Genomic DNA, 144,179 nt, shown 5'->3' with positions numbered 1-144,179 from the left:
CCTCTCTGATTGGTCTACAGGTACCTGGACAACGTGGATGCCATCTTGGGATTGGATGATCACAACACGGCCCCCTTTCCTTTACTCTATCTAGTTGCAATAATGCACTGATATTGTGTGTGAACTGTGCACTTTACATGGCATTTTGCATATGTATATGGGATTGATATATATCTTTGCACTGGCACTTTGCACTGGCACTTTGTTTTTGGAGAGTTTCATTGTATGGTGTTTTGATTGGAGGGCCAGGGGTGGAGACGCTTATGATTGCCTGTTATGTAATGATCTATACCTTGTGAACCTGCCGTGTTACACCATCTTGTTGACTTTAAAAAGGCCTCTGGCGGGATGAAATGTTGCATCCATGGCAGAATAAAGACGTTTTGGGGATTTTCTCCCCTGATGTTGGAGCTTTCCCAGCCACCACCGGAAATCTGCAGTGGGTCTGGGAATATAGCGGCACGGGCTTTTACCTCTGTATGGCTTACATCGATTGCAGATCTGCTGCTAAAGTTATTGCCGCTGAAATGATCAGAAGTAGTCTGAACCTGTTGGAGTCTCGAGACGCCTCTCACCAAAGGTGTGGCGAGCCTCGTGGTGTCAGAAGTGTCCCTGCTTGCAGGGTCTCCATCTAGAATCACTTTCTTTGTTCTTCAGTTCTTGTCTGTGATTTTTCGTTCTTAAACCCCACCCAGCTATAGGTTGGCATGGAGGTGATTTTCTGTGGTGGCGTCCTCAATGTCGGCACTAGTGGTGATCCAACTGGTTTATACTCGCCTTGACTGGGTTCAAAGAATTTTCTCCCCAAATTTAGATTAATTGCAAATTTATTTGAGTTACTGAAAAGGCTCTGAAAGTTTGTGTCCAACACTCAGAGGAGTCCTTTCAGTTTATTGAACCTGTTTGGAGCTCCTTAATGCAAGGTTTCAAAAATTGTTCCTTTAGGGGTGGGCTGAGTAGAGATGAGCGAACGTGAACTTTAAAGGTCGGGGTTCGTACTGGAGAGTTAGAGTCCGGTGCTAAATGTTGAACACGGACTTCTTCCGGATGTCCGTTTTTTAATGTTCGGAGTTCCGTGGAAAGTCCGGGAAGAGAGAGAATTTTTCCAGTCCCAAAGTTCAAGTCACCATTATTTTAAATGGGTTTCGGGTTCAAATTCAAGTTCGAGTACAGTTCTGGTACCTGAACCCAACTTTGGACTAAAGTTCAGCTCACGTCCGCCGTATGGAACACAGGCACGTCACTTCCGGTGGCGCCATATTTGGCGGACATGGCCCGATATCGCAGTGCGCAAATGCGGAAGTGTCACATAATCGGGTGGAATGCATATCGGCCGAATGGACCGCCTACTCGTCACAAACGGTGACGCAACATCCGGCAAGGTCCTAGCAGACATCAATGACATCAATGACATCAACTGTGGATGACGTTGGCCCCGTATCTTGGATTGGATGGTGTGGACACATGCGCACATGGAGAACACCATGATTGGATAAGCAATATACATACGGACATGTGACATTGGAAACCTCTCTGATTGGTCTACAGGTACCTGGACAACGTGGATGCCATCTTGGGATTGGATGATCACAACAAGGCCCCCTTTCCTTTACTCTATGTAGTTGCAATAATGCACTGATATTGTGTGTGAACTGTGCACTTTACATGGCATTTTGTATATGTATATGGGATTGATATATATCTTTGCACTGGCACTTTGTTTTTGGAGATTTTCATTGTATGGTGTTTTGATTGGAGGACCAGTGGTGGAGACGCAAAGCAATGACAGTTAATAGGACATGAGAAATCTCCATTTGGAGCAGTCAAAGCATACAATCATCCAGCAATCGGGCCATAGAATAATGCCCCAAAATGATCCTATATCAGTGTTATAATACCTAATAAACGGAGATGGGCAGTGGTCCAATCAACTAAGTATTATCATAATACAAAATAAAATAAATGGCATAGTTTGCCAGAGAGACCATTCAAATATATAGGGTTGAACACCAAATAATAATCCAACAATAATAGGGTTACCTTTGGCCGGAGAGCTACAGAGGGATTGGACAGGACACACTGTCAATCAACCACTGAATATATAGATGGTAATGGTGATCGTATCATCAGTCAGAAATCAGATCACCGCGTGGAAGAAGAGAAATGGCAATCGAGCCTTGAAGCATCATATGGCGATAATGACGCGCGTCGTGAGGATACTGGAAATCAATCATTAGATATCTGGGTGAGAGGTGATCTATAAGGGTCAAATCACGAGATAGAAAGGGTTAAGTCACAACACCCCATCACCTGGCCCGAGAAACACAAGGACTACATGAAGCAGCTGTATGTGCACTGCTCGTTGAGGTCCAGCCGAGACCCTGTGTTCAGGGAGAAGATCCACTTGGTCTCCACCTCCAACACCCTCCTGTCCCAGGAGCCTCCTCTCTGGGTCTTAAGTATCTGCTCAATCCCCATGAGCTTAAGAAGCTTCACGTCACCATTATCACACATATTAAGATGTCTAGCCAGGGGGAGTCTCTGATACTCAACATCGCCAGTGTGCTCGCCTATTCTGCGCCTAAACTTGAGGATGGTTTTGCCTATATACTCGAGGCCACATGTGGCCTTATACTCCACCCCATGTGTACGACAGTTAATGAACTGTCGTATGTCATAGTCCTTGTTGTTTCTGAAGCTTGTCCCGGTTTGGATGTACTGACAGGAGACACAGTTGTGGTTTTCCAACCATGTAGGGGTTCTTGGTGTTGACTTTGGACCAATCTGTCACTGATGGACCACCCCCGCCGGGACGTTCTGTGAGAAAGGTGCCAATATCTGAACATCACAAAGAGAGTTGATTGCGCTCTATTTAACCCTCGCCCTCTGACCACAGGACTTTAGTGGAGACAGACATGTTTGGTAACTATAGAATAGCCTAGCTCTCGGTGTGTTGCAGGTTTAAAGTCCCCTGATGACTCCGGTTGGAGGAAACGCGTTGGGAACATAAGGAAAGCACAGAAAGCTAACAAGTCCAGTGGCTAGTTGTGGGCTGCCCTTGTAAGGACAGGAGGAAAGGGTGTAGGCTAAGTGCAGACCTTGAAAAACCAAAGACAAGCAAAATACCCAAGTAACTGGAAGTAAATGGGTAAATCGCACAGTGCAAAAATAGTAATAAATAATGAAGGGTATTTAGTTAACATAATTTTGATCCAAATAATGTAAAAGCTATCCCGCCACGTCACGGCAACCCTTATGGGACAGTCCTAACTCTAATATTAAAACCTTACCATTTGTCAAGTGACGTACGTATGGCTAAGGGCAGAGAGACTGACCCCCTAGTAGAAGCATAGACCTGAGGCAGAACGCGTTGGGATCATAGGGAAAGCACAGGGCTAACAAGTCCAGTGGCTAGTTGTGGGCTGCCCTTGTAAGGGCAGGAGGAAAGGGTGTTAGGCTAAGTGCAGACCCTGAAAAACCAAAGACAAGCAAAATACCCAAGTAACTGGAAGTAAATGGGTAAATCGCACAGTGCAAAAATAATAATAAATAATGAAGGGTATTTAGTTAACATCATTTTGATCAAAATAATGTAAAAGCTAAACCGCCACGTCACGGCAACCCTTATGGGACAGTCCTAACTCTAATATTAAAACCTTACCATTTGTCAAGTGACGTACGTATGGCTAAGGGCAGAGAGACTGACCCCCTAGTAGAAGCATAGACCTGAGGCAGAACGCGTTGGGACCATAGGGAAAGCACAGGGCTAACAAGTCCAGTGGCTAGTTGTGGGCTGCCCTTGTAACGGCAGGAGGAAAGGATGTTAGGCTAAGTGCAGACCCTATAGGGACATATTAGGGGCAGTCATACACGCCTCATCCCTGGCTGCCTTCCTACATCTCCATGGATGACCCCCCTGATACTGATGGACGACTAATGGGTGAGGACGTTCCTTTTCTCTCTGGCTTACGTGCACTGTTTCTTTAAAAGCAATCTATTTTTACTCTATGTGTGATCATCGTCAGTGATTAATTGTTCCCTTCGTTGTTGAGGTCACCAGGTTACACCTATTAACTACTTACTTGTCCATCCTAAACTCGGATTGGACACTGTAAACAGATATTGGTGGATCCTTAACCTAGGTCTCTTCCCTGACACAATACACACTAGGACATGGGAGCAAACCCTTTAAATTTTACCTACATTGTTTTTAACTTTATCTAATTAAAAGTTAAGTATTAAGCGTCCATTTACCCCTGCCGGTTTTCTAAATTTGACTAGGTACCTATTGTAAATTGATCTGAACCAATTTATTTGCTTCTCCCTTACCCTTTTTTTTAGGATCCTCAACAGATTTGCTATTCAGAAAATGAGTAAACTGTTACAAGACTTCCAAAAATGATCCCTTTTTTTAGGGAGCAGGAGTAGGCTAGCTGTTTTCAAATGAAAAAGCAATGGCTTGTCGCCCAGCCTTCCCAAACATTAGCCATATTTTGGGAGCTGTTTCATGTTTGTGCACCCTCCAGAGAGTATATTTCCCAGCAATGGTGTCGTCGATCACCACAGTGCACCCAGGAGATGTGTGACTGGGCAGCGGCAGGGAGTAGATACCCGGCTGAGTGTAGGCCATCGGCACTGGGGGCAGGAAAACTGTAACAGACAGTGGACAGGCCGAGGGCTTGTCTGATGTAATCATTGGCACCAGCTGTAGGCAAATGAAAGTCTGCCCTGACCAATGCCTGGTGGAGGAGAACCTGGCCTGCTTGAGTATGACAAAGCCACCACCCGCCCTGAACACCCTCTCTGACGGGAGGCTGGACACAAGCGTACGCCCATTGCAAAGTGCGTCAGCTCCTTCCACTGGTCCAACCTGCTTGAGTAGGTAAAACACGTTCTTCATTGCTGGATACCACAGTAACCCTTGCTCCAGTTTGCTGCTGCGTGATGTGGTCTGACACCGCTTTATGCTGCTCATACAGACACTGAACATATGCAGAGTCGAACTCAAGCGGGATGCGATGATGCAATTCTGAAAAACAATTGTATTTTTTGTGAATCCAGGAGGGCGAGCTTGGCCACGTAAGAATGGTTGAAACTAGCTGATACCTGGCCAAACTCGCTCGGCAGAGCTTTGCATGAACAAAAAGAATGGGGGCGCTGTGTGGAATCAATGATGTACCCTGCGTTTGTTGGGGGATGAGGTCAGCTGGGCAGGATCCGGAGATGTAGGAGACAGACCACCACAACCTGGTGGCGGAAACAGATGTAGCGCCCAGTCGTGGTGGCTTCACCAGTCCCAGATGTGGTGTGAAACGCTGCCACTGAATACATTCACCCAGTGAGCTGTGACACTTCTGTATTGTCCCCGGTATTAACTGCTGCTCCAGGTATATAGAGTGCCGTGTGGAGAGACGTTCTCCTGCACATGAGAGCACAGAGCCGGCAGCCCTTTCTGTCAGAAATAATGGCGGCCGGGTATCTACCAGTGAGGCCGAGCGCAGACCATCATTTCTGGAAAGGCAGCTGCATCCCCAAGCTGATAGGGCAGTGACTGCACCACTAGCAATTGACAAGTTGTGGGTTTAGTTGACGAACCAGGGATGACTGGGAGCAGACGGTTGTTTCCTCGGCACACAATCGGTGATGGTTATCTGTTGAAGAGGAGGAGGTGTACTCAGAGTACGACACACGGTTGAGAAGGATGATGATGTTGAGGATTACTCCAAACAGGTGAGAGAGACAAGCTTGGAGAGAAGGGTGAGGAGGACAACTCGGGGCTTGTGTGATTGCTGGCTGGCTTGACTTTCCCAAATCAGCAGGTGATGTGGCTTCATGTGCTGATGGAGAGCCGTACCTCCTAGTCTATAAGAGCCGGGACGTCCACGGCCTATTTTCTTCTTGCAGATTCTTCATAGTGCCAAATAATCGTCTGGCAGCAATGTGGAAAAGAGCTCCCACATATGAGAAGCATGCAGGTATGACTTTCCACCGCCAAGACCAGACCTTACAGGCGCTGTAGAGCCTCCTCCACCATCACCACGTGTAGCATCATCTGCTCCAGAGTTGACCGCAGGAGAAGCTGATTTGGTCCTACAAGATTAGAGGAGGAAGGTGGTGACCTCATCGATACACAATGCAGGAGACACGTGGCTTAAAGAAGCATTGTGCATCGATGAGGTCACCACCTTCCTCCTCTAAAGACATCACCTCCTCGGCTCGGCACCCATCTGGTTCCCAGGTCCTGTCCCGCACAGAGTCTTATTCATTGTCGTCACCACAGATTCCTTATTTGATAGCACTTTTACTAATAAAGCCCCCAAGGGCAACAACTCGAGAAAAAACGCAAAAGAAATGGAAGAAAAGGAAATATGAGTAGAGGACTTTACCAACTTACTGTTTAATGAGCAATGTGCTGTCTATTTGGATAATTTGTTAAATACCGATGAGAATCTTATTGATTTATCACATTCATCCTCAATATTCCAGTTTCTTGGCTGTGATACAGTGAACTTATATTCTTGTATTCCACACGATCTGGCACTGCCGGCGATCTCCTTTCATCTACACTTTACAATTAAGACTTCATTTTAATGGCCATAGATTTTTTTACTCAAACATCATTTTTTTTATTTTCAATACTTATTTTTTTTCCAAATTAAAGGAGCGCAATAGGGTTCTGCTTCTTTAGGCATATTGTACGTTGCCCTTTGGGAGGAACGTTATATTTTTTTCTCACAATAATCCCTTTTTTGCTCATTTAGTCTGGTATGGTCAATATGTAGACGACATTATGTGGTCCTATGGCATCACGACCATACCAGACTTTATTCACTATCTTAATCATAATGATATCAATCTTCGATTTACTTTCAATGGTCCCTTAGGGTTATTTATTTATTTCCCCTGCCTTACCTTTCATTTATTTTCCCTCTTTTTTTCCCCTTTTTTTATTTAGGCCCTTTTCCTTTTTTTCTAGTTTTCTCTTCTTTTTCTTAACCCAGGTCTCATATACCTTCCTTTTCCCACTTATTTTCTCCTTTATCTTGTTTTTCTGTTTTCCCCTGTCTGCTCTTATTGCATGTGTTTCTATTGATTTTCGTAATCACATATTGCACATGTCCACCTTTACGCCTTTTCGCTCGGCTCTCTACCACCGTTTGGCATCAGTTTAGCCTGTGCTCTTCACTTCTGGGAATCCGGCATCATTCCTGTGAGATCGGACTTTCGTTGCACCACTTCCTTCTTTCCGGTACCGCTGTCACACTATCGGAGTCTTATCACTTGGACGTTGCACCTACAGGTATCTCTCGTCTTGGGTGTGTCTGACCGTTCTTAGATTAGTATTTATTTTCAGTCTACTTATCGTTTGTTTTCTTCTCATTCCATTTTTCTTTCTTCATCCTCTTTCTTTTCCTCCTTAAATGTTGGGTCATCGTTCGGTTTTCTTTTCTTTCTTTGCATTTCTTATTATCGTATAGGGATTTTTCTCCTCTTTAATTCGTGATTCTCTATTGTTTAGATAATGCATTTATCAATATGATATATTTATATTGTTTAGTTTCTTCGAAATTATACAGATATACCTTGAAAAAGGTCTACTAGGGTCGAAACGTTGGCTTTTTTTTAAATTACCAAATGGGTCCTTGAATAAAATTTTCTTCAGCTCGTAATTTGAGTGCTGAAGTATCTTTTTTCTTCCTATATACTACAAATTACAACCCGTTCTCGCATTCCCTATTAGCTCAGGGTGTTATTAGGTTGATTCCCAAGTGAAAGGTCACTGGTTCGAATTGAGGAGCCACCATGAAGAAGATTTCCCAAGAAGAGAGAAACCGCATCATCCAGCTCATCGATGGCGGTCTCTGGGCCAAAAAAAAATTGCCAAACTGCATCATGTGAGTGCCATAACAGCTGGAAGAATGCGAAATGAGGTCCATCCATCTATTCAAAAGCCAAGAGGTAGACGACCAGGCAAAATATTGGAGTCACCAAGTCGGGTCATCACAAGGTCTATCAGTTCTGGGGCGACAAACATGGCAATGGAGGTGGCTCGTAAGCTTCGTAATAGTGAGATCATAGAAGTCCATGCAAGCACCGGGCAACACACGTTACACAAGTCTGGAATGGTGGCCAGAAAAAAGGTGAAGAAGCCTCAACCTCAATGTCATTGTTACGGGTCCGGGTGGTGGAACCTCTGTGCCGAGGTGCAAGGAGGGACCCAGAGGGGCGTGGCTAAGTATCCACCCGAACCGACCCTGGTCGTACGGCGGCTAACGACACCGTGACCAGGGAGGATCTGGGCTGAGGGACCAGGTGCTACTCTGGGGACGACCTTGTAAGAGAGCAGGTGGCTCCCACGGGTCAGATGGCTGGGACTGACCGGTAAGGCGGATGGACACGGCAAGCAAGTGGAAGTCTCTGGTAGCTGACAGGTGGTCACAGTTCGAGAAAGCAGGGCAAGTAGCAGTCTTTCGGTTTACCAGGAAGGTGGTCACAGCAAGTGACGGCAGGGTCTCCAGGCAGGCCGGCAGGAAACCGGCAGGTGCTCCCAGGTGAGCGGGCAGACAAACGAGGCGGGTAACTGGCAGGCAACTGGTGGGCGCTCCCAGGTGAGCGAGCTGACGGACACAGCAGGTAACAGGTGGGTGTTCCCAGGTGAACGGGCAGACAGATGAGGCAGGTAACAGGCAGGTAACTGGTGGACGCTCCCAGGAGAGCGGTCTGACAGACAGGGCAGGCGGATGCTCCCAGGTGAGCGGACAGATAGCCAAGGCAGGTAACTGGTCGACGCTCCCAGGTGAGCGGTCTGACAGACAGGGCAGGCGGATGCTCCCAGGTGAGCGGACAGATAGCCAAGGCAGGTAACAGGCAGGTAACAGGTGAGCAGGCTGGCAGGCTCGGCAGGTAACGGGCAGATAACAGACTGGCAGGCAGGATGAGAAGTCAGGCTAGCAGCGGGACCTGAGGGCTGAAGCACAGATCAGACACAGTGCAAACAACTTTGCTCAGGCACCTCCATTTTGGAGGAGGTGCCTTATATATGGGAAGTCCTCCGGCAATTGTCCAGGGACTCCTTAGGACGATGCGCGCAGCCCCTTTAAAAGAGGGGGAGCGCGCGCCCTAAGCACAGAGCCCGGGAAGGAGCGTGCACCGGCAGCAGCGAGGGAAGGAGCGCTGGAGGACGCCGCACGCTGAACAGGAAGGTGAGAGGGACGGCGTCTCTGCCTAGCAGGGGGCAGAGACGCCGATGCTACAGTACCCCCCCCTTTAGGCCCCCTCTTTTTTAGGCCAGAAAGAAATTTCTCAAGGAGAAGCGGAGCGTTCATGTTCTCCCTGGGTTCCCAAGTTCTTTCCTCAAGACCAAACCCCTTCCAATCCACCAGAAAAAAGGTTCTCCCCCTTACCCTCTTGGTGGCCAGGATACTCTCCACTTCAAAGACGTCCTCAGCAGAAACCGGAGTAGGAGGAGTACCTGGATTGTCGGAAAAAGTGTTAAGGACAACGGGTTTGAGGAGGGATACGTGGAAGGAGTTGGGAATGCGTAGGGTGGCCGGGAGTTTTAATTTGTAGGCCACTGGGTTAATTTGCCTGAGGACTTCGAAGGGTCCGATGAACCGAGGGCCCAACTTGTAGGAGGGTATCTTGAGCCGTACATGTTTGGAAGAGAGCCAAACCTTGTCTCCCGGATGGAATTGAGGCGGATCCAGACGTCTCTTATCAGCATATCTCTTCATCCGCTTGGAGGACAGAAGAAGAGCGGACCTAGTACTCTCCCAAATGGTAGAAAATTCACTGACCAGAGACTCCGCGGCAGGGTTGTCCACAGAAACGGAGACAGGAACTGGAATCCGGGGATGTTGGCCACCGACTATAAAGAATGGGGATTGGGAAGAGGATTCGCTCTCATGGTTATTATAATAGAACTCGGCCCATGGTAGGAGATCCACCCAATCCGAATGGTGCGCATTAACGAAGTGCCGGAGGTAGCTGGTCAGGATCTGATTGATCCGCTCCACTTGACCATTGGACTGTGGGTCGTAAGCGGAGGAGAAATCCAGGGTGACGTCTAGCAGCTTACATGTGGCTCTCCAGAAGCGTGAGGTGAACTGAACCCCACGATCCGACACAATGTGGAGGGGTAGGCCATGGAGACGGAAGATGTGGCGGATAAAGTCTTTAGCCAGCTCGGGTGCAGATGGGAGACCAGGCAGGGGAATAAAGTGGGCCATTTTAGAAAAGCGGTCAACGACCACCCAAATGACTGTACAACCGGCAGAAACAGGAAGATCGATGATAAAGTCCATAGCAATGTGCTGCCATGGAGCAGCAGGTACGGGCAGGGGCAGGAGATGGCCAGCTGGTAGATGTCTGGGAACTTTGTTACGGGCACAGGATGAACAGGCCGCGACGAAGTCTACAACGTCCTTACGCAGGGTAGGCCACCAGTAATGCCGGGTAATGAGCTGGAAGGTCTTCTTTTGGCCAGCATGGCCAGCTAGTTTAGAAGAATGTCCCCAGCGAAGAACCCTCTCCCGATCTGGTACTGCTACAAACGTCTTACCGGGTGGAAGACGAGTCAGATCCAAGGGGGCCACATTCATCACCTTGGAGGAGTCAATGATGTGCGTAGGCTCCTCCTCTTGATCGGAGGACAGGAAGGACCGGGACAAGGCATCAGCTTTGACGTTCTTGTCCGCCGGGCGGAAATGAAGAATGAAATCGAAGCGGGCAAAAAACAACGACCACCGGGCCTGGCGAGGATTGAGTCTCTGGGCATTTTGGAGATATTCCAGGTTTTTGTGATCCGTGTAGATGATTACCGGGTATAGAGCCCCTTCAAGCAGATAGCGCCACTCCCCCAGTGCCAATTTGACGGCTAGCAATTCACGGTCTCCTATGGAGTAGTTGCGCTCAGACGAGGAGAAGATTTTGGAGAAGAAGCCGCAGGTTACCATTCTCCCGGTAGAAGATTTTTGGGTGGGTATCGCTCCGGCTCCGGAGGAGGGGGCATCAACTTCCAGGTAGAATTGTTTATTGCAGTCCGGACGGTGCAGGACGGGAGCAGAGGCGAAGGCTCTCTTTAAGGAAAGGAAGGCCTCCTCGGCTTCAGGCGACCATACCTTGGGATTTGCCCCCTTACGGGTAAGCGCAGATATGGGAGCAGTCCGGGACGAGAAGTGTGGGATGAAAAGACTATAGTAATTGGCGAAGCCCAGTTATCGCTGTATCGCCTTCAAACCTTCTGGATGGGGCCATTTTAGAACAGAAGAGAGCTTCTCGGGATCCATTTGCAGACCTGTCTGGGAGATAACATAGCCCAAGAATGGAAGGGAGGTCTGGTCGAAGAGGCACTTCTCGTATTTGGCATAGAGGTGGTTCTGCCGAAGCCTAAGCAGAACCTGACGAACATCCCTCCGGTGTGTGGGGAGATCCGGAGAGAAGACCAAGATATCGTCCAGGTAAACCACTATGCAGGAGTACAGGAGGTCACGGAAGATGTCGTTGACCTGCTCTTGAAAGACAGAGGGGGCGTTACAGAGACCAAAGGGCATCACAAGGTACTCATAGTGACCGTCCCGGGTATTGAATGCTGTCTTCCACTCGTCTCCTTGACGGATACGGACCAGGTTATATGCTCCTCGTAGATCCAGCTTGGAGAAGATCCTGGCGCCCTTGAGACGGTCAAACAATTCGGAGATGAGCGGCAGGGGGTATTTGTTTTTTACAGTGATTAGATTGAGTCCTCTGTAGTCAATACAGGGACGTAGCGAGCCGTCTTTCTTTTTGACAAAGAAGAATCCGGCTCCAGCCGGGGAGGTAGATTTTCGGATAAATCCCCTAGCCAGATTTTCTTCAATGTATTCAGACATGGCCCGGGTTTCGGCCGCAGACAACGGGTAGATACGCCCACGGGGAGGAGTGGCGCCAGGTACCAGGTCAATCAGGCAGTCATATGGCCTATGGGGTGGCAACATCTCTGCTTCCTTTTTACCGAAGACGTCCGCATAGGGCCAGTATGGAGCCGTGAGACCGGGTAGATTAGCTGGAGTAGGCGGAGGGCGAGCTGGACGGACCGGAATCAGGCAGGTTTTATGGCAGTCTGGACCCCACCGGAGTACTTTGCCGGATCGCCAGTTCAATACGGGTTCATGTGTCTGGAGCCAAGGTAGACCTAGCAACAGGGAGTGAGAGAGTCCGGATAGCACATGGAAGGAGATCTTCTCAGAGTGCAGCATTCCCACCTGCAGAGTTAAGGGTTCAGTGACGAGCAGGATGGGTACTGGAAGGAGTTTATCATCCACGGAGGCAACTGACAAAGGTTTAGTGAGAGGCTTGGTGGGAATATGGTATCTCTCTACTAAGGACTGGGAGATGAGGTTCCCAGCCGCTCCAGAGTCCAGGTGAGCGTTTTCAAAGTGCCGATCCTCTCCCCAAGAGAGAGAGACAGACAAAGTCAGGGAGGGAGAGGACTTACTTTTGTCTAGGACGACCTCTCCGAGCGGTCCTAGACACCGGCGTTTCCCGGCCTCTCCGGGCAGGAACGGATCAGGTGCTCCTTGCTGCCACAATAGAAACAGCTCCCCTCGGCCCGGCGTGACTCCTGGCGGGATTTGACCAACTTGGTCTGGTCGACCTGCATGGGCTCGGGGGAGTGCGCTCGGGGAGTGACTGAAGAAGAGACAGGTCTCTGGAAGTTAGGAGCAAGGCAGGGAAACCTTCTCTCACGGGTGGTTTCCTTGGTACGTTCCTGGAACCGGATGTCAATCCGGGTAGCAAGTGACACCAGGTCATCCAGGGTGGTAGGGATGTCCCGACCGGCAAGTTCATCTTTAATCCGACCGGAAAGACCCTCCCAGAAGACGGACAGCAGGGCCTCGTTATCCCAGGCAAGTTCAGAAGCGAGGGTACGGAACCGTATGGCATATTGGCCTACGGTGAGACTCCCTTGGCGGAGACGTAGCAGATAGGAGGCTGATGAGGTCTTTCGTCCCGGTTCATCGAAGACTTTCCGGAAAGCAGTGAAGAAAGCTGACAAGTTGGATACCAGGTGATCCCCTCTCTCCCACAGGGGATTTAGCCAAGCCAGTGCTTCCCCAGTGAGATGGGACATAATGAAAGCCACTTTGGCCCGGTCGGTGGTAAAGTGATGTGCCAAGAGTTCAAAGTGCAGGGTGCACTGGTTTATGAAGCCCCGAGCTTGAGCGGGGTCGCCTCCGAAACGAGGAGGTGCAGAAAGCCGGTGTCCGGAGCAGGATGCCATGGTATTGATGGCCAGCGGCGCTGCCGGGGTGCGAGTCGTGCAACTAGCGGTGGTTGCTGGTGGAGCAGTCAGTGTGTCCAGGTGGGAGTTGACATTCCGCAGGTGGTTCAGGATGGAATCCTGCTGGGATCTCTGACGGGAGACTTCATGGTATAGGTCAGAGAGCGAGGGAGCTTGGGTGCCACCGGGTTCCATGGCCCGAGCAAACTGTTACGGGTCCGGGTGGTGGAACCTCTGTGCCGAGGTGCAAGGAGGGACCCAGAGGGGCGTGACTAAGTATCCACCCGAACCGACCCTGGTCGTACGGCAGCTAATGACACCGTGACCAGGGAGGATCCGGGCTGAGGGACCAGGTGCTACTCTGGGGACGACCTTGTAAGAGAGCAGGTGGCTCCCACGGGTCAGATTGCTCGGACTGACCGGTGAGGCGGATGGACACGGCAAGCAGGTGGAAGTCTCTGGTAGCTGACAGGTGGTCACAGTTCGAGAAAGCAGGGCAAGTAGCAGTCTTTCGGTTTACCAGGAAGGTGGTCACAGCAAGTGACGGCAGGGTCTCCAGGCAGGCCGGCAGGAAACAGGCAGGTGCTCCCAGGTGAGCGGGCAGACAGACGAGGCGGGTAACTGACAGGTAACTGGTGGGCGCTCCCAGGTGAGCGGGCTGACGGACACAGCAGGTAACAGGCAGGTAACTGGTGGGCGCTCCCAGGTGAGCGGGCAGACAGACGAGGCAGGTAACAGGCGGGTGCTCCCAGGTGAGCGGACAGACAGCCAAGGCAGGTAACAGGTGAGCGCTCCCAGGTGAGCGGGCTGACGGACACAGCAGGTAACAGGCAGGTAACTGGTGGGCGCTCCCAGGTGAGCGGGCTGACGGACACAGCAGGTAACATGCAGGCAACTGGTGGGCGCTCCCAGGTGAGCGGGCTGACGGACACAGCAGGTAACAGGCAGGCAACTGGTGGGCGCTCCCAGGTGAGCGGGCTGACGGACACAGCAGGTAACAGGCAGACAACTGGTGGGCGCTCCCAGGTGAGCGAGCTGACGGACACAGCAGGTAACAGGCGGATGCTCCCAGGTGAGCGGACCGACAGCCAAGGCAGGTAACAGGTGAGCGCTCCAGGTGAGCAGGCTGGCAGGCTCGGCAGGTAACGGGCAGATAACAGTCTGGCAGGCAGGACGAGAAGTCAGGCTAGCAGCGGGACCTGAGGGCTGAAGCACAGATCAGACACAGTGCAAACAACTTTGCTCGGGCACCTCCATTTTAGAGGAGGTGCCTTATATATGGGAAGTCCTCCGGCAATTGGCCGGGGACTCCTTAGGACGACGCGCGCGGCCCCTTTAAGAGATGGGGAGCGCGCGCGCCCTAAGCACAGAGCCCGGGAAGGAGCGCGCGCTGGCAGCAGTGAGGGAAGGAGCGCTGGAGGACGCCGCGCGCTGAACAGGAAGGTGAGAGGGACGGCGTCTCTGCCTGGCAGGAGGCAGAGACGCCGATGCAACAATCATCATAAGAAGCGCTGGCTAGAGTTTGCAAAAAAAATACAAAAAGTGAAGAATAGAAGATTGGAAACGGATGATTTGGAGCGATGAGACGTTTAGAGACGAGGCTCTGATGGGTGCAAATAGGTCAGGAAGAAGCAAGGGAAAAAGGGGCCAAGGGATCGAGAAATTGAAGGAACTGTCAAGTTCGGTGGAGGAAGCCTGATGATGTGGGGTTGTTTCACAGCCAAAGGCGTTGGATACTTGACCAGTATCGGTGGTGGACTCAATGCTGAGCTATATGTGAGTATCCTACAAGAGGAGTTACTTCATACACTGGGGTACTATGGGTATGAAAAGGACGACATAATGTTCCAGCAGGACAACGACCCAAAGCATACATTGACACATACATCGAGATTGACGAAGAAATGGTTTAATAACAATGAAGTAGAGGTGCGGGATTGGCCCCCACAGTCCCCAGACATCAACCCAATCCAACACTTGTGGGTAGAGGTGAAGAATAAGCTGTATACAGACCCAAGTGAGGTGACCAGTATACACCAACTATGGGAACGTGTAGAAGAGACCTGGGATCAGATTTCGGTGGAGACGTGCTTGAATCTGATGGAGAGCAAGTCCAGAAGGATTCAGGCCGTGCTGAAAGACAAAAGGTGGATTTACAAAATACTAACAATACAGGAGCAAAACAGTAACAATGCAGTGACATGAGAAGAATCTGCAGAACTAATCATATGCTAAATAGCTGCAAGTCTAATGTATGTATGAGATCGCTAAGATGATTGTCTATAAAATGATGGCAGTCTCACGTTCAGCAGTAGTAGATGGTGAGAGATGGAGCCTGAAAGTCAAAACATTGTTACCCTTTTGCTCGTCAGTGTACACATAGCACATACACATGCATGCACAGAGCACATACACATGCATGCACAGAGCACATACACATGCATGCACAGAGCACATACACATGCATGCACAGAGCACATACACATGCATGCACAGAGCACATACACATGCATGCACAGAGCACATACACACACATATATGTATACACAGAGCACATATGTCATGGTTCCACCCCTCAGTGTGTCTGGGATGCAGTTACTGACAGTTCAGTCCTCCAGTCTGGTGCTGGGGCGTGCTGAGCTGTCAGGGTGTTGATTGACAGCTTTTCTTGCACAGGTCACAATGTTGGGACGTGAAAGGTCACAGCATTTATGACATGACCGCATGACCTTCGTGGGGGAAAATATTGAAAATTTTGCAATTTGCTAACTTTTAATTTTTATGCCCTTAAATCAGAAACATAAGTCACACAAAAAAGTTCAAAATAACATTTCCCACATGTCTACTTTACAGCAGCACAATTTATGAAACATAATTTTTTGTATTAGGAAGTTATAAGGGTTAAAAATTGACCTGCGATTATTCATTTTTCCAACAAAAGTGGGGACTTGCTTTTTTTGTGGATTGAGTTGAAGCTTTTATTGGGAACATTTTACATACCATTTTGGATCACATTTATCCTGCGCTCTACACTGAGCACTGATATCGGGGATTCCATCTTAATCTCCAAGTGACTTGATTCAGATGAAACCCCCGAGGGATCCATTCACTATAATGAGGCAGCAGAGTTACTCTGGACTCTGTCTGGCCTCTGCTCAGCGGTGTCCTTCTTTTCAGAGGTGCACAAAACTGTGGCCGACGGCACTTTTATGTGCGCCTAAAAAGACAGACACTGCCGAATCACAGGCCAGACGGCGCCCACAGTGTCTCCATCTGCCTCACTACAGGGAATCTGCCACCGGGGCTTCCGTCTGAATCACGTATTTCAGAGACTTACACGGAAACTCCAGTGTAAGCGCTCAGCGTAGAGCGCAGGATAAATGTGAACCGAGCCTTCTGTTATCTTTGGGAGGCAGAATGAGCAAATCAACAGTATGTGAAGAATTATTTTTATTTATTTATTACACCGTTCTTCGTGCAGTATAAGTGATTAGACGACTTTATTCTTCGGGTCGGTGCGATTACAGCGATACCAGAATCATATCGGGTTTTTAGGATTGACAGCTGTCACTCACTAAAAGGCGCTTTTTACTGCAGAGTCATGTGATGGCTTGTTTTTAGCAGGACAGGTTAACGTTTTTCTTGGTACCATTTTTGGGCATGTGACATTTTTTGATCGCTTTCTATTCCAATGTTTGGGAGGCAAAATGAACAAAAACCAACAATTCAGGAATTTTTTTTTTTTTGTCGCTCTGCGTGTGGTAAAATTGGATCTTCCTGACCCTCGTCACAAGACGAGGGGGTGGAGGTGATCTTGATGAGACTCAGATACCTGAGGGTAACGCGGACTGTACTGTGCTGTCAGGGCAAGAAGAGGAGGGTGATGCTCAGGGCGAGGAATGGGAGAACACATTGGATGATGATGAGGTTGTGGATCCCACTTGGTGTGAACCCAGAGGCACGCAGCTGAGAAGCTCATCTGAGGAGGTGGAGGAGGAAGACGAGGGGCTTAACTGCTGGTTTTGACCAATCTCAGAGAACAAGCACACTACAACTGTATCAATCCATCGTAATATCTCCGCCCGCACCTCACTCACGGTCCAGCAGTTTGTCCGGTTCACCGTACTCCGCCCTCTCTCAGCACTGCAGCCAGCCCTCGGTCCCGTAGTTATGGTCACGTAAAAGATTTTGCTCCTACACATGACAAAGCTAAGAGATTGAACTTCACCAACTCCAATCTGATGACCACGGAAATGGTGGCATCAGGCCCTATTTTTTTGAAATGTGAACACTCCTGGTTGGGTATCCATCTGCTGGGTTGGTTGTAGTGGAAGAGTTGTCGGTCACCATTACACTAGTTCTACTTTAGTGAAATTAATTCTTTGGTGCAGATATTGTTGTCACAGGGGTACACGTGATGTAAAAAAAATAAGGTTTTCTTACTACCGTGGTATATAAAGCTACATTTCATCTTTTAATTCTTTGGTGCTGATATTGTTCTCCATACAGGGGTACACATTAGTGATGAGCAAGCACTAAAACTATGCCGCTTGTGTGCCCATTTCAGAAAGTCAGCTACAGCTTCCACCACCCTGGGAGTGCTTCAGCAGCGTTTGCAGCTTCCAGCTCACCGACTGGTATGCAATGTCACCACACGTTGAAAATCAACGTTGCAGATGTTGGGAAGGATTTGTGAGCAACACAAGGCAGTTGTTGAGTACCAGCTTCAACACACCCATCGGCATTCAGGTCAGCCTCCGCACATAGCTGATGAGTGGGCATGGATATCTGACATCTGTGCCGTCCTCCAAAACTTTGAGGACTCCACCAAGATGGTGAGCGGCGATGATGCCATAACTAGCGTCACCATCCCGCTTCTCTGTCTATGCTCGCTGCTCACAATTAAAGAGGAGGCATTGCAGGCAGAGCAAGGAACTATAAAGGGTGATGCTACACAGCCCAGCCTCATCTCATCTCAACGCTGATTGGGTGATAATGAGGAGAACATGGGCAGTCATCCTCTTGGTGAGGACAGGGAAGTCTTGGCTGTCTTTGAAGTCTTGATACCCCTCTTTCAGTCTGTGGGAAAGCTGTATGAGTTTCGCTTAATGATGACCTTCAGTGGCCTAAACCGTGGCTTTGCTTATGAATGTTATTTCTCAAAACGCGTTGCAGATCAAGCCATTTCCCAACTCTGTAGTCATGAAATTCAAGGTATAAAGAAAGATCTTTGTGTGTGACTAAGCACCACCGAGAAGTGTGAGCTGATGTTGGACGGGCTGCCACTGCTTATGGAACAGCCGGAGTAGATACGGATATGCCAGTCCTTTCATCGAGCTAAAGAATATGGCTGAGGTGAAATACAGCTCTCTCATTCTGAGATCCCACCTTTCTCCCCCGCTCAAGAGCCCCATAGCAGCTGCAAGGTTTGCACTATGAACTCTCCTGAAGGAGAAGTCAGGTCCCACCAAAGGATTCTCCAGTTCTCTGGTGGGCCCGTCCAACTCTGCTGAGAAGCAGCCCCGGCTAAGGAAAGTTTACGAAGGTTCACGGACACTGTATGGCTGCTTTTTTTACTGAGAAGGAAACTGGAGAACCCGAGGGAAACCCCTGCAAACACCAGGAAACCATACAAACTACTTGTAGATGTTATCCTTTGTGGGGCTTGAACCCAGGACTCCAGCGCTGCAAGGCTGCAGTGCTAACCACTGAGCCATCGTGCTGCCCTCTCTGTTCTCCCTCTGAAACCTAACATGCTGGAGAAACTTGAACCTACTGCCACTCAGTGTCTTCAGCTCATGTTTGAGAAACTAATGTTTGGGCAGCCACTCAGTGTACCAAATAAAATTCCTGAGGAGCAAATTGTGGATGGCTTCTCTTCTGGTACTGGGTGCGCTGCTAATATTATGGCGTTGTGCTATAATTCACTGGAAATATTCCAGGATGGTTGGAGACGAGCTCATTTCCACCGAAAAGTAGAAGCAGCAAGCTAAGGAGATGGTGGCCTCTATCATCATAAAGGAGTTGGCTCATTATCTAGAAGACCGACCACCGCTGCTGTCTACCTTGTGAACATAGTGTTGAAGCTTCAAAGGTGTCACGGGTTTACCGTGACAGAGAGGAGCCAGAAGACCGCAGAGTCTGATTCCTCCCACTTCTGCAGTCATTAGCATTTGTAATGACCGGAGGTCCGAGAGAGATCCAGTGAGTCATAAACCGAGACAGAGACAGAAATAAACAACACTTTCTTTACTAAAACAGAGATTAGACTAAAATTCAGTATTGGAAGAATCAGTCTCAGGTTCTGCCTGGGACACTATCCCTACTAAGTACACACAATCAGCAAGAGCTGAAATCAATGTGACAATCTCAAGGTTTCCAGCTCATGTAAATTATTCTAAAGATCTAAAACAATTTTACCTAAACACAGCAACAGTCTAGTGAGGGCGGTATATGGGGACCCCCTGAGATGGCACACTGAATACAATCCTATCACTATAAACAATAATAATGCATGAAACTATATCAATTGTTCTTATTATTAGGATATCCGGATATCTTAAAGTTACGGTACCGTTAACCTCAGATGTGGTCTATCACAGGCCTGTGAATCGCGGTGGCTGCAGCTAGTCCCGGAAAACTTTGGCGCCAAAACAAAAACAGAGTTCACAAAACAGCAAAAATTCCTTGTCTTGTCGGCCGATGCCGAGCCCACACGCAGGGGACTTAAATCCTGTAGCCTCAGATTAGGGTCTGGGAAGATCTCTTCACAAAGTCTTGTCAATATCCTCTCAGTGGAAATAGCACCAGAAATCTTCTTTCCTTCCGAAGTCTCTCACTGTTATCCAGTACACCATACATGTGTTCAGTCACAGAGATGGATTGCTCAGCCTCTTCATCACCAGACAGTGACTCCCCAAGCACAAAGTCTATAATCCACTCAGCATGGGCTTTCACAAAACTCCACAGAGCCACACAGCTTCCCCAGCTCAGCACTTGTCCTTAAACAGAAATAGGGGTCAACAAACTCTACACAGAAGAGAGTAAAGACAGCGTCTTCTTGCAGCTCCTTCTCTCAGACTTCCTGTCTAGACTCACACATCAGATGCTCTAAGAATACACACAGTTTCTAGCCCTGCCCCTCCTCTGAGCCCAGCCAGGCAAAAGTCACAGGGTCCTAGTGCTCCCCAGCTGTTATAACATTTCACACTCTCACATGCCACCCCACTAGAGGTTGGCGTCCTCGACACACCTCCCCACTCAAAGTCGTCTTGTGCATACCGTTGTGGTGGTATACCCGCCGTAGCTCGAGTAGTTCTCCTAAGACCCACCCCAACAGGCTCGGCTCCCGAGGGAGCAGATGTCTCTTCAACGGGAGCCAATGAGGCTGCTCCTTCCTGAGGTGTGGCGCCCTGTGCCACATCAGACGGATCAGGTAACTGACCTGATTCCTCGTTCTCTGTAGGACATACCACATTCTCAATACTCTCTCCACACGGGGACAGATCGGTCGCAGGGGGCAAGTAAGCAGGGGCGGAGACAGACCCACCATCAAATTTGAGAGTATTAGGGATGCCCACCCCTCGGGACACAGCAGGTGGTTCCGGGGAAACGGGGACAGCATCTTTAAACCAGCACCGTTGTAGCATGTTACGATGAAGATTACGGGATGGTCCCCCTGTCCCCACTGGTTCAACCTCATAGACTGGAGTCTCAGGGCTCAGTCGTTTTTTTACTAGGTACGGAGTCGCCTCCCACCGTTCACTTACCTTTCCGAACCGTCGTTTGATTCTCACCAACACTCTATCCCCCAGGGAGAAAGGCTCGGTTTGCACGGGGCGCGTGTCCTTATGGGTCACCTGACTGAGTCAATCACCCACCACCTGATACACCACCCTCAATCGCCGCCGGTGTTCCCGAACCCATTCTGATGCGGTCCGAGGGGGATTGGAGGAGGGATCTGGCATGCTCAAATCCTCAATGTCCTGCCCTGGCCTCCCGAACATCAACATGTGTGGTGAGTAGCCAGTAGTGCTGTGCACTCTATTATTGTAGGCCCACATCAATTCGGGAAGATACTCTGGCCAGCGTACCTGTTGTTTACCCTCCAAAGTCCTCAACATCTGCAACAGAGTCCGATTAAAACGCTCACAAGCTCCGTTACCTTGGGGATGGTAAGGTGTTGTTCTCGACAGTGCGACACCATACAGCTGGTACAGCTCCTTCATCAATGCCCCGTGAAAACATGCCCCTTGATCTGAGTGTATTCTTTGCGGACACCCAAACACCTGAATGAAATATCGACACACGGCTTCAGCCGCCGACTCCGCCGTCTGATCTCTTGTCGGCACTGCTACAGCATACTTGGTGAAGTGGTCTGTCATTACCAAGCAATAGGAATACCCCGACGTTGAGTATCCTATCAAGACACAGTCAATCATGAGCAGCTCTAAAGGAGCGGAAGTCTTAATAGATTGCGTGGGCGCCCGCTGCTCAGGGCTTTTACTGAGACCACAGACCCGACACTGCCGACACGCCTCTGTCACCATCTCCCCCAATTCAGGACAATAGAGAACTCGCTGCAGCCACTGGAATGTCTTTTCACTCCCAAAGTGGGCCCCCTTCTCATGCGCCTCGCGAGCGACTACCGGACCCATCCCCATAGGAATTACTAGCTGGTACCGGTGCTGCAGCTCAGATGACAGGTACACCTTACGGTACAAGAGGCCCTGTTCCATGCACAACTTATCCCACTGTCGCAGTAGTTTCACTCCTTCCACGGACAGCTGGGCCTTTTCCTCTGAACGCGGCCAGACCCCTTTTTGTACCCAACTGCGCACTAGTGCAATGTCAGAGCAATCGTTCTGGTCCTTCGCCCAATCCGAGGGTGTTTTCCCCAGAACACACGGCATCCCTGACGCCACCCCACTTGAATGTACCACACTTCGGAAGATAGGTATCTGCCCCAAGTCAGGGGTTTCAGTGTCCTCCAGCTGGTCATCAACATTTTCCCCCGAGGACCCAAGGGGCACCCTTGAGAGTGCATCCGCATTTCCGTTTTCCCGCCCAGATCGAAACTTAATTCGATAGTTAAACTTAGCAAGACGGGCGACCCACCGCTCCAACGCTCCCAGCTTTGCGTTTTCTAGGTGAGCCAGAGGGTTATTATCAGTCATGACCAGCACCTCAGCTCCCGTTAAATACTCAGCAAATCGTTCCGTCATTGCCCACACCAGGGCCAGTAGCTCTAGGCGAAACGAACTGTAGTTAGCTGGGTTGCGTTCAGTGTCTCTCAAAGACCTGCTGCCATAGGCGATTACTCGCTCCTGACCATCCTGCACTTGTGCTAGTACCGCCCCCAGCCCATGCAGACTGCCATCGGTATATAGCAGGAAAGGGGAATCGAACCGGGCATACGCTAACAATGGAGCACTTGTTAGGGCGGCCTTCACCTCCTCAAATGCCTTTCGCTGCTGGGGTCCCCATGGGATGGGGCAATTTTGGGGGCCTTGTGCCGTCCCTCTTAAGAGCTCATTCAGGGGACACACTACTTGTGAAAACTTAGGTACAAATCGCCGATAGTACCCCGCTAAACCTAAGAAGGCCCGAACCTCTCGCAGGGTACGGGGGGGTGGCCACTCCTGCACAACCATGACCTTACTGGTCGCGGGCAGAACCCCGTCCGGAGTCACCACGTGACCTAGATACTCAATCTGACTCTGTAACAGTTTGCACTTCTTTGGTTTTATTTTTAGGCCATAACAACTGAGCCGTCGGAGAACTTGACGTAACTTCTCAAGATGGTCTTCAAATGAGGCCCCGAACACCACAATGTCGTCTAGGTATATCAGGACTGATTCAAAATTCAGGTCACCTAAGCAATGTTCCATCAGGCGCTGAAAAGTTCCTGGGGCGTTAGTGAGCCCGAAGGGCATCCGGTTGAATTCAAAGAGCCCCATTGGTAGGACAAACGCCGTCTTGGCTCGATCTTTTTCGGCCATTGGTACCTGCCAATAGCCACTTGCTAAATCCAACGTCGAGAAATATTTGGCCCGACCCAATGCCGACAGAGGCTCTTCTATGCGAGGTAATAGATATGCGTCCCTCACCGTGTGAGCATTCAATTTGCGATAGTCCACACAAAACGGAAGGGTCCCATCCTTCTTCCGCACCAAGACCACAGGGGCCGCCCAGGCGCTCTGGCTTTCTCGGATCACTTGGTTGTCAAGCATACTGGCCACCATGCGCTTCACCTCTTGATAGAGTGTTGGGGGGATTTGATGATAAGGTTCCCTAATAGGAGGAGTATCCCCTGTGGGAATCTCATGTTCAATCGTCCGGGAACAACCGAAATCCTCCGCATGTCGCGAAAAGGTCTCTTGATGTTCCCACAAGACCTTCTCCAGCTGCTCCAATTGCACAGGGGTCAATTTTCTCCCGATCCACTCCCATCTGGTCCATGATCACACGACCATTCCATTCTTCGGTAGGAGATTCGGTCTGGCCTACTTCAACCGCGAATGTCCAGGAAGACTGTTCATCTGAGCGAAGTTCAAACACTGTCTTATCAGGCACCTTCCCTGCTGGCACGAACAATTCAGCCAGAATGGTCGCAGCAGGAATTGTAACAGCCTCATCTAAAACGTTGATACATCTGACCGGCACCCGTCCATTCTTCACAATCGCCAGAGACCGGGCCACATGCGCCTTGGCGAACGAGGACTTCTCTGGGGCTGGCTCGATGAGTACTTCAAGCCCATTTAGTCTCTGCGCAGCCCCCACCGGTAACATTAAGAGTTCTTCATGCCGGGGCACTAGCGAGATCGTGGTCCGTGATGGCACTCGGACCAGGCCCACCCAACCCCCAGGGACCGCACTCTTCAGGAGATCGCAACTCAGCACTAGACAGTGTAACATTCTCTGGGTTGGCCGATGGTGGGTAGCACTTGCCCAGTATCTGGGTCCCTCTCTGGCATACATCTGATGATTTAAATCTCGCAGAAAGTTCATTCCGAGTGTCACCTCCATCCCTCTTCTGGGAGGGTGGTCCACCAGCACTATCCCTTTCTGACCCAGCTCTTGACCAAACATTTTCAGTTGCATCCACACGATCCCCTTCACCGACAGTTGGCCATTGTTAGCGGCTGTAAGCCTTATCACTCGGCCGTCCTCGGGAACCACGAGTTGACTGAAATGCTTTTCGTACACCTCTAAGGGCATTATGGTACATTTGGATCCTGTGTCGACCAAGCATCTCATCTTCCGCCCTTCAAACTCTGCTTCCAGCACTGGACTGCATGCGAACAAATCTTGTTCTTCCCGTCGAGGGCTTTGTGTGGGGTGGGTCGCTGCTGCTCGCCCTCCCATGGCAGCGGCTGGGAGTTTAACGCCGGTGAAGGAGGCTCCGGGGCTGCAGACATCCGGCAGTACCGGGAGATGTGTCCCCGACGCCCACACCTCCAGCAGGTGACTGCTCCTCGTGGACGAGAACTTGGATCATTCGAGGGGAGCGACATGGCAGACTGTGGAACCACCATTCCAGAGGACGGGGCAGGTGGCCGTTCCGTATGAGTAAGGACCGGCCCAGCTCTGAGTTTAGACACCTCCAGCTTTAACTCCTTCAGTTCGGCACGCAGAGTCTGTACAACGTTTAACAGTCCACCCCCTCCTGAAACTGGCGCCAAACCTCCCTTCAGCTGTGCACTGTCCACTGCTGGGGTTTCCCCGCGTAGGTTCGAATCCTGCCGACTACGCCAAAAATGTAATGACCGGAGGTCCGAGAAAGATCCAGTGAGTCACAAACCGAGACAGAGACAGAAATAAACAACACTTTCTTTACTAAAACAGAGATTAGACTAAAATTCAGTATAGGATGAATCAGTCTCAGGTTCTGCCTGGGACACTATCCCTACTAAGTACACACAATCAGCAAGAGCTGAAATCAATGTGCCAATCTCAAGGTTTCCAGCTCATGTAAATTATTCTAAAGATCTGAAACAATTTTACCTAAACACAGTGTCAGACTAGTGAGGGCGGTATATGGGGACCCCCTGAGATGGCACACTGAATACAATCCTATCACTATAAACAATAATAATGCATGAAACTATATCAATTGCTCTTATTATTAGGATATCCGGATATCTTAAAGTTACGGTACCGTTAACCCCTCAGATGTGGTCTATCACAGGCCTGTGAATCGCGGTGGCTGCAGCTAGTCCCGGAAAACTTTGGCGCCAAAACAAAAACAGAGTTCACAAAACAGCAAAAATTCCTTGCCGATGCCGAGCCCACGCGCCGGGGACTTTAGTCCTGTAGCCTCAGATTAGGGTCTGGGAAGATCTCTTCACAAAGTCTTGTCAATATCCTCTCAGTGGAAATAGCACCAGAAATCTTCTTTCCTCCCGAAGTCTCTCACTGTTATCCAGTACACCATACATGTGTTCAGTCACAGAGATGGATTGCTCAGCCTCTTCATCACCAGACAGTGACTCCCCAAGCACAAAGTCTATAATCCACTCAGCATGGGCTTTCACAAAACTCCACAGAGCCACACAGCTTCCCCAGCTCAGCACTTGTCCTTAAACAGAAATAGGGGTCAACAAACTCTACACAGAAGAGAGTAAAGACAGCGTCTTCTTGCAGCTCCTTCTCTCAGACTTCCTGTCTAGACTCACACATCAGATGCTCTAAGAATACACACAGTTTCTAGCCCTGCCCCTCCTCTGAGCCCAGCCAGGCAAAAGTCACAGGGTCCTAGTGCTCTCCTGCTGTTATCACATTTCACACTCTCACACATTCATATTAATCGTGCAGGGGTTAATCTGCTCAGTTGTGAGCTCCTGATAGCCAGGGGCGTACATAGAAATCATGGAGCCCCATAGCAGAAGCTCTAATTGTCCCCCACCCCAAAAAAAAAAAATATTTGTCTGTGTCACAGAAGATCAGATCTCACAACTCTCCAGCCTTTACATAGTAATCTTCCTCCTGCTGAAGTCCTAGATCCCTCTTTCATTGCCCCATAAAGTATGATGCCAACAAAAGTGCCCCCCAAGCACAGTATGATACCCCCATGGTGAATTCCTCCACATTAGCCTCCACATGCACAGTATAATGACCCTACTGTGCCCCACTTCAACTCCAAAGGCATGGGTGACCCCAACACAATATGATCCCCCAACTGTGACCCTCATACAGCCCTCCATACAGTATAATGGGCCTACATACAGTTTAATAGCCCACACTAGCCCTCCAAACAGTATAATGGCCCCACACAGCTCTCCAAACAGTATAATGGCCCCACATAGTCCTCCATACAGTATAATGGCCCCACATAGTGCTCCATACAGTATAATGGCCCCACATAGTCCTCCATATAGTATAATGGCCCCACATAGTCCTCCATACAGTATAATGGCCGCACATAGTCCTCCATACAGAATAATGGGCCCCACATAGTGCTCCATACAGTATAATGGCCCCACATAGTCCTCCATACAGTATAATAACCCTACATAGCCCTCCATACAGTATAATGGGCTCCACATAATCCTCCATAGTATAATGGCACTACATAGTCCTCCATACAGTATAATGGCCTCACATAGTCCTCCATACAGTATAATGGCCTCACATAGTCCTCCATACAGTATAATGGGCCCCACATAGTCCTCCATACAGTATAATGGCCTCACATAGTCCTCCATACAGTATAATGGGCCCCATATAGTCCTCCATACAGTATAATAGCCCCACATAGTCCTCCATACAGTATAATGGGCCCCACATAGTCCTCCATACAGTATAATGGGCCCCACATAGTCCTTCATACAGTATAATAGCCCCACATAGCCCTCCATACAGTATAATGGACCCACATAGCCCTCCATACAGTATAATGGGCTCCACATAGTCCTCCATAGTATAATGGCACCACATAGTCCTCCATACAGTATAATGGCCTCACATAGTCCTCCATACAGTATAATGGCCTCACATAGTCCTCCATACAGTATAATGGGCCCCACATAGTCCTCCTTACAGTATAATGGCCTCACATAGTCCTCCATACAGAATAATGGGCCCCACATAGTCCTCCATACAGTATAATAGCCCCACATAGTCCTCCATACAGTATAATGGGCCCCACATAGTCCTCCATACAGTATAATGGGCCCACATAGTCCTTCATACAGTATAATGGCCCCACACAGCCCTCCATACAGAATAATGGCCCCACATAGCCCTCCATACAGTATAATGGCCCCACATAGTCCTCCATACAGTATAATGGGCCCCACATAGTCCTCCATACAGTATAATGGCCCCACACAGCCCTCCAAACAGTATAATGGCCCCAACACAAACCGTCACACCGTATAATTGCTTTCATACTGTAATGCACACGCCCGGGCTGAGCGGCATGTGCGTGTGATTCCACTGGACCGTGCCGGAGAGTGAATGCCTGGAGGGGCGTAACTAGGTATTCACCCGATCCGACCAGGGTCGCACGACTGCATACGACGCCAGTGCACCAAGGAGGAACCGAGCAGAGGGACCAGGTGCTACTCCAGGCCAGACCCCGGACACGGCTGTTGACCCACACAGGGGAATACAGGAACAGACAGGTTAGGCTGGCACACAGACTGGTGGGTATAGGCAGGCACGACTGGTATGCAGGCAGGCGGGTATGCAGGCAGGGGGGTACAGGCAAGCACGGCTAGAGTGCAGACAGGGAGGCACTAGCAGGTAGGAACACAGGCGGGATAGGACCCAGTACACACTGGCACTCAGGAACAGAACCACAGATGTGGCGGACAAACACAGCAGAGTGAGGCCGCCCAGAGAGGTGAGCGAGAGCAGGGCAGGACGAGACCGCCTGGAGCGGTGAGCAAGAGTAGAGCAGGACGAGGCCGCCTGGAGCGGTGAGCAAGCGTAAAGCAGGATGAGGCCGCCTGGAGCGGTGAGCAAGAGTAGAGCAGGACGAGGCCGCATGGAGCGGTGAGCAAGAGTAGAGCAGGACGATGCCGCCTGGAGCGGTGAGCAAGAGTAGAGCAGGACAAGACCGCCTGGACCGGTGAGCAAAGGGTCAGAGCTGAGCGAGACTGCCGGAGCAGTGAGCAAGGAGTCAGAGCAGAGCGAGACTGCCGGAGCAGTGAGCAAAGGAGTCAGAGCAGAGCGAGACTGCCGGAGCAGTGAGCAAAGGAGTCAGAGCAGAGCTAGAACCGCCGGAGCGGTGAGCAAAGGCAGAGCAGGCTAGAACCGCCGGAGCGGTGAGCAAAGGCAGAGCAGGCTAGAACCGCCAGAGCGGTGAGCAAAGGCAGAGCAGGCTAGAACCGCCGGAGCGGTGAGCAAAGGCAGAGCAGGCTAGAACCGCCAGAGCGGTGAGCAAAGGCAGAGCAGGGGGGACAGGGCTCTGTTCTCACGGAACAGACAGGAAGGGAAAGGCAGAACCAGATACCCACAGGGTACTTGCAGTGAAGTAGCGAGTGGACCACAAACTCACAAACGGGAGTACAGTGAAAACGAGCAGGAGTTAGGTACAAGTTCAGACTCCGCAGAAAAAGGAAAGGTACGGACATAGAGAAACACGGGAAAACAGGCTAGAAGAGTATACAGACAAGAACAGACACAGTAGCAAGATACAGGAGCGGGTCTAGGTAATCGGCCCCTAGAAGGTGGGAGGAACAGGCTAGGAGCGTGTTCAGACAGGACAGACTAGATACAGGAGCGGGTCTAGGAATGCAGCCCCTAGAAGGCGGGAGGAACAGGCTAGGAGCGTGTTCAGACAGGCCTGGAAATACAGCCTCCAGGATAGGCAGACAAGAGAACACAGCAGGGGACCTGGCACATTCAGAGTGAAAGAGCACACTGAATGAAACACAATGCTCAGGCATGGGTTAATTGGAGCAGCTGGGTTAAATACCAGGTGACAGACAGCAATAGGCTGAGGACGCACAAGGGGTGTGCCTGCAGCAGGTACAAGAAACAGGAAGTGATCGGGCGCCGCCCTTAAGCAGCAGAAACAAGCAAACAGACAGCATGGAGAGAAGCCAGAGAGACATTCTGGACTGGAGAACAAGTGCGCGCTCTTGCACAGTGGGAGATGGACTACTATGTAAGGACGCCGCCAGGTATGTTACACATACATTATAATGGCACCCCACTTAGCCATCAATATATTATAATGGCCCCACATAGTCTTACATATAGTATAATACGCTACTCATAATTCTCCATATAGTATAATACGCCACCCATAATCCTCCATATAGTACAATGTTCCCCCCATAATCCTCGATATAGTGTAATGAACTTCCCATGATCCTCCATAGAATATAATGCACGCCCCCATAGTCCTCCATACAGTATATTACATACCCCATAGTGTAAAATGCAGCCCCCATATAGTATAATGCACCCCACAGTCCTGCAGTATTATGGGCACCACGTACTCACTGATTTTAAAATACCGTATATTTTAAATAAGCCGACCCGAGTATAAGCCGAGGCCCCTAATTTTACCACAAAAAACTGGGAAAATGTATTGACTCAAGTGTAAGCCTAGGGTGGGAAATGCAGCAGCTACTGGTAAATTTCCCCAATCCTGGTACGTATGGCCCCCCTCATCCCCCAATCATGGTACGCATGGCACACCTCATCCCCCAATCCTGGTATGTATGGTACCCCTCATCTCCCAATCCTGGTATATATGGCCTCCTCATCCCCCAATTCTGGTATGTATGGCACCATCATCACCAATCCTGGTATGTATGGTACCCCTCATCACCAATCCTGGTACGTATGGCACCCCTCATCCCCCAATCCTGGTATGTATGGCACCCCTCATCCCCCAATTCTGGTACGTATGGCACCTTTATGACCAATCCTGGTATGTATGGTACCCCTCTTCCCCCAATCCTGGTATGTATGGTACCCCTCATCCCCAATCCTGGTATATATGGCCTCCTCATCCCCAAATCCTGGTACGTATGGCACCCCTCAGCCCCCAATTCTGGTACGTATGGCCCCCTCATCACCAATCCTGGTACATATGGCACCCCTCATCCCCAATCCTGGTACCTATGGCACCCCTCATTCCCCAATCCTGGTATGCATGGCTCCCTCATCCCCCAATCCTGGTACATATGGCACCCCTCATCCCCAATCCTGGTACGTATGGCACCCCTCATCCCCCAATCCTGGTACGTGTGGCACCCCTCATCCCCCAATCCTTGTACGTATGGCACCCCTCATCCCCAATCCTGGTACGTATGGCACCCCTCATTCCCCAATCCTGGTATGCATGGCTCCCTCATCCCCCAATCCTGGTATATATGGCACCCCTCATCCCCAATCCTGGTACGTATGGCACCCCTCATCCCCCAATCCTGGTAAGTGTGGCACCCCTCATCCCCCAATCCTGGTACGTATGGCACCCCTCATCCCCCAATCCTTGTACGTATGGCACCCCTCATCCCCCAATCCTGGTAAGTGTGGCACCCCTCATCCCCCAATCCTGGTACGTATGGCACCCCTCATCCCCCAATCCTTGTACGTATGGCACCCCTCATCCCCCAATCCTTGTACGTATGGCACCCCTCATCCCCCAATCCTTGTACGTATGGCACCCCTCATCCCCCAATCCTGGTACGTATGGCACCCCTCATCTCCCAATCCTGGTACGTATGGCACCCCTCATCCCCCTCACTCGACTTTCCCCTCTCCAGTCCATCCTTAATGCTGCAGCCAGGGTCATCTATTTGGCTAATCGTTACTCAGACTCTTCCGCTCTGTGCCAGTCATTGCACTGGCTGCCCATGAATTATAGGATCCAATTTAAACTGTTTGTTCTCACCCACAAAGCCCTCCACAGTGCGGCGCCCCCTACATCTCTTCCCTCATTTCTGTTTATCTGCCTACCCGTTCTCTACGCTCCGCAAACGACCTTCGACTAACATCCACAGTAATCCGCACCTCCCATTCCCGGCTTCAAGACTTCTCCCGAGCTGCACCTATTCTTTGGAATGCTCTACCCCAAGAAATCAGGATGAACCACAACTTACACAGTTTTAGGCGCTCCCTAAAAACACACCTGTTTAGGGCAGCCTATCACCTTCCCTAACCAAAGTCCTTTCATCTTCTTATAGTCCATCCCTTATTTCTCCAAACATAAGTCTCCACCGAACCCAAAAGCACTACAGATACTGGCTGGTGATGAGCTCATGCTGCCTTTATCTATCCTCACCCCCTCAAGATGGCCGGACCATCATTGTAAATAAGCCCCTGTCCTTTGTGTCAGCCCCACCTCATTGTAGATTGTAAGCTCTTACCAGCAGGGGCGTCATTATTTTTCCTGGAATTATTGTATTATCTTTAGCTGTTACTTATGACTGTTGTATATGAACCTCTGAATTGTAAAGCGCTGCGGAATATGTTGGCGCTATATAAAGATTATTATTATTATTATCCCCCAATCCTGGTACGCATGGCACCCCTCATCCCCAATCCTGGTACGTATGGCACCCCTCATCCCCCAATCCTGGTACGCATGGCACCCCTCACCCCCAATCCTGGTACGTATGGCACCCCTCATCACCCAATCCTGGTATGTATGGCTCCCTCATCCCCAATCCTGGTATGTATGGCATCCCTCATCCCTCAATCCTGGTACGCATGGCAACCCTCATCTCCCAATCCTGGTATGCATGGCACCCCTCATCCCCCAATCCTAATATGTATGGCCCCCTCATCCCCAATCCTGGTATTTATGGCTCCCTTATCCCCCAATCCTGGTATGTATGGCAACCCTCATCCCCCAATCCTGGTATGCATGGCACCCCTCATCCCCCAATCCTAATATGTATGGCCCCCTCATCCCCAATCCTGGTACGTATGGCTCCCTTATCCCCCAATCCTGGTACGTATATCCCCCAATCCTGGTATATATGGCACCCTTCATCCCCCAATCCTGGTATGTATGTCACCCCTCATCCCCCAATCCTGGCCCCAATCACTTTACACATAAAATAAATAAATTCTTCTACTCCCCTTCCTTCCTGACCTCTGCTCCAGCGCTGCTGTGTCCTGTCTGCCAGGTGCTCATGTTCTCATCTGGGCAGCGCGCTCTCAGACACTGATGTGAGCTGCCGGCATATTCACTATTCTCCACGCTGGGACTATGGCCGTGGAGATGAGCGAATACACTTTCTAGTTAGTAGCGGGCGCTGTCAGCAGGTCCTCTGTGCCCGCTGCTAAAGAGAATGAATAATTCATATAAAGAACAACTCACTAAAATCCTTTTGGGTTGGGTAGAGAAGAACATCATTTCTAAAAATGTATGTGATATTTTATTAGTAAAAGAACCTTCGGTCCCGACCCTTTATTTATTGCCCAAGGTGCATAAATGCCTAACTGCACCTCCCGGCAGACCTATCATCTCTGGGATTGGTGGTCTGACCGAAAATGTATGTAAATATGTGGATAGCTTCCTGAAGCCCCTGGTAGAGACAATACCGTCGTTCCTACGTGATACCTCTGACCTGCTTAGGAAAATCGACTCCACCCACATTGACGAGGACATGCTCCTTGTCACATGTCACGTGGAGTCTTTATATACGAGCATAAGCCATGAGGATGGACTTGATGCGGCTCGATATTTCCTTTCCACGACTCAACTCACATTGGACGAGAGGAACTTCATTGTTCAATTGTTGGAGTTTATTCTTACAAAGAATTTTTTTTGTTTTAACGGGTCCTTTTTCTGCAGCTCCAGGGAACAGCCATGGGTGCGGCCTGCGCGCCCTCCTATGCCAACCTATTCCTGGGCCTGTGGGAAAGGGACCTGTTCCTGGGCCTGTGGGAAAGGGACCTGTTCCTGGGCCTGTGGGAAAGGGACCTGTTCCTGGGCCTGTGGGAAAGGGACCTGTTCCCGCCTGATCAGGACTCATCAATCGACCGGGTCATCTTTTGGGCCCGGTACATTGATGATATTTTCCTGATCTGGCGGGGTACACCAAGTGAGCTGGATGATTTTTTTCAGAGTTTGAATTCCAATACTCTTAATATTAAGCTGACTTATAAATTTCATTATCATCAAATTGAATTCTTGGACGTTCTTATCAAGAGGGACAATTTGGGCTATCTACAATCTGATTTATTTCGTAAGGATACTGCGGTAAATGCCTTGCTGCATGCCTCCTCATCCCATCCTACCGATACCATCCATGCCGTACCTGTTAGCCAATTTCTGACCATTAGACGCATCTGTTCTATGGACAGTGATTTTGAGAAAAGAGCTGAGGAACTTAAGCGCAGATTCCTCGACTGAGGGTTCATGTATACAACCGGGCCAGGAACAGCAACCGTGAGCATCTTATGTATTCCAACCAAAATCACGAACAAGAAAATTGCGTCAGGATGGTGACGCAATATCACTCTCAGTGGCGTATGATGTACAATGTACTGAAGAGACGAAGAGACACTGGCCTGTCCTACTTGCGGATCAGACGTTACGGCAATACTTACCTGACTGTCCGTCAGTTACGGCCCGTCGATGTCCAAACCTCCGAGACTTTTTGGTTAGGAGTTATCTTACCCGCAATATTCAGAGGACCATTGGACCAATTGATAAGAAACGTACATGGGGGTGTTCATGTATCTCATGTCCAAACATTGTCAATACTAAGAAGTTCCTCTCGTCCAATGGGAAGGAATTTACCATCTTACCTTCCATCACATGTACAACTTGCATCGTCATCTATCACGCTACGTGTCCCTGCTCTTTGATTTACATTGGCCTTACCACCAGAATGCTCAAAACCAGTTAGGGAGCACGTGCGTGATATCATGGCGGCCGCAACTGAGGACAATATTGACGTACTAAAAACTATTCCTAGGCACTTTAAGAGGTCCATCTGGTTTTCGAGTCAAGGGCATTGACCATGTTTACAGCACATTACGTGGCGGTGGCGCTGGTCGTGCCCTTGCACAGAAAGAATCCAGATGGATCTGGTCATTACACACAGTACACCCTCAGGGACTCAATGACTCTTTGAATTTTTCATCATTTCTCTGATTGCCACCTTTCTGCAGTTCGTTTGTTTTTTCGGTATTTTTATTGGTTTTATTGATTTTATTGTCTCACTTATATTTGTTCCTCTTTTTAGTTATGCGTACATCCATTTGGGACTGTAGCCCTCCTTTCCTTCCATCTTCTTATTAAATTTATGAAGAATAATATATGAGGATCATACCGACATCTATTACTTTATGACCGCTATTGAAGTAGTGAGCCATTTGGACTATCTGGATAAATATACTGCATGATAAAGGCCTATCATCTTTATACCAAGGATGGTGACAAAGACGAGGGGGCACACTATGCGTCTGGAGGAAAGGAGGTTCCTGCACCAGCATAGAAGGGGATTCTTTACAGTCAGAGCCGTGAGACTCTGGAACTCTCTGGGAGAGGAAGTGGTGATGTCCAACTCACTTAATGAGTTCAAGAGAGGCCTGGACGCCTTTCTGGAGAACAATAAAATTACATCTTATGCTTAGTGATAGTTAATCCAGGGATTTAATCTGACTGCCAGATTGGAGTCGGGAAGTGAATTTTTCCTCAATGATGTAAATTGGCCTATACCGCATGTTTTTTTTTGCCTTCCCCTGGATCAACGCTGCGGAATAGCTGCAGTGCACAAGAAATAGGCTGAACTGGATGGACGCTTGTCTTTTTTCGGCCTTATAAACTATATAACTATTCTACTATGGATCAAGTATTACGAATATGTTTACATATGGCTTTGAACGCATTGATATTTTTGGTGTATATTTATCATATGTCTTTCATGCGTGTTAAATAGTTTATTTATATATACTGCTATCCCGCCTTTTTTATGCCTCTCTCCGTGGGGGCAGAGGTACCATGCCTCCTGCGGACAGTAGCATTTTTTGGTGTATATATACTATATACATTATATGTCATAGGGGCCGTACTATATAACATCTACAGCATGTCACTTGCTATCATTACTTTACGTACATATTATATGTCTTTTCTATGTCTCTGTATAATCTGATGTCCTCTATTACCATTTCTTCCCTTGTGCTTTTGATTTCTATTGCTTTGCTATCTATAAGCTATGTATAATGGTATTGCCATATATAATGTCTACCCGCGGTCGCGTGGTGTGTGGGCGTTTGATACCACGTGACACAGTCGCGTGGTGTGTGGGCGGCTGTTGACTCCCTGGTACCACGTGACGCGCGTGGAGTATTCAACGCTGCGTTACCATAGATAGCAAAGTAAACTTCCTGGAGGGGCGGGCTTATCATGCGGATATGCATCCGTGTTTGGATGTATCAGTACTATTGATTGGTCAGGTTTATACTCTTCACGCTCATTGGCCATTGGCACTATAAAAATGATACCGATTTCTAGCATGACACTACCCCCAGAAGAAGGCACAGCACCGAAACGCGCGTAGGGGTGATAGTACCTGGACTTGCATCATTTGATATCCACACATGTAAGTTTCAATACTTTGTATTTATTACTGCTGTTTAATGGTAACTATCTCTCCCTTTTTTGCTATGCTCTGTGCACTTTAGCGGTTCTTTTGAGCCTCTTTGATAGCTCCATATATATGTAGGTCCCATTTCAGCGATGTTCTTATCATTAATCTACATTATGTGTTGGTTTATATATACTTCACTTGAATGTTTTCTCCATTACTAATCTATATCATGTGTTTGACCGGTCCTAGAGTACTTTGTCTTTTTGGCCACCACTAATGTATCTGCGCCATTATGGTTTACATGTTAGTTATTTTTTAACCTTGGATAATAATAAACGTTGTATTTTTTTATATCACCATGTTCTCATAAGTCATTTTCTTTATATGAATTATTATTTGAGACATTGAACAGATTTTGTTTTTCTGATATGTGACCTATATGGTCAAATTACTTTGCTTTAAAGAGAATCAATATTCATGCTACTCCACGCCCATGGGAGTGGAGAAGAGGGAATATTCATGACCCTTTAGCAGCGGGCACACGTGGTAGCGGCAGCAGCGGCTACTGCCTGTGCTCCGCTCCTCCGCCGCCGCAACCTCCCCTCCCCCCAATACTCACCTATCCTCCTAGTTCCCCCGCTGCTTCGGGGCCTTCCGGCTCACGGGACCCATAGCAGTGGTGTGACCTGCCGCCATTGACGGTACACCACTGCCTGGAAGCTTACCGTGATTTAAGCTCTCAGCAGATTTGTCCTGTTCATCTCCCCTACTGTGATAACGCTGTACCCCAACACATCAGACTCTCGCCTACCGTGGAAACCTTCAAAAGGAAGCTGAAAACCCACCTCTTCCGACAAGCCTACAACCTGCAGTAATCACCGCCCCACCACACCGCTGCACGACCACTCTACCCTCACCTCCTGTATCCTCACCCATCCCCTGTAGACTGTGAGCCCTCGCGGGCAGGGTCCTCGCTCCACCATACCACTGTACGGCCAGCTCTACCCTCACCTACTGTATCCTCACCCATCCCTTGTAGACTGTGAGCCCTCGCGGGCAGGGTCCTCGCTCCACCATACCGCTGCACGACCAGCTCTACCCTCACCTACTGTATCCTCACCCATCCCCTGTAGACTGTGAGCCCTCGCGGGCAGGGTCCTCGCTCCACCATACCACTGCACGACCAGCTCTACCCTCACCTACTGTATCCTCACCCATTCCTTGTAGACTGTGAGCCCTCGCGGGCAGGGTCCTCTCTCCACCATACCGCTCCACGACCAGCTCTGCCCTCACCTACTGTATCCTCACCCATCCCTTGTAGACTGTGAGCCCTCGCGGACCGGGTCCTTCCCCACCATACCGCTCCACGACCAGCTCTGCCCTCACCTACTGTATCCTCACCCATCCCTTGTAGACTGTGAGCCCTCGTGGGCAGGGTCCTCGCTCCACCTTACCGCTGCATGACCAGCTCTGCCCTCACCTACTGTATCCTCACCCATCCCCTGTAGACTGTGAGCCCTCGCGGGCAGGGTCCTAGCTCCACCATACCGCTGTACGACCAGCTCTACCCTCACCTACTGTATCCTCACCCATCCCTTGTAGACTGTGAGCCCTCACGGGCAGGGTTCTCGCTCCACCATACCGCTGCATGACCAGCTCTACCCTCACCTACTGTATCCTCACCAATCCCTTGTAGACTGTGAGCCCTCGCGGGCAGGGTCCTCGCTCCACCATACCGCTCCACGACCAGTTCTGCCCTCACCTACTGTATCCTCACCCATCCCTTGTAGAGTGTGAGCCCTCACGGGCAGGGTCCTCGCTCCACCATACCGCTCCACGACCAGCTCTGCCCTCACCTACTGTATCCTCACCGATCCCTTGTAGACTGTGAGCCCTCACGGGCAGGGTCCTCGCTCCACCATACCGCTGCACGACCAGCTCTACCCTCACCTACTGTATCCTCACCCATCCCTTGTAGACTGAGCCCTCGCAGACCGGGTCCTTGCCCCACCATACCGCTCCACGACCAGCTCTACTCTCACTTGCTGTATCCTCACACCGTCCCTTGTAGACTGAGAGCCCTCACGGGCAGGGTCCTCGCTCCACCATACCGCTGCACGACCAGCTCTACCCTCACCTACTGTATCCTCACCCATCCCTTGTAGACTGTGAGCCCTCGCGGGCAGGGTCCTCGCTCCAACATACTGCTACAAGACCAGCTCTACCCTCACCTACTGTATCCTCACCCATCCCTTGTAGAATGTGAGCCCTCGCGGGCAGGGTCCTCGCTCCACCATACCGCTGTACGACCAGCTCTACCCCCACCTACTGTATCCTCACCCGTCCCCTGTAGATTGTGAGCCCTCGCGGGCAGGGTCCTCGCTCCACCATACCGCGGCACGACCAGCTCTACCCCCACCTACTGTATCCTCACTCATCCCCTGTAGACTGTGAGCCCTCGCAGGCAGGGTCCTCTCTCCACCATACCGCTGCACGACCAGCTCTACCCTCACCTACTGTATCCTTACCCATCCCGTGTAGACTGTGAGTCCTCGCGGGCAGGGTCCTCGCCCCACCATACCGCTGCATGACCAGCTCTACCCTCACCTACTGTATCCTCACCCATCCCTTGTAGACTGTGAGCCCTCGCGGGCAGGGTCCTCGCCCCACCATACTGCTCCACGACCAGCTCTGCCCTCACCTACTGTATCCTCACCCATCCCTTGTAGACTGTGAGCCCTCGCGGGCAGGGTCCTCGCCCCACCATACCGCTGCATGACCAGCTCTACCCTCACCTACTGTATCCTCACCCATCCCTTGTAGACTGTGAGCCCTCGGGGGCAGGGTCCTCACCCCACCGCTGCACGACCAGCCCTACTCCCCTACTGTATCCTCCTCCATCCCTTGTAGACTGAGAGCCCTCGCGGGCAGGGTACTCGCCCCACCATACCGCTCCACGACAAGCTGTACCCTCACCTACTGTATCCTGACCCATCCCCTGTAGACTGTGAGCCCTCGCGGGCAGGGTCCTCGCTCCACCATACCGCTGCACGACCAGCTCTACCCTCACCTACTGTATCCTTACCCATCCCTTGTAGACTGTGAGTCCTCGCGGGCAGGGTCCTCGCCCCACCATACCGCTGCACGACCAGCTCTACCCTCACCTACTGTATCCTCACCCATCCCTTGTAGACTGTGAGCCCTCGCGGGCAGGGTCCTCGCCCCACCATACCGCTCCACGACCAGCTCTGCCCTCACCTACTATATCCTCACCCATCCCTTGTAGACTGTGAGCCCTCGTGGGCAGGGTCCTCGCTCCACCATACCGCTCCACGACCAGCTCTACCCTCACCTGCTGTATCCTCACACCGTCCCTTGTAGACTGTGAGCCCTCGCGGGCAGGGTCCTCGCTCCACCATACCGCTGCACGACCAGCTCTACCCTCACCTACTGTATCCTCACCCATCCCTTGTAGAATGTGAGCCCTCGCGGGCAGGGTCCTCGCTCCACCATACCGCTGTACGACCAGCTCTACCCCCACCTACTGTATCCTCACCCATCCCCTGTAGATTGTGAGCCCTCGCGGGCAGGGTCCTCGCTCCACCATACCGCGGCACGACCAGCTCTACCCCCACCTACTGTATCCTCACTCATCCCCTGTAGACTGTGAGCCCTCGCAGGCAGGGTCCTCTCTCCACCATACCGCTGCACGACCAGCTCTACCCTCACCTACTGTATCCTCACTCATCCCCTGTAGACTGTGAGCCCTCACGGGCAGGGTCCTCGCTCCACCATACCGCTGCATGACCAGCTCTACCCTCACCTACTGTATCCTCACCAATCCCTTGTAGACTGTGAGCCCTCGCGGGCAGGGTCCTCGCTCCACCATATCGCTCCACGACCAGCTCTGCCCTCACCTACTGTATCCTCACCCATCCCCTGTAGACTGTGAGCCCTCACAGGCAGGGTCCTCGCTCCACCATACCGCTGCACGACCAGCTCTACCCTCACCTACTGTATCCTCACCCATCCCTTGTAGACTGTGAGCCCTCGCGGACCGGGTCCTTGCCCCACCATACCGCTCCACGACCAGCTCTACCCTCACCTGCTGTATCCTCACACCGTCCCTTGTAGACTGTGAGCCCTCGCGGGCAGGGTCCTCGCTCCACCATACCGCTGCACGACCAGCTCTACCCTCACCTACTGTATCCTCACCCATCCCTTGTAGACTGTGAGCCCTCGCGGGCAGGGTCCTCGCTCCACCATATCGCTACACGACCAGCTCTACCCTCACGTACTGTATCCTCACCCATCCCTTGTAGAATGTGAGCCCTCGCGGGCAGGGTCCTCGCTCCACCATACCGCTGTACGACCAGCTCTACCCCCACCTACTGTATCCTCACCCATCCCCTGTAGATTGTGAGCCCTCGCGGGCAGGGTCCTCGCTCCACCATACCGCGGCATGACCAGCTCTACCCCCACCTACTGTATCCTCACTCATCCCCTGTAGACTGTGAGCCCTCGCAGGCAGGGTCCTCTCTCCACCATACCGCTGCACGACCAGCTCTACCCTCACCTACTGTATCCTTACCCATCCCTTGTAGACTGTGAGTCCTCGCGGGCAGGGTCCTCGCCCCACCATACCGCTGCATGACCAGCTCTACCCTCACCTACTGTATCCTCACCCATCCCTTGTAGACTGTGAGCCCTCGCGGGCAGGGTCCTCGCCCCACCATACCGCTGCATGACCAGCTCTACCCTCACCTACTGTATCCTCACCCATCCCTTGTAGACTGTGAGCCCTCGCGGGCAGGGTCCTCGCCCCACCATACCGCTCCACGACCAGCTCTGCCCTCACCTACTGTATCCTCACCCATCCCTTGTAGACTGTGAGCCCTCGGGGGCAGGGTCCTCACCCCACCGCTGCACGACCAGCCCTACTCCCTTACTGTATCCTCCTCCATCCCTTGTAGACTGAGAGCCCTCGCGGGCAGGGTACTCACCCCACCATACCGCTCCACGACTAGCTGTACCCTCACCTACTGTATCCTCACCCATCCCTTGTAGACTGTGAGCCCTCGCGGGCAGGGTCCTCGCTCCACCATACCGCTGTACGACCAGCTCTACCCTCACCTACTGTATCCTGACCCATCCCCTGTAGACTGTGAGCCCTCGCGGGCAGGGTCCTCGCTCCACCATACCGCTGCACGACCAGCTCTACCCTCACCTACTGTATCCTTACCCATCCCTTGTAGACTGTGAGTCCTCGCGGGCAGGGTCCTCGCCCCACCATACCGCTGCACGACCAGCTCTACCCTCACCTACTGTATCCTCACCCATCCCTTGTAGACTGTGAGCCCTCGCGAGCAGGGTCCTCGCCCCACCATACCGCTCCACGACCAGCTCTGCCCTCACCTACTGTATCCTCACCCATCCCTTGTAGACTGTGAGCCCTCGCGGGCAGGGTCCTCGCCCCACCATACCGCTGCATGACCAGCTCTACCCTCACCTACTGTATCCTGACCCATCCCCTGTAGACTGTGAGCCCTCGCGGGCAGGGTCCTCGCTCCACCATACCGCTGTACGACCAGCTCTACCTGTTAGAACTCTCCTGTTCGTTTTTTTCTAGTTTGCTGGTCACATGACCATTTTTGCCTATTTAATCCGGCTCCGCCCTCCTGGCCTTGCTGGACTTCATTGTAATTTCTACTCTTGAGCTAGCTTGGTACTCTGTTACCTTTCTCTGTCAGTTTTGCTAGGTCTTCAGACCTCTATGTTCTATGTTGTTTGTTTGTCCTATTTCTGCTACAATTTCTGCTAGGAGGTGTCCATCTTTCTCCCAGTCCCTAGTTCTTGTAGGGATCCCTCCCCTCACATCTATAGGTCTTCGTTCAGACTAGCCGAGGACTTTAGCGGGTCTGATCGCAGGATCAGGTTCCCTGTTACATCGTAGGGATCCAGCTTAGTTCTATTGTAGGGACAGATCTCCTGTCTTTCCTTAGTGCTTGTAGCAGATCATAACAGTAAGTCCAGCCAAAAAAATTTCTCTAAGGAAAGACCCCCAGTTTCCATCATGGTCTCGGTTCAGGATTTGGCTCAAGGCTTGCAGGGACTCTCTCTGGAGGTGGGCAAGCTCCAACAACACGTGAGTAGCTGTCCTGAAGCACATTTTGTAGAGCCAAAGGTACGTCTGCCTGATCTATTTTTTGGTGAACAACAAGATTTTTTTTCCTTTAAAAATGCTTGTTTATTGTATTTTCGTTTAAGACCCAGATCCTCTGGTGATGAATCACAGCGCATAGGGATCATAATGTCACTTTTGCGCAAAGATCCTCAGGGATGGGCCTTCTCTCTCCAACCTAGTGATCCGTGCTTTAGATCAGTGGGTAGTTTTTTTTTCTGCTTTGGGTCTGTTGTACGATGATCCTGATCGTGTCTCTTCTGCTGAGTCTGAATTAAGACGTTTGTGGCAGGGATCAGGTAATGTGGAAAAATATTGTACTCACTTCCGTCGGTGGTCTGCTCAGGTGGAGTGGAACGATTCAGCTTTGAAAAGCTCGTTTCTTGTGGGGCTAGGTGAAAGGGTTAAGGATCTGCTGATTGCTTATCCTTCACCTGGAAACTTGCAGGAGGCAATGCAATTAGCTATACGGGTGGACAGGAGACTGCGTGCAAGGGTTAATGAGAGTAAATCCTCTGCCATGTCAGCTCCGAGTCTTGAGAGGGTCTGTACTGACATTGGTGAGCCGATGGAGATTGGGGCGATGTCACCCCGCTCTCAGGAAAAAGACCGCAGGCTTTCTGAAGGTTTGTGCTTTTATTGCGGAAAATCTGATCATTTCATTAAGAACTGTGTGCTTCGTATGAACAAAGAAAAAAAAAAGGTCAGTTACGCTTGTATAGCCTGTTTAAATACTAAGGGTGTACTTCTTTCTGCCACTTGCTGAATTTGCTCTTAACAACCATACATCCTCTTCTGCTGGGTGTTCGCCTTTTTTTTTTTGTTGTTCTGGGAGACATCCGTCTTTTGGGTCATTCTCCAAATTGGTATCGGCTGTGCCTGAGGAGGAGAGTTTTTCCGGTGATTTGGAGAGAGTTTGGACGGATGTGCGTGGTAATCTTCAGGAGGCTAACAAAAAATCTAAGAGGTACTTTGATAGGAAACGGCAAGAGGTTTTGTTTGCTGTTGGTGACATGGTTTGGTTGTCCTCTAAGAATCTGCGATTGAGGATTCCTTCTAAAAAATTGAGTCCCAAGTTCGTAGGGCCCTTTAAGGTGCTTCAGATAGTTAACCAATCTGCTGTTAGGTTGGAGGTTCCCACCTCCTGGAAGATTAATTCGGTATTTCATGTTTCTCTGTTGAAAAGAGCTGATGTGTCGGATGGTGACGCCTCTGCCACTGTTCCTCCGGTGGTGGAGTACGAGGAATATGAAATTTCCCACATCCTAAATTCTAGACGGTATAGAGGGAGTTTGCAGTATCTCGTCGCTTGGAAGGGTTTCGGACCTGAGGATAACTCATGGGTGAGGGCGGATGATGTTTCTGCTTCCAGACTTGTCAGAGCGTTTCACAGGAGGTTTCCTGATAAGCCCGGGCCTAGGGGATCCGGAGGATCCTCTTAGAAGAGGGGGTACTGTTAGAACTCTCCTGTTAGTTTTTTTCTAGTTTGCTGGTCACATGACCATTTTTGCCTATTTAATCCGGCTCCGCCCTCCTGGCCTTGCTGGACTTCATTGTAATTTCTACTCTTGAGCTAGCTTGGTACTCTGTTACCTTTCTCTGTCAGTTTTGCTAGGTCTTCGGACCTCTATGTTCTATGTTGTTTGTTTGTCCTATTTCTGCTACAATTTCTGCTAGGAGGTGTCCATCTTTCTCCCAGTCCCTAGTTCTTGTAGGGATCCCTCCCTCACATCTATAGGTCTTCGTTCAGACTAGCCGAGGACTTTAGCGGGTCCCCGTTACATCGTAGGGATCCAGCTTAGTTCTATTGTAGGGACAGATCTCCTGTCTTCCCTTAGTGCTTGTAGCAGATCATAACACTACCTCCACCTACTGTATCCTCACCCATCCCCTGTAGACTGTGAGCTCTCACGGGCAGGGTCCTCGCTCCACCATACCGCTGCACGACCAGCTCTACCCTCACCTACTGTATCCTCACCCAACCCTTGTAGACTGTGAGCCCTCGCGGGCAGGGTCCTCGCTCCACCATACCACTGCACGACCAGCTCTACCCTCACCTACTGTATCCTCACCCATCCCCTGTAGACTGTGAGCCCTAGCGGGCAGGGTCCTCGCTCCACCATACCGCTGCACGACCAGCTCTACCCTCACCTACTGTATCCTCACCCATCCCTTGTAGACTGTGAGCCCTCGCGGGCAGGGTCCTCGCTCCACCATACCGCTGTACGACCAGCTCTACCCTCACCTACTGTATCCTGACCCATCCCTTGTAGACTGTGAGCCCTCGCGGGCAGGGTCCTCGCTCCACCATACCGCTGCACGACCAGCTCTACCCTCACCTACTGTATCCTCACCCAACCCTTGTAGACTGTGAGCCCTCGCGGGCAGGGTCCTCGCTCCACCATACCGCTGCACGAACAGCTCTACCCTCACCTACTGTATCCTCACCCATCCCCTGTAGACTGTGAGCCCTCACGGGCAGGGTCCTCGCTCCACCATACCGCTCCACGACCAGCTCTACCCTCACCTACTGTATCCTCACCCATCCCTTGTAGACTGTGAGCCCTCGCGGGCAGGAACCTCGCTCCACCATACCGCTGCACGACCAGCTCTACCCTCACCTACTGTATCCTCAACCATCTCTTGTAGACTGTGAGCCCTCGCGGGCAGGGTCCTCGCTCCACCATACCGCTCCACGACCAGCTCTACCCTCACCTACTGTATCCTCACCCATCCCTTGTAGACTGTGAGCCCTCGCGGGCAGGAACCTCGCTCCACCATACCGCTGCACGACCAGCTCTACCCTCACCTACTGTATCCTCAACCATCCCTTGTAGACTGTGAGCCCTCGCGGGCAGGGTCTTCGCTCCACCATACCGCTGCACGATCAGCTCTACCCTCACCTACTGTATCCTCACCCATCCCTTGTAGACTGTGAGCCCTCGCGGGCAGGGTCCTCGCCCCACCATACCGCTGCATGACCAGCTCTACCCTCAGCCATCCCTTGTAGACTGTGAGCCCTCGCTGGCAGGATCCTCGCTCCACCATACCGCTGCACGACCAGCTCTACCCTCACCTACTGTATCCTCACCCATCCCTTGTAGACTGTGAGCCCTCGCGGGCAGGATCCTCGCTCCACCATACTGCTGTACTACCAGCTCTACCCTCACCTACTGTATCCTCACCCATCCCTTGTAGACTGTGAGCCCTCGCGGGCAGGGTCCTCGCCCCACCATACTGCTGCATGACCAGCTCTACCCTCACCCATCCCTTGTAGACTGTGAGTCCTCGCGGGCAGGGTCCTCGCTCCACCATACCGCTGTACGACCAGCTCTACCCTCACCTACTGTATCCTCACCCACCCCTTGTAGACTGTGAGCCCTCGCAGGCAGGGTCCTCGCCCCACCATACCGCTGCATGACCAGCTCTACCCTCACCTACTGTATCCTCACCTATCTCTTGTAGATTGTTTGTGCGTCTTCGCGGGCAGGGTCCTCGCCCCACCATACCGCTGCACGACCAGCTCTACCCTCACCTACTGTATCCTCACCCATCCCTTGTAGACTGTGAGCCCTCGCGGGCAGGGTCCTCGCTCCACCATACCGCTCCACGACCAGCTCTACCCTCACCTACTGTATCCTCACCCATCCCTTGTAGACTTTGAGCCCTCGCAGGCAGGGTCCTCGCTCCACCATACCGTTGCACGACCAGCTCTACCCTCACCTACTGTATCCTCACCCATCCCTTGTAGACTGTGAGCCCTCGCGGGCAGGGTCCTCGCTCCACCATACCGCTCCACGACCAGCTCTACCCTCACCTACTGTATCCTCACCCATCCCTTGTAGACTGTGAGCCCTCGCAGGCAGGGTCCTCGCTCCACCATACCGTTGCACGACCAGCTCTACCCTCACCTACTGTATCCTCACCCATCCCCTGTAGACTGTGAGCCCTCGCGGGCAGGGTCCTCGCTCCACCATACCGTTGCACGACCGGCTCTACCCTCACCTACTGTATCCTCACCCATCCCTTGTAGATTGTGAGCCCTCGCGGGCAGGGTCCTCGCTCCACCATACCGCTGCATGACCAGCTCTACCCCCACCTACTGTATCCTCACCCATCCCTTGTAGACTGTGAGCCCTCGCGGGCAGGGTCCTTGCTCCACCATACCGCTCCATGACCAGCTCTACCCTCACCTACTGTATCCTCACCCATCCATTGTAGACTGTGAGCCCTCGCGGGCAGGGTCCTCGCTCCACCATACCGTTGCACCACCGCTCTACCCTCACCTACTGTATCCTCACCCATCCCTTGTAGATTGGTTGTGCGTCTTCGCGGGCAGGGTCCTCTCTCCTCTTGTACCAGTCGGTGACCCCTTTTGACCTATAACGCGCCATGGAATAAATGTCGCTGTAACAGTAATAATAATGATAGTACTTGTACTCTGGGTGAATTGATGGAACTTTCCTGGTGTCTACCCCTAATTTGATGTGTTTTGGCAGCTTTTGGGCCCTTTTGAAGGTGTTGTGTATGCGTTTGTTTTTGCCCCCCGTTCAATCCTATGGGGGTTCAATGAATATTCGACGAATAAATCTGTGAATATTGCAGATATGACGATCGTAATCCGAACCGAACATTGAAACATTCGCTCATCTCTAGTCCCAACCACAAGAATGGACCTAAGGAGATACACTGTCCCAACCACTAGAATCTAAAGTGGTCCCTCTCGGCAGCAAATCCTCTTTATTCTACCCTCTCGTACACTGTCGGTGTCTTCTCCTCTCCTAGACTGTCTCTCTGTCTCTTCTGCTAAGCTGTCTCTTCCTCCCTTGGGCGGTCTCTCTGTTTCTTCCACATCCTCCTCCCCCTCCCCTTCCTAGTTGTGAGTCAAAGAGTGAGAATCGAAACCTTGGCATGTGTGTATATGGGAGGAGGAGGAGGAGGAGGACAGGGCAGGGCTGCACTATACATAGAAGGAAGAGGACTCGTGGCTGCAGGTCGTGGTCTATAGGAGAAGGACTCGAAGTTGCAGGTCGTGGTCTGTAGGAGAAGGACTCGAGGCTGCAGGTCGTGGTCTGTAGGAGAAGGACTCGAGGCTGCAGGTCGTGGTCTATAGGAGAAGGACTCGAGGCTGCAGGTCGTGGTCTATATTAGAAGGACTCGAGGCTGCAGGTCGTGGTCTATAGGAGAAGGACTCGAGGCTGCAGGTCGTGGTCTATAGGAGAAGGACTCGAGGCTGCAGGTCGTGGTCTATAGGAGAAGGACTCGAGGCTGCAGGTTGTGGTCTATAGGAGAAGGACTCGAGGCTGCAGATCGTGGTCTATAGGAGAAGGACTCGAAGTTGCAGGTCGTGGTCTATAGGAGAAGGACTCGAGGCTGCAGGTCGTGGTCTATAGGAGAAGGACTCAAGGCTGCAGGTCGTGGTCTATAGGAGAAGGACTCGAAGTTGCAGGTCGCTGTCTATCTATAGAAAGAGGACAACAACTCGTGGCTGTAGGTCGTGTCCACCATGGCAATGCCTCTAGAGGGAATGGTGGAGGAGCTCACCTGCTCCATCTGTCTGAGTCTCTTCACCACACCGGTCACCCTGCCCTGTGCCCACAACTTCTGCCTCCAGTGCCTGGACCTCACCTGGAGGGGGGCCGAGGACTCCTCGTACAGCTGCCCCCAGTGCAGGGATGTCTTCTCCAGTAAGCCAGAACTCAAGAAGAACACTGTGTTGACTAACCTAGTGAGCCAGCTGAAGACCGTCCAGAAAGAAGACCCTGATAACCAAACTGAGGATGAGGAGGTGGAGGAGGATGAGGACCACGAGCCCAAGACCACAGACATGGGGGCTGTGCTGTGTGACAGCTGCAGGAAGATGGCCGCCTCCAAGACCTGCCTCACCTGCATGGCCTCCTTCTGCCAGGAGCACCTGCTGCCTCACCTGCAGAGCCCGGCTTTCCTGGATCACCTGCTCAGCCAACCGCTGGGGGATCTGAAGGCGAGAAAGTGTGAGGAGCACAACAAGCTGATGGACCACTACTGCTGGGACCACGGCCAGTGTGTGTGCTGCTACTGCGCCCTGAACCACAAGGTCTGCAAGACCTACCCCCTCCAAGAGGCCAAGCAGCAAAAGGAGGTAAGACCCCCATATGCAGTGCACATTATGTCCTGTACCCCTGCAGGAGGTAAGACCCCCGTATACAGTGCACATCATGTCCTGTACCCCTGCAGGAAGTGAGGCCCCCGTATACAGTGCACATCATGTCCTGTACTCCTGCAGGAGGTGAGACCCCCCTATACAGTGCACATCTTGTCTTGTACTCTTGCAGAAGGTGAGACCTCCATATAAAGTGCACATCATCTCCTGTACCCATGCAGGAGGTGAGACCCCCGTATACAGTGCACATCATGTCCTGTACTCCTGCAGGAGGTGAGGCCCCCCTATACAGTGCACATCTTGTCTTGTACCCCTACAGGAGGTGAGGCCCCCGTATACAGTGCACATCATGTCCTGTACTCCTGCAGGAGGTGAGACCCCCATATACAGTGCACATCATCTCCTGTACCCATGCAGGAGGTGAGACCCCCGTATACAGTGCACATCATGTCCTGTACTCCTGCAGGAGGTAAGGCCCCTATATACAGTGCACATCATGTCCTGTACCCTTGCAGGAGGTGAGGCCCCGTATACAGTGCACATCATGTCCTGTACTCCTGCAGGAGGTAAGGCCCCTATATACAGTGCACATCATGTTCTTGACCCCGGCTGGAGGTGAGACCCCCGTATATAGTGCACATCATGTCCTGTACTCCTGCAGGAGGTGAGACCCCCGTATACAGTGCACATCATGTCCTGTACTCCTGCAGGAGGTAATACCCTGGTATGCAGTGCATATCATATCCTGTACCCCAGCAGGAGGTGAGACCCCCGTATCTAGTGCACATCATATCCTGTACCCCAGCAGGAGGTGAGGCCCCCCGTATACAGTGCACATCAGGAGAACACCGTGTATAACACGTAGAGGAGGAGGACACCGTGTATAACACGTAGAGGAGGAGGAGGACACTGTGTATAACACGTAGAGGAGGAGGACACCGCGTATAACACGTAGAGGAGGAGGACACCGCGTATAACACGTAGAGGAGGAGGACACCGCGTATAACACGTAGAGGAGGAGGACACCGCGTATAACACGTAGAGGAGGAGGACACCGAGTATAACACGTAGAGGAGGAGAACACCGCGTATAACACGTAGAGGAGGAGGACACCGCGTATAACACGTAGAGGAGGAGGACACCGCGTATAACACGTAGAGGAGGAGAACACCGAGTATAACACGTAGAGGAGGAGGACACCGCGTATAACACGTAGAGGAGGAGGACACCGAGTATAACACGTAGAGGAGGAGGACACCGCGTATAACACGTAGAGGAGGAGGACACCGCGTATAACACGTAGAGGAGGAGGACACCGCGTATAACACGTAGAGGAGGAGGACACCGCGTATAACACGTAGAGGAGGAGGACACCGCGTATAACACGTAGAGGAGGAGGACACCGCGTATAACACGTAGAGGAGGAGGAGACCGCGTATAACACGTAGAGGAGGAGGAGACCGCGTATAACACGTAGAGGAGGAGGACACCGAGTATAACACGTAGAGGAGGAGGACACCGCGTATAACACGTAGAGGAGGAGGACACCGCGTATAACACGTAGAGGAGGAGGACACCGCGTATAACACGTAGAGGAGGAGGACACCGAGTATAACACGTAGAGGAGGAGAACACCGCGTATAACACGTAGAGGAGGAGGAGACCGCGTATAACACGTAGAGGAGGAGGAGACCGCGTATAACACGTAGAGGAGGAGGAGACCGCGTATAACACGTAGAGGAGGAGGAGACCGAGTATAACACGTAGAGGAGGAGAACACCGCGTATAACACGTAGAGGAGGAGGAGACCGCGTATAACACGTAGAGGAGGAGGAGACCGCGTATAACACGTAGAGGAGGAGGAGACCGCGTATAACACGTAGAGGAGGAGGAGACCGCGTATAACACGTAGAGGAGGAGGAGACCGCGTATAACACGTAGAGGAGGAGGACACCGAGTATAACACGTAGAGGAGGAGGACACCGCGTATAACACGTAGAGGAGGAGGACACCGCGTATAACACGTAGAGGAGGAGGACACCGCGTATAACACGTAGAGGAGGAGGACACCGAGTATAACACGTAGAGGAGGAGAACACCGCGTATAACACGTAGAGGAGGAGGAGACCGCGTATAACACGTAGAGGAGGAGGACACCGCGTATAACACGTAGAGGAGGAGGACACCGAGTATAACACGTAGAGGAGGAGGACACCGAGTATAACACGTAGAGGAGGAGGACACCGCGTATAACACGTAGAGGAGGAGGACACCGCGTATAACACGTAGAGGAGGAGGACACCGCGTATAACACGTAGAGGAGGAGGACACCGCGTATAACACGTAGAGGAGGAGGACACCGCGTATAACACGTAGAGGAGGAGGACACCGCGTATAACACGTAGAGGAGGAGGAGACCGCGTATAACACGTAGAGGAGGAGGACACCGCGTATAACACATATATATATATATATATACCTCGGTGTCTTGATGTCCCTGGCTTCTCTTCTCCTTCCAGCTTCATTACATGAATGTCTTGAGATCAATGAACCAGAAGATTGAGAAGGCGACGAGTACAGCGGAGGAGGTGCAGAGCGAGCAGAGGCAGCTGCTGGTGAGTGGGCGGAGCCTGGCATTGGCCCCACCCCTGAGGAACGGCATACCCACTCATTATTCCTTATTTGTTAGGAAATCACCAGAAAGAAGAAAAAGCTTCTGGAGGACGAGTACGAGGAGATCAAGGGTCTGATCGATGAGGAGCGCAGCCGATCCATGGCCAGGATCGAAGAGGAGGAGAAGAGACTCACCAGCAAATTCACCTACACACAGAGCGTCCTGAGGAAGAAACGGCAGGAGTACGAGAGGATGAGGAGTAGAGTGCAGAGCCTCCTCCAGGAGCAGGACGACCTCCAGTTCCTGAAGGTGAGGACTACAACCAGCCAGCAGAATAGTGAGTGCAGCTCTGGAGGAAAATACAGGAGGTAACTCAGGATCAGTAATGTAACGTATGTACTGTCACGCAAGGTGTGGGAAAGACAACACAAAGAGAAGAGGGAAAGGGGAAGTGGAGACGTCCTAGTCTGGTCTAGCGTCACCCTGTCTCCCCCAACGTCCCTGTATTGGCTCTTCACCAATCGCCACACGTGTTCCTCGCCCTGATTTTCCCTGGCGTTTGACTAAGGCTAGGGAAGGGAGGAGATGAGCACTAGTCGATCCCTACTACACACTAAACGCAACAATGGAGGAAAAACAGGGGGAAATTGCTTAGCTTTAGACGACTCCAGACAAATGTGCAGACGTCCTTAGCTCCAGAGAAGAAGAAGTGCTGCTCTTGCTCAAGCCTTCACAAGGAGTAATGAATATCACCGGCACCTCCCTCTGACCCACAGCAGGTATTTATACATCCAGGCCAGGGTGTTAATTAGCCAGAGGAAGGTAGCCGCTGGGTCCTAGAGACAGCCTCTAAGAAGGTGTCTGCAATGCCAAACATAGAGATCTCCTGCAACCCACTGCAGGGCGACTGTCTGTCACTTCTGACACACCCGTGACATGTACACAGTGACTCCACCCGCAGAATAGTGAGCGCAGCTCTGGAGTATAATAGGCTGTGAAGCTTTCTATATATGTCCTATGTGGGGTTTCGGGGTGACTCTCGCCCCCTGCAGCAGCTCGCACTTGTCCTCTCTGCAGATTGTTGTCATTTCTTCCATCTCCTCGGTGTGTAGAAGGCGAATAAGGTGAAGGACGTGACCTCTAAGGAGCCGTTCAAGCCAAAGACAGAGTTTGATGATAAATTGCTGCAGAGCATCTACAAGAACGCAGTGCGCCTGAAAGAGGTGGTGAAGTCCCAGGTCGGCCAGATGGGTAAGAGCGCCACCTGTTCTCCCTGTCCATGCTGGGAGCTGTAGTCCTTCCCGCTGACTCGTAACCTTCTCCTCTCCTCACACAGCAGAGACACCAGAATGGCAGTCACAATCCAAAGAGAATCTGCCTGGGGTTGGAGCAGGTAGGACCCTCGCCACTGCACCCGCCATATACGGCCCCTCATTCTGTACTTAAGGCTCAGGGATTCAATTATATCTTACAGAGGAGGCCGGAAAATGGCGGAGCCGCTCGTCACCTCCACCCGGAGCGCAGGGGGAGAAGCCCCCCAACAAGGGTGAGTCATCACTGTATAAGTGGGGGCTGTGTCCTGTATGATGTCATCATTGGGTGACATCATCACTGTATAATGGGGACTGTCAGGTGTTCCACAGCGACGACACCGGGGAAATCGCGCAGTATCTCACCGCTGCCGTCACTTTGTCAAAATTTCGTCATGGATTCGCGGGCACACTATCCCGACCCCCTCACTACTTAGGTAGCGGCAAGCGGCCAGTGAGCGTATGGCGTCACACCTCCAGATTCCAACACTTGGAATATGTGTATACGCCCCCATACGGTCACTGTCAGCTTTAGTCTGATTATTATTTGCTGCCACCACCGGCCAGATTTGAAATATAATATAGGCCTGGCCGGACGCCTGCGCTTTAGTAGCGTATATGGCTTTGGGTGGAGTGAACAATTACAGGACAAAAGAAACAGGACTACTAAATTTTATGTTTAATCCAAAAAGGGAGGCAGTGTTTATGAAAAATATATAAGATTTTACAAAGGAGACATTACAATATATATGCAGTTACATAAAATAATAAGGATTAAAGAAGAAACTTACTTACGACAACCAACTGTCCCAGATCAGTTCCCAATAGCACATTAGTGGGGGATTCTCCAACAACCCCACTTCCCTTAACCCCCTCCCTGCACCACAGTCCAGGAAAACTCGGGCCATCGGTTTGGGACGGCGAACACCTCCAAACCTGGTGACAGTCAGAGTCTTCCCAGGAATGAGTTCTTCTGGTAACACGAACTCGGGGCAGATGAGGGTACGTTCTGCGCCAGTGTCCTTAAGGCCAACAGTAACTGGTTGTAAGTTCTCCCGGCCCGGCCAACCACCCCGCCCACGAAAAAAATGGCTGCAGTAGGCCCGGGGGCCTCAGGTGTGGGGTTCATCTTCTGCTTCTCCGGGCAGGCAAGGCTGATGTGACCCGCTTGGTCACAAGTATAGCACTTATGGGGGTCAAATGCGGGCCAGGTGCTGGAGGATGGGGCAGGACCCCCTGAGGGCCGGCTGGCTGGGACAGTGGGGGTGGTTGTCTGCTTACCCCCTTTCCAGCTGGCAGCGGCTGACTTCCGCACCTCTGGTGTGCGGTTGGCCTCATAGGTATCCGCGATCGGGGCGGCCTTGGCTCAAACTGTCACACTTCCACTGGCGGTGATATCATCACCGTATAATGGGGCGGTGACATCACCACTGTATAATGGGGGGTGGTGACATCATCACTGTATAATGGGGCAGTGACATCATCACTGTATAATGGAGGGCGGTGACATCATCACTGTATAATGGGGGCAGTGATATCACTGTATAATGGGGCAGTGACATCATCACTGTATAATGGGGCGGTGACATAATCACTGTATAATGGGGGGTGGTGACATCATCACTGTATAATGGGGCGATGACATCATCACTGTATAATGGGGGGCGGTGACATCACCACTGTATAATGGGGGGCGGTGACATCACCACTGTATAATGGGGGGCGGTGACATCATCACTGTATAATGGGGGCAGTGATATCATCACTGTATAATGGGGGCAGTGACATCATCACTGTATAATGGGGCAGTGACATCATCACTGTATAATGGGGGTGGTGACATCATCACTGTATAATGGGACGGTGACATCACTGTATAATGGGGAGCGGTGACATCACCACTGTATAATGGGGGGCGGTGACATCATCACTGTATAATGGGGGGGCGGTGACATCACCACTGTGTAATGGGGGGTAGTGACATCACTGTATAATGGGGGGCAGTGACATCATCACTGTATAATGGGGGGCGGTGACATCACTGTATAATGGGGGGCGGTGACATCACCACTGTATAATGGGGGGCGGTGACATCATCACTGTGTAATTGGGGCAGTGACATCATCACTGTATAATGGGGGGCGGTGACATCACCACTGTATAATGGGGGTCGGTGACATCACCACTGTATAATGGGGGCAGTGACATCATCACTGTATGACGGGGTCGATGACATCATCACTGTATGACGGGGTTGGTGACATCATCACTGTATAATGGGGGCGGTGACATCATCACTGTATAATGGGGATTGTGACATCATCACTGTATAATGGGGGGCGCTGACATCACCACTGTATAATGGGGACTGTGACATCATCACTGTATAATGGGGGGCGCTGACATCACCACTGTATAATGGGGGGCGGTGACATCATCACTGTATAATGGGGACTGTGTCATCATCACTGTATAATGGGGGCGGTGACATCATCACTGTATAATGGGGGCGGGGACATCACCACTGTATAATGGGGGCGGTGACATCACCACTGTATAATGGGGGGCGGTGACATCATCACTGTATAATGGGGACTGTGTCATCATCACTGTATAATGGGGGAGGTGACATCACCACTGTATAATGGGGGCAGTGACATCATCAATGTATGACGGGGTCGGTGACATCATCACTGTATGATGGGGCAGTGACATCATCACTGTATAATGGGGGCTGTGATATCATCACTGTATAATGGGGGGCGGTGACATCACTGTATAATGGGGGCAGTGACATCATCTCTGTATAATGGGGCAGTGACATCATCACTGTATAATGGGGAGCGGTGACATCATCACTGTATAATGGGGGGCGGTGACATCACCACTGTATAATGGGGGCAGTGACATCATCACTGTATGACGGGGTCGGTGAGATCATCACTGTATGACGGGGTTGGTGACATCATCACTGTATAATGGGGGCAGTGACATCATCACTGTATGACGGGGTCGGTGACATCATCACTGTATGACGGAGTCGATGACACCATCACTGTATAATGGGGGGCGGTGACAGCACCACTGTATAATGGGGGCAGTGACATCATCACTGTATGACGGGGTCGGTGACATCATCACTGTATGACGGAGTCGATGACACCATCACTGTATAATGGGGGTCGGTGACATCATCAGTGTATGACGGGGTTGGTGACATCATCACTGTATGACGGGGCAGTGACATCATCACTGTATAATGGGGGCAGTGACATCATCTCTGTATAATGGGGGCAGTGACATCATCACTGTATAATGGGAAGCGGTGACATCATCACTGTATAATGGGGCAGTGACATCATCACTGTATAATGGGAAGCGGTGACATCATCACTGTATAATGGGGGGCGGTGACATCACCACTGTATGACGGGGCAGTGACATCATCACTGTATAATGGGGGCAGTGACATCATCACTGTATGACGGGGTCGGTGAGATCATCACTGTATGACGGGGTTGGTGATATCATCACTGTATGACGGGGCAGTGACATCATCACTGTATAATGGGGGCAGTGACATCATCTCTGTATAATGGGGGCAGTGACATCATCACTGTATAATGGAGGGCGGTGACTTCATCACTGTATAATGGGGGCAGTGACATCATCACTGTATGACGGGGTCGGTGACATCATCACTGTATGACGGGGGCGGTGACATCATCACTGTATAATGGGGGGCGGTGACATCACCACTGTATTATCGGGGCAGTGACATCATCACTGTATGACGGGGTCGGTGAGATCATCACTGTATGACGGGGTTGGTGATATCATCACTGTATAATGGGGGCAGTGACATCATCACTGTATAATGGGGCAGTGACATCATCACTGTATAATGGGGCAGTGACATCATCACTGTATGACGGGGTCGGTGACATCACTGTATGACGGAGTCGATGACATCATCACTGTATAATGGGGGTCGGTGACATCATCAGTGTATGACGGGGCAGTGACATCATCACTGTATAATGGGGGCAGTGACATCATCTCTGTATAATGGGGGCAGTGACATCATCACTGTATAATGGGGGCAGTGACATCATCACTGTATAATGGGGGCAGTGACATCATCTCTGTATAATGGGGGCAGTGACATCATCACTGTATAATGGGGGCAGTGACATCATCTCTGTATAATGGGGCAGTGACATCATCACTGTATAATGGAGGGCGGTGACATCATCACTGTATGACGGGGTCGGTGACATCATCACTGTATGACGGGGCAGTGACATCATCACTGTATAATGGGGCAGTGACATCATCACTGTATAATGGGGAGCGGTGACATCATCTCTGTATAATGGGGGCGGTGACATCATCACTGTATAATGGGGGGCGGTGACATCACCACTGTATAATGGGGGCAGTGACATCATCACTGTATGACGGGGTCGGTGAGATCATCACTGTATGACGGGGTTGGTGACATCATCACTGTATAATGGGGGCAGTGACATCATCACTGTATGACGGGGTCGGTGACATCATCACTGTATGACGGAGTCGATGACATCATCACTGTATAATGGGGGTCGGTGACATCATCAGTGTATGACGGGGCAGTGACATCATCTCTGTATAATGGGAGCAGTGATATCATCACTGTATAATGGGGGGCGGTGACATCATCACTGTATAATGGGGGCAGTGACATCATCACTGTATAATGGGGGCAGTGACATCATCTCTGTATAATGGGGGCAGTGACATCATCATTGTATAATGGGGGCAGTGATATCATCACTGTATAATGGGGGGCGGTGACATCATCACTGTATAATGGGGCAGTGACATCATCTCTGTATAATGGGGGCAGTGACATCATCACTGTATAATGGGGCGGTGACATCATCACTGTATAATGGAGGGCGGTGACATCATCACTGTATAATGGGAAGCGGTGACATCATCACTGTATAATGGGGCAGTGACATCATCACTGTATAATGGGAAGCGGTGACATCATCACTGTATAATGGGGGGCGGTGACATCACCACTGTATAATGGGGGCGGTGACATCATCACTGTATAATGGGGGCAGTGACATCATCACTGTATAATGGGGCAGTGACATCATCTCTGTATAATGGGGGCAGTGACATCATCACTGTATAATGGGGGCAGTGACATCATCTCTGTATAATGGGGCAGTGACATCATCACTGTATAATGGGGGCAGTGACATCATCTCTGTATAATGGGGCAGTGACATCATCACTGTATAATGGGGGGCGGTGACATCACCACTGTATAATGGGGGCAGTGACATCATCACTGTATGACGGGGCAGTGACATCATCACTGTATAATGGGGGCGGTGACATCATCACTGTATAATGGGGGCAGTGACATCATCACTGTATAATGGGGCAGTGACATCATCTCTGTATAATGGGGGCAGTGACATCATCACTGTATAATGGGGGCAGTGACATCATCACTGTATAATGGGGCAGTGACATCATCACTGTATAATGGGGGCAGTGACATCATCTCTGTATAATGGGGCAGTGACATCATCACTGTATAATGGGGGGCGGTGACATCACCACTGTATAATGGGGGCAGTGACATCATCACTGTATGACGGGGTCGGTGACATCATCACTGTATGACGGGGCAGTGACATCATCTCTGTATAATGGGGGCAGTGACATCATCTCTGTATAATGGGGGCAGTGACATCATCTCTGTATAATGGGGGCAGTGATATCATCACTGTATGACGGGGGCGGTGACATCATCACTGTATAATGGGGGGCGGTGACATCACCACTGTATAATGGGGGCAGTGACATCATCACTGTATGACGGGGTCGGTGAGATCATCACTGTATGACGGGGTCGGTGACATCATCACTGTATAATGGGGGTCGGTGACATCATCAGTGTATGACGGGGCAGTGACATCATCACTGTATAATGGGGGCAGTGACATCATCTCTGTATAATGGGGGCAGTGACATCATCATTGTATAATGGGGGCAGTGATATCATCACTGTATGACGGGGTCGGTGACATCATCACTGTATGACGGGGCAGTGACATCATCTCTGTATAATGGGGGCAGTGACATCATCACTGTATAATGGGGGTCGGTGACATCATCAGTGTATGACGGGGTTGGTGACATCATCACTGTATGACGGGGCAGTGACATCATCACTGTATGACGGGGTTGGTGACATGATCACTGTATGACGGGGCAGTGACATCATCTCTGTATAATGGGAGCAGTGATATCATCACTGTATAATGGGGGACGGTGACATCATCACTGTATAATGGGGGCAGTGACATCATCTCTGTATAATGGGGGCAGTGACATCATCATTGTATAATGGGGGCAGTGATATCATCACTGTATAATGGGGGGCGGTGACATCATCACTGTATAATGGGGGCAGTGACATCATCTCTGTATAATGGGGGCAGTGACATCATCACTGTATAATGGGAAGCGGTGACATCATCACTGTATAATGGGGCAGTGACATCATCACTGTATAATGGGAAGCGGTGACATCATCACTGTATAATGGGGGGCGGTGACATCACCACTGTATAATGGGGGCGGTGACATCATCACTGTATAATGGGGGCAGTGACATCATCACTGTATAATGGGGGCAGTGATATCATCACTGTATAATGGGGGGCGGTGACATCATCACTGTATAATGGGGGCAGTGACATCATCACTGTATAATGGGGGCAGTGACATCATCACTGTATAATGGGGGCAGTGACATCATCTCTGTATAATGGGGCAGTGACATCATCACTGTATAATGGGGGGCGGTGACATCACCACTGTATAATGGGGACAGTGACATCATCACTGTATGACGGGGTCGGTGACATCATCACTGTATGACGGGGTTGGTGACATCATCACTGTATAATGGGGCAGTGACATCATCTCTGTATAATGGGGGCAGTGACATCATCTCTGTATAATGGGGGCAGTGATATCATCACTGTATGACGGGGGCGGTGACATCATCACTGTATAATGGGGGGCGGTGACATCACCACTGTATAATGGGGCAGTGACATCATCACTGTATGACGGGGTCGGTGAGATCATCACTGTATGACGGGGTCGGTGACATCATCACTGTATAATGGGGCAGTGACATCATCACTGTATGACGGGGTCGGTGACATCATCACTGTATGACGGAGTCGATGACATCATCACTGTATAATGGGGGTCGGTGACATCATCAGTGTATGACGGGGCAGTGACATCATCACTGTATAATGGGGGCAGTGACATCATCTCTGTATAATGGGGGCAGTGACATCATCATTGTATAATGGGGGCAGTGACATCATCATTGTATAATGGGGGCAGTGATATCATCACTGTATGACGGGGTCGGTGACATCATCACTGTATGACGGGGCAGTGACATCATCACTGTATAATGGGGCAGTGACATCATCTCTGTATAATGGGGCAGTGACATCATCACTGTATAATGGGGCGGTGACATCATCACTATATAATGGAGGGCGGTGAGATCATCACTGTATGACGGGGTCGGTGACATCATCACTGTATGACGGGGCAGTGACATCATCACTGTATAATGGGGCAGTGACATCATCTCTGTATAATGGGGGCAGTGATATCATCACTGTATGACGGGGGCGGTGACATCATCACTGTATAATGGGGGGCGGTGACATCACCACTGTATAATGGGGGCAGTGACATCATCACTGTATGACGGGGTCGGTGAGATCATCACTGTATGACGGGGTCGGTGACATCATCACTGTATAATGGGGCAGTGACATCATCACTGTATGACGGGGTCGGTGACATCATCACTGTATGACGGAGTCGATGACATCATCACTGTATAATGGGGGTCGGTGACATCATCAGTGTATGACGGGGCAGTGACATCATCACTGTATAATGGGGGCAGTGACATCATCTCTGTATAATGGGGGCAGTGACATCATCATTGTATAATGGGGGCAGTGACATCATCATTGTATAATGGGGGCAGTGATATCATCACTGTATGACGGGGTCGGTGACATCATCACTGTATGACGGGGCAGTGACATCATCACTGTATAATGGGGCAGTGACATCATCTCTGTATAATGGGGCAGTGACATCATCACTGTATAATGGGGCGGTGACATCATCACTATATAATGGAGGGCGGTGAGATCATCACTGTATGACGGAGTCGATGACATCATCACTGTATAATGGGGCGGTGACATCATCACTATATAATGGAGGTCGGTGACATCATCACTGTATGACGGAGTCGATGACATCATCACTGTATAATGGGGGTCGGTGACATCATCAGTGTATGACGGGGCAGTGACATCATCACTGTATAATGGGGGCAGTGACATCATCTCTGTATAATGGGGGCAGTGACATCATCATTGTATAATGGGGGCAGTGACATCATCATTGTATAATGGGGGCAGTGATATCACTGTATGACGGGGTCGGTGACATCATCACTGTATGACGGGGCAGTGACATCATCACTGTATAATGGGGCAGTGACATCATCTCTGTATAATGGGGGCAGTGATATCATCACTGTATGACGGGGGCGGTGACATCATCACTGTATAATGGGGGGCGGTGACATCACCACTGTATAATGGGGGCAGTGACATCATCACTGTATGACGGGGTCGGTGAGATCATCACTGTATGACGGGGTTGGTGACATCATCACTGTATAATGGGGGTCGGTGACATCATCACTGTATGACGGAGTCGATGACATCATCACTGTATAATGGGGGCAGTGACATCATCACTGTATGACGGGGTCGGTGACATCATCAGTGTATGACGGGGTTGGTGACATCATCACTGTATGACGGGGCAGTGACATCATCACTGTATAATGGGGACAGTGACATCATCTCTGTATAATGGGGGGCGGTGACATCATCACTGTATAATGGGGGCGGTGACATCATCACTGTATAATGGGGCAGTGACATCATCACTGTATAATGGGAAGCGGTGACATCATCACTGTATAATGGGGGGCGGTGACATCACCACTGTATAATGGGGGCAGTGACATCATCACTGTATGACGAGGTCGGTGACATCATCACTGTATGACGGGGCAGTGACATCATCACTGTATAATGGGGGCAGTGACATCATCTCTGTATAATGGGGGCAGTGATGTCATCACTGTATGACGGGGGCGGTGATATCATCACTGTATAATGGGGGGCGGTGACATCACCACTGTATAATGGGGGCAGTGACATCATCACTGTATGACGGGGTCGGTGAGATCATCACTGTATGACGGGGTCGGTGACATCATCACTGTATGACGGGGTTGGTGACATCATCACTGTATAATGGGGCAGTGACATCATCACTGTATGACGGGGTCGGTGACATCATCACTGTATGACGGAGTCGATGACATCATCACTGTATAATGGGGGTCGGTGACATCACTGTATGACGGAGTCGATGACATCATCACTGTATAATGGGGGGCGGTGACATCATCACTGTATAATGGGGGCGGTGACATCATCACTGTATGATGGGTCGGTGACATTACTGTATGACGGGGTCGGTGACATCATCACTGTATAATGGGGGCGGTGACATCATCACTGTATGACGGGGCGGTGACATCATCACTGTATGACGGGGTCGGTGAAATCATCTCTGTATGATGGGGCGGTGACATCATCACTGTATGACGGAGTCGGTGACATCATCACTGTATAATGGGGCGGTGACATCATCACTGTATGACGGGGCGGTGACATCATCACTGTATGACGGGGCGGTGACATCATTACTGTATGACGGGGTTGGTGACATCATCACTGTATGACGGGGTCGGTGACATCATCTCTGTATGACGGGGTCGGTGACATCATCACTGTATGACGGAGTCGGTGACATCATCACTGTATAATGGGGGGCGGTGACATCATCACTGTATGACGGGGTCGGTGACATCATCACTGTATGACGGGATCGGTGACATCATCACTGTATGACGGGGTCGGTGACATCATCACTGCATGACGGGGTTGGTAACATCATCACTGTATGACGGGGTCGGTGACATCATCACTGTATGACGGGGTTGGTGACATCACTGTATAATGGGGGCGGTGACATCATTACTGTATGACGGGTCGGTGACATCATCACAGTATGACGGGGTCGGTGACATCATCACTGTATGACGGGGTCGGTGAGATCATCACTGTATGACGGGGTCGGTGACATCATCACTGTATGACGGGGGCAGTGACATCATCACTGTATGACGGGGTCGGTGACATCATCACTGTATGACGGAGTCGATGACATCATCACTGTATAATGGGGGTCGGTGACATCATCAGTGTATGACGGGGCAGTGACATCATCACTTTATAATGGGGGCAGTGACATCATCTCTGTATAATGGGGGCAGTGACATCATCTCTGTATAATGGGGGCAGTGACATCATCATTGTATAATGGGGGCAGTGATATCATCACTGTATGACGGGGTCGGTGACATCATCACTGTATGACGGGGCAGTGACATCATCACTGTATAATGGGGCAGTGACATCATCTCTGTATAATGGGGGCAGTGATATCATCACTGTATGACAGGGGCGGTGACATCATCACTGTATAATGGGGGGCGGTGACATCACCACTGTATAATGGGGGCAGTGACATCATCACTGTATGACGGGGTCAGTGAGATCATCACTGTATGACGGGGTTGGTGACATCATCACTGTATGACGGAGTCGATGACATCATCACTGTATAATGGGGGTCGGTGACATCATCAGTGTATGACGGGGTTGGTGACATCATCACTGTATGACGGGGCAGTGACATCATCACTGTATAATGGGGGCAGTGACATCAACTCTGTATAATGGGGGCAGTGATATCATCACTGTATAATGGGGGGCGGTGACATCATCACTGTATAATGGGGCGGTGACATCATCACTGTATAATGGGGGCAGTGACATCATTTCTGTATAATGGGGGCAGTGACATCATCACTGTATAATGGGAAGCGGTGACATCATCACTGTATAATGGGGGGCGGTGACATCACCACTGTATAATGGGGGCAGTGACATCATCACTGTATGACGGGGTCGGTGACATCATCACTGTATGACGGGGCAGTGACATCATCACTGTATAATGGGGCAGTGACATCATCTCTGTATAATGGGGGCAGTGATGTCATCACTGAATGACGGGGGCGGTGATATCATCACTGTATAATGGGGGGCGGTGACATCACCACTGTATAATGGGGGCAGTGACATCATCACTGTATGACGGGGTCGGTGAGATCATCACTGTATGACGGGGTCGGTGACATCATCACTGTATGACGGGGTTGGTGACATCATCACTGTATAATGGGGCAGTGACATCATCACTGTATGACGGGGTCGGTGACATCATCACTGTATGACGGAGTCGATGACATCATCACTGTATAATGGGGGTCGGTGACATCACTGTATGACGGAGTCGATGATATCATCACTGTATAATGGGGGGCGGTGACATCATCACTGTATAAGGGGGGCGGTGACATCATCACTGTATGATGGGTCGGTGACATCATCACTGTATGACGGGGTCGGTGAGATCATCACTGTATAATGGGGGCGGTGACATCATCACTGTATGACGGGGCGGTGACATCATCACTGTATGACGGGGTCGGTGAAATCATCTCTGTATGATGGGGTCGGTGACATCATCACTGTATGACGGAGTCGGTGACATCATCACTGTATAATGGGGCGGTGACATCATCACTGTATGACGGGGCGGTGACATCATCACTGTATGACGGGGTGGTGACATCATTACTGTATGACGGGGTTGGTGACATCATCACTGTATGACGGGGTCGGTGACATCATCTCTGTATGACGGGGTCGGTGACATCATCACTGTATGACGGAGTCGGTGACATCATCACTGTATAATGGGGGGCGGTGACATCATCACTGTATGACGGGGTCGGTGACATCATCACTGTATGACGGGGTCGGTGACATCATCACTGCATGACGGGGTTGGTAACATCATCACTGTATGACGGGGTCGGTGACATCATCACTGTATGACGGGGTTGGTGACATCACTGTATAATGGGAGCGGTGACATCATTACTGTATGACGGGTCGGTGACATCATCACTGTATGACGGAGTCGATGACATCATCACTGTATAATGGGGGTCGGTGACATCATCAGTGTATGACGGGGCAGTGACATCATCACTTTATAATGGGGGCAGTGACATCATCTCTGTATAATGGGGGCAGTGACATCATCTCTGTATAATGGGGGCAGTGACATCATCATTGTATAATGGGGGCAGTGATATCACTGTATGACGGGGTCGGTGACATCATCACTGTATGACGGGGCAGTGACATCATCACTGTATAATGGGGCAGTGACATCATCTCTGTATAATGGGGGCAGTGATATCATCACTGTATGACAGGGGCGGTGACATCATCACTGTATAATGGGGGGCGGTGACATCATCACTGTATGACGGGGTCGGTGAGATCATCACTGTATGACGGGGTTGGTGACATCATCACTGTATGACGGAGTCGATGACATCATCACTGTATAATGGGGGTCGGTGACATCATCAGTGTATGACGGGGTTGGTGACATCATCACTGTATGACGGGGCAGTGACATCATCACTGTATAATGGGGGCAGTGACATCAACTCTGTATAATGGGGGCAGTGATATCATCACTGTATAATGGGGGCGGTGACATCATCACTGTATAATGGGGGCAGTGACATCATTTCTGTATAATGGGGGCAGTGACATCATCACTGTATAATGGGAAGCGGTGACATCATCACTGTATAATGGGGGGCGGTGACATCACCACTGTATAATGGGGGCAGTGACATCATCACTGTATGACGGGGTCGGTGACATCATCACTGTATGACGGGGCAGTGACATCATCACTGTATAATGGGGGCAGTGACATCATCTCTGTATAATGGGGGCAGTGATGTCATCACTGTATGACGGGGGCGGTGATATCATCACTGTATAATGGGGGGCGGTGACATCACCACTGTATAATGGGGGCAGTGACATCATCACTGTATAATGGGGTCGGTGACATCATTACTGTATGACGGGGTCGGTGACATCATCACTGTATGATGGGGTCGGTGACATCATCACTGTATGATGGGGTCGGTGACATCATCACTGTATGACGGGGTCGTGAGATCATCACTGTATGACGGGGTCGGTGAGATCATCACTGTATGACGGGGTCGGTGACATCATCACTGTATGACGGGGTCGGTGACATCATCACTGTATGACGGGGTCGGTGACATCATCACTGTATGACGGGGTCGGTGAGATCATCACTGTATGACGGGGTCGGTGACATCATCACTGTATGACGGGGTTGGTGACATCATCACTGTATAATGGGGCAGTGACATCATCACTGTATGACGGGGTCGGTGACATCATCACTGTATGACGGAGTCGATGACATCATCACTGTATAATGGGGGTCGGTGACATCACTGTATGACGGAGTCGATGATATCATCACTGTATAAGGGGGGCGGTGACATCATCACTGTATGATGGGTCGGTGACATCATCACTGTATGACGGGGTCGGTGAGATCATCACTGTATAATGGGGGCGGTGACATCATCACTGTATGACGGGGCGGTGACATCATCACTGTATGACGGGGTCGGTGAAATCATCTCTGTATGATGGGGTCGGTGACATCATCACTGTATGACGGAGTCGGTGACATCATCACTGTATAATGGGGCGGTGACATCATCACTGTATGACGGGGCGGTGACATCATCACTGTATGACGGGGTGGTGACATCATTACTGTATGACGGGGTTGGTGACATCATCACTGTATGACGGGGTCGGTGACATCATCTCTGTATGACGGGGTCGGTGACATCATCACTGTATGACGGAGTCGGTGACATCATCACTGTATAATGGGGGGCGGTGACATCATCACTGTATGACGGGGTCGGTGACATCATCACTGTATGACGGGGTCGGTGACATCATCACTGCATGACGGGGTTGGTAACATCATCACTGTATGACGGGGTCGGTGACATCATCACTGTATGACGGGGTTGGTGACATCACTGTATAATGGGAGCGGTGACATCATTACTGTATGACGGGTCGGTGACATCATCACTGTATGACGGGGTCGGTGACATCATCACTGTATGACGGGGTCGGTGAGATCATCACTGTATGATGGGGTCGGTGACATCATTACTGTATGACGGGGTCGGTGACATCATCACTGTATGACGGGGGCAGTGACATCATCACTGTATGACGGGGTCGGTGACATCATCACTGTATGACGGAGTCGATGACATCATCACTGTATAATGGGGGTCGGTGACATCATCAGTGTATGACGGGGCAGTGACATCATCACTGTATAATGGGGGCAGTGACATCATCTCTGTATAATGGGGCAGTGACATCATCATTGTATAATGGGGGCAGTGATATCATCACTGTATGACGGGGTCGGTGACATCATCACTGTATGACGGGGCAGTGACATCATCACTGTATAATGGGGCAGTGACATCATCTCTGTATAATGGGGGCAGTGACATCATCACTGTATAATGGAGGGCGGTGACATCATCTCTGTATAATGGGGGCAGTGACATCATCACTGTATAATGGGGCGGTGACATCATCACTGTATAATGGAGGGCGGTGACATCATCACTGTATGACGGGGTCGGTGACATCATCACTGTATGACGGGGCAGTGACATCATCACTGTATAATGGGGCAGTGACATCATCTCTGTATAATGGGGGCAGTGATATCATCACTGTATGACGGGGGCGGTGACATCATCACTGTATAATGGGGGGTGGTGACATCACCACTGTATAATGGGGGCAGTGACATCATCACTGTATGACGGGGTCGGTGAGATCATCACTGTATGACGGGGTTGGTGACATCATCACTGTATAATGGGGGTCGGTGACATCATCACTGTATGACGGAGTCGATGACATCATCACTGTATAATGGGGGTCGGTGACATCATCAGTGTATGACGGGGTTGGTGACATCATCACTGTATGACGGGGCAGTGACATCATCACTGTATAATGGGGGCAGTGACATCATCTCTGTATAATGGGGGCAGTGATATCATCACTGTATAATGGGGGCGGTGACATCATCACTGTATAATGGGGGCGGTGACATCATCACTGTATAATGGGGCAGTGACATCATTTCTGTATAATGGGGGCAGTGACATCATCACTGTATAATGGGGGGCGGTGACATCACCACTGTATAATGGGGGCAGTGACATCATCACTGTATGACGGGTTCGGTGACATCATCACTGTATGACGGGGCAGTGACATCATCACTGTATAATGGGGGCAGTGACATCATCTCTGTATAATGGGGGCAGTGACATCATCACTGTATGACGGAGTCGGTGACATCATCACTGTATGACGGGGCAGTGACATCATCTCTGTATAATGGGGGCGGTGATATCATCACTGTATAATGGGGGGCGGTGACATCACCACTGTATAATGGGGGCAGTGACATCATCACTGTATGACGGGGTCGGTGAGATCATCACTGTATGACGGGGTTGGTGACATCATCACTGTATAATGGGGCAGTGACATCATCACTGTATGACGGGGTCGGTGACATCATCACTGTATGACGGAGTCGATGACATCATCACTGTATAATGGGGGTCGGTGACATCACTGTATGACGGAGTCGATGACATCATCACTGTATAATGGGGGGCGGTGACATCATCACTGTATAATGGGGCGGTGACATCATCACTGTATGATGGGTCGGTGACATCATTACTGTATGACGGGGTCGGTGACATCATCACTGTATAATGGGGGCGGTGACATCATCACTGTATGACGGGGTCGGTGAAATCATCTCTGTATGATGGGGTCGGTGACATCATCACTGTATGACGGAGTCGGTGACATCATCACTGTATAATGGGGGCGGTGACATCATCACTGTATGACGGGGCTGTGACATCATCACTGTATGACGGGGCGGTGACATCATTACTGTATGACGGGGTTGGTGACATCATCACTGTATGACGGGGTCGGTGACATCATCTCTGTATGACGAGGTCGGTGACATCATCACTGTATTGCGGAGTCGGTGACATCATCACTGTATAATGGGGGGCGGTGACATCATCACTGTATGACGGGGTCGGTGACATCATCACTGTATGACGGGGTCGGTGACATCATCACTGCATGACGGGGTTGGTAACATCATCACTGTATGACGGGGTCGGTGACATCATCACTGTATGACGGGGTTGGTGACATCACTGTATAATGGGGGCGGTGACATCATTACTGTATGACGGGTCGGTGACATCATCACTGTATGACGGGGTCGGTGACATCATCACTGTATGACGGGGTCGGTGAGATCATCACTGTATGACGGGGTCGGTGAGATCATCACTGTATGATGGGGTCGGTGACATCATTACTGTATGACGGGGTCGGTGACATCATCACTGTATGATGGGGTCGGTGACATCATCACTGTATGATGGGGTCGGTGACATCATCACTGTATGACGGGGTCGTGAGATCATCACTGTATGACGGGGTCGGTGAGATCATCACTGTATGACGGGGTCGGTGACATCATCACTGTATGACGGGGTCGGTGACATCATCACTGTATGACGGGGTCGGTGACATCATCACTGTATGACGGGGTCGGTGACATCATCACTGTATGACGGGGTTTGTGAGATCATCACTGTATGATGGGGTCGGTGACATCATCACTGTATGACGGGGTCGGTGACATCATCACTGTATGATGGGGTCGGTGACATCATCACTGTATGTCGGGGTCGTGAGATCATCACTGTATGACGGGGTCGGTGAGATCATCACTGTATGACGGGGTCGGTGAGATCATCACTGTATGACGGGGTCGGTGACATCACTGTATGTCGGGGTCGGTGACATCATCACTGTAAGACGGGGGCGGTGACATCATCACTGTATGACGGGGTCGGTGACATCATCACTGTATGACGGGGTCGGTGACATCATCACTGTATGACGGGGTCGTGAGATCATCACTGTATGACGGGGTCGGTGAGATCATCACTGTATGACGGGGTCGGTGAGATCATCACTGTATGACGGGGTCGGTGACATCATCACTGTATGTCGGGGTCGGTGACATCATCACTATGTCGGGGTCGGTGACATCATCACTGTAAGACGGGGGCGGTGACATCATCACTGTATGACGGGGTCGGTGACATCATCACTGCATGACGGGGTTGGTAACATCATCACTGTATGACGGGGTCGGTGACATCATCACTGTATGACGGGGTTGGTGACATCACTGTATAATGGGGGCGGTGACACCATTACTGTATGACGGGTCGGTGACATCATCACTGTATGACGGGTCGGTGACATCATCACTGTATGACGGGGTCGGTGACATCATCACTGTATGACGGGGGTCCGTGACATCATCACTATGTCGGGGTCGGTGACATCATCACTGTATGACGGGGTCGGTTACATCATCACTGTATGACGGGGTTGGTGACATCATCACTGTATGATGGGGTCGGTGACATCATCACTGTATGATGGGGTCGTGAGATCATCACTGTATGACGGCGTCGGTGACATCATCACTGTATGACGGGGTCGGTGAGATCATCACTGTATGACGGGGTCGGTGAGATCATCACTGTATGACGGGGTCGGTGACATCATCACTGTATGACGGGGTCGGTGAGATCATCACTGTATGATGGGGTCGGTGACATCATCACTGTATGTCGGGGTCGGTGACATCATCACTGTATGACGGGGTCGGTGACATCATCACTGTAAGACGGGGTCGGTGAGATCATCACTGTATGACGGGGTCGGTGAGATCATCACTGTATGACGGGGTCGGTGAGATCATCACTGTATGACGGGGTCGGTGACATCATTACTGTATGACGGGGTCGGTGACATCATCACTGTATGACGGGGTCGGTGACATCATCACTGTATGACGGGGTCGTGAGATCATCACTGTATGACGGGGTCGGTGAGATCATCACTGTATGACGGGGTCGGTGACATCACTGTATGTCGGGGTCGGTGACATCATCACTGTAAGACGGGGGCGGTGACATCATCACTGTATGACGGGGTCGGTGACATCATCACTGCATGACGGGGTTGGTAACATCATCACTGTATGACGGGGTCGGTGACATCATCACTGTATGACGGGGTTGGTGACATCACTGTATAATGGGGGCGGTGACATCATTACTGTATGACGGGTCGGTGACATCATCACTGTATGACGGGGTCGGTGACATCATCACTGTATGACGGGGGTCGGTGACATCATCACTGTATGTCGGGGTCGGTGACATCATCACTGTATGACGGGGTCGGTTACATCATCACTGTATGACGGGGTTGGTGACATCATCACTGTATGATGGGGTCGGTGACATCATCACTGTATGACGGGGTCGTTAGATCATCACTGTATGACGGCGTCGGTGACATCATCACTGTAAGACGAGGTCGGTGACATCATCACTGTATGACGGGGTCGGTGAGATCATCACTGTATGACGGGGTCGGTAACATCATCACTGTATGACGGGGTCGGTGAGATCATCACTGTATGATGGGGTCGGTGACATCATCACTGTATGTCGGGGTCGGTGACATCATCACTGTATGACGGGGTCGGTGACATCATCACTGTAAGACGGGGTCGGTGAGATCATCACTGTATGACGGGGTCGGTGAGATCATCACTGTATGACGGGGTCGGTGAGATCGTCACTGTATGATGGGGTCGGTGACATCATTACTGTATGACGGGGTCGGTGACATCATCACTGTATGACGGGGTCGGTGACATCATCACTGTATGATGGGGTCGGTGACATCATCACTGTATGATGGGGTCGGTGACATCATCACTGTATGACGGGGTCGGTGAGATCATCACTGTATGACGGGGTCGGTGAGATCATCACTGTATGACGGGGTCGGTGAGATCATCACTGTATGACGGGGTCGGTGACATCACTGTATGTCGGGGTCGGTGACATCATCACTGTAAGACGGGGGCGGTGACATCATCACTGTATGACGGGGTCGGTGACATCATTACTGTATGACAGGGTCGGTGACATCATCACTGTATGACGGGGTCGGTGAGATCATCACTGTATGACGGGGTCGGTGACATCATCACTGTATGACGGGGTTGGTGACATCATCACTGTATGACGGGGTTGGTGACATCATCCCTGTATGACGGGGTCGGTGACATCATTATTGTATGACGGGGTCGGTGACATCACTGTATGTCGGGGTCGGTGCCATCATCACTGTAAGACGGGGCGGTGACATCATCACTGTGTGACGGGGTCGGTGATGTTAATGACATAAAATATTATTTTATAGGTAACTTCAAACCAAAGAAAATGCCGAACACATCAGCGCCTGATGGCCGAGCACAAACTCCTCACGGTATGAGCCCTGGTGTCTGGAGAAGGGAGAACGAGTGCTGGCAGTGATAGGAGGGACACAGCGGAGAAACAAGCACTGGACTCCTCACCAGTGTTCTCAGTAAATCCATTGGTAAAGGTGCCATTGACATGAAATTCTCCCCAGATCTCGGTAACAACCCGTCCAATCCGCACAGGAAAGAAATCACCATCGATGTCCATAAATGATGTGTAATAATGAGAAGTACTGACCACGTTACTGAAATGTGATGAATACTTCTTACAAAAGCCTTTAAAGGTATGGAGAAACTAGTCGCAGGCATTGCTCAGGTGGGATTTTAGTTCATTCTTCCACACACACACTGGTCACATCCTGAAGCTTCTGTGGCTCCTTCTATGACCTCTGAGCTTTAGTTCCTTCGAGACATTTTCTCTTGGATCCAGGTCCGGTGATCGGCTTGGCCGTTCTGTCTCTGACAGCTGATGATTTTCCTTGGCTGAGTGTTTGGGATCAATGTCCACCCTCGTTTCATCTTCATCACCCTGGTAGATGGCAGCAAAGTCTTATCAGGAATGTCTTGGTACATTTGTACATTCATCCTTCCTTCAATATGATGTTTGCCAGGGCTTGTGAAGACCCAGGGTCTCCCGTGGGGGTAGCGCTACTCAGACAACACAGGGTGAGGGTAACACAGCGTGGCAATACTTTACTGAACCACAAAGCGGACAATAAAGAGAACAGTCCCAGCAAATACCCAAGATGGTGGAACATTACACAGCCCTCACCCTTCCTTCTCCGCCCGCCTGGGACAGAACAGCTGCGACTACAGGGTTTCCAGGGCCGACTACCTCAACCAGCGGCCCCCCGCTCCTGACGAGCCCCACAGAGAGAAGGTAGCAGCAAGCTGAGGAAGCTAGCAGTCCATCGAGGTACAAGGCCAGGAGACCCGAGGGTCCCATCCTGGCCTCTCCGAGAGTTTCCATGGAGCCAGATGACCGGCTGGTCCCAATTTTGCTTATGGTGAAATATTGCGGTTAGCACCTGGTTATGATCGGTTTATGGTGAAATCTTGCGGGGAGCACCTGGTCATGATCGGTTTATGGTGAAATCTTGTGGGGACCATCTGGTCATGATCGGTTTATGGTGAAATCTTGTGGGGACCATCTGGTCATGATCGGTTTATGGTGAAATCTTGTGGGGAGCACCTGGTCGTGGCCGGTTTATGGTGAAATCTTGTGGGGAGCACCTGGTCATGGCCGGTTTATGGTGAAATCTTGTGGGGAACACCTGGTCGTGGCCAGTCTATGGTTAAATCTTGTGGGGAGCACCTGGTCATGATCGGTTTATAGTGAAACCTTGCGAGGAGCACCTGGTCGTGGCCGGTTTATGGTGAAATCTTGTGGGGAGCACCTGGTCGTGGCCGGTTTATGGTGAAATCTTGTGGGGAGCACCTGGTCGTGGCCGGTTTATGGTGAAATCTTGTGGGGAGCACCTGGTCATGATCGGTTTATAGTGAAACCTTGCGAGGAGCACCTGGTCGTAGTCGGTTTATGGTGAAATCTTGTGGGGAGCTCCTGGTCGTGGCCGGTTTATGGTGAAATCTTGAGGGGAGCACCTGGTCATGATCGGTTTATGGTTAAATCTTGTGGGGAGCACCTGGTCATGATCGGTTTATAGTGAAACCTTGCGAGGAGCACCTGGTCGTAGTCGGTTTATGGTGAAATCTTGTGGGGAGCTCCTGGTCGTGGCCGGTTTATGGTGAAATCTTGTGGGGAGCACCTGGTCGTCATCGGTTTATGGTGAAATCTTGCGGGGAGCATCTGGTCATGATCGGTTTATGGTGAAATCTTGTGGGGAGCACCTGGTCATCATCGGTTTATGGTGAAATCTTGCGGGGAGCACCTGGTCATGATCGGTTTATGGTGAAATCTTGAGGGGAGCACCTGGTCGTGATCGGTTTATAGTGAAATCTTGAGGGGAGCACCTGGTCGTGATCGGTTTATGGTGAAATCTTGCGGGGAGCACCTGGTCATGATCGGTTTATGGTGAAATCTTGAGGGGAGCACCTGATCGTCATCGGTTTATGGTGAAATCTTGAGGGGAGCACCTGGTCATCATGGGTTTATGGTGAAATCTTGCGGGGAGCACCTGGTCGTGATCGTTTTATAGTGAAATCTTGCGGGGAGCACCTGGTCGTAGCCGGTTTATGGTGAAATCTTGTGGGGAGCACCTGGTCGTCATCGGTTTATGGTGAAATCTTGCGGGGAGCATCTGGTCATGATCGGTTTATGGTGAAATCTTGTGGGGAGCACCTGGTCATCATCGGTTTATGGTGAAATCTTGCGGGAAGCACCTGGTCATGATCGGTTTATGGTGAAATCTTGCGGGGAGCACCTGGTCGTGTTCGGTTTATAGTGAAATCTTTAGGGGAGCACCTGGTCATGATCGGTTTATGGTGAAATCTTGAGGGGAGCACCTGGTCGTGATCGGTTTATAGTGAAATCTTGAGGGGAGCACCTGGTCGTGATCGGTTTATGGTGAAATCTTGCGGGGAGCACCTGGTCATGATCGGTTTATGGTGAAATCTTGAGGGGAGCACCTGATCGTCATCGGTTTATGGTGAAATCTTGAGGGGAGCACCTGGTCATCATGGGTTTATGGTGAAATCTTGCGGGGAGCACCTGGTCGTGATCGTTTTATAGTGAAATCTTGCGGGGAGCACCTGGTCGTAGCCGGTTTATGGTGAAATCTTGTGGGGAGCACCTGGTCGTGGCCGGTTTATGGTGAAATCTTGTGGGGAGCACCTGGTCATGGCCGGTTTATGGTGAAATCTTGCGGGGAACACCTGGTCGTGGCCAGTCTATGGTTAAATCTTGTGGGGAGCACCTGGTCATGATCGGTTTATAGTGAAATCTTGCGAGGAGCACCTGGTCGTAGCCGGTTTATGGTGAAATCTTGTGGGGAGCTCCTGGTCGTGGCCGGTTTATGGTGAAATCTTGTGGGGAGCACCTGGTTTTGATCGTTAATTTAATGAAATCTTGTGGTGGGCACCTGGTTGTAGCCGGTTCATGGTGAAATCTTGCAGGAAGCACCTGGTCGTGGCCGGTTTATGGTGAAATCTTGTGGGGAACACCTGGTTGTGGCCAGTCTATGGTTAAATCTTGTGGGGAGCACCTGGTCATGATCGGTTTATAGTGAAATCTTGCGAGGAGCACCTGGTCGTAGCCGGTTTATGGTGAAATCTTGTGGGGAGCTCCTGGTCGTGGCCGGTTTATGGTGAAATCTTGCGGTGAGCACCTGGTTTTGATCGTTATTTAATGAAATTTTGTGGTGGGCACCTGGTTGTGGCCGGTTCATGGTGAAATCTTGCAGGAAGCACCTGGTCGTGGCAAGTTTATGGTGAAATCTTGTGGAGAGCACCTGGTCGTGGCCGGTTTATGGTGAAATCTTGTGGGGAGCACCTGGTCGTGGCCGGTTTATGGTGAAATCTTGTGGGGAGCACCTGGTCGTGGCCGGTTTATGGTGAAATCTTGTGGGGAGCACCTGGTCATGATCGGTTTATAGTGAAACCTTGCGAGGAGCACCTGGTCGTAGTCGGTTTATGGTGAAATCTTGTGGGGAGCTCCTGGTCGTGGCCGGTTTATGGTGAAATCTTGAGGGGAGCACCTGGTCATGATCGGTTTATGGTTAAATCTTGTGGGGAGCACCTGGTCATGATCGGTTTATAGTGAAACCTTGCGAGGAGCACCTGGTCGTAGTCGGTTTATGGTGAAATCTTGTGGGGAGCTCCTGGTCGTGGCCGGTTTATGGTGAAATCTTGTGGGGAGCACCTGGTCGTCATCGGTTTATGGTGAAATCTTGCGGGGAGCATCTGGTCATGATCGGTTTATGGTGAAATCTTGTGGGGAGCACCTGGTCATCATCGGTTTATGGTGAAATCTTGCGGGGAGCACCTGGTCATGATCGGTTTATGGTGAAATCTTGCGGGGAGCACCTGGTCGTGTTCGGTTTATAGTGAAATCTTTAGGGGAGCACCTGGTCATGATCGGTTTATGGTGAAATCTTGAGGGGAGCACCTGGTCGTGATCGGTTTATAGTGAAATCTTGAGGGGAGCACCTGGTCGTGATCGGTTTATGGTGAAATCTTGCGGGGAGCACCTGGTCATGATCGGTTTATGGTGAAATCTTGAGGGGAGCACCTGATCGTCATCGGTTTATGGTGAAATCTTGAGGGGAGCACCTGGTCATCATGGGTTTATGGTGAAATCTTGCGGGGAGCACCTGGTCGTGATCGTTTTATAGTGAAATCTTGCGGGGAGCACCTGGTCGTAGCCGGTTTATGGTGAAATCTTGTGGGGAGCACCTGGTCGTCATCGGTTTATGGTGAAATCTTGCGGGGAGCATCTGGTCATGATCGGTTTATGGTGAAATCTTGTGGGGAGCACCTGGTCATCATCGGTTTATGGTGAAATCTTGCGGGGAGCACCTGGTCATGATCGGTTTATGGTGAAATCTTGCGGGGAGCACCTGGTCGTGTTCGGTTTATAGTGAAATCTTTAGGGGAGCACCTGGTCATGATCGGTTTATGGTGAAATCTTGAGGGGAGCACCTGGTCGTGATCGGTTTATAGTGAAATCTTGAGGGGAGCACCTGGTCGTGATCGGTTTATGGTGAAATCTTGCGGGGAGCACCCGGTCATGATCGGTTTATGGTGAAATCTTGAGGGGAGCACCTGATCGTCATCGGTTTATGGTGAAATCTTGAGGGGAGCACCTGGTCATCATGGGTTTATGGTGAAATCTTGCGGGGAGCACCTGGTCGTGATCGTTTTATAGTGAAATCTTGCGGGGAGCACCTGGTCGTAGCCGGTTTATGGTGAAATCTTGTGGGGAGCACCTGGTCGTGGCCGGTTTATGGTGAAATCTTGTGGGGAGCACCTGGTCATGGCCGGTTTATGGTGAAATCTTGCGGGGAACACCTGGTCGTGGCCAGTCTATGGTTAAATCTTGTGGGGAGCACCTGGTCATGATCGGTTTATAGTGAAATCTTGCGAGGAGCACCTGGTCGTAGCCGGTTTATGGTGAAATCTTGTGGGGAGCTCCTGGTCGTGGCCGGTTTATGGTGAAATCTTGTGGGGAGCACCTGGTTTTGATCGTTAATTTAATGAAATCTTGTGGTGGGCACCTGGTTGTAGCCGGTTCATGGTGAAATCTTGCAGGAAGCACCTGGTCGTGGCCGGTTTATGGTGAAATCTTGTGGGGAACACCTGGTCGTGGCCAGTCTATGGTTAAATCTTGTGGGGAGCACCTGGTCATGATCGGTTTATAGTGAAATCTTGCGAGGAGCACCTGGTCGTAGCCGGTTTATGGTGAAATCTTGTGGGGAGCTCCTGGTCGTGGCCGGTTTATGGTGAAATCTTGCGGTGAGCACCTGGTTTTGATCGTTATTTAATGAAATTTTGTGGTGGGCACCTGGTTGTGGCCGGTTCATGGTGAAATCTTGCAGGAAGCACCTGGTCGTGGCAAGTTTATGGTGAAATCTTGTGGGGAGCACCTGGTCATGGCCAATTTATGGTGAAATCTTGCAGGGAGCACCTGGTTGTGGCCAGTTTATGGTGAAATCTTGCGGGGAGCACCTGATTGTGACCAGTTTATGGTGAAATCCTGCGGGGAGCACCTGGTCGTGGCTGGTTTATAGTGAAATCTTGTAAGGAGCACCAGGTCGTGGCCGGTTTATGGTGAAATCTTGTGGGGAGCACCTGGTCGTGGCCGGTTTATGGTGAAATCTTGCGGGGAGCACCTGATTGTGACTGGTTTATGGTGAAATCCTGCGTGGAGCACCTGATTGTGACCGGTTTATGGTGAAATCTTGCGGGGAGCACCTGATTGTGACCAGTTTATGGTGAAATCCTGCGGGGAGCACCTGGTCGTGGCTGGTTTATAGTGAAATCTTGTAAGGAGCACCAGGTCGTGGCCGGTTTATGGTGAAATCTTGTGGGGAGCACCTGGTCGTGGCCGGTTTATGGTGAAATCCTGTGGGGAGACCCTGATCGTGGCCGGTTAATGGTGAAATCTTGCGGAGAGCACCTGGTCGTGATCGGTTTATAGTGAAATCTTGCGGAGAGCACCTGGTTATGGCCGGTTTATAGTGAAATCTTGTGGGGAACACCTGGTTATGGCCGGTTTATGGTGAAATCTCGCGGGGAGCACCTGGTCGTGGCTAGTTTATGGTTAAATCTCGCGAGGAGCACCTGGTCGTGGCCAGTTTATGGTTAAATCTTGTGGGGAGCACCTGATCGTGGCCGATTTATGGTGAAATGATGTTCTTTCAATTCCGGATTAGTGTCCACCTGCACACCTTCCTCTCCCCTTGTTGGCAGTGTGTTGCAGCCTCCCATCTGGTTCCTCAGGAGGCAGGAGAAACCCCTTGATGGCCTTTTCGGGAGTCAAGTCTGAGGTGGTGTTTTTAGTTGTGCGGCTAGGGATTGTCTAGTCTGTACAGGGACCAGTAGGGTGTGTGTTCGGTTTCTCTCTGTAATAGCTCTTTCTTATTCTGGTTACCCAGAACATTATATCCAGCTCATTAATGCTGGAGCATCAGCATGGATCCAGTGAACACCTTGCCTGCGCAACTTCAAATTTTCTCCTTGGAGGTTGTGGACATCAAGCGTCAACAACTTGCATGTCCTGCTGATACCAATATCTTGGCCTTACAGAGCGTTACAGTTGAACCCAAGGTAAAGTTTCCAGAGTGTTTCGATGGGGATAGAAGTAAGTTTTCAATCTTTTCCAACTCGTGTAAATTATACTTCCGCCTTTGTCCTGTCTCCTTTGGGTCTGAGAGCCAACAAGTGGGCATTATTTTGTCTTTGCTCCGTGAAGATCCACAGGCTTGGGCATTTTTCTTGCCTCTTGGCCTCATTTATGACAACCCGGACAGATCGCTGTGGCTGAATCAAAGATCCGCAGGTTGATCCAGGGTGATCATAGAGCTGAGGAATACTGCTCGGAGTTTAGACGTTGGGCAGTAGAGATCTCCTAGAACCACCCTGCTGTTCAGAGTCAGTTCTGTCAGGGACTTTCGGATCAGAATAAGGATGTGCTGGTCTATAGTCCTTGTCCGCAGTCCTTGGAGGAAGCTATGATACTTGTGGTTCATTTAGATAGACGTCTGAGAGGAGGTAGAGGCACATGTGAAGGCGTTTTAGTGGTGTCTTCTTCTCTACTAGTTGAGACTTGTGAACCCATATGAATGAGTAGTCTCCAGAGATACTCACCTGTAAGAGAAACCGGGACAAAGTCTGGACAAGAGACAAAGTCTGGCTTTATTTTTACATCTGCCTTTGTTGATTCAGGTTCTGACTCGAATGTAATTGATGATGATTTCGCTGTAGACTGTGGTTATGATGTCTCTCCTCTCGGTCTTCTCGTCACGTTACTATGAAGGTCGAGAATGTATGTATGAAGGTAGGAGTGTTACATTAATTTCATTGATAGTTTTTCCTACAAAGGCCTGCCATGGTTAATTAAGCACAATCCGGCAATTAATTGGGAGACTCAAGAGATTAAGTCATGGGGTGACTCCTGCTTTTCCGGATGTCTGTTGAGATACTTGGCTTCCATGAGGACCTACCTTCCACAATTCATTCAGGACTTCTGAAGCTGAGTGTGAAGTTCTTCTGCCACAAAGTTCATATGATTTCACCATCGAAATCATACCAGGCGCTAAGACGCCTAAAGCTCGTTTGGTTAATGGAAAGAGAGGCTTTGAAAGATTATATTCAAAAGACTCTGGCTAAGGGTCGTATACGACCATCCACCTCTCCGGTCACTGTAGGGTTCTTTATTGTTAAAAAAAAGATGGAGAGTTGTGTCTGTGCTTGAAGAGGGTCATATATCCTTATACACGTTCATCAAGGTGACAAATGGAAGACCGTATTCAGTATAGCTGAAGGTCATTTTTAAAAAATTGGTGATGTCGTTTGGGTTAACCAATGCTCCGACAGTCAAAATTTCATTTTCTCTCTGGTGGGTAGATTTTAGATAATTTACCTGGAATACAAACTGATTTACTCACACACTCAGGAGGAGCATGGTCAGACAGGTTCTCCAGATTCTATGTGACCACCATTTATTTGCTAAACTGGGGTAATGTCAATTTGAGGTACAGTAGGTCCAGTTCTTAGGACAATTGGTTTCTGCATTGAGGTTTTGGATAGACCCCATTAAGTTGTCCTTGATTGGGTCCAGCCAAGTAACTTGAAAGGGTTGCAGGGATTTTTTAGTTTTGCACATTTTTATCGGAAGTTCATTAAGAACTTTTTTTGGTCATAGCCAAGAAGTGATCAGATTTTTCTTCTTGGTCAGCCGAGGCGGTCAATGCTTTTATTGCTCTCAAGTCAGCTTTCTCCGAGGCTCCTGTTCTCAGCCAACCCAAGGTGGATTTTCCTTTTTTTTGTCGAAGTAGACGCTTCAGCTGTTGGGATGGGAGGTGTTCCTTCACAGAATAAACTTGGGTATCTTCATCCTTGGGCTTTTTTTCCCCAGATCATAAGAACCTGTTGTGCCTAAACACCAGACAGGATCGCTAGGCCCTTTTGGTGGCAGAATGCTCGTAAGGATATTGAAGAGTAGGTCCATAAATGCAGGGTCTGTGCCAGGGCTAAAGCCTCTCATCAAGCTACAGTGGGTTATCTGTTGCCTAACGATGTTCAGTCATAGCCATGGACCCACCTGTCCATGGACTTTGTCATCGATGTGCCTAACTCTGGCGGTGATAGTCATGTGGGTGGTGGTGGAACGTTTTAGCAAAATGATTCATTTGGTCCCCCTAAGAGTTTAGCCACATTGTTCATTTCTTATATCATTAAATTGCATGGTGTTCCCAAAAATATTATTTCTAAGCCCCTCGCTCAATTTCTGGCTAGCTTTTGGCGTAGTTTTAGGTCCAGATTGGGTATCAAGCTTTTGTCATCCAAGAGGTAGAGCAGTATTTGAGATGTTTTATTTCCTCTAATCAAGGAGAATAGGTGAAGTTTCTGCCTTTGCCGAGTTTGCTCTGCATAACCGTACCTCTATGGCTACCGTGACCTCGCCTCTTTTTTGCTGCGGGGGTTCTCATAGAGTGTTTGGGAACTTTTTAGGGTTACAGTCCTCCATGCCAGAAGAGGAGAGATTTTCTTTCCGATTAATTAAGGTCAGGAGGGAGGTGGAAAGGGGTGTTTTGGTAGATAGTGACTGGGTAAAAAGAGGTGCTCACTGCCGGCGTAGGAAGGCTCCTGTCTTTAGGGTGGGCGATATTATGTGGCTGTTCTCAAAAAATCTGCTCTTAAAGGTCACATCTAGGAAGTTTGCACCTAAATTTGTCCTTATAAAATGATTAAAAATGTAAATCATGTGATGGTTACGTTACAGCTTCCCATTGCAGGGAGGATCAATAATTCTTTCCACTCTTCCCTTTTAAAAAAATTTGCGGGGACACATGGTCCTCAAGATTATAATTGAGGTGGATTTGGAAGGGGATCTGGAGTATGAATTAGAGCGAGTTCTTGGTTCCGGGTGGGTCAGGTGTCGCCTGCAGTATCCCCTTAAGTGGAAAGGTTATCGTCCTGAAGATAGCTCCTGGGTTAATTGAGAAGATCTTCATGTGGATCGCCTGGTGAGAGAGTTCCATCAGCAACGTCAAACAGTAGGGGCTTCTGAGGGTCTGATGGCCCCTTGTAGAAGGGGATACTGTCATGGCTCAGTTTGCGGATTCGATACGCTGATCTGTTGCTCCGTTCCTCTGTCTGCTGAGCTATTGCCCTTTCTTCCCTGTCCAGATGCTGATGGTTCCAGTTGTCTTTGTTCCCACTGATTGGTTTGCTCCTCTCCAGGTGTTTTTCATTTTGCCTTTTTTTTGTCTGCCCTATCACATTCTGGGTGGGGTTTTAAGTGTTCACCCTTCACTGCATTTCCTTGCTGGCTATACTTCTAGTTGGGTTTGTGCTAAGGAATTCCAGCCCTTCAGTTATGGCATTTTCCCTGCTCTTCGTTCCCAGCACCTTTTCCATTGACCATAGTTAGGGTTCTGGGAGGTTATTCTTGTTTCACTTATTTTTGTCTCTGCTTAGTTTTTACTCTCTCCCTTTTATGATTGTGCTAGGGACTGCCTAGTCTGTCCAGAGACAAGTAGGGTGTTGGTGTGACTGTAATAGGTCTTCCTGATTCCTGTCACCCGTGTGTGAGTGTGGTAAGTGCATAATGAGATGTTTCTTGTGTGGCACCTATTTATCGATCATCAGGTAAACTAGCTGATATTATTGGTCACTAAGTGGCAGGATTGCTTTCTCGCTACTGATAGATCTCAGCCGGTGTCAGGACTTTCCAGGACTTTTTGCGTGCGATCAGTGCTTTTCCTGGATTTCCCATTATTACACATCATTTATGGACATCTATGGTGATTTCTTTGCTATTTCTTTGCTGTGTGGAATGGATGGATTGTTCGCAAGATCTGGGGAGAATTTCATGTCAATAGCACCTTTACCAATGGATTTACGGAGAAAATTGTTGATGCATTCCATATTATATCAACCGCTGTCCATGATGGGTGATGGCAGTGCAGTGGTAGGAGGTATGGATGATGGCAGTGTAGTGGTAGGAGGTATGGATGATGGCAGTGTAGAGGTAGGAGGTATGGATGATGGCAGTGTATAGGAGGTATGGATGATGGCAGTGTAGAGGCAGGAGGTATGGATGATGGCAGTGTAGAGGCAGGAGGTATGGATGATGGCAGTGTAGACGTAGGAGGTATGGATGATGGCAGTGTAGAGGCAGGAGGTATAGATGATGGCAGTGTAGAGGTAGGAGGTATGGATGATGGCAGTGTAGTGGTAGGAGGTATGGATGATGGCAGTGTATAGGAGGTATGGATGATGGCAGTGTAGAGGCAGGAGGTATGGATGATGGCAATGTAGAGGCAGGAGGTATGGATGATGGCAGTGTAGAGGTAGGAGGTATGGATGATGGCAGTGTAGAGGCAGGAGGTATGGATGATGGCAGTGTAGAGGTAGGAGGTATGGATGATGGCAGTGTAGAGGCAGGAGGTATGGATGATGGCAGCGTAGAGGCAGGAGGTATAGATGATGGCAGTGTAGAGGTAGGAGGTATGGATGATGGCAGTGTAGAGGTAGGAGGTATGGATGATGGCAGTGTATAGGAGGTATGGATGATGGCAGTGTAGAGGCAGGAGGTATGGATGATGGCAGTGTAGAGGCAGGAGGTATGAATGATGGCAGTGTAGAGGCAGGAGGTATGGATGATGGCAGTGTAGAGGCAGGAGGTATGGATGATGGCAGTGTAGAGGTAGGAGGTATGGATGATGGCAGTGTATAGGAGGTATGGATGATGGCAGTGTAGAGGCAGGAGGTATGGATGATGGCAGTGTAGAGGCAGGAGGTATGGATGATGGCAGTGTAGAGGTAGGAGGTATGGATGATGGCAGTGTAGAGGCAGGAGGTATGGATGATGGCAGTGTAGAGGTAGGAGGTATGGATGATGGCAGTGTAGAGGCAGGAGGTATAGATGATGGCAGTGTAGAGGTAGGAGGTATGGATGATGGCAGTGTAGAGGCAGGAGGTATGGATGATGGCAGTGTAGTGGTAGGAGGTATGGATGATGGCAGTGTAGAGGTAGGAGGTATGGATGATGGCAGTGTAGAGGCAGGAGGTATAGATGATGGCAGTGTAGAGGTAGGAGGTATGGATGATGGCAGTGTAGAGGTAGGAGGTATGGATGATGGCAGTGTAGTGGTAGGAGGTATGGATGATGGCAGTGTAGAGGTAGGAGGTATGGATGATGGCAGTGTAGAGGCAGGAGGTAGAGATGATGGCAGTGTAGAGGTAGGAGGTATGGATGATGGCAGTGTAGTGGTAGGAGGTATGGATGATGGCAGTGTAGAGGTAGGAGGTATGGATGATGGCAGTGTAGAGGTAGGAGGTATGGATGATGGCAGCGTAGAGGCAGGAGGTATGGATGATGGCAGCGTAGAGGCAGGAGGTATGGATGATGGCAGTGTGGAGGTAGGAGGTATGGATGATGGCAGTGTAGAGGTAGGAGGTATGGATGATGGCAGTGTAGAGATAGGAGGTATGGATGATGGCAGTGTAGAGGTAGGAGGTATGGATGATGGCAGTGTAGAGGTAGGAGGTATGGATGATGGCAGTGTAGAGGCAGGAGGTATGGATGATGGCAGTGTAGAGGTAGGAGGTATGGATGATGGCAGTGTAGAGGCAGGAGGTATGGATGATGGCAGTGTAGAGGTAGGAGGTATGGATGATGGCAGTGTAGAGGCAGGAGGTATAGATGATGGCAGTGTAGAGGTAGGAGGTATGGATGATGGCAGTGTAGAGGCAGGAGGTATGGATGATGGCAGTGTAGTGGTAGGAGGTATGGATGATGGCAGTGTAGAGGTAGGAGGTATGGATGATGGCAGTGTAGAGGCAGGAGGTATAGATGATGGCAGTGTAGAGGTAGGAGGTATGGATGATGGCAGTGTAGAGGTAGGAGGTATGGATGATGGCAGTGTAGTGGTAGGAGGTATGGATGATGGCAGTGTAGAGGTAGGAGGTATGGATGATGGCAGTGTAGAGGCAGGAGGTAGAGATGATGGCAGTGTAGAGGTAGGAGGTATGGATGATGGCAGTGTAGTGGTAGGAGGTATGGATGATGGCAGTGTAGAGGTAGGAGGTATGGATGATGGCAGTGTAGAGGTAGGAGGTATGGATGATGGCAGCGTAGAGGCAGGAGGTATGGATGATGGCAGCGTAGAGGCAGGAGGTATGGATGATGGCAGTGTGGAGGTAGGAGGTATGGATGATGGCAGTGTAGAGGTAGGAGGTATGGATGATGGCAGTGTAGAGATAGGAGGTATGGATGATGGCAGTGTAGAGGTAGGAGGTATGGATGATGGCAGTGTAGAGGTAGGAGGTATGGATGATGGCAGTGTAGAGGCAGGAGGTATGGATGATGGCAGTGTAGAGGCAGGAGGTATGGATGATGGCAGTGTAGAGGCAGGAGGTATGGATGATGGCAGTGTAGAGGTAGGAGGTATGGATGATGGCAGTGTAGAGGTAGGAGGTATGGATGATGGCAGTGTAGAGCCAGGAGGTATAGATGATGGCAGTGTAGAGGTAGGAGGTATGGATGATGGCAGTGTAGAGGTAGGAGGTATGGATGATGGCAGTGTAGAGGTAGGAGGTATGGATGATGGCAGTGTAGAAGTAGGAGGTATGGATGATGGCAGTGTAGAGGTAGGAGGTATGGATGATGGCAGTGTAGAGGCAGGAGGTATGGATGATGGCAGTGTAGAGGCAGGAGGTATGGATGATGGCAGTGTAGAGGCAGGAGGTATGGATGATGGCAGTGTAGAGGTAGGAGGTATGGATGATGGCAGTGTAGAGGCAGGAGGTATGGATGATGGCAGTGTAGAGGCAGGAGGTATGGATGATGGCAGTGTAGAGGCAGGAGGTATGGATGATGGCCGTGTAGAGGTAGGAGGTATGGATGATGGCAGTGTAGAGGCAGGAGGTATGGATGATGGCAGTGTAGAGGCAGGAGGTATGGATGATGGCAGTGTAGAGGCAGGAGGTATGGATGATGGCAGTGTAGAGGTAGGAGGTATGGATGATGGCAGTGTAGAGGTAGGAGGTATGGATGATGGCAGTGTAGAGGTAGGAGGTATGGATGATGGCAGTGTAGAGGTAGGAGGTATGGGTGATGGCAGTGTAGTGGTAGGAGGTATGGATGATGGCAGTGTAGTGGTAGGAGGTATGGATGATGGCAGTGTAGAGGCAGGAGGTATGGATGATGGCAGTGTAGAGGTAGGAGGTATGGATGATGGCAGTGTAGTGGTAGGAGGTATGGATGATGGCAGTGTAGTGGTAGGAGGTATGGATGATGGCAGTGTAGTGGTAGGAGGTATGGATGATGGCAGTGTAGAGGTAGGAGGTATGGATGATGGCAGTGTAGAGGTAGGAGGTATGGATGATGGCAGTGTAGTGGTAGGAGGTATGGATGATGGCAGTGTAGTGGTAGGAGGTATGGATGATGGCAGTGTAGAGGTAGGAGGTATGGATGATGGCAGTGTAGAGGCAGGAGGTATAGATGATGGCAGTGTAGAGGTAGGAGGTATGGATGATGGCAGTGTAGTGGTAGGAGGTATGGATGATGGCAGTGTAGAGGCAGGAGGTACGGATGATGGCAGTGTAGAGGCAGGAGGTATGGATGATGGTAGTGTAGTGGTAGGAGGTATGGATGATGGCAGTGTATTGGTAGGAGGTATGGATGATGGCAGTGTAGAGGCAGGAGGTATGGATGATGGCAGTGTAGTGGTAGGAGGTATGGATGATGGCAGTGTAGTGGTAGGAGGTATGGATGATGGCAGTGTAGTGGTAGGAGGTATGGATGATGGCAGTGTAGAGGCAGGAGGTACGGATGATGGCAGTGTAGAGGTAGGAGGTACGGATGATGGCAGTGTAGAGGCAGGAGGTATGGATGATGGCAGTGTAGTGGTAGGAGGTATGGATGATGGCAGTGTAGTGGTAGGAGGTATGGATGATGGCAGTGTAGTGGTAGGAGGTATGGATGATGGCAGTGTAGTGGTAGGTATGGATGATGGCAGTGTAGAGGTAGGAGGTATGGATGATGGCAGTGTAGAGGTAGGAGGTATGGATGATGGCAGTGTAGAGGCAGGAGGTATGGATGATGGCAGTGTAGAGGTAGGAGGTATGGATGATGGCAGTGTAGTGGTAGGAGGTATGGATGATGGCAGTGTAGTGGTAGGAGGTATGGATGATGGCAGTGTAGAGGTAGGAGGTATGGATGATGGCAGTGTAGAGGTAGCAGGTATGGATGATGGCAGTGTAGAGGTAGGAGGTATGGATGATGGCAGTGTAGAGGCAGGAGGTATGGATGATGGCAGTGTAGAGGCAGGAGGTATGGATGATGGCAGTGTAGTGGTAGGAGGTATGGATGATGGCAGTGTAGAGGTAGGAGGTATGGATGATGGCAGTGTAGAGGTAGGAGATATGGATGATGGCAGTGTAGAGGCAGGAGGTATGGATGATGGCAGTGTAGAGGTAGGAGGTATGGATGATGGCAGTGTAGTGGTAGGAGGTATGGATGATGGCAGTGTAGTGGTAGGAGGTATGGATGATGGCAGTGTCGAGGTAGGAGGTATGGATGATGGCAGTGTAGAGGTAGGAGGTATGGATGATGGCAGTGTAGTGGTAGGAGGTATGGATGATGGCAGTGTAGTGGTAGGAGGTATGGATGATGGTAGTGTAGAGGTAGGAGGTATGGATGATGGCAGTGTAGTGGTAGGAGGTATGGATGATGGCAGTGTAGAGGCAGGAGGTACGGATGATGGCAGTGTAGAGGCAGGAGGTATGGATGATGGCAGTGTAGAGGCAGGAGGTACGGATGATGGCAGTGTAGAGGTAGGAGGTATGGATGATGGCAGTGTAGAGGTAGGAGGTATGGATGATGGCAGTGTAGTGGTAGGAGGTATGGATGATGGCAGTGTAGTGGTAGGAGGTATGGATGATGGCAGTGTAGAGGCAGGAGGTATGGATGATGGCAGTGTAGAGGTAGGAGGTACGGATGATGGCAGTGTAGAGGCAGGAGGTATGGATGATGGCAGTGTAGTGGTAGGAGGTATGGATGATGGCAGTGTAGTGGTAGGAGGTATGGATGATGGCAGTGTAGTGGTAGGAGGTATGGATGATGGCAGTGTAGTGGTAGGAGGTACGGATGATGGCAGTGTAGTGGTAGGAGGTATGGTTGATGGCAGTGTAGTGGTAGGAGGTATGGATGATGGCAGTGTAGAGGTAGGAGGTATAGATGATGGCAGTGTAGAGGTAGGAGGTATGGATGATGGCAGTGTAGAGGTAGGAGGTATGGATGATGGCAGTGTAGAGGCAGGAGGTACGGATGATGGCAGTGTAGAGGTAGGAGGTACGGATGATGGCAGTGTAGAGGCAGGAGGTATGGATGATGGCAGTGTAGTGGTAGGAGGTATGGATGATGGCAGTGTAGTGGTAGGAGGTATGGATGATGGCAGTGTAGTGGTAGGAGGTATGGATGATGGCAGTGTAGTGGTAGGTATGGATGATGGCAGTGTAGAGGTAGGAGGTATGGATGATGGCAGTGTAGAGGTAGGAGGTATGGATGATGGCAGTGTAGAGGCAGGAGGTATGGATGATGGCAGTGTAGAGGTAGGAGGTATGGATGATGGCAGTGTAGTGGTAGGAGGTATGGATGATGGCAGTGTAGTGGTAGGAGGTATGGATGATGGCAGTGTAGAGGTAGGAGGTATGGATGATGGCAGTGTAGAGGTAGGAGGTATGGATGATGGCAGTGTAGAGGTAGGAGGTATGGATGATGGCAGTGTAGAGGCAGGAGGTATGGATGATGGCAGTGTAGAGGCAGGAGGTATGGATGATGGCAGTGTAGTGGTAGGAGGTATGGATGATGGCAGTGTAGAGGTAGGAGGTATGGATGATGGCAGTGTAGAGGTAGGAGATATGGATGATGGCAGTGTAGAGGCAGGAGGTATGGATGATGGCAGTGTAGAGGTAGGAGGTATGGATGATGGCAGTGTAGTGGTAGGAGGTATGGATGATGGCAGTGTAGTGGTAGGAGGTATGGATGATGGCAGTGTCGAGGTAGGAGGTATGGATGATGGCAGTGTAGAGGTAGGAGGTATGGATGATGGCAGTGTAGTGGTAGGAGGTATGGATGATGGCAGTGTAGTGGTAGGAGGTATGGATGATGGCAGTGTAGAGGTAGGAGGTATGGATGATGGCAGTGTAGTGGTAGGAGGTATGGATGATGGCAGTGTAGAGGCAGGAGGTACGGATGATGGCAGTGTAGAGGCAGGAGGTATGGATGATGGCAGTGTAGAGGCAGGAGGTACGGATGATGGCAGTGTAGAGGTAGGAGGTATGGATGATGGCAGTGTAGAGGTAGGAGGTATGGATGATGGCAGTGTAGTGGTAGGAGGTATGGATGATGGCAGTGTAGTGGTAGGAGGTATGGATGATGGCAGTGTAGAGGTAGGAGGTATGGATGATGGCAGTGTAGTGGTAGGAGGTATGGATGATGGCAGTGTAGTGGTAGGAGGTATGGATGATGGCAGTGTAGAGGCAGGAGGTATGGATGATGGCAGTGTAGTGGTAGGAGGTATGGATGATGGCAGTGTAGTGGTAGGAGGTATGGATGATGGCAGTGTAGTGGTAGGAGGTATGGATGATGGCAGTGTAGAGGCAGGAGGTATGGATGATGGCAGTGTAGAGGTAGGAGGTACGGATGATGGCAGTGTAGAGGCAGGAGGTATGGATGATGGCAGTGTAGTGGTAGGAGGTATGGATGATGGCAGTGTAGTGGTAGGAGGTATGGATGATGGCAGTGTAGTGGTAGGAGGTATGGATGATGGCAGTGTAGTGGTAGGAGGTATGGTTGATGGCAGTGTAGTGGTAGGAGGTATGGATGATGGCAGTGTAGAGGTAGGAGGTATGGATGATGGCAGTGTAGAGGTAGGAGGTATGGATGATGGCAGTGTAGAGGCAGGAGGTACGGATGATGGCAGTGTAGAGGCAGGAGGTATGGATGATGGCAGTGTAGAGGTAGGAGGTATGGATGATGGCAGTGTAGAGGCAGGAGGTACGGATGATGGCAGTGTAGAGGCAGGAGGTATGGATGATGGCAGTGTAGAGGCAGGAGGTACGGATGATGGCAGTGTAGAGGCAGGAGGTATGGATGATGGCAGTGTAGTGGTAGGAGGTATGGATGATGGCAGTGTAGAGGCAGGAGGTATGGATGATGGCAGTGTAGTGGTAGGAGGTATGGATGATGGCAGTGTAGTGGTAGGAGGTATGGATGATGGCAGTGTAGTGGTAGGAGGTATGGATGATGGCAGTGTAGTGGTAGGAGGTATGGATGATGGCAGTGTAGTGGTAGGAGGTATGGATGATGGCAGTGTAGTGGTAGGAGGTATGGATGATGGCAGTGTAGAGGTAGGAGGTATGGATGATGGCAGTGTAGAGGTAGGAGGTATGGATGATGGCAGTGTAGTGGTAGGAGGTATGGATGATGGCAGTGTAGAGGCAGGAGGTATGGATGATGGCAGTGTAGAGGCAGGAGGTATGGATGATGGCAGTGTAGTGGTAGGAGGTATGGATGATGGCAGTGTAGAGGTAGGAGGTATTGATGATGGCAGTGTAGAGGCAGGAGGTATGGATGATGGCAGTGTAGTGGTAGGAGGTATTGATGATGGCAGTGTAGAGGTATATAGATTGTGATATTTTCCTGACCTCTAAAATAACTTTTCAGATAAAACTAAGAAGAAAACTCCCAGAGCTCCGACATCTGACGCCGGCGCCGCTCCCCCGCCACATGGTGAGAAAACCCTCCATATAGGAGGGAGCAAGAGGTAGCAGTGGTAGGTGGTATATATAGGGCAGGTAGTAGTGGTAGGTGGTATATATAGGACAGGTAGTAGTGGTAGGTGGTATATATAGGGCAGGTAGTAGTGGTAGGTGGTATATATAGGGGCAGGTAGTAGTGGTAGATGGTATATATAGGGCAGGTAGTAGTGGTAGGTGGTATATATAGGACAGGTAGTAGTGGTAGGTGGTATATATAGGGGCAGGTAGTAGTGGTAGATGGTATATATAGGGCAGGTAGTAGTGGTAGGTGGTATATATAGGGGCAGGTAGTAGTGGTAGATGGTATATATAGGACAGGTAGTAGTGGTAGGTGGTATATATAGGGCAGGTAGTAGTGGTAGGTGGTATATATAGGGCAGGTAGTAGTGGTAGGTGGTATATATAGGGGCAGGTAGTAGTGGTAGATGGTATATATAGGGCAGGTAGTAGTGGTAGGTGGTATATATAGGGCAGGTAGTAGTGGTAGGTGGTATATATAGGGGCAGGTAGTAGTGGTAGATGGTATATATAGGGCAGGTAGTAGTGGTAGGTGGTATATATAGGACAGGTAGTAGTGGTAGGTGGTATATATAGGGCAGGTAGTAGTGGTAGGTGGTATATATAGGGCAGGTAGTAGTGGTAGGTGGTATATATAGGGCAGGTAGTAGTGGTAGGTGGTATATATAGGGCAGGTAGTAGTGGTAGGTGGTATATATAGGGCAGGTAGTAGTGGTAGGTGGTATATATAGGGCAGGTAGTAGTGGTAGGTGGTATATATAGAGCAGGTAGTAGTGGTAGGTGGTATATATAGGGCAGGTAGTAGTGGTAGGTGGTATATATAGGGGCAGGTAGTAGTGGTAGGTGGTATATATAGGACAGGTAGTAGTGGTAGGTGGTGTATATAGGGCAGGTAGTAGTGGTAGGTGGTGTATATAGGGCAGGTAGTAGTGGTAGGTGGTATATATAGGGCAGGTAGTAGTGGTAGGTGGTATTTATAGGGCAGGTAGTAGTGGTAGGTGGTATATATAGGGCAGGTAGCAGTGGGAGGTGGTATATATAGGGGCAGGTAGTAGTGGTAGGTGGTATATATAGGGCAGGTAGTAGTGGTAGGTGGTATATATAGGGCAGGTAGTAGTGGTAGGTGGTATATATAGGGCAGGTAGTAGTGGTAGGTGGTGTATATAGGGCAGGTAGCAGTGGGAGGTGGTATATATAGGGCAGGTAGTAGTGGTAGGTGGTATATATAGGGCAGGTAGTAGTGGTAGGTGGTATATATAGGGCAGGTAGTAGTGGTAGGTGGTATATATAGGGGCAGGTAGTTGTGGTAGGTGGTATATATAGGGCAGGTAGTAGTGGTAGGTGGTATATATAGGGGCAGGTAGTAGTGGTAGGTGGTGTATATAGGGCAGGTAGTAGTGGTAGGTGGTGTATATAGGGCAGGTAGTAGTGGTAGGTGGTATATATAGGGCAGGTAGTAGTGGTAGGTGGTATATATAGGGGCAGGTAGTAGTGGTAGGTGGTATATATAGGGCAGGTAGTAGTGGTAGGTGGTATATATAGGGCAGGTAGTAGTGGTAGGTGGTATATATAGGGGCAGGTAGTAGTGGTAGGTGGTGTATATAGGGCAGGTAGCAGTGGTAGATGGTATATATAGGGCAGGTAGTAGTGGTAGGTGGTATATATAGGGCAGGTAGTAGTGGTAGGTGGTATATATAGGGCAGGTAGTAGTGGTAGGTGGTGTATATAGGGGCAGGTAGTAGTGGTAGGTGGTATATATAGAGCAGGTAGTAGTGGTAGGTGGTATATATAGGGCAGGTAGTAGTGGTAGGTGGTATATATAGGACAGGTAGTAGTGGTAGGTGGTATATATAGGGCAGGTAGTAGTGGTAGGTGGTATATATAGGGCAGGTAGTAGTGGTAGGTGGTATATATAGGGCAGGTAGTAGTGGTAGGTGGTATATATAGGGCAGGTAGTAGTGGTAGGTGGTATATATAGGGCAGGTAGTAGTGGTAGGTGGTATATATAGGGCAGGTAGTAGTGGTAGGTGGTATATATAGAGCAGGTAGTAGTGGTAGGTGGTATATATAGGGCAGGTAGTAGTGGTAGGTGGTATATATAGGGGCAGGTAGTAGTGGTAGGTGGTATATATAGGACAGGTAGTAGTGGTAGGTGGTATATATAGGGCAGGTAGTAGTGGTAGGTGGTATATATAGGGCAGGTAGCAGTGGTAGGTGGTATATATAGGGCAGGTAGCAGTGGTAGGTGGTATATATAGGGCAGGTAGCAGTGGTAGGTGGTATATATAGGGCAGGTAGTAGTGGTAGGTGGTATATATAGGACAGGTAGTAGTGGTAGGTGGTATATATAGGGCACGTAGCAGTGGTAGGTGGTATATATAGGGCAGGTAGTAGTGGTAGGTGGTGTATATAGGGTAGGTAGCAGTGGTAGGTGGTATATATAGGACAGGTAGTAGTGGTAGGTGGTATATATAGGGCAGGTAGTAGTGGTAGGTGGTATATATAGGGGCAGGTAGTAGTGGTAGGTGGTATATATAGGGCAGGTAGTAGTGGTAGGTGGTATATATAGGGCAGGTAGTAGTGGTAGGTGGTATATATAGGGCAGGTAGTAGTGGTAGGTGGTATATATAGGACAGGTAGTAGTGGTAGGTGGTATATATAGGGCAGGTAGCAGTGGTAAGTGGTATATATAGGACAGGTAGTAGTGGTAGGTGGTATATATAGGGCAGGTAGTAGTGGTAGGTGGTATATATAGGGCAGGTAGTAGTGGTAGGTGGTATATATAGGACAGGTAGTAGTGGTAGGTGGTATATATAGGGCAGGTAGCAGTGGTAGGTGGTATATATAGGGCAGGTAGCAGTGGTAGGTGGTGTATATAGGGTAGGTAGCAGTGGTAGGTGGTATATATAGGACAGGTAGCAGTGGTAGGTGGTATATATAGGACAGGTAGTAGTGGTAGGTGGTGTATATAGGACAGGTAGTAGTGGTAGGTGGTATATATAGAGCAGGTAGTAGTGGTAGGTGGTATATATAGAGCAGGTAGTAGTGGTAGGTGGTATATATAGGGCAGGTAGTAGTGGTAGGTGGTATATATAGGACAGGTAGTAGTGGTAGGTGGTATATATAGGGCAGGTAGTAGTGGTAGGTGGTATATATAGGGCAGGTAGTAGTGGCAGGTGGTATATATAGGGCAGGTAGTAGTGGTAGGTGGTATATATAGGGCAGGTAGTAGTGGTAGGTGGTATATATAGGGCAGGTAGTAGTGGTAGGTGGTATATATAGGGCAGGTAGTAGTGGTAGATGGTATATATAGGGGCAGGTAGTAGTGGTAGGTGGTATATATAGAGCAGGTAGTAGTGGTAGGTGGTATATATAGGGCAGGTAGTAGTGGTAGGTGGTATATATAGGGCAGGTAGCAGTGGTAGGTGATATATATAGGGCAGGTAGTAGTGGTAGGTGGTATATATAGGGCAGGTAGTAGTGGTAGGTGGTATATATAGAGCAGGTAGCAGTGGGAGGTGGTATATATAGGGCAGGTAGTAGTGGTAGGTGGTGTATATAGGGCAGGTAGTAGTGGTAGGTGGTATATATAGGGCAGGTAGTAGTGGTAGGTGGTATTTATAGGGCAGGTAGTAGTGGTAGGTGGTATATATAGGGCAGGTAGCAGTGGGAGGTGGTATATATAGGGGCAGGTAGTAGTGGTAGGTGGTATATATAGGGCAGGTAGTAGTGGTAGGTGGTATATATAGGGCAGGTAGTAGTGGTAGGTGGTATATATAGGGCAGGTAGTAGTGGTAGGTGGTGTATATAGGGCAGGTAGCAGTGGGAGGTGGTATATATAGGGCAGGTAGTAGTGGTAGGTGGTATATATAGGGCAGGTAGTAGTGGTAGGTGGTATATATAGGGCAGGTAGTAGTGGTAGGTGGTATATATAGGGGCAGGTAGTTGTGGTAGGTGGTATATATAGGGCAGGTAGTAGTGGTAGGTGGTATATATAAGGGCAGGTAGTAGTGGTAGGTGGTGTATATAGGGCAGGTAGTAGTGGTAGGTGGTGTATATAGGGCAGGTAGTAGTGGTAGGTGGTATATATAGGGCAGGTAGTAGTGGTAGGTGGTATATATAGGGGCAGGTAGTAGTGGTAGGTGGTATATATAGGGCAGGTAGTAGTGGTAGGTGGTATATATAGGGCAGGTAGTAGTGGTAGGTGGTATATATAGGGGCAGGTAGTAGTGGTAGGTGGTGTATATAGGGCAGGTAGCAGTGGTAGATGGTATATATAGGGCAGGTAGTAGTGGTAGGTGGTATATATAGGGCAGGTAGTAGTGGTAGGTGGTATATATAGGGCAGGTAGTAGTGGTAGGTGGTGTATATAGGGGCAGGTAGTAGTCTTAGGTGGTATATATAGAGCAGGTAGTAGTGGTAGGTGGTATATATAGGGCAGGTAGTAGTGGTAGGTGGTATATATAGAGCAGGTAGTAGTGGTAGGTGGTATATATAGGGCAGGTAGTAGTGGTAGGTGGTGTATATAGGGCAGGTAGCAGTGGGAGGTGGTATATATAGGGCAGGTAGTAGTGGTAGGTGGTATATATAGGACAGGTAGTAGTGGTAGGTGGTATATATAGGGCAGGTAGTAGTGGTAGATGGTATATATAGGGTAGGTAGTAGTGGTAGGTGGTATATATAGAGCAGGTAGTAGTGGTAGGTGGTATATATAGGGCAGGTAGTAGTGGTAGGTGGTATATATAGAGCAGGTAGTAGTGGTAGGTGGTATATATAGAGCAGGTAGTAGTGGTAGGTGGTATATATAGGGTAGGTAGTAGTGGTAGGTGGTATATATAGGGCAGGTAGTAGTGGTAGGTGGTATATATAGAGCAGGTAGTAGTGGTAGGTGGTATATATAGAGCAGGTAGTAGTGGTAGATGGTATATATAGGGTAGGTAGTAGTGGTAGGTGGTATATATAGAGCAGGTAGTAGTGGTAGGTGGTATATATAGGGCAGGTAGCAGTGGTAGGTGGTATATATAGGGCAGGTAGTAGTGGGAGGTGGTATATATAGGGCAGGTAGTAGTGGTAGGTGGTATATATAGAGCAGGTAGTAGTGGTAGGTGGTATATATAGGGCAGGTAGTAGTGGTAGGTGGTATATATAGGGCAGGTACTAGTGGTAGGTGGTATATATAGGGCAGGTAGTAGTGGTAGATGGTGTATATATAGGGGCAGGTAGTAGTGGTAGGTGGTATATATAGAGCAGGTAGTAGTGGTAGGTGGTATATATAGGGCAGGTAGTAGTGGTAGGTGGTATATATAGGGCAGGTAGTAGTGGTAGGTGGTGTATATAGGGCAGGTAGTAGTGGTAGGTGGTATATATAGGGCAGGTAGTAGTGGTAGGTGGTATATATAGGGCAGGTAGTAGTGGTAGGTGGTGTATATAGGGAAGGTAGTAGTGGTAGGTGGTGTATATAGGGGCAGGTAGTAGTGGTAGGTGGTATATATAGGGCAGGTAGTAGTGGTAGGTGGTATATATAGGGCAGGTAGCAGTGGTAGGTGATATATATAGGGCAGGTAGTAGTGGTAGGTGGTATATATAGGGCAGGTAGTAGTGGTAGGTGGTATATATAGAGCAGGTAGCAGTGGGAGGTGGTATATATAGGGCAGGTAGTAGTGGTAGGTGGTGTATATAGGGCAGGTAGTAGTGGTAGGTGGTATATATAGGGCAGGTAGTAGTGGTAGGTGGTATTTATAGGGCAGGTAGTAGTGGTAGGTGGTATATATAGGGCAGGTAGCAGTGGGAGGTGGTATATATAGGGGCAGGTAGTAGTGGTAGGTGGTATATATAGGGCAGGTAGTAGTGGTAGGTGGTATATATAGGGCAGGTAGTAGTGGTAGGTGGTATATATAGGGCAGGTAGTAGTGGTAGGTGGTGTATATAGGGCAGGTAGCAGTGGGAGGTGGTATATATAGGGCAGGTAGTAGTGGTAGGTGGTATATATAGGGCAGGTAGTAGTGGTAGGTGGTATATATAGGGCAGGTAGTAGTGGTAGGTGGTATATATAGGGGCAGGTAGTTGTGGTAGGTGGTATATATAGGGCAGGTAGTAGTGGTAGGTGGTATATATAAGGGCAGGTAGTAGTGGTAGGTGGTGTATATAGGGCAGGTAGTAGTGGTAGGTGGTGTATATAGGGCAGGTAGTAGTGGTAGGTGGTATATATAGGGCAGGTAGTAGTGGTAGGTGGTATATATAGGGGCAGGTAGTAGTGGTAGGTGGTATATATAGGGCAGGTAGTAGTGGTAGGTGGTATATATAGGGCAGGTAGTAGTGGTAGGTGGTATATATAGGGGCAGGTAGTAGTGGTAGGTGGTGTATATAGGGCAGGTAGCAGTGGTAGATGGTATATATAGGGCAGGTAGTAGTGGTAGGTGGTATATATAGGGCAGGTAGTAGTGGTAGGTGGTATATATAGGGCAGGTAGTAGTGGTAGGTGGTGTATATAGGGGCAGGTAGTAGTCTTAGGTGGTATATATAGAGCAGGTAGTAGTGGTAGGTGGTATATATAGGGCAGGTAGTAGTGGTAGGTGGTATATATAGAGCAGGTAGTAGTGGTAGGTGGTATATATAGGGCAGGTAGTAGTGGTAGGTGGTGTATATAGGGCAGGTAGCAGTGGGAGGTGGTATATATAGGGCAGGTAGTAGTGGTAGGTGGTATATATAGGACAGGTAGTAGTGGTAGGTGGTATATATAGGGCAGGTAGTAGTGGTAGATGGTATATATAGGGTAGGTAGTAGTGGTAGGTGGTATATATAGAGCAGGTAGTAGTGGTAGGTGGTATATATAGGGCAGGTAGTAGTGGTAGGTGGTATATATAGAGCAGGTAGTAGTGGTAGGTGGTATATATAGAGCAGGTAGTAGTGGTAGGTGGTATATATAGGGTAGGTAGTAGTGGTAGGTGGTATATATAGGGCAGGTAGTAGTGGTAGGTGGTATATATAGAGCAGGTAGTAGTGGTAGGTGGTATATATAGAGCAGGTAGTAGTGGTAGATGGTATATATAGGGTAGGTAGTAGTGGTAGGTGGTATATATAGAGCAGGTAGTAGTGGTAGGTGGTATATATAGGGCAGGTAGTAGTGGTAGGTGGTATATATAGGGCAGGTAGCAGTGGTAGGTGGTATATATAGGGCAGGTAGTAGTGGGAGGTGGTATATATAGGGCAGGTAGTAGTGGTAGGTGGTATATATAGAGCAGGTAGTAGTGGTAGGTGGTATATATAGGGCAGGTAGTAGTGGTAGGTGGTATATATAGGGCAGGTACTAGTGGTAGGTGGTATATATAGGGCAGGTAGTAGTGGTAGATGGTGTATATATAGGGGCAGGTAGTAGTGGTAGGTGGTATATATAGAGCAGGTAGTAGTGGTAGGTGGTATATATAGGGCAGGTAGTAGTGGTAGGTGGTATATATAGGGCAGGTAGTAGTGGTAGGTGGTGTATATAGGGCAGGTAGTAGTGGTAGGTGGTATATATAGGGCAGGTAGTAGTGGTAGGTGGTATATATAGGGCAGGTAGTAGTGGTAGGTGGTGTATATAGGGAAGGTAGTAGTGGTAGGTGGTGTATATAGGGGCAGGTAGTAGTGGTAGGTGGTATATATAGGGCAGGTAGTAGTGGTAGGTGGTATATATAGAGCAGGTAGTAGTGGCAGGTGGTATATATAGGGCAGGTAGTAGTGGTAAGTGGTATATATAGGGCAGGTAGTAGTGGTAGGTGGTATATATAGGGCAGGTAGTAGTGGCAGGTGGTATATATAGGGCAGGTAGCAGTGGTAGGTGGTATATATAGGGGCAGGTAGTAGTGGTAGGTGGTATATATAGGGCAGGTAGTAGTGGTAGGTGGTATATATAGGGCAGGTAGTAGTGGTAGGTGGTATATATAGGGCAGGTAGTAGTGGTAGGTGGTATATATAGGGCAGGTAGTAGTGGTAGGTGGTATATATAGGGCAGGTAGTAGTGGTAGGTGGTATATATAGGGCAGGTAGTAGTGGTAGGTGGTGTATATAGGGCAGGTAGCAGTGGCAGGTGGTATATATAGGGCAGGTAGTAGTGGTAGGTGGTATATATAGGGGCAGGTAGTAGTGGTAGGTGGTATATATAGGGCAGGTAGTAGTGGTAGGTGGTATATATAGAGCAGGTAGTAGTGGTAGGTGGTATATATAGGGCAGGTAGTAGTGGTAGGTGGTATATATAGGGCAGGTAGTAGTGGTAGGTGGTATATATAGGGCAGGTAGTAGTGGTAGATGGTATATATAGGGCAGGTAGTAGTGGTAGGTGGTGTATATAGGGCAGGTAGTAGTGGTAGGTGGTATATATAGGGCAGGTAGTAGTGGTAGGTGGTGTATATAGGGAAGGTAGTAGTGGTAGGTGGTGTATATAGGGGCAGGTAGTAGTGGTAGGTGGTATATATAGGGCAGGTAGTAGTGGCAGGTGGTATATATAGAGCAGGTAGTAGTGGCAGGTGGTATATATAGGGCAGGTAGTAGTGGTAAGTGGTATATATAGGGCAGGTAGTAGTGGTAGGTGGTATATATAGGGGCAGGTAGTAGTGGTAGGTGGTATATATAGGGGCAGGTAGTAGTGGTAGGTGGTATATATAGGGCAGGTAGTAGTGGTAGGTGGTATATATAGAGCAGGTAGTAGTGGCAGGTGGTATATATAGGGCAGGTAGTAGTGGTAAGTGGTATATATAGGGCAGGTAGTAGTGGCAGGTGGTATATATAGGGCAGGTAGCAGTGGTAGGTGGTATATATAGGGGCAGGTAGTAGTGGTAGGTGGTATATATAGGGCAGGTAGTAGTGGTAGGTGGTATATATAGGGCAGGTAGTAGTGGTAGGTGGTATATATAGGGCAGGTAGTAGTGGTAGGTGGTATATATAGGGCAGGTAGTAGTGGTAGGTGGTATATATAGGGCAGGTAGTAGTGGTAGGTGGTATATATAGGGCAGGTAGTAGTGGTAGGTGGTGTATATAGGGCAGGTAGCAGTGGCAGGTGGTATATATAGGGCAGGTAGCAGTGGTAGGTGGTATATTTTGGGGTAGGTAGTAACTACATATCCAGTATACGGTATTATTTTTACAAAATTGTTTTCATTTTTCAGAGAAAGCCAAACCTAAACCAGCCGCCCCGATCCCAGAAACCAGAGAGCAGCTGCTAATGTGTAAGGAAATATATAATAGTCAGATCCCAGATAGAAAACTGAGGGGCAGATACAGTTATATGAAAAAGTTTGGGCACCCCTATTAATAAAGTTCAGCCATGCCCAGCACCCCCCCCACCTTCTCTCACAATTGTTTGGTCATTTCCTAATACATTAATGCATTTGTTGTTACAGTCATATGAAAAAGTTTGGGCACCCCTATTAATCTTAAGCTTAATGTTTTAGAAAAATTGGTGTTTTTGCAGCAGCTCTTTCAGTTTGATCTATGTAATAACTGTTGGACACAGTAATGTTTCTGCCTAGAAATGAGGTTTATTGTACTAACAGAAAATGTGCAATCTGCATTCAAACTAAATGTGACAGGTGCATAAGTATGGGCACCCCACCAGAAAAGTGACATTAATAGTTAGTAGATCCTCCTTTTGCCTCTAGTCGCTTCCTGTAGCTTTTAATGAGTTCCTGGATCCTGGATGAAGGTATTTTTGACCATTCCTCTTTACAAAACAATTCCAGTTCAGTTAAGTTTGATGGTCGTCGAGCATGGACAGCCCTCTTCAAATGATCCCACAGATGTTCAATGATATTCAGGTCTGGGGACTGGGATGGCCATTCCAGAACATTGTAATTGTTCCTCTGCATGAATGCCTGAGTAGATTTGGAGCGGTGTTTTGGATCATTGTCTTGCTGAAAGATCCATCCCCTGCGTAACTTCAACTTTGTCACTGATTCTTGAACATTATTGTCAAGATTCTGCTGATACTGAGTGGAATCCATGCGTCCCTCAACTTTAACAAGATTCCCGGTGCCGGCATTGGCCACACAGCCCCAAAGCATGATGGAACCGCCACCAAATTTTACTGTGGGTAGCAAGTGTTTTTCTTGGAATGCTGTGTTTTTTTGCCGCCATGCATAACGCCTTTTTGTGTGACCAAACAACTCAATCTTGGTTTCATCAGTCCACAGGACCTTCTTCCAAAAAGAAATTGGCTTCTCCAAATGTGCTTTTGCATACCTCAGCCGACTCTGTTTGTGGCGTGCTTGCAGAAACGGCTTCTTTTGCATCACTCTCCCATACAGCTTCTCCTTGTGCAAAGTGTGTTGTATAGTTGACCGATGCACAGTGACACCATCTGCAACAAGTTGATGCTGCAGCTCTCTGGAGGTGGTCTGAGGATTGTCCTTGACTGATCTCACCATTCTTCTTCTCTGCCTTTCTGATGTTTTTCTTGGCCTGCCACTTCTGGCCTTAACAAGAACTGTCCCTGTGTTCTTCCATTTCCTTACTATGTTCCTCACAGTGGATACTGACAGGTTAAATCGCTGAGAAAGCTTTTTGTATCCTTCCCCTGAACAACTATGTTGAATAATCTTTGTTTTCAGATCATTTGACAGTTGTTTTGAGGAGCCCATGATGCCACTCTTCAGAGGCAATTCAAACAGGAGAACAACTTGCAAGTGGCCACTTTAAGTAGCTTTTCTCATGATTGCATACACCTGGCTATAAAGTTCAAAGCTCAATGAGGTTACAAAACCAAAAAAAGTGCTTTAGTAAGTCAGTAAAAAGTAGGCAGGAGAATTTAAAACAAGAAAATGATAAGGGTGCCCATACTTATGCACCGGTCAAATTTTGTTTGAATGCACATTTTCTGTTAGCACAATAAACCTCATTTCAAGGCAGAAACATTACTGTGTCCAACAGTTATTACATAGATCAAACTGAAATAGCTGTTGCAAAAACACCAATTTTTATAAAACATTAAGCTTAAGATTAATAGGGGTGCCCAAACTTTTTCATATAACTGTATGTAATAATGATACATCAGTATATGGGGGGCAGATATGTAATAATGATGCATCAGTATATGGGGGGCAGATATGTAATGATGATGCATCAGTATATGGGGGGCAGATATGTAATAATGATACATCAGTATATGGAGGGCGGATATGTAATAATGATACATCAGTATATGGAGGGCAGATATGTAATAATGATACATCAGTATATGGGGGGCGGATATGTAATAATGATACATCAGTATATGGAGGGCAGATATGTAATAATGATACATCAGTATATGGAGGGCAGATATGTAATAATGATACATCAGTATATGGAGGGCAGATATGTAATAATGATATATCAGTATATGTGGGGCAGATATGTAATAATGATATATCAGTATATGGAGGGCAGATATGTAATAATGATACATCAGTATATGGAGGGCAGATATGTAATAATGATACATCAGTATATGGAGGGCAGATATGTAATAATGATACATCAGTATATGGGGGGCAGATATGTAATAATGATACATCAGTATATGGGGGGCAGATATGTAATAATGATACATCAGTGTATGGAGGGCAGATATGTAATAATGATACATCAGTATATGGGGGGCAGATATGTAATAATGATACATCAGTATATGGGGGGCAGATATGTAATAATGATACATCAGTGTATGGAGGGCAGATATGTAATAATGATACATCAGTATATGGGGGGCGGATATGTAATAATGATACATCAGTATATGGAGGGCAGATATGTAATAATGATATATCAGTATATGTGGGGCAGATATGTAATAATGATATATCAGTATATGGAGGGCAGATATGTAATAATGATACATCAGTATATGGAGGGCAGATATGTAATAATGATACATCAGTATATGGGGGGCAGATATGTAATAATGATACAGTACATCAGTATATGGGGGGCAGATATGTAATAATGATACATCAGTATATGGAGGGCAGATATGTAATAATGATACATCAGTATATGGAGGACAGATATGTAATAATGATAGATCAGTATATGGGGGCAGATATGTAATAATGATACATCAGTATATGGAGGGCAGATATGTAATAATGATATATCAGTATATGGGGGCAGATATGTAATAATGATACATCAGTATATGGAGGGCAGATATGTAATAATGATATATCAGTATATGGGGCAGATATGTAATAATGATATATCAGTATATGGAGGGCAGATATGTAATAATGATATATCAGTATATGGAGGGCAGATATGTAATAATGATACATCAGTATATGGAGGGCAGATATGTAATAATGATACATCAGTATATGGAGGGCAGATATGTAATAATGATACATCAGTATATGGAGGGCAGATATGTAATAATGATACATCAGTATATGGAGGGCAGATATGTAATAATGATATATCAGTATATGGGGCAGATATGTAATAATGATATATCAGTATATGGAGGGCAGATATGTAATAATGATATATCAGTATATGGAGGGCAGATATGTAATAATGATACATCAGTATATGGGGGCAGATATGTAATAATGATATATCAGTATATGGAGGGCAGATATGTAATAATGATACATCAGTATATGGAGGGCAGATATGTAATAATGATACATCAGTATATGGAGGGCAGATATGTAATAATGATATATCAGTATATGGAGGGCAGATATGTAATAATGATATCAGTATATGGAGGGCAGATATGTAATAATGATATATTAGTATATGGAGGGCAGATATGTAATAATGATACATCAGTATATGGGGGCAGATATGTAATAATGATATATCAGTATATGGGGGCAGATATGTAATAATGATATCAGTATATGGAGGGCAGATATGTAATAATGATATATTAGTATATGGAGGGCAGATATGTAATAATGATACATCAGTATATGGGGGCAGATATGTAATAATGATATATCAGTATATGGGGGCAGATATGTAATAATGATATATCAGTATATGGGGGGCAGATACATCATCCCGCCATCCCCGTTATCTGTCTGCTGACATCCTTTCTTGTCCTCAGACGCGAAGCGATTGTCTGCAGATCCGAGCACTGTGCACAAGAAGATCTTCATATCTGACTCGTTTGCCAAGTTATCGGTCAGCGACACTCCTCAGCTCTACCCGGAGTGTGCACAGAGATTCTTCAGCTGCTCCCAGCTCCTCTGCTCGCAGGGCTTCTCACAAGGCGTCCATTACTGGGAGGTCATGAAAGAAGGCGGGCCCTTCAGCGGATTGGGCGTGGCCTATAATACTATCACTCGCAATGGGCCGGAGAGTCGTCTGGGTCGCAACAAGGTGTCCTGGTGCATCGAGTGGTGTAACGGGAAGCTGCAGGCCTGGCACGATGACAAGCAAACCGACCTCACCACCCCCAACACCGGCAAGTACGGGGTGCTGCTCAACTGCGACCAGGGCTTCGTCTCATTCTACTGCATCGGGAAGAAGTTCAGTGAAATCTACAAATTCCGGGCCCGCTTCACTGAGCCGGTGTACCCCGCTTTCTGGATGTTCTCTAGCAAGACTGTCCTGACCCTTAATGCATACCACCTGGAGCCCTGAAGTCTCCCACACATGAGCCACCTCCAGAGCTGCACTCTCATCACCTCTCTCACACATGAGCCACCTCCAGAGCTGCACTCTCATCACCACTCTCACACTAGTCACCTGCAGAGCTGCACTCTCATCGCCTCTCTCACACTAGTCACCTGCAGAGCTGCACTCTCATCACCTCTCTCACACTAGTCACCTCCAGAGCTGCACTCTCATCACCTCTCTCACACTAGTCACCTCCAGAGATGCACTCTCATCACCTCTCTCACACATGAGCCACCTCCAGAGCTGCACTCTCATCACCTCTCTCACACTAGTCACCTGCAGAGCTGCACTCTCATCACCTCTCTCACACTAGTCACCTGCAGAGCTGCACTCTCATCACCTCTCTCACACTAGTCACCTGCAGAGCTGCACTCTCATCACCTCTCTCACACTAGTCACCTCCAGAGCTGCACTCTCATCACCTCTCTCACACTAGTCACCTGCAGAGCTGCACTCTCATCACCTCTCTCACACTAGTCACCTCCAGAGATGCACTCTCATCACCTCTCTCACACATGAGCCACCTCCAGAGCTGCACTCTCATCACCACTCTCACACTAGTCACCTGCAGAGCTGCACTCTCATCACCTCTCTCACACTAGTCACCTCCAGAGCTGCACTCTCATCACCTCTTCTACACTAGTTTCCTCCAGAGCTGCACTCTCATCACCTCTTCTACACTAGTTTCCTCCAGAGCTGCACTCTCATCACCTCTTCTACACTAGTTTCCTCCAGAGCTGCAGTCTCATCCTGTCTTATACGGTGGATCCACATGATTTGCTGTAGGACTGTTCTTGTTGTTGCAGCGTTCTCCTATAGATGTAATAATAACCCTTCATCTCCATGACATCAGAATCACCATAATGCCCTTCATCTCCATGAGAGCAGACTTCCCAGAATACCCTTCATCTCCATGACATCAGAATCCCCATAATGCCCTTCATCTCCATGAGAGCAGACTTCCCAGAATACCCTTCATCTCCATGACATCAGAATACCCTTCATCTCCATGAGAGCAGACTTCCCAGAATGCCCTTCATCTCCATGACATCAGAATTCCCAGAATGCCCTTCATCTCCATGACATCAGAATCCCCAGAATGCCCTTCATCTCCATGAGAGCAGACTTCCCAGAATGGCCTTCATCTCCATGATTCCAGACTTCCCAGAATGCCCTTCATCTCCATGACATCAGAATTCCCAGAATGCCCTTCATCTCCATGACATCAGAATCCCCAGAATGCCCTTCATCTCCATGCCTCAGAATTCCCAGAATGCCCTTCATCTCCATGACATCAGAATCCCCAGAATGCCCTTCATCTCCATGACATCAGAATCCCCAGAATGCCCTTCATCTCCATGACATCAGAATCCCAGAATGCCCTTCATCTCCATGAGACCAGACTTCCCAGAATGCCCTTCATCTCCATGACATCAGAATTCCCAGAATGCCCTTCATCGCCATGACATCAGAATCCCCAGAATGCCCTTCATCTCCATGACATCAGAATCCCCAGAATGCCCTTCATCTCCATGACATCAGAATTCCCAGAATGCCCTTCATCTCCATGACATTAGAATCCCCATAATGCCCTTCATCTCCATGAGAGCAGACTTCCCAGAATGCCCTTCATCTCCATGACATCAGAATCCCCAGAATGCCCTTCATCTCCATGACATCAGAATCCCAGAATGCCCTTCATCTCCATGAGACCAGACTTCCCAGAATGCCCTTCATCTCCATGACATCAGAATTCCCAGAATGCCCTTCATCGCCATGACATCAGAATCCCCAGAATGCCCTTCATCTCCATGACATCAGAATCCCCAGAATGCCCTTCATCTCCATGACATCAGAATTCCCAGAATGCCCTTCATCTCCATGACATTAGAATCCCCATAATGCCCTTCATCTCCATGAGAGCAGACTTCCCAGAATGCCCTTCATCTCCATGACATCAGAATTCCCAGAATGCCCTTCATCTCCATGACATCAGAATCCCCAGAATGCCCTTCATCTCCATGACATCAGAATTCCCAGAATGCCCTTCATCTCCATGACATCAAAATGCCCTTCATCTCCATGAGAGCAGACTTCCCAGAATGCTTTTGAGGATAGGAGCCTCCTGAATCTTCCTTCTAGTTTGGCGGATGGAACTGGAATCGTGCAGATTCTGATGGAGAATGATATACCTTGGGGGTTCGTCCGGGATATCGTAAATCTGGAATATTCTGTCCATAGTCTTGGCCGCTTCTTTGACTTGTAGAGGCGTCTGCCACCATATTGTTTCCGAATTTGTGAGGGACAGATCTTTAGATCTTTAGACCTTTAGATCTTCTTCTGGAATGATGCAGCTTTAAAGCTGAGTGTTTGATGTGAGATCACTCTTTGTTTTATAGCCTGTGCTTTGGAGATCTGCCGATGTCAGAAAGTGGAGTTATTAGTTGAGGACTGGTGACATCAGAGTTAGGAAGAAGCGTTATCCGTAGAAACCTGGTCACATCAGAGTTAGGAGGAGGCATTATCTGTAGAAACCTGCTGACATCAGGGTTAGGAGGAGGCGTTATCTGTAGAAAATGCTGACAGAGTTAGGAAGAGGAGTAACTGATGTTTTATGCTGAGACCTTGGGGTAGGCTACGCAACCCTTCAGTGGTATATTGCCCTGTAAATTTGATGCTCTGTGGTGTCTTCAAATTCTCGGTAAAATCAGAAGACTTCATATTGTTCACTTCAATAAATCCCAAGTGAATGACCATGAAGAACGACGGCTCATACCACATCATGTGATTAGTTGGGAAGTGCCTGGGGATTACCCCTGTATTGACACAGCATCAATCTGACCACTTGTACGGGGGTGAATTATTCTTAATTATTCCAGACATACTGTTCATTTGTTCTGTAGATCAATGGAAATGAGCCATTGTTTCATGTGAGACTGTCTGTTGACCCTTGTTGTGTGGTAATTTGTGGAATGCCTGCTGATTACGTATTTCATCAGCCCCTACAATGTACTAGTCTGCACAACTTGGAGGACAAATATGCAGTCTAACTGAACAATCGAATAATGAGGGATTACCTCCCCCACCTTCCTCCAAACCTGTGGAACAATGCCCTGAAATGAGAGCTGTTGGACTTAAAAGGGCCCTGCTCCTGTCACAAGTGTGACTCTACACTACAGGACATCAGCCAAGGAACCACGGCTCCAGCTGGTGGAGTACAGATTTGCTCCACTGTCCATCACTGAGCCAACAGCCATCAGCTTTCAGGATTCGCAGGATGTGGAAGAAGCCATGTTTGTACGCAATGGATATTAGTTTGTTCCTTGTTGGTTACATGTGAAGTTACCTAGGTCAAACCAGGGATCAGGGGGTGACATTGGAGGACCACGTGGTGGGAAAGGGCCCCTGTCCCAGCGAACTGAATACAGAATCCTCGTCTCCGGACTTCCCCCATCTGGGAGTTGGCAGAATCTGAAACATCATATGAGAGAAGCTGGGAGATGTCTACTATGCTGATGTACACAAGGATGGAATGGGGATTGTGGAGTTTATTAGTAAGGAAGACATTGAATATGCTTTGAGGAAACTGGATAATACAAAGTTTCATTCTCATGAAGGTGAAACCTCTTACATCTGTGTCTGTACTGAAAGAAATGCAACGGACTGTCCCGATAAGCGGAGAAGGATGAGAAGTCTATTACGTCTGGCAGCCCCGTCAACAGCAACCCAAGACAGGATCCAGCAGTCTCCGGGACTAATTAAGAATGGGAGGAATGTGACGAAACAGTGTAAATCTGGCCACTGGTGCGGGGTTGAATTTTTCTTAATTATACCAGATGTACTGCTCATTTGTTCAGTAGGTCAAGGGACATGACCCATTGTTTCATATGAGACTGTCTGTTGACCCTTGTTGTGTGGTAATTTGTGGAATGCCTGGTGATTACATGATTACATACTGCATCAGCCCCATGTGGTGTAGTAGTCTGCACAACTTGAAGGACAAATATGAAGTCTAATTGAACAATGATGGATTACCTCCCACCACCTTCCCCCAATGCTGTGGGACAATGCCCTGAAATGAGAGCTGTGGGATATAAAAGGGCCCTGCTCCTGTCACCAGTGTGACTCTGCAGGTCATCAGCCCAAGGAACCACGGCTCCAGCTAGTGGAATACAGATCTGCTCCACTGCCCATCACTGAACCCAAGAAGATGTTTGGAGAACCCAGGTTGGGACACTCGGGTCACCTGGCCACATACCTCACTGTGCTCAGTCAGCTTCCTAAGCGTGCCGCTACCTCCTCTGTGCTATGGGTGCCTGACAAAAGCGGGGTGCTACTGGTTGGGATAGTTGGCCCTGGATGCCCCGAAGTAGCAGATGTTCTAATTCCCGGTGAGTCAGTGGAAGGGTGAGACTGTCATTTTTGCCATCTTGTGTACTTGCTGGGAATGTACTATATGTTGTTGACTGCTGGTGATCCAATGAAATATTGCCCCACTATTTTACCCTCACCCTTTGTTGCCTGAGTAGTGTTCTGCCCACGGCAAAGGAGAGCGGGCGTTTAGTGGGATGAGCTCTGGTCCATGCGGTCTTTCTAAAGGCCGCCAGGCTAATGGATGAGAGCTCTCCCTGGCTTTCCGCTAGTTGGGCCACGCTGCTACAGCGTCCTAGCTACAGCAAACTATGCTAAACCTTAACAGTTCATGCTGATGAGTCACTCATGGTTGAGCAAATTAGGCGCAGATGGCGGCCGCCGCTTGTTCCTGGTGGGAAAGAGCCGGATGAATTCACTTGAGACTTTTCCTTGTATACGGGATCTCTTTCTTGCAGACAACAGACAAACCTTGCTTCATGCTCATAGAAATGACTGACACGCTGTGTTGTGTGTTATCTCAGGTCCTCAATCTCCAGGGAAAACATTCTTCAGGAAAAGGATAAATTTCACTTCTACTTGACACAGTCCCAAACAACAAAACTGGCTATAGTCCGTAATCTGCTCTTTCCATAGAGTAACAGTACCTTCTTTATAGTCTCTGTGATCAGAACTCTGCAGACGTCTCTCCCTGTTACATCAGACACACACTAGGTATCTATTGCCTGGTTCTCTCTCAGCACATACTAATCACATCAGGGGGAGGCAACTAGTCCAAACACAAGACTCAGAGGGGAGAATGATGCCTTAATGTCACAATGTATTCAATGTCCAATAAAAGAGCCGAACCCCTACATCTCCACAGTTGGTGACCCTCATGTCTCCACACCTGGTGGCAGCAATGGGATACTACTCAGCCTGGCTGGTCTGAGGGAGCTGCAGGGGTCTGGTGTTTGTAGACACCGCCCAAGAGCTCCACAACCAGTGAGGCATATAGACAGACCCAGCAGACCATAGGTGAGGCATACACAGCGGGTTTCGGACACCACCATGTCCAACTTCACCAGATCGGCCTTGGGAAGAGGGCTGGAGTGCATATATAGCCACAGCTGGAAACGGAAACTACAGGAGCTGTGCCAGCTTCGGCGGTTCGAATACCGGGCCATGTCATGCTCATGTCATATCATTGTCTTATGACTAAGTATGGACCACCTATGTAACTTAATTCTAATATGACTTATTGGGGGACTGCTTATGTCATTTCATTGTCAAGTGACTAATTGGGGACAGCCCATGTCATATTGTCAGGTACCTAGTTGAGGACGGCCTGTGTCATATCATTGTTATGTGACACATTTAGGACTGTCCATATTGTATGACTAGTCAGGGAAAGCCCATGTCATTATCAGGTGACACATTGAGACCCATGTCGTAACACTAATTCAAGACCGCCCGTGCCATATTTTTATGTGACTAAATGGTGACTGTCTGTCATATCATTGTCATGTGGGCATCACAGTGGCTCATTGGTTAGTGCTTTACGATGGCTCGGTGGTTAGCGCTGTACGATGGCTCGGTGGTTAGCACTCTACAGTGGCTCAGGGGTTAGCACTGTATGGTGGCTCGGTTAGAGCTGTAAAGTGGCTTGGTGGTTAGCCCTATACTGTGGCTCAGTAGTTAGTCCTGTACTGTGGCTCGGTAGTTAGCCCTGTATTGTGGCTCAGTGGTTAGCCCTGTATGGTGGCTCAGTGGTTAGCCCTGTACGGTGGCTCAGTGGTTAGCCCTGTATGGTGGCTCGGTTGTTAGCCCTGTACGGTGGCTCGGTTGTTAGCCCTATACGGTGGCTCAGTGGTTAGCACTGTATTGTGGCTCGGTGGTTAGCACTGTATGTTGGCTCGGTGGTTAGCACTGTACAGTGGCTCGGTGGTTAGTCCTGTACTGTGGCTCAGTGGTTAACCCTGTATGGTGGCTCGATGCTTAGCCCTGTATGGTGGCTCGGTGGTTAGCCCTGTACGGTGGCTTAGTGGTTAGCACTGTACAGTGGCTCAGTGATTAACACTGTAAGGTGGCTCGGTGGTTAGCCCTATACGGTGGATTGGTGGTCAGCCCTGTACAGTGGCTCGTGATTAGCCCTGTATGGTGGCTCTGTGGTTAGCACTGTACAGTGGCTCAGTGATTAACACTGTAAGGTGGCTCGGTGGTTAGCCCTATACGGTGGATTGGTGGTCAGCACTGTACGGTGGCTCAGTGGTTAGCACTGTACGGTGGCTCGGTGGTTAGCACTGTATGTTGGCTCGGTGGTTAGGACTGTACAGTGGCTCGGTGGTTAGTCCTGTACTGTGGCTCAGTGGTTAACCCTGTATGGTGGCTCGATGCTTAGTCCTGTATGGTGGCTCGGTGGTTAGCCCTGTATGGTGGCTCGATGCTTAGTCCTGTATGGTGGCTCGGTGGTTAGCACTATATGGTGGCTCTGTGGTTAGCACTGTACAGTGGCTCAGTGATTAACACTGTAAGGTGGCTCGGTGGTTAGCCCTATATGGTGGATTGGTGGTCAGCCCTGTACGGTGGCTCGTGATTAGCCCTGTATGGTGGCTCTGTGATTAGCACTATATGGTTGCTCAGTAATTAGCACTGTACAGTGGCTCAGTGATTAACACTGTAAGGTGGCTCGGTGGTTAGCCCTATACGGTGGATTGGTGGTCAGCCCTGTACGGTGGCTCGTGATTAGCCCTGTATGGTGGCTCAGTGGTTAGCACTGTTGCTTTCTAGCACTGATTCATGGGTTAAAATCCCACCAAGGACAACATCTACAAGGAGCTTGTATGTTCTCCCCGTGTTTGCGTTGGTTTCCTCTGGATTCTCCAGTTTCCTCCCACACTCCACAGACAGAGAGGATGTAGATTATGATCCCTGATGGGGAAAGGGATCATGTCTGTAGTAATAGAAAAAATCAATAATTGACTGCAATATGACATCATAGTCATGTGACACAGGGGGGCGCCCATGTCGTTTCGTGGTCATATGACACAAGTGGGGCACCCATATTGTTTCATGGTCATGTATGTGGTCATTGATTCTTCTTGCAGGTATGGCACCCAACTTTCTATGTGTGTGATAAACCTTACCTCTGCTGTGCTCACTAACTTGGTATGTTTCTTAGCGGACCTCTGCACGACCCCCGTCCCACCCCCGTTCACCACTTTTCTTTATGACCAGCCTGTTTTACTTTGCCTGTGTTATATCCTGCTCTGGCGCTATTTGTTCTTATCTGATAAAGATGAACTCAGGCCTCCCCCCTCTGCTTCACACCTGAATGCATTTGTTAGCACATGTATTGTGAGCACCTGGTCTGCTGACGTAGTCTGCCTATGTGAATTCTATAAAGTGTGAATCTTACAAGTGTGACATATTGAATTAGACCTGAATTGAACATGAAGGCAACTGGATACCAAGGCAAAGTAAACAATGTTTCTGTTTTTTCTCTCCCCTATAGTCCTCCACTTTCTACTAACCCCCCTAATCCCTACACCTAGTAATGAACTGGTCATCTCTCCCTCCATCCTCCCCATTCATCTCACCTCCTCCTCAGAACTATTCCTCAACATTCAATCCTGGGTCTCCAAACACAGACAGCCACCTCATGCCCTCTCCTGCTCCCACCTGCTAACACTTTCTCTGCTCCTCCTCACTGTTGGCAATATTTCTCCAAATCTTGATCCTCCTCACCACATCCCCACAGTCACTTCTACCTCCTATCAACGATTTGTCACAGACTCTCGCAACCTTTCGACCCTTATACCCATCCGCCCAGCCCCCACTTTTCCAGTCCCACTAACAGGAGCTCTGTGGAACGCCTGCTCCGTCTGCAACAAATTTTCCTACATCCATGATCTTTTCATTACTAACAAACTTTCCTTCCTCGGCATCACCAAAACCTGGCTCACCCACTCTGACATGGCCTCTCTAGCTGCACTTTTATTCAGTGGATTCCACCTTTCCCAAATCCCCTGCCCCAGCGATAAGCATGGCGGAGGAGTAGGTTTTCTCCTGTCAGATAACTGCTCCTTCTCCCATATCCCACTGCCACTCTCCGTTACTCTCCACTCTTTTGAGGTGCACTGTGTGCACATCTACTCCCCCTCCAACCTCCAATTGGCTGTCATTTACAGCCCTGAGGGCCAGCCACCAATTTCTTCGACCACTTCACCACCTGGCTACTTCTTCTTTTCTGCTGACATCCTCACTATCATGGGTGACTTCAACATCCCCATCAAAACTTCCCACTCATCTGTCTCTAAGCTTCTATCTCTCACTTCCTCCTTCAGCCTTGCTCAGTGGTCTTCCACAGCCACTCACAAAGATGGCCACATGCTGGACCTCATCTTCACCCTCCTCTGTTCCCTATCTAACCTCTCAAACTCTCCTCTCCCTCTTTCTGACCACAACCTACTTACATTCTCTTCCCTGTCCTCTCCAGGGCAACAATCCCCACTCCACAAACTTGCATACCCTCGCAGAAATCTCAAACACCTTGACCTACACTCACTCTCTAAATCCCTCCTCCCTCTTACAGACATAAGCTCCTTACATGATGCAGTTGTTGCGGCCGCTTTATATAACACCACAGCAGCTGCAGCTCTCGATTCGGTCACCCCTCTCACACATACCAAAGCTCGCACAATCAACAGGCAACCCTGGCACACCAGCCTGACTAAAGAACTAAGGCAGGCTCCCAAAGTTGCTGAGCGGAGATAGAAAAGGTCCTACTCCAATGAGCACTTCATCACAATCAAACAGTCCCCCACTTCTTTCAAGTCCACACTCACTGCAGCAAAACAAACCTACTTCTCATCTCTCATATCCTCCCTGTCTGACAACCCTAAACAACTATTCAACACTTTCAATTCTCTCCTCCGTCCCCCAGCACCTCCTCCCTCTCCTCTCATCTCAGCCGAAGACTTTGCCTCATTCTTCAAGCAGAAGATTGACACCATTAGACAAAGCTTTTGCCTAAAGTCCCCACAGCCCCTCCCCACACCTACTCAACCCTCCTCCTCCAAAACCAGATTCTCCACTATTACGGAAGATCAAGTTTCCTCTTTACTCTCCAAATCACAACTCACCACCTGCGAACTTGACCCAATCCCATCCCACCTCATTCTTAACCTTACCACAATCCTCATCCCAACCATAACCTACCTTTTCAACCTGTCACTAACAACTAGTGTCTTCCCCTCAAACTTTAAACCATCCTCGATTACACCCATCCTCAGAAAAGCCTTCCATTTGACCCATCCTCTGTGTCTAGCTATCGCCCCATATCACTTCTCCCCTATGCCTCAAAATTACTGGAATCACACGTCCATTCTGAGCTGTCCTCCCACCTCTCCTCCTGCTCCCTCTTTGACCGCCTACAATCTGGTTTCCGACCGCACCATTCTACTGATACTGCCCTGACTAAAGTCACCAACGACCTACTAACCGCCAAATCCAAGTGACACTACTCTGTCCTCCTCCTCCTAGACCTGTCATCTGCCTTCGACACAGTGGACCATTCCCTCTTACTATAGACTCTCTCATCTATCGGCATCACAGACTTGACCCTATCCTGGATCTCCTCATACCTAACAGACCGGACATTCAATGTCTCCCACTCACGCACCACCTCCTCATCTCGCCCCCCTATCTGTCATGATACCAAGGTTCAGGTTTGAATCTACAAAAACACTAGAGCACGCCCTCATCATCTCCCGCCTCGACTACTACAACCTCCTGCTCTGTGGCCTCCCTACCAACACTCTCGCACCCCTCCAATCCATCCTAAACTCTGCTGCCCGACTAATCCACCTATGGCCACACTATTCCCCGGCCTCTCCTCTCTGTCAATCCCTTCACTGGCTCCCCATTGCTCAGAGACTCCAGTTCAAGACGCTAACCCTGGCATACAAAGCCATCCACAACCTGTCTCCTCCATATATCTCTGACCTAGTCTCCCGCTACATACCCGCACGCAACCTCCGATCCTCACAAGATCTCCTTCTCTACTCCACTCTTATCTCCTCCTCCCACAATCGCATACAAGATTTCTCCCGTGCTTCCCCCCTACTCTGGAACTCTCTACCCCAACATATCAGGCTCTCACCTACTGTGGAAACCTTCAAAAGGAACTTGAAGACCCACCTCTTCTGACAAGCCTACAACTCGCTCCACCATACCGCTGCATGACCAGCTCTTCCCTCACCTCCTGTATCCTCACCCATCCCTTGTAGACTGTGAGCTCTCGCGGGCAGAGTCCTCGCTCCTCCTGGACCAGTTAGCGACTTCTATTGGTCATGATTATTGTACTTGCTCTTTATTATGTATACCCCGATCACATGTAAAGTGCCATGGAATAAATTGCGCTATAATGATAATAATGTTACTACTTACAGTTAGTACATTGGTTCCTGCAATCTCTGGGGCTCGGGCCGGGGACAGCGTGTTCTTGATATTGTGATGAAGTTGTGACTCACAGCAGCTGTGCATGGGGGTGTAGTAGTCCACTGATCCTGGAATGTGCGCATATCAGCTTCTTCCACAGGGTACATCATCACCACCATCATCCCCCCTGTGATAAGAGCCCACTCCACTGCTGGGGGCTGCAGACGGTCCCCTCCACTGCCAGGGGGCTGCAGACGGTCCCTTCCACTGCCAGGGGGCTGCAGACGGTCCCCTCCACTGCAAGGGGCTGCAGACGGTCCCCTCCCCTGCAGGGGGCTGCAGACGGTCCTCTCCACTGCATGGGGCTGCAGACGGTCCTCTCCACTGCATGGGGCTGCAGACGGTCCCCTCCACTGCCAGGGGGCTGCAGACGGTCCCCTCCACTGCCAGGGAGCTGCAGACGGTCCCCTCCACTGCCAGGGGGCTGCAGACGGTCCCCTCCACTACAGGGGGCTGCAGACGGTCCCCTCCACTACAGGGGGCTGCAGACGGTCCCCTCCACTACAGGGGGCTGCAGACGGTCCCCTCCACTGCAGGAGGCTGCAGACGGTCACATCCACTGCAGGGGGCTGCAGATGGTCCCCTCCACTGCCAGGGGCTGCAGATGGTCCCCTCCACTGCCAGGGGCTGCAGACGGTCCTCTGCACTTCTGGGGGCTGCAGATGGTCCCCTCCAATGATGGGGGCTGCAGACATTTCCAAGGGTAATCATCACACATCATTCATAATCATCAGGATAGATCATCATCATACGTCACCCAGAATAGCCATCATCATACATCATCTACAACTTCATCCTCCTCATCATCCATAGCCATCACCACAATCCTCCCCAGTCACACAGGTGGCAGCTTCCTGGCACCATGTATGATGGGATGGCAGTGCTCGGTGTGGATGATCAGCGTTATCTAGCAGTGTGTCCTCAGCTCTATATCTGCGCTATTATCCAGGACTGGGGGGGGCGCTATCTTCAGAGTCTTCCTTTTGCTTGGTGAACACTGAGGGATGGGGACGACACCGCTGGACCGATCATTGGAGCCACGAATACCAGGAGCATTTTCCTCCCCAGAGGGAATAGGTGACGGCATGGAGGCCATCCCTCCCCCATACGACGAGGAGCCTGCACAGGTGATCACAGCCTCATGTGCCAGCGATCACAGGGTTAATATTGTGGAATCTATAATTTATAGTAACCTTGTAATCAAGAATGTAACAAATGAACTGGATCCATTGCACAGTGTGATGTCTGCAGCGTCATAGTGTCCAGCAGTGCACCCACCACCGCCATCACTGCACCATCCAGCAGTGCACCCAATACCGCCATCACTGCACCATCCAGCAGTGCACCCACCTCCGCCATCACTGCACCATCCAGAAGTGCACACACCTCCGCCATCACTGCACCGTCTAGGAGTGCACCCACCTCCGCCATCACTGCACCATCCAGAAGTGCACACACCACCACCATTACTGCACCATCCAGAAGAGCACACACCACCGCCATCACTGCACCATCTAGGAGTGCACCCACCTCCGCCATCACTGCACCATCCAGAAGTGCACCCACCTCCGCCATCACTGCACCATCCAGAAGTGCACCCACCTCCGCCATCACTGCACCATCCAGAAGTGCACTCACCACCGCCATCACTGCACCATCCAGCAGTGCACATACCTCCGCCATCACTGCACCATCTAGGAGTGCACCCACCTCCGCCATCAATGCACCATCCAGAAGTGCACCCACCTCTGCACCATCCATTAGTGCACACACCTCCGCCATCAATGCACCCTTTAGGAGTGCACCCAACATCACCATCACTGCACCATCCACCAGTGTACACACCTCCGCCATCACTGCACCATCCAGCAGTGCACCCACCACCGCCATCACTGCACCATCCAGAAGTGCACCCACCTCCGCCATCACTGCACCATCCAGAAGTGCACCCACCACCACCATCACTGCACATCCAGCAGTGCACCCACCACCGCCATCAATGCACCATCCAGAAGTGCACCCACCTCCACCATCACTGCACCATCCAGAAGTGCACCCACCACCACCATCACTGCACCATCCAGAAGTGCACACACTTCTGCCATCACTGCACCATCCAGAAGTGCACACACCTCCGCCATCACTGCACCATCAAGAAGTGCACCCACCTCCGCCATTAAAGCACCCTTTAGGAGTGCACCCATCATCACCATCACTGCACCATCCGCCAGTGTACCCACCACCACCATCACTACATCATCCAGAAATGCACCCACCACCACCACCATCACTGCACCATCCAGAAGTGCACACACCTCCGCCATCACTGCACCATCTAGGAGTGCACCCACCTCTGCCATGACTGCACCATCTATGAGTGCACCCACCTCCACCATCACTGCACCATCTAGGAGTGCACCCACCTCCGCCATCACTGCACCATCCAGAAGTGCACCCACCACCACCATCACTGCACATCCAGCAGTGCACCCACCACCGCCATCAATGCACCATCCAGAAGTGCACCCACCTCCACCATCACTGCACCATCCAGAAGTGCACCCACCACCACCATCACTGCACCATCCAGAAGTGCACACACTTCCGCCATCACTGCACCATCCAGAAGTGCACACACCTCCGCCATCACTGCACCATCCAGAAGTGCACCCACCTCCGCCATTAAAGCACCCTTTAGGAGTGCACCCATCATCACCATCACTGCACCATCCGCCAGTGTACCCACCACCACCATCACTACATCATCCAGAAATGCACCCACCACCACCATCACTGCACCATCCAGAAGTGCACCCACCTCTGCCATGACTGCACCATCTATGAGTGCACCCACCTCCACCATCACTGCACCATCTAGCAGAGCACCCACCTCCACCATCCCTACATCATCCAGAAGTGCACCCACCACCACCATCAGTGCCCCATCCAGAAGTGCACACACCTCCGCCATCACTGCACCATCTAGGAGTGCACCCACCTCTGCCATGACTGCACCATCTATGAGTGCACCCACCTCCACCATCACTGCACCATCTAGGAGTGCACCCACCTCCGCCATCACTGCACCATCCAGAAGTGCACACACCACCACCATTACTGCACCATCCAGAAGAGCACACACCACCGCCATCACTGCACCATCTAGGAGTGCACCCACCTCCGCCATCACTGCACCATCCAGAAGTGCACCCACCTCCGCCATCACTGCACCATCCAGAAGTGCACCCACCTCCGCCATCACTGCACCATCCAGAAGTGCACTCACCACCGCCATCACTGCACCATCCAGCAGTGCACATACCTCCGCCATCACTGCACCATCTAGGAGTGCACCCACCTTCGCCATCAATGCACCATCCAGAATTGCACCCATACCTGCACCATCCATTAGTGCACACACCTCGGCCATCAATGCACCCTTTAGGAGTGCACCCAACATTACCATCACTGCACCATCCACCAGTGTACACACCTCCGCCATCACTGCACCATCCAGCAGTGCACCCACCACCGCCATCACTGCACCATCCAGAAGTGCACCCACCTCCGCCATCACTGCACCATCCAGAAGTGCACCCACCACCACCATCACTGCACATCCAGCAGTGCACCCACCACCGCCATCAATGCACCATCCAGAAGTGCACTCACCTCCGCCATCACTGCACCATCCAGAAGTGCACCCACCACCGCCATCACTGCACCATCCAGAAGTGCACACACTTCCGCCATCACTGCACCATCCAGAAGTGCACACACCTCCGCCATCACTGCACCATCCAGAAGTGCACCCACCTCCGCCATTAAAGCACCCTTTAGGAGTGCACCCATCATCACCATCACTGCACCATCCGCCAGTGTACCCACCACCACCATCACTACATCATCCAGAAGTGCACCCACCACCACCATCAGTGCCCCATCCAGAAGTGCACACACCTCCGCCATCACTGCACCATCTAGGAGTGCACCCACCTCTGCCATGACTGCACCATCTATGAGTGCACCCACCTCCACCATCACTGCACCATCTAGCAGAGCACCCACCACCGCCATCACTGCACCATCCAGCAGTGCACCCAATACCGCCATCACTGCACCATCCAGCAGTGCACCCACCTCCGCCATCACTGCATCATCCAGCAGTGCATACACCTCCTCCATCACTGCACCATCTAGGAGTGCACCCACCTCCGCCATCACTGCACCATCCAGAAGTGCACACACCACCACCATTACTGCACCATCCACAAGTGCACCCACCTCCGCCATCACTGCACCATCTAGGAGTGCACCCACCTCCGCCATCACTGCACCATCCAGAAGTGCACAAACCACCACCATTACTGCACCATCCAGAAGTGCACACACCACCGCCATCACTGCACCATCTAGGAGTGCACCCACCTCCGCCATCACTGCACCATCCAGAAGTGCACCCACCTCCGCCATCACTGCACCATCCAGAAGTGCACCCACCTCCGCCATCACTGCACCATCCAGAAGTGCACTCACCACCGCCATCACTGCACCATCCAGCAGTGCACTCACCACCGCCATCACTGCACCATCCAGCAGTGCACATACCTCTGCCATCACTGCACCATCTAGGAGTGAACCCACCTCCGCCATCAATGCACCATCCAGAAGTGCACCCACCTCTGCACCATCCATTAGTGCACACACTTCCGCCATCAATGCACCCTTTAGGAGTGCACCCAACATCACCATCACTGCACCATCCACCAGTGTACACACCTCCGCCATCACTGCACCATCCAGCAGTGCACCCACCACCGCCATCACTGCACCATCCAGCAGTGCACCCACCTCCGCCATCACTGTACCATCCAGAAGTGCACCCACCACCACTGCACATCCAGCAGTGCACCCACCACCGCCATCAATGCACCATCCAGAAGTGCACCCACCTCCACCATCACTGCACCATCCAGAAGTGCACCCACCACCACCATCACTGCACCATCCAGAAGTGCACACACTTCCGCCATCACTGCACCATCCAGAAGTGCACACACCTTCGCCATCACTGCACCATCCAGAAGTGCACCCACCTCCGCCATTAAAGCACCCTTTAGGAGTGCACCCATCATCACCATCACTGCACCATCCGCCAGTGTACCCACCACCACCATCACTACATCATCCAGAAGTGCACACACCTCCGCAATCACTGCACCATCTAGGAGTGCACCCAACATCACCATCACTCCACCATCTAGGAGTGCACCCACCTCCACCATCCCTACATCATCCAGAAGTGCACCCACCACCATCAGTGCCCCATCCAGAAGTGCACACACCTCCGCCATCACTGCACCATCTAAGAGTGCACCCACCTCTGCCATGACTGCACCATCTATGAGTGCACCCACCTCCACCATCACTGCACCATCTAGCAGAGCACCCACCTCCGCCATCACTGCACCATCCAGAAGTGCACCCACCACCTCCATCACTGCACCATCCAGAAGTGCACCCAACTCCGCCATCACTGCACCATCCAGAAGTGCACCCAACACCGCCATCACGACACCATCCAGAAGTGCACACACCTCCGCCATCACTGCACCATCCATAAGTGCACCCACCTACGCCATCACTGCACCATCCAGAAGTGCACCCAACTCCGCCATCACTGCACATCCAGAAGTGCACCCACCTCCGCCATCACTGCACCATCCAGAAGTGCACCCACCTCCACCATCACTGCACCTTCCAGAAGTGCACCCACCTCCGCCATCACTGCACCATCTAGGAGTGCACCCACCTCCGCTCTAGGAGTGCACCCACCTCCGCCATCAATGCACCATCCAGAAGTGCACCCACCTCCGCCATCACTGCACTATCCAGAAGTGCACCCACCACCACCATCACTGCACCATCCAGAAGTGCACCCACCTCCGCCATCACTGAACCATCCAGAAGTGCACCCACCTCTGTCATCACTGTACCATCCAGAAGTGCACCCACCTCCGCCATCACTGCACCATCCAGCAGTGCAGCCACCGCCATCACTGCACCATCCAGCAGAGCACCCACCTCCACCATCACTGCACCATTCAGAAGTGCACCCACCTCCGCCATCACTGCACCATCTAGGAGTGCACCCATCATCACCATCACTGCACCATCCAGAAGTGCACCCACCACCACCATCACTGCACCATCCAGAAATGCACCCACCACCACCATCACTGCACCATCCAGAAATGCACCCACCTCCGGCATCACTGCACAGCCAGCAGGGCACACACCTCCGCCATCACTGCACAGCCAGCAGGGCACACACCTCCGCCATCACTGCACCATCCAGCAGGGCACACACCTCTGCCATCACTGCACAGCCAGCAGTGCACCCACCACCACCATTACTGCACCATCCAGCAGTGCACCCACCTCCGCCATCACTGCACCATCCAGAAGTGCACCCACCACCATCACTGCACCATCCAGAAGTGCACCCACCACCGCCATCACTGCACCATCCAGAAGTGCACCCACCAACACCATCACTGCACATCCAGCAGTGCACCCACCACCGCCATCAATGCACCATCCAGAAGTGCACCCACCACCACCATCACTGCACCATCCAGAAGTGCACACACTTCCGCCATCACTGCACCATCCAGAAGTGCACACACCTCCGCCATCACTGCACCATCCAGAAGTGCACCCACCTCCGCCATTAAAGCACCCTTTAGGAGTGCACCCATCATCACCATCACTGCACCATCTACCAGTGTACCCACCACCACCATCACTACATCATCCAGAAGTGCACCCACCACCACCATCACTGCACCATCCAGAAGTGCACACACCTCCGCCATCACTGCACCATCTAGGAGTGCACCCAACATCACCATCACTGCCCCATCTAGTAGTGCACCCACCTCCACCATCCCTACATCATCCAGAAGTGCACCCACCACCACCATCAGTGCTCCATCCTGAAGTGCACACATCTCCGCCATCACTGCACCATCTAGGAGTGCACCCACCTCTGCCATGACTGCACCATCTATGAGTGCACCCACCTCCACCATCACTGCACCATCTAGCAGAGCACCCACCTCCGCCATCACTGCACCATCCAGAAGTGCACCCACCACCGCCATCACTGCACCATCCAGAAGTGCACCCAACTCCGCCATCACTGCACCATCCAGAAGTGCACCCAACACCGCCATCACTGCACCATCCAGAAGTGCACACATCTCCGCCATCACTGCACGATCCAGAAGTGCACCCACCTCCGCCATCACTGCACCATCCAGAAGTGCACCCAACTCCGCCATCACTGCACCATCCAGAAGTGCACCCACCTCCACCATCACTGCACCATCCAGAAGTGCACACACCTCCGCAATCACTGCACCATCCAGCAGTGCAGCCACCGCCATCACTGCACCATCCAGAAGTGCACCCACCTCCGCCATCACTGCACCATTCAGCAGTGCAGCCACCGCCATCACTGCACCATCTAGGAGTTCACCCACCCCCGCTGTCACTGCACCACCAAGAAGTGCACCCACCTCCGCCTTCACTGCACCATCCAGAAGTGCACCCACCTCCGCCATCACTGCACCATCTAGGAGTTCACCCACCCCCGCCGTCACTGCACCATCAAGAAGTGCACCCACCTCCGCCATTACTGCACCATCCAGAAGTGCACACACCTCCACCATTACTGCACCATCCAGAAGTGCACACACCTCCGCCATCACTTCACCTTCCAGAACTGCACCCACCTCCACCATCACTGCACCATCCAGAAGTGCACACACCACCACCATTACTGCACCATCCAGAAGGGCACCCACCTCCGCCATCACTGCACCATCCAGAAGTGCACCCACCTCCTCCATCACTGCACCATCTAGGAGTGAACCCAACATCACCATCACTGCACCATCCACCAGTGTACCCACCACCACCATCACTACATCATCCAGAAGTGCACCCACCACCTCCATCACTGCACCATCCAGAAGTGCACACACCTCCGCTATCACTGCACCATCTAGGAGTGCACCTAACATCACCATCACTGCACCATCTAGGAGTGCACCCTCCTCCACCATCACTACATCATCCACCAGTGTACCCACCACCACCACCATCACTACATCATCCAGAAGTGCACCCACCACCTCCATCACTGCACCATCTAGGAGTGCACCTAACATCACCATCACTGCACCATCTAGGAGTGCACCCACCTCCACCATCACTGCATCATCCAGCAGTGCACCCACCTCCGTCATCACTGCACCATCCAGCAGTGCAGCCATCGCCATCACTGCACCATCCAGAAGTGCACCCACCTCCGCCATCACTGCACCATCTAGGAGTGCACCCACCTCCGCTCTAGGAGTGCACCCACCTCCGCCATCAATGCACCATCCAGAAGTGCACCCACCTCCGCCATCACTGTACCATCCAGAAGTGCACCCACCACCACCATCACTGCACCATCCAGAAGTGCACCCACCTCCGCCATCACTGAACCATCCAGAAGTGCACCCACCTCCGTCATCACTGTACCACCCAGAAGTGCACCCACCTCCGCCATCACTGCACCATCCAGCAGTGCAGCCACCGCCATCACTGCACCATCTAGCAGAGCACCCACCTCCACCACCACTGCACCATCCAGAAGTGCACCCACCTCCGCCATCACTGCACCATCTAGGAGTGCACCCATCATCACCATCACAGCACCATTCAGAAGTGCACCCACCTCCGCCATCACTGCACCATCCAGAAGTACACCCACCTCCACCATCACTGCACCATCCAGAAGTGCACCCACCACCACCATCACTGCACCATCCACAAATGCACCCACCACCACCATCACTGCACCATCCAGAAATGCACCCACCTCCGGCATCACTGCACAGCCAGCAGGGCACACACCTCCGCCATCACTGCACAGCCAGCAGGGCACACACCTCTGCCATCACTGCACCATCCAGCAGGGCACACACCTCTGCCATCACTGCACAGCCAGCAGTGCACCCACCACCACCATCACTGCAACATCGAGCAGTGCACCCACCTCCGCCATCACTACATTATCCAGAAGTGCACCCACCACTGCTATCACTGCACCATCTAGGAGGGCACCCAACACCGCCATCACTGCACCATCCAGCAAGGCACACACCTCCGCCATCACTGCACCATCCAGCAGGGCACACACCTGCGCCATCACTGCACAGGCAGAAGTGCACCCACAACCGCCATCACTGCACATCCAGCAGTGCACCCACCACCACCATCACTGCACCATCCAGAACAGCACCCACCACCACCATCACTGCACATCCGGCAGTGCACCCAATACCGGCATCACTGCACCATCGAGCAGTGCACCCACCTCCCCCATCACTGCACCACCCAACAGTGCTCCCACCACCGCCATCACTGCACATCCAGCAGTGCACCCACCTCCACCATCCCTACATCATCCAGAAGTGCACCCACCACCACCATCAGTGCCCCATCCAGAAGTGCACACACCTCCGCCATCACTGCACCATCTAGGAGTGCACCCACCTCTGCCATGACTGCACCATCTATGAGTGCACCCACCTCCACCATCACTGCACCATCTAGCAGAGCACCCACCACCGCCATCACTGCACCATCCAGCAGTGCACCCAATACCGCCATCACTGCACCATCCAGCAGTGCACCCACCTCCGCCATCACTGCATCATCCAGCAGTGCATACACCTCCTCCATCACTGCACCATCTAGGAGTGCACCCACCTCCGCCATCACTGCACCATCCAGAAGTGCACACACCACCACCATTACTGCACCATCCACAAGTGCACCCACCTCCGCCATCACTGCACCATCTAGGAGTGCACCCACCTCCGCCATCACTGCACCATCCAGAAGTGCACAAACCACCACCATTACTGCACCATCCAGAAGTGCACACACCACCGCCATCACTGCACAATCTAGGAGTGCACCCACCTCCGCCATCACTGCACCATCCAGAAGTGCACCCACCTCCGCCATCACTGCACCATCCAGAAGTGCACCCACCTCCGCCATCACTGCACCATCCAGAAGTGCACTCACCACCGCCATCACTGCACCATCCAGCAGTGCACATACCTCTGCCATCACTGCACCATCTAGGAGTGAACCCACCTCCGCCATCAATGCACCATCCAGAAGTGCACCCACCTCTGCACCATCCATTAGTGCACACACCTCCGCCATCAATGCACCCTTTAGGAGTGCACCCAACATCACCATCACTGCACCATCCACCAGTGTACACACCTCCGCCATCACTGCACCATCCAGCAGTGCACCCACCACCGCCATCACTGCACCATCCAGCAGTGCACCCACCTCCGCCATCACTGTACCATCCAGAAGTGCACCCACCACCACCATCACTGCACATCCAGCAGTGCACCCACCACCGCCATCAATGCACCATCCAGAAGTGCACCCACCTCCACCATCACTGCACCATCCAGAAGTGCACCCACCACCACCATCACTGCACCATCCAGAAGTGCACACACTTCCGCCATCACTGCACCATCCAGAAGTGCACACACCTTCGCCATCACTGCACCATCCAGAAGTGCACCCACCTCCGCCATTAAAGCACTCTTTAGGAGTGCACCCATCATCACCATCACTGCACCATCCGCCAGTGTACCCACCACCACCATCACTACATCATCCAGAAGTGCACACACCTCCGCAATCACTGCACCATCTAGGAGTGCACCCAACATCACCATCACTCCACCATCTAGGAGTGCACCCACCTCCACCATCCCTACATCATCCAGAAGTGCACCCACCACCACCATCAGTGCCCCATCCAGAAGTGCACACACCTCCGCCATCACTGCACCATCTAGGAGTGCACCCACCTCTGCCATGACTGCACCATCTATGAGTGCACCCACCTCCACCATCACTGCACCATCTAGCAGAGCACCCACCTCCGCCATCACTGCACCATCCAGAAGTGCACCCACCACCGCCATCACTGCACCATCCAGAAGTGCACCCAACTCCGCCATCACTGCACCATCCAGAAGTGCACCCAACACCACCATCACGACACCATCCAGAAGTGCACACACCTCCGCCATCACTGCACCATCCATAAGTGCACCCACCTACGCCATCACTGCACCATCCAGAAGTGCACCCAACTCCGCCATCACTGCACATCCAGAAGTGCACCCACCTCCGCCATCACTGCACCATCCAGAAGTGCACCCACCTCCACCATCACTGCACCTTCCAGAAGTGCACCCACCTCCGCCATCACTGCACCATCTAGGAGTGCACCCACCTCCGCTCTAGGAGTGCACCCACCTCCGCCATCAATGCACCATCCAGAAGTGCACCCACCTCCGCCATCACTGCACTATCCAGAAGTGCACCCACCACCACCATCACTGCACCATCCAGAAGTGCACCCACCTCCGCCATCACTGAACCATCCAGAAGTGCACCCACCTCTGTCATCACTGTACCATCCAGAAGTGCACCCACCTCCGCCATCACTGCACCATCCAGCAGTGCAGCCACCGCCATCACTGCACCATCCAGCAGAGCACCCACCTCCACCATCACTGCACCATTCAGAAGTGCACCCACCTCCGCCATCACTGCACCATCTAGGAGTGCACCCATCATCACCATCACTGCACCATCCAGAAGTGCACCCACCACCACCATCACTGCACCATCCAGAAATGCACCCACCACCACCATCACTGCACCATCCAGAAATGCACCCACCTCCGGCATCACTGCACAGCCAGCAGGGCACACACCTCCGCCATCACTGCACAGCCAGCAGGGCACACACCTCCGCCATCACTGCACCATCCAGCAGGGCACACACCTCTGCCATCACTGCACAGCCAGCAGTGCACCCACCACCACCATTACTGCACCATCCAGCAGTGCACCCACCTCCGCCATCACTGCACCATCCAGAAGTGCACCCACCACCATCACTGCACCATCCAGAAGTGCACACACCACCGCCATCACTGCACCATCCAGAAGTGCACCCACCAACACCATCACTGCACATCCAGCAGTGCACCCACCACCGCCATCAATGCACCATCCAGAAGTGCACCCACCTCCGCCATCACTGCACCATCCAGAAGTGCACCCACCACCACCATCACTGCACCATCCAGAAGTGCACACACTTCCGCCATCACTGCACCATCCAGAAGTGCACACACCTCCGCCATCACTGCACCATCCAGAAGTGCACCCACCTCCGCCATTAAAGCACCCTTTAGGAGTGCACCCATCATCACCATCACTGCACCATCTACCAGTGTACCCACCACCACCATCACTACATCATCCAGAAGTGCACACACCTCCGCCATCACTGCACCATCTAGGAGTGCACCCAACATCACCATCGCTGCCCCATCTAGTAGTGCACCCACCTCCACCATCCCTACATCATCCAGAAGTGCACCCACCACCACCATCAGTGCTCCATCCTGAAGTGCACACATCTCCGCCATCACTGCACCATCTAGGAGTGCACCCACCTCTGCCATGACTGCACCATCTATGAGTGCACCCACCTCCACCATCACTGCACCATCTAGCAGAGCACCCACCTCCGCCATCACTGCACCATCCAGAAGTGCACCCACCACCGCCATCACTGCACCATCCAGAAGTGCACCCAACTCCGCCATCACTGCACCATCCAGAAGTGCACCCAACACCGCCATCACTGCACCATCCAGAAGTGCACACATCTCCGCCATCACTGCACGATCCAGAAGTGCACCCACCTCCGCCATCACTGCACCATCCAGAAGTGCACCCAACTCCGCCATCACTGCACCATCCAGAAGTGCACCCACCTCCACCATCACTGCACCATCCAGAAGTGCACCCACCTCCGCAATCACTGCACCATCCAGCAGTGCAGCCACCGCCATCACTGCACCATCCAGAAGTGCACCCACCTCCGCCATCACTGCACCATTCAGCAGTGCAGCCACCGCCATCACTGCACCATCTAGGAGTTCACCCACCCCCGCTGTCACTGCACCACCAAGAAGTGCACCCACCTCCGCCTTCACTGCACCATCCAGAAGTGCACCCACCTCCGCCATCACTGCACCATCTAGGAGTTCACCCACCCCCGCCGTCACTGCACCATCAAGAAGTGCACCCACCTCCGCCATTACTGCACCATCCAGAAGTGCACACACCTCCACCATTACTGCACCATCCAGAAGTGCACACACCTCCGCCATCACTTCACCTTCCAGAACTGCACCCACCTCCACCATCACTGCACCATCCAGAAGTGCACACACCACCACCATTACTGCACCATCCAGAAGGGCACCCACCTCCGCCATCACTGCACCATCCAGAAGTGCACCCACCTCCTCCATCACTGCACCATCTAGGAGTGAACCCAACATCACCATCACTGCACCATCCACCAGTGTACCCACCACCACCATCACTACATCATCCAGAAGTGCACCCACCACCTCCATCACTGCACCATCCAGAAGTGCACACACCTCCGCTATCACTGCACCATCTAGGAGTGCACCTAACATCACCATCACTGCACCATCTAGGAGTGCACCCTCCTCCACCATCACTACATCATCCACCAGTGTACCCACCACCACCACCATCACTACATCATCCAGAAGTGCACCCACCACCTCCATCACTGCACCATCTAGGAGTGCACCTAACATCACCATCACTGCACCATCTAGGAGTGCACCCACCTCCACCATCACTGCATCATCCAGCAGTGCACCCACCTCCACCATCACTGCACCATCCAGCAGTGCACACACCTCCGTCATCACTGCACCATCCAGCAGTGCAGCCATCGCCATCACTGCACCATCCAGAAGTGCACCCACCTCCGCCATCACTGCACCATCTAGGAGTGCACCCACCTCCGCTCTAGGAGTGCACCCACCTCCGCCATCAATGCACCATCCAGAAGTGCACCCACCTCCGCCATCACTGTACCATCCAGAAGTGCACCCACCACCACCATCACTGCACCATCCAGAAGTGCACCCACCTCCGCCATCACTGAACCATCCAGAAGTGCACCCACCTCCGTCATCACTGTACCATCCAGAAGTGCACCCACCTCCGCCATCACTGCACCATCCAGCAGTGCAGCCACCGCCATCACTGCACCATCTAGCAGAGCACCCACCTCCACCACCACTGCACCATCCAGAAGTGCACCCACCTCCGCCATCACTGCACCATCTAGGAGTGCACCCATCATCACCATCACAGCACCATTCAGAAGTGCACCCACCTCCGCCATCACTGCACCATCCAGAAGTACACCCACCTCCACCATCACTGCACCATCCAGAAGTGCACCCACCTCCACCATCACTGCACCATCCAGAAGTGCACCCACCACCACCATCACTGCACCATCCACAAATGCACCCACCACCACCATCACTGCACCATCCAGAAATGCACCCACCTCCGGCATCACTGCACAGCCAGCAGGGCACACACCTCCGCCATCACTGCACAGCCAGCAGGGCACACACCTCCGCCATCACTGCACCATCCAGCAGGGCACACACCTCTGCCATCACTGCACAGCCAGCAGTGCACCCACCACCACCATCACTGCAACATCGAGCAGTGCACCCACCTCCGCCATCACTACATTATCCAGAAGTGCACCCACCACTGCTATCACTGCACCATCTAGGAGGGCACCCAACACCGCCATCACTGCACCATCCAGCAAGGCACACACCTCCGCCATCACTGCACCATCCAGCAGGGCACACACCTGCGCCATCACTGCACAGGCAGAAGTGCACCCACAACCGCCATCACTGCACATCCAGCAGTGCACCCACCACCACCATCACTGCACCATCCAGAACAGCACCCACCACCACCATCACTGCACATCCGGCAGTGCACCCAATACCGGCATCACTGCACCATCGAGCAGTGCACCCACCTCGCCCATCACTGCACCACCCAACAGTGCTCCCACCACCGCCATCACTGCACATCCAGCAGTGCACCCACCTCCGCCATCACTACATCATCCAGAAGTGCAGCCACCACCACCATCACTGGACCATCCAGCAGGGCACACACCTGCGCCATCACTGCACAGCCAGCAGTGCACCCACCACCGCCATCACTGCAACATCCAGCAGTACACCCACCACCACCATCACTGCACCCACCACCGCCATCACTGCACCATCTAGGAGTGCACCCACCTCCCCCATCACTGCACCACCCAACAGTGCTCCCACCACCGCCATCACTGCACATCCAGCAGTGCACCCACCACCACTGCACCATCGAGCAGTGCACCCACCTCTGCCATCACTACATCATCCAGAAGTGCAGCCACCACCACCGTCACTGGACCATCCAGCAGGGCACACACCTGCGCCATCACTGCACAGCCAGCAGTGCACCCACCACCGCCATCACTGCAACATCCAGCAGTACACCCACCACCACCATCACTGCACCCACCACCGCCATCACTGCACCATCTAGGAGTGCACCCACCACCGCCATCACTGCACCATCCAGCAATGCACCCACCACCACCATCACTGCACCATCCAGAACTGCACCCACCACCACCATCACTGCACATCCAGCAGTGCACCCACCTCCCCCATCACTGCACCACCCAACAGTGCACCCACCACCACCATCACTGCACAGCCAGCAGTGCACCCACCACCACTGCACCATCGAGCAGTGCACCCACCTCCGCCATCACTACATCATCCAGAAGTGCAGCCACCACCACCATCACTGGACCATCCAGCAGGGCACACACCTGCGCCATCACTGCACAGCCAGCAGTGCACCCACCACCGCCATCACTACAACATCCAGCAGTGCACCCACCACCACCATCACTGCACCATCTAGGAGTACACCCACCACCGCCATCACTGCACCATCCAGCAATGCACCCACCACCGCCATCACTGCACATCCAGCAGTGCACCCACCACCACCATCACTGCACCATCCAGAACTGCACCCACCACCATCACTGCACCATCTAGCAGTGCACCCACCACCATCACTGCACCATCTTGGAGTGCACCCACCACCGCCATCACTGCACCATCCAGCAGTGCACCCACCACCGCCATCACTGCACCATCCAGCAGTGCACCTACCACCACCATCACTGCACCATCCAGAACTGCACCCACCACCATCACTGCACCATCTAGCAGTGCACCCACTACCGCCATCACTGCACCATCCAGCAGTGCACCCACCACCGCCATCACTGCACCATCCAGCAGTGCACCCACCACTGCCATCACTGCACCATCCAGCAGTGCATCCACCTACACCATCACTGGACATCCAGCAATGCACCTGTTAGGAGGGCGGTTGCAGACAACTTTATTATAATGGAACGCAACCGACCCCGGGGTCCGCGATGCAGCCTGGTGGACTGCTGCCGAACACTTTCCGGGTGTAAAGGAAAGCAACCAACTTAAATGATAAACCCCTACATGTTACAGCACACTGGAACAGGTATAGGAATTCGCACTATCTCCGTTAGCAGCACGAGAGATATGCGGTAAAAAACTATCTGTAGACCTGTTATTGAACAGGGACTACAGTGGCGGCGCTAGGATGCGTGTGTGACTACGCCGATGGTTACACGTGCCTCCAGCCGGCGTGCTACCAGACTGAAGGGTATTACTCCAAGTGGCTGACAGGCGTTAACCATGGATAGGACGTTTGCAGGCTGCTCGGGGTGTTAGGCGACCCCTTTGGCAGAGCCAGACTGCTAGACGAAGCTACCTGCCTATTTCCACTACACCTGCCTATGGAAACTACGTGGAACACAGTCGTCCACACATCAGCATCACTTGCTCAACGATCAGAGCGTGCCGCCATGTTTGTGGACGGGCCTTTTAAAGACTAAGCCCTGCCCACCATCGCACCATTGGTGACGCCACCCACGGACCAATCAGGCGGTGCCAGGTCACCAGGTCAGGTGGTTGCCAAACCACCAATCACGGTCCGCCAGGTCACGGGCATGCTCAGTACCGAGAATCCTGGACTTAGGATCCAACAGCCCTGTCTCCCTCCACAACCTATGCTTAACATTGCTAGGCACAAATAGCCAAGAAACAATCTGTACATCTCGTGGAACAGCTAGGCGTTGGGGCTGATGATGATGCTGAGCAGCATCAGCCCTGGCTGGACTGGAATGGGAGACCACAGAAGGTTCTGAACACGTTTTGAATCCAGCAACTGCCTGACGCTTAACATTATCCCCCCTTCTAACATCCCCCTCCACTTGACACTCATCTTCCTCAATGAGCAGGAGAGCATGAAAGTGGTTCACAGGGATGATCCATGGCCCCTCCAGTGTACTGGGTAACATTTTTTTTCCACGAACCATTTTAGGACCCATAATAGCCTGCACCTCGAAACTATCACCCCAGGTGTTTGTAGCAGGTTGGGGTTCAGTGAGTTTTGACAGGTGAAAGAGTCTAAGGAGCGACACATGGAAAATGTCATGACTCCCCAGGTGTCGTGGTAACTGTAACCGGTACATTACAGGGTTTATTTGGGCCAAAATTTTGAAAGGACCAATAAAGCGGGGGGCAAACTTAGCAGATCTCCCGCATAATCTAGTATTGCGAGCCGTGAGCCACACTCTGTTGCCCGGATAGAATACGGGAGCAGGATGACGATGAGTGTCAGGCGACTCTCTAACTGTGGAGGCCGCCACGGGTAACGGGTGGAGAAAGCCAGCCGGACTTTGACGGGAAGATTTATCTCTCGCACATAAGGCACACGCAAGAACATATTCCTTAACGTACTGGTGCCACCGGGGCCACCAATAGGACCGTTGAAGGGACTTTGTGGTACGTTTGACCCCAAGATGGGCTCCGATCTTAGGGGCATGAGCCCAGGAGAGCACCTCATTTTGTAGGTTAGGGGGAACAAACGTCCTCCCTGAAGGAACCTGGTTCTTTTTGACATAATCTGACAACACCTGAGTCTCGGGGACAGACAGAGGATCTGTGCCGGGTGCCACATCGGTAGAAGGGTCAGAGACTACCGTCCGGGTGACTGTAACCTTACACTGAGACACACAATTCTCACCCCAGGAAGAAATTCTCCCTGTATTCCAGTCAATGTGTGGAGTGTGACAACGTAGCCAGGGAAGACCCAATAACACCTCATCTAATCCACCGGGAATAATAAGAAAGGAGATAACCTCCCGGTGACCCTGAGGAAATGACATGGTGAGGGGAATCGACTGGTGGGTGATTTGCGTGTCCAGGAGTGAACCGTTGACTACCCTAATGTTCATTGGTCTTGGCAGTAACTCTATAGGGATGGCATGCCTCTGGGCAAACGCAGATGACAAAAAATTGCCATCGGCGCCAGAATCCACCCACGCCTTGGCAGTAACCGCAGTTACTCCGAAGGACAAGGACACCTTATACAATAATTTGGAGGAAGAGGCCCCAGAATCTAACACACCTCCTCCAACGGTGGTCAGACACACTCGTTTACCCGACTGCTCGGAACCCTTATCAACGGGGGACTCCAAGAGATGTGCAGGTCGGGAATGAGAAGAGCTAGACTCAGTCTGGGATGTATCCATAGCCTCAGGCTCCGGGTCGGGAGTCACGGGTTTAGAGAAGGATGGTGCCAATCGGTACTGAGGACTGGCGACCTCCAGCTCTAACTTGTGTTCTGCATGATGCAAATCTATTCGGTTAGCGAGAGAGATTAACTCCTCCAGGAAGGTTGGAATCTCTCTGGTAGATACAGCATTTTTAATATGTCCAGCCAGACCCTTCCAGAACACCGGGATTAAAGACTGCTGTGACCAGTCCAATTCAGCCGCTAAGGTTCTGAATTGGATGGCATAGTGGCTGGCGGTGACCGAACCCTGGACCAAAGCAAGAAGCTTAAGAGCCGTATCATGCGTGACCTGAGGACCTAGGAAAAAGCTCTTTAAGGCATTAAGGAAGAGACCCGCATTAGCCACTACCGGGTCATTGCGCTCCCACAGAAGAGTAGCCCACTCCAGAGCCCTATGGGAGAGTAACGAGATGACATAACCCACTTTGGCTCTTTCAGAGGGGAACCGTGCCTCCATCATCTCCAAATGAATGGAGCATAAATTAATAAAACCCCTGCAGAATTTACTGTCCCCAGAAAATTTTTCAGGGAGAGCAAAACGGGGTAATGGCGCACTTGCAGTGGTCGCAGTATTCACCGCAGCCGAGTTAATAATATTGGCTGCTAGAGAAGCCGCCTGGGTAGCTACTGCAGTGATATCAGCGACCGGGACAGCTTGTTCCAGAGACTTAAGTCTGGCCTCAATTCGCTGTATATATTGCAGCAGTTGCTGGTTGTCGGCCATGTTCGGCAAGACCCTGGCGCTCTGATACTGTTAGGAGGGCGGTTGCAGACAACTTTATTATAATGGAACGCAACCGACCCCGGGGTCCGCAATGCAGCCTGGTGGACTGCTGCCAAACACTTTCCGGGTGGAAAGGAAAGCAACCAACTTAAATGATAAACCCTTCCGTGTTACTGCACACAGGAACGGGTATAGCGGTTCGCACTATCTCCGTTAGCAGCACAAGAGATGGGCAGAGAAAAACTATCTGTAGACCTGTTACAGCACAGGGACTACAGTGGCGGCGCAAGGATGCATGTGTGACTATGCCGACGGGTACACGTGCCTCCAGCCGGCGTGCTACCAGACTGAAGGGGTATTACTCCACGTGGCTGACAGGCGATAGCCGTGGGTAGGACGTTTGCAGGCTGCTCGGGGTGTTAGGCGACCCCTTTGGCAGAGCCAGACTGCTAGACGAAGCTACCTGCCTATTTCCACTACACCTGCCTATGGAAACTGCGTGGACCACAGTCGTCCACACATCAGCATCACTGCTCAGTGATCAGAGCGCGCCGCCATGTTTGTGGGAGGGCCTTTTAAAGACTAAGCCCTGCCCACCATCGCACCATTGTCGACGCCACCCGTGGACCAATCAGGCGGTGCCAGGTCACCGGGTCAGGAGGTTGCCAAACCACCAATCACGGTCCGCCAGGTCACGGGCATGCTCAGTACCGAGAATCCTGGACTTAGGATCCAACAGTCCTGTCTCCCTCCACAACCTATGCTTAACATTGCTAGGCACAAATAGCCAAGAGACAATCTGTACATCTCGTGGAACAGCTAGTCTTGGGGCTGATGATGATGCTGAGCAGCATCAACCCTGGCTGGGACAGAATGGGAGACCACAGAAGGCTCTATACCCATTTCAAATCCAGCAACAGCCTGATGCCTGACAGCACCCACCATCACTTCACCATCCAGAAGCACACCCACCATCACTGCACAATCCAGCAATACATCCACCACCATCTAGGAGTGCACCCACCTCTGCTATCAATGTACCATTAAGAAGTGCACCCATCACTGACTCATCTAGCAGTGCACCCACCTCCACCATCAAGGCACAATCCAGAAGTGCACCCACCATCACTACATCCACCTTTTATTATTAGTTATTCATATAGCAACACTGATTTCTGGCTGCTGTACATGAGAAGAAGTTACATACAAAATAAAAATCAAGATTACAATGAATACACTAACAATGATGGGTACAGAGGGGAGAAGACCCCGCCACTGCGGGCTTACATTCTACAGGATAATGGGGAAGGAGACAGTAGGTTGGGGGGTGGTGAGTGGCGTCTCTAGTAGTGATGAGGTGGCAGCTCCGGTGGTGGTGAGTGGTGTCACTAGTGGTGGTGAGGAGGCAGCTCTGGTGGTGGTGAGTGGCGTCTCTAGTGGACGTGAGGAGGCAGCTCCGGTGGAGGTCAGATGGCAGCTCCTGTGGTGGTCAGGAGGCAGCCCAGTGGTGGTGAGGAGGCAGCTTCGGTGGTGGTGAGGAGGCAGCTCCGGTGGTGGTGAGATGGCAGCTCCGGTGGTGGTGAGATGGCAGCTCCGGTGGTGGTGAGATGGCAGCTCCAGTGGTGGTGAGTGTGGTCTCCGGTGGTGGTGAGACGGCAGCTCCAGTGGTGGTGATATGGCAGCTCCGGTGGTGGTGAGTGGCGTCTGTAGTGGTGGTGAGGCGGCAGCTCCGATGGTGGTGACAAGGCAGCTCCGGTGGTGGTGACATGGCAGCTCCAGTGGTGGTGAGGCGGCAGCTCCGGTGGTGGTGAGTGGCGTCTCTAGTGGTGGTGAGATGGCAGCTCCGGTGGTGGTAAGGTGGCAGTTTGGTTATTGCAGGTTGTAACTTCTTGAAGAGATGGGTTTGAGGTTCCGTCTGAAAGTTCTGATTTGGGTGGATAATTGGACGTTTTGGGCCACAGAAATTGAGAGGATGGGGGGATACTTGATGTGAAGACCCGGGGTCTTCCATGGGTGCAACGCTACTCAGACAACACAGGGTGAGGGTAACACAGTGTGGCAATACTTTACTGAACCACAAAGTGGACAATAAACACAGAACAGTCCCAGCAAATACCCAAGATGGTGCAAAATTACAGTCTCACCCTTCCTTCTCCGCCCGCCTGGGATAGAACAGCTGTGACTCCGGGGCTTTCAGGGCCGACTACCTCAACCAGTGGCCCCCCGCTTCTCAAGGGCCCCCACAGAGAGAAGGTAGGGGCAAGCATAGGAAGCTAACAGCCCGTTGAGGAACGTGGTCAGGTGACCGGATGGTCCCACCCTGGCTTCTCCGGACCTATCCATGGAACTAGGTGCTCTAAAATGTGCAGTTTTATTACACAGACCAATGGCACAGCTGAGGGAGAGTGCAGTGGGCATGCTGACTGCAGGAATGGCCACCACAGCTGTTGCCTGTGAATTGAATTTTCATTTCTCCACCATAAGCTGTCTCCAAAGGCGTTTCAGAGAATTTGGCAGTACATTCAACCGACTTCACAACCGAAAACCATGTGTAACCACACCAGCCCCGACCTCAACATCCAGCATCTTCACCTCCAAGATCATCTGAGACCGGCCACTCGGACAACTGCTGCAACAATCGGTTTGCATAACCAAAGAATTTCTGCACAAACTGTCAGAAACAGCCTTAGGGAAGCTCATTTGCATGCTCGTCATCCTCATGGGGGTCTCCACCTGACTGCAGTTTTTCGCAACCAACTTGAGTGGGCAAACGGTCACATTCGATGGCGTCTGGCATGTCGGAGGGGTTTTCTCTTCACGGATGTAGGGCAGATGGCAAACTGCATGTATGGCATCATATTCACAAACAAGACTCTCAAAAATAAGAGAGCTTATACGACCAGAGTTTTTTTCAGAAAAAATAATACTTTATTTATACATTACATATTAAAATATTATGGTGCTGCAAAAAGAGGGTACAGCTAACTCACACATTATTCAACAGAAGTATACAGTACAGACCAAAAGTTTGGACACACCTTCTCATTTAAAGATTTTTCTGTATTTTCATGACTATGAAAATTGTACATTCACACTGAAGGCATCAAGACTATGAATCAACACATGTGGAATTATATACTTAACAAAAAAGTGTGAAACAACCGAAAATATGTCTTATATTCTAGGGTCTTCACAGTAGCCACCTTTTGCTTTGATGACTGCTTTGCACACTCTTGGCATTCTCTTGATGAGCTTCAAGAGATAGTCATCGGAAATGGTCTTCCAACAATCTTGAAGGAGTTCCCAGAGATGCTTAGCACTTGTTGGCCCTTTTGCCTTCACTCTGCGGTCCAGCTCCCCCCAAACCATCTCGATTGGGTTCTGGTCTGGTGACTGTGGAGGCCAGGTCATCTGGCGTAGCACTCCATCACTCTCCTTCTTGGTCAAATAGCCCTTACACAGCCTGGAGGTGTTTGGGGTCATTGTCCTGTTGAAAAATAAATGATGGTCCAACTAAACGCAAACCGGATGGAATAGCATGCCGCTGCAAGATGCTGTGGTACCCATGCTGGTTCAGTATGCCTTCAATTTTGAATAAATCCCCAACAGTGTCACCAGTAAAGCACCCCCACACCATCACACTTCCTCTTCCATGCTTCACGGTGGGAACCAGGCATGTAGAGTCCATCCGTTCACCTTTTCTGCGTTGCCCAAAGACACGGTGGTTGGAACCAAAGATCTCAAATTTGGACTCATCAGACCAAAGCAGATTTCCACTGGTCTAATGTCTATTCCTTGTGTTCTTTAGCCCAAACAAGTCTCTTCTGCTTGTTGCCTGTCCTTAGCAGTGGTTTCCTAGAAGCTATTTTACCATGAAGGCCTGCTGCACAAAGTCTCTTAACAGTTGTTGAAGAGATGTGTCTGCTGCTAGAACTCTGTGTGGCATTGACCTGGTCTCTAATCTGAGCTGCTGTTAACCTGCGATTTCTGAGGCTGGTGACTCGGATAAACTTATCCTCAGAAGCAGGGGTGACTCTTGGTCTTCCTTTCCTGGGGCGGTCCTCATGTGAGACAGTTTCTTTGTAGCGCTTGATGGTTTTTGCAACTTCACTTGGGGACACTTTCAAAGTTTTCCCAATTTTTCGCACTGGCTGACCTTCATTTCTTAAAGTAATGATGACCACTCGTTTTTCTTTACTTAGAATTTGTATTATGGCAAGAAAAAAGCAGCTAACGGTCTATTCAGTAGGATTATCAGCTGTGTTTCCTCCAGACTTATGCACAACACAACTGATGGTCCCAACCCTATTTATAAGGCAAGAAATCCCACTTATTAAACCTGACAGGGCACACCTGTGAAGTGAAAACCATTTCCGGTGACTACCTCTTGAAGCTCATCAAGAGAATGCCAAGAGTGTGCAAAGCAGTCATCAAAGCAAAAGGTGGCTACTTTGAAGAACCTAGAATACAAGACATATTTTCAGTTGTTTCACACTTTTTTGTTAAGTATATAATTCCACATGTGTTAATTCATAGTTTTGATGCCTTCAGTGTGAATGTACAATTTTCATAGTCACGAAAATGCAGAAAAATCTTTAAATGAGAAGGTGTGTCCAAACTTTTGGTCTGTACTGTATGTCAGAGGTCCGGCGTCATTGAAGTGCATACGAGGTATATCAAAAGTAAATGTTGGGCTATGGATAATCTATGGATAATGTATGTCCTTCAACCATAATATAGAATCCAATCAATATTGTAATATATCAGGTTAAAGTGAACAGTGCATATTGCATAATGTGTAATGTAAACTTTCACAACCTTGTTGGACTCATAGATAGCCCATCGATTTGTAACAGCACTCATGTAACAGCATTCATGTGCCTATAGATCTGTTAGTCACTCTGACATTGGAACTATGCCTGGCATTTAGACCCTAATATAAGGTTCCACCTCTATCAAAATTCATCTGGCTAATAGCCATACCTCCACATGTTAATCAAGAGTACCTACCTATGGAGGTGAATGAGTGTCGCTCGTGCCCTCGCGCCCCTACGCACGTTTCGCCCTCGCTTCGTCGGGGGGCGGGTATTTTGGAAATGAGCTCATGTTACCTTAAATAGCGGCTTGTAGTGTCGCGGTCTGATGTAAAAGATTATTTCCGGGTAGCCTCCCTCATGACGGCGCATGCGCTGCCGCATGTCACTTCCTGTAGGGCACTTCCGCCGGCCGACAGTGGGACGCAAGCGTGCCACCGCTGCTAAGCAGCGGCGCCCACGCTCACGCACCTGGTGTCAGCAAGCGGAAGGTCCGAAGCGGCCGCGGCGCGCATGCGCACCAGGGAGGATAGCGGAGATCAAGTGGTCACAGGGGAGTATAAGATCTATTTATCGTTATATAAATATAACTATATGATTGTACTTTAATCCATACATATTTATTAAACAAAGATGAAGGCACAAATCTCTATATCCCATTGGCTCCTCTCACATATCCCCACAACCCACCCAGTAATGGGAAAGGGGATTCAAAGGTATACTAAGTATATTAAGTTTTTTTTGCATATGAGGTTACTATTCAGTTTTAAAGACCCCTTATGCATCTATAAATCTTGTGTTAGCTATACCCGGGATCACAAGGTCCAACTATAATATACTGAGCTTGATCTGAAGCGGGAAAGGTATCCATGGGAGGGAGGCAGGGAAAAAGGGGAAATTGACATTTCATTCCGTTTATCCTTATTACCGTTTCGGAATACATAATTCTCCCCTGTAATGAGCCTCAAATGAAATATCTAATATCATTGTAACCCAAAAGCAATATGCTAAGGAATAATCCGAAGAATAATCTAAGGGAAGGGAAGGAGAAAAAATTGGTAAAAAGGGGGATTAAATATTTTTATCTGGTGGCCTTGTTAAAATTTCAGGGCAAATTTAGTGGATGATATTCACCAATGCATGCATACATATCCTATCCCCCCCAGCGAAAAAAGGGGAACCAATGGAGCATCCCCCTTATATATTGATAATCATTCAATGGCTTCCCCAATCTTATATGTATCAAACATTGATCCATCCGTAACATTACAAATCAAAAGAATGTGATTTCTCTATATATTCAGAATAAAGTCCATTGCAGACCAATCTCGTAAGGTTCTGACAAATCACTCGTGGCTTCACTTGTTTTCCGGATCACACAGGAAACAGAATCTTGAGCGGACACACAAGTTCGACATCGAATGTATGGCATCATGTGGGTGAGCGGTTTGTTGATGCGAACGTTGTGAATCGAGTGGCCCATGGTAGCACACCATGACATGGCACCATGCCCACATTGGCATCAAGAAAATGCACCTTTATGAATGCACAGCGATATTGTGATAAGATCCTGAGGCCCTTTGTTGTGCCATTCATCCACGACCATCGCCTCTTGTTCCAGCACGCTGCATCCACCTTCGCCATCACTGCACCATACAGCAGGGCACCCACCCCTGCCATCACTGCACCATCCAGCAGGGCACCCACCCCTGCCATCACTGCACCATCTAGGAGTGTACACGCCTCCACCATCACTGCACCATCCAGAATTTCACCCTCCTCCGCCATCACTGCACCATCCAGAAATGCACCCACCTCCGCCATCACTGCACCATCTAGAAGTGCACCCAACATCACCATCACTGCACCATCCAGATGTGCACCCACCAACGCCATCACTGCACCATCTAGGAGTGCACCCACCTCCACCATCACTGCACCATCCAGAAGTTCACACACCTCCGCCATCACTGCACCATCAAGAAGTGCACCCACCATCGCCATCACTAAACCATCTGGGACTGCACCCACCACCATCACTGCTTCATCTAGCAGTGCACCCACCACCACCACTGCACCATCCAGAAGTGCACCCACCACTGCTATCACTGTATCATCCAGTAGTGCACCCACCTCCGCCCCCTCACTGCATCATCCAGTAGTGCATCCACCTCCGCCATCACTGCACCATCCAGAACTGCATCCACCTCCATCATCACTGCACCATCCAGAAGTGCACCCACCACCGCCATCACACCATCCAGAAGTGCACCCACCTCCGCCATCACTGCACCATCCAGAAATGCACCCACCACCGCCATCACTGCACCATCCAGAAGTGCACCCACCTCCGCCCCACTGCCTTCCTGTAGCCTCCTCCAAGAAATGAAGGCCCTGCCGGGTTTTACTAATCCGCCTTAGCCAGATAGCCTGACCAGGTCATTGCTCACCTTCATTCCCGCATTGCAGCCGCAGGTGTGTCTGTGACTACAATGCACTCCAATGGGTTTAATAGGTCTCTGTACACATTCTGGGGGATATATACCATCCCTCGTATATGATCCCCATCACTGCCTCACAGGAGACGGAAGCTTTTAGGCTCGTGGAGAAAAAATTTTTCAACAAATTTCCGATTTTTTTCACAAATAAACGAAAGTCATATCAAATACATTTTACCACTATCATGAAGTACAATATGTCACTTAAGGAACTTATTTAGATGTGTGGTGAGCACTTTGTGTTTCAAAAGTTTAGACGCAGAGATGCGGAAAAAAAACAACACTTTTTTGCCCTCAAAAACAATCTTTTAGCCGCGATTTTTTTTTTCACGAGGGTAACAGGAGAAATTGGACCCCAGTGCTTCCTTTTTGGAAACTAGACCCCCCAATGAATTTATCTAGATGTGTCGTGAGCACTTTGAACTCCCAGGTGTTTCACAGAAAATTCTAACGTTGACTTAAAAACTTGACTTGAAAATGTGAAAGTACAAAAAAATCAAATTTTTCCACAAAAATGTTATTTTAGCCAAAAAGAAATAATTTTCACAAGGGTAACAGTGGACCTCAAAATCTGTTGTGCAATTTCTCCTGGGTACGCTGATACCCCATGTGTGGGAGAAAACTATTGTTTGGGCGCACGTCCGGACTCGGAAGGGAAGGAGTGACATTTTGGAATGCAGACTTTGATGGAATGGTCTGTGGGCGTCGTGTCATGTTTTCAGAGTCCCTGATGTGCCTAAACTTTGGAAATGCCCAACAAGTGCCTCCTTTTTGGAACTGATCTACTGATTCCTGATGTGAATTATATAATGTAGCGTCATACGTCAGTTGTGTAGCGTTTATCAGGTTGTCATACGTCAGTTGTGTAGTGTTCGTCAGATTGTCATACGTCAGTTGTGTAGGGTTCATCAGGTTGTCATACGTCAGTTGTGTAGCGTTCGTCAGGTTGTCATACGTCGGTTGTGTTCGTCAGGTTGTCATACGTCAGTTGTGTAGTGTTTGTCATACGTTGGTTGTGTTCGTCAGGTTGTCATACGTCAGTTGTGTTTGTCTGGTTGTCATACGTCGGTTGTGTTCGTCAGGTTGTCATAAGTCATTTGTGTTGTGTTTGTCAGGTTGTCATACGTCAGTTGTGTAGTGTTTGTCTGGTTGTCATACGTTGGTTGTGTTCGTCAGGTTGTCATACGTGAGTTGTGTAGTGTTCGTCAGGTTGTCATACGTCAGTTGTGTTCGTTAGATTGTCATACGTGAGTTGTGTAAGTCAGAAATTAATTTAGTAGTCCATGGATGTGTGGTACCTTCTGAACCTTTCTTTCATGCACAGGCCAGGTTTGTCGGGGCAGGTGTCAAATTGATAAATGGTGTCCTTGCGTATCCCCCTTCTGTAACACACCCGACACCTCTTTTGTGACTTACCTTTTTTCCACTTCGAGGGACCTCTCCCGGGAAGTGTTGGCCCAGAACAATACAAGGTTCTTCACTTCCGGAAGTACTGAGGCCCGCTCCTTCACCACTGCCAAATATCAGGGCCTTGATCACTACCTCCTGCAACTGAAGGAAAGCATTGTGCATTGCCATCTGTACGATGTGCACGGCCAGCTTCTTGTACCACACCTTGGCCTTTCCGAATGCACAGTACGGCTGGAGGACTTGATCAGAGATCAACTTCCCCCATGTACTTGTTGTACCCCAGTGCAAAGTCTGGTTTGACGACCTGTGTAGAAGAACCTCGTACAGTGCTGGGGATGCTGCCATCACCATGTCAAGAAAAGGACATCCCTCTTGTCCTTGACCACCAGCAGGTGGTCGCTACATTGGGCTCTACTCTTACCCCTTGTGAGCATCTGCCCAATTAGCGTCTTCAAGAGGCCTCTCTGATTTTTGCGGACAGTACCAAAGTTTGTGGTACCTCATGCAGAGAGGGACGTGAACAGTGGGATGCTGGTATAAAAGTTATCCACATAGGGGTGATAACCTTGATCCAGCAGTGGGTGCACCAAATCCCACTGTTTTCCCACTCACTCCCAGGACAAAGGGGCATTCAGGGGGTTCAATCCGGGAGTCCTTCCATTCATGAACCCTAAACTTGGGAGTGTACCCTGAGGTACTCTCACACAGTTTATACAGCTTAATTCCGTATCTGGCCCTCTTACTGGGTAGGTACTGCTGGAATTTAAGCCTCCCCTTAAAATTAATTAGGGACTCATCCACGCAGATTTCCCTTTGGGACACGTACACTTCAGTCGATGACTGGCCCAACTTTGAAAAGACGATCAAATTTGAGGTCATCTCGTGCAGGACACCATGCATTATCGTTGTAATGCAAGAACTTGTGGATGGCCTCAAAACGTGTCCGGGTCATGACCATTCGGATTGTTATACCAAACATCAATACTCCAATATTACCGAACTTCTGGCTCTTTCAGTATCCCCATATGAAGGACCAGGCCCCAAAACGTCATCATTTCTACTGCGACTACAGGAGTCCAGTTAGGAAATAATGAGCAGTTTTGTGCCAAAAATTGCAGAGCATACAAATTAGTTTGGCCGACCATGAGGTTTACAA

At 50.4% G+C, this 144,179-nt stretch overlaps 1 protein-coding gene across 1 annotated transcript; it reads left to right on the top strand.

Moving 5' to 3' along the window:
* The first annotated feature begins 46,849 nt into the window (after positions 1–46,849).
* On the top strand, positions 46,850–114,703 carry LOC141176393 (E3 ubiquitin/ISG15 ligase TRIM25-like). The gene is made up of 10 exons (XM_073660371.1): positions 46,850–48,080; positions 50,621–50,716; positions 50,791–51,024; positions 51,828–51,966; positions 52,052–52,108; positions 52,190–52,261; positions 71,753–71,818; positions 90,166–90,231; positions 99,419–99,478; positions 103,342–114,703. Exons 1-10 carry the CDS (start codon positions 47,466–47,468, stop codon positions 103,878–103,880), a joined length of 1,944 nt encoding a protein of 647 aa, XP_073516472.1. The 5' UTR covers positions 46,850–47,465; the 3' UTR covers positions 103,881–114,703.
* The last annotated feature ends 29,476 nt before the right edge of the window (positions 114,704–144,179 follow it).

The sequence above is a fragment of the Phyllobates terribilis genome, unplaced genomic scaffold (genome assembly GCF_046119375.1).
Source record: "Phyllobates terribilis strain yellow unplaced genomic scaffold, ASM4611937v1 Scaffold_25__1_contigs__length_18738178, whole genome shotgun sequence".
Taxonomy (NCBI): Eukaryota; Metazoa; Chordata; class Amphibia; order Anura; family Dendrobatidae; genus Phyllobates; species Phyllobates terribilis.
The sequence above is the reverse complement of the archived record's forward strand: the minus strand, read 5'-3'. Positions and strand labels throughout refer to the sequence as shown.

Excerpts from the sequence above, each read along its gene's own strand:
- LOC141176393 (XM_073660371.1), top strand. The coding sequence starts at position 47,466 with ATGGCAATGCCTCTAGAGGGAATGGTGGAGGAGCTCACCTGCTCCATC. Across the intron at positions 51,025-51,827 it reads ACGACCTCCAGTTCCTGAAG|AAGGCGAATAAGGTGAAGGA; the intron begins GTGAGGACTACA and ends CTCGGTGTGTAG. Across the intron at positions 90,232-99,418 it reads CGCCGCTCCCCCGCCACATG|AGAAAGCCAAACCTAAACCA; the intron begins GTGAGAAAACCC and ends TTCATTTTTCAG.